The sequence below is a fragment of the Glycine max genome, chromosome 7, assembly GCF_000004515.6.
Source record: "Glycine max cultivar Williams 82 chromosome 7, Glycine_max_v4.0, whole genome shotgun sequence".
NCBI lineage: Eukaryota > Viridiplantae > Streptophyta > Magnoliopsida > Fabales > Fabaceae > Glycine > Glycine max.
Window position 1 is genome coordinate 14,299,586 of NC_038243.2, and position 140,613 is coordinate 14,440,198.

A 140,613-nucleotide genomic window follows, 5' to 3' on the forward strand; every position below is an offset into this window, starting at 1 on the left:
AACCCCCTTATTCCACAACCAAGTTGTTGCCGCATTTGGCACGGGCATGTCAACTAGCTTGCATTTTTATTTTCATTTTTTTACAATTTTACGGTATTTGGGTCTAAACAGATTTGAGCCCATGTCTTTAAATAGCTAAGAAAAATTGTATAATGGTTTCGACTTTCAAACCTTGAGTACCGACGACTTAACAAAAGCTTTGGATTTTCTTGACTTTTCTCTTCTCTGATTGGTTTCTTTCTTCTTCTTTTTATGCTTTCTTTGGGATTACTCATGACCATGTGTGAGTAGTTCCTTTTGTTCTAGGATTACCCTTGATAATTGTTCGTGCTAATTTATTTTATTTGAGGTTCTCTTTGATTTTCGTCTTTTAATTCAATCTCTTATTGATTTATACATGCTAGACGCTCGATCACCATTTGGATGATATTAGATGCTTAGGGATGCATTGAGAGGTGAACTTAACGCGTTAGAACCATAAGAGAATAACTTAGGTTTTGATTCACGACAGTAGAATTAATCCTAGGTGGATAAAATGAATTAACAAGGAGTGTAAATGATTTAATTGAACATAACCACCACGATAGTAGGAGGTAAATTCAATTAGATACATTTCAATTTTTTGAAAGAGAATGAAAATCATCTTAGGTTAATTAGACATTAAAAGAAAATTAGGGAAGGACCTTGGATTGATACATTAATTGAACAAGAGTCTTGGTGTGAAACATCGGAATTTCTAAATTTTGAATTTAATCTTAATCAAATCTTTTTTTATTTTCTCTCTTTTCTTTACCTTTTTAATTATATATTATATAATTGTCATTTTAATCTTTTTCCCAAATTATTTAGTTTCTATTTTAATTGTGATAATTGCAAAGTCAAAACTCACTCCCTATGAGTTTGATATTTATTACTTAACGATAACTGTCAAAACTGTGTACTTGTGGTTTTTTCCTATTATGCGCCAAATTAGAAAGCAAGCCTTATGTTGGACCCTTGAGTTTCCAAAGTGCTTCATAACCTCCACTTGGTGTGATCCTACCCGCTCTTCATGTAGCGCTACATAATCATCTCTAACCGAAAAAGCACCCAGAACCTCCTCACCTACCACCAAGAGTCACTCACATCTATATGCACCAATATATCCCTCAAATCCTCTTGTAATTTTGCCACGTGACCACCTTCCCACTCAAACAAATCCCTTCTCCATCCAAAATCCCAACATCACACATCTTCCCTCCAAACCCCATATTTTTTTAGCTCATTTGCCGTGAGGAAATGAGATACAATCTTGGATTTTTTTCAACTCCCCTCACCTAACCAATTGTCAAGCCAAAGATGAGCTTGATCCTCCACACCTATCTTCCATTTACATCTAGATTGGCTACCACCTCCACAAGATAAAATCAAGTCCCTCCATCATATAGAAGTTTTATTTGGACAAGTTTGCCAAAAAGCAATTTAAAGGTAGTTTTAAGCTTTCCAATGTCAGCTGATTCTCCGATTAAAGCTGTTGATCTCTTGGCTGGGCCTTGCCTTGTGTTAAATCCCTTAACAAATTACACTCCTCTATGGTTATCTTTTGGATGTATTTTTATAAACTCATTATACTCCACAATCTAATCAAATGAACACGATCAATCAAAACAATTGCAATGGCTAAAAATTTTAATTTCTGGGAATCTATTTAAGTAGAAGAAAAGTAATTTGGTCAAACGGTACTCTTACACTAACTGAATCAAATTTCAATTAATGACACTGGTTAGAGGAAAAAGATCTAATAATTCAAAGAAAATATACACACTTAAAATACAGCTAATCTATTAGGAAACCATCCTCACTATTATACAAAAACTGATACAGTTGCCCAAAATATGGATCAGCAACTAGTTCAGCCATACATAATGATGTACAGCACTGTTTTACCATGTAGCAGACCCAAAGAGACATGTTCCCCAAGTTCTGCATAGAATTCTCCAAATTAAAGTTCTACAAATGTCCATTCCAACTTTCCAAAAGTTTGGTTTTGTTGGGGCAATTTAGGTACTACACTTTGTGCATGTATATATATTATATACACACATAAATACCTAATCAATGCACAACTCCATGCTCATTAGCTATGAATGTTTCCTTTCCCACTTCCCTTCACGTCTGCTGTCTCTGTCTCTACGTTCTCCAAGTTGCCTTGACTTGCTTCCTCTTGAACTATGCCTTTGAGAGCCATATCCACCAGACTGGCCATCAAATGCTGATACTAGTTCTGGATCTCCGATGCTGCTGGTATCCCCTGAACCCTTGCTTCCATCGACATTTTCTTCATACATGCTGCCAGTGTCATCCTGTCGGTCACGTGACTGTAAGATAGTAGGCGGCTGTCCTGAGAACGTTCGAGATCCAGAAAGAACTATAGTTGGTGAGGGTGCCATTGATGAACTGGTGGAAGGAATTTCAGGCTGTAAGCTTCCACTGCCAGCTCTAGTGCTCCCTTCATTACCAGATCTTCCATTTTCTCTTTCACGGAATCTATCCCTAGGTCGACTACAAGATGAGAAACCCACAAAAGCCCCATGAAGCAAATAGAAAACCAAGGAAAAGAAGCACAAAATACATCTGTTCTTTCCAACAGAATAGAGAAAAAATAGTTTTGACTAGAACATTCATCGTGAGGATAAAGTTTCAAGGAACACTTGTAAGTAGGTAACTTATTCAATTTAACAGCTTACCTAGTGTGAGTGGAGGATGGAAAATCACGCCGAGATGGTCGAAGTCCTGATTCTGCTTGCTCTATTTCACGCTGAAGTTCTCTCTGCATATAAATGAAGAGGTATTATTATTTTAAAAGCCCTAGAGCAGAATAACACTTTCTTTGATTAAGGAAAAGGAATATATATATATATATATATATCATGAAAACAACCTCCTAGAGCAGAAAAGGCAAGGAGAAAATTTGGCATCAAGAATTCCTTCCATGGTGATTTGAAAGAGGGAGTTATGTAGAGCAACTACCTAGATTTACTGACTAGGAAGGGGTCTGCATTTGCCAGCAAAGTCGATAAATCTCTATATAGCTGAAGGTGGGTCTCCTTAAGCTTTGTTTTTCATCCTCAGCATCGTCAGTCAAACCTTGTATTAATATGTCCCACATTGCCTAGGAATGACTACAATACTTTTACAAGACTTGGGCAATCCTCCTCCCATATAAAAGTATTCTGGCCATACTGGTTAGCTGAGTCTTGGGTGTGGGGGCTGTGTTAATGTCCCATACTGGTTAGGAATATGGCCAGAATACTTTTTATAAGACTTGGACAATTATCTTCCCTTGTGCTAGCTTTTGGGAGTGAATTAAGCCAAGTTCATTTCTAATACCTAGCAACACTCAATGAAGTTCATCGTTCTATTTTGTAGCGATAATGTGATGTTTATTGGAAAGTATCCCTATCAGGAGAAGAGAAATGCTAGCAAACTGCTCTTTACTAGTTTATTATTGGGTGAATGTAATGTGGGCCTCACTGTAAATGGGGATTGGGAATAATCAAGCAACTCTACATATATCTTGAAATCACTCTGGAAAGACTAAGCACATTGAGATTTTCTGCCACTTTGTACAGGTGATCCAGTGGTTCAGCCCAGATAAACTGTTGTAGCATTTAAGTTCTAATGACTGATTAGGACAGGTTTACTAAATGGTCCTTGGCACAGTTATGTATGTAACTACATGCCAGCTTCAATGGTCTCTCTTGAATGGTGCTTGGCTAGTACTAGTAAATAGTAATACTACAATAATACTTAAACTAAATTAGTAGTTTAAATAGGTGTCAGAAATCAGTATCATTATTATAAGTTTATAACACATTTCACAATAAGAATTCCTGTTTTTTGAGTGTACCTGTGTTTGCCTCTCCTTCTCCATATCAAGATTGTGACGCAGTTCCTTTGTTTTAGCACGCTCTATTTCTAGCAATCTTTGTCTTTCCAGCTCTTTTTCCATTTCAGCTGTTCTCTCCCTGTTGAATAATTATAAAAATACTCAGCTTCCAGTACAATCAATTAAAACAATATATAACAAGCACCAAAAATCCTCAATAAAGAGCTAAAACCTATCAAGTTCTTGCAGAAGATCTGCCTCCCGTAAAGATGCTTCTTCCAAATGTTTTTGACGGGCATGTCTCATGAGTAGTTTCTTTTGCCTACGGGCTATGATATCTTCTTTAAGTTTGGACTTTTCTCTGATAACATAAGAACAAGTTTCAAACACTTAGCCACATCCCTCAACAGCATAAATTGTTAAGATATCAAAGAAGGTAGAAGACTGAAATAAAAGGTAAAATTTAACACACACACCACACACTGACCCGGCAGTAAACCAAGACTAAGCTGCCAATGATTATAATGTTTTGCTTTTTTACCTTTTTGATTGGCAAGGGGAGGGATAACAAGATATTTTAACTTAAGATAAGAAAGTGCCCAAACTTAAGATTCGGTGGCGTTGTTTACAAAAAAAAAAAAAAAAGACAAGGAAAATAAGAAATACAGTATCTCAAAGAGCTGCACAGTCAAATTGGATGATACTAATTTCGTAAAAAAAATTCATAAGCTTTAACATGGAGACAACTCTATCCCAGGGGGGATTTATAGAATGGTTCATACTTAAAGACATGCAAACCTGCAAACCCTCTGAATCAAACCATGCAAAAAGAGAACACTTCAAAGATAAAAGTCAAATTGAGTAAATCATGTCTTATCTACAGGGTTTCTACCATTAGCATTCTTTTCCAAGTGGATGTCTATCAATACTTGAAAGAGAGTTACAACCACTTACAAGGAACGAATGCACTCTCTGATTTGCTGAAGCCTTGAGACATCCTTTTTGTAGGCTGTAAAGTTCAAATTTATAAAACAAATTTGAAGCAGAGTGGACGGTTTCAGCAACAATAATAGTGAATAAGTTACTGCAAGACAGCAAAAACAAGTGTACAAAGACTTCTGTGTTACTTAGTTGCATGTGCTATACCAGAAAGTACTTACAAGGAAGACCTGGAATCTGATTCCAATCTTTGGAATCCTCCATTCGTCCTTGTAATGCATGTTCCTTCTGAATTATGTCTAGCTCCAACTCAGCCTCCTCAAGCTCCTAGAAAATACTCGACAGTATGTAACTAATCAGATAAGTTTCAAAATAACAAAAGCATTTGGTTAATAACCACACATACCATATCATCTTGGTCAATTTTCCTTGAGAATAAATCAAAGTATGAGTGAACTGCAGTTAAGTTGCCAAGGACCTGTTTCAAATTAACTATGTTAAAAATCATGACATAAAACAGTTGTAGAAAATTTGGCTACTATGACCAACCAGAATGCATAACAGCTGAAAATAGTATAAACGCATGATGTATTTGGATAATTTAGTATAAATAGATTGCAACACTTCTTTGCTTTATTGAAAATTTATATTTTTTTATATTTCCAACCAAAAGACATTCTTAACTACATGCACATGAGACTCTAACATGAATCTGAAGTTTTATACACAGTAGTGCAAATTTAATTGTGCTTGAAGTTTACAAATACAAAAGGTTCAAATCTGTTTAGTTGAGTTTTAACAAGCATAAAATTACAAATACAAGTAGGCAAATCTACATTATAGAAGGAATTTGTCTAAAAGTTGTGTGTTGTATGTTCATTGTTCACACGAGTCTTATTTATAATCATATATTAGGGTAAAACAGTACCAGTCATAAGTACATAAGAATAAAAAAATCAAATCCCTATTTTGTGGTAACTGCATCCATAATTTCGAGCAATAGCTATTTACATATTTAAGTATTTAACCAGTGTTAAATATGATATCTAACACGTCATAATCAACACAAAGAAACGTAATTTTGGCTTATTCACTTAGAGTACACAAACTTGGGTAGGACTGAAGATTATGTGTCAATAAATTTATCAGCAACCATACACTATTACAAGTTGCATGTATAAAATTATTTTGATTCAAACAAAATTTCGACTTTCATGAAAATTGAAAGGATGACATGGTTGTTTTAAGTATATTACATTATTACCTGGACAACAGATTGACGAGTATTAGAAAAGTCCGGGTCATACTGCTTTGAAGAATTCTGAGAAAGTACTTCTTTCAGGGCCTTATATATAAGCATAATTAGGAATTCATTATGAGATAAGAAAAAACAAAATACAAAAGTTATGCTTTGAACAGGAAAAGGATTAAATGTTTTTTGTCTAAACTGGCATGAATGACTAGTTTCATTATAAAAGATACCTCTTTGGCCTCATCTCCTTCATCCCTCAATCTACACAGGACTTGACAAGTCTTCTTTGCGAGGTCTCCAAGCTTGCCATCTAGAAAAGCAACAGATAACAAAATGTAATGTTAAAAGATGTATAACATAATCCGAAATTGTAAAATGCCCATTTCATACAAATATAGCAAGGATAAAGATTGATACCATGTTTTGTTGACCCTAAAGTTTCAACATTTTCCCATACTTTTTGAGGAATCAAAGAAATATCTTCAGCTGGTGAGTACAAGCAAGCATAAGCAATAAGTGCTAATGAAAGTTGCAGGATAGGACCCTCTTGTGATGGTTGTGCATTACACAAACAACAAATGCTATCAGCTGCCACAAGAAAAGATTGCAAGTGATGGTGCTCAGCAAACGGAATGTAATTTGACAGAAGTGCCATTGCATGAATCCTTATTTGTAATGACAAATCAGATGATGCCAGCACAACAACTTCATCCCAAGTACTAGAAACCAGACGAGAAAGAACATAATTAGGAATGGATAAAACTAACTTATTTCGAATGAAGTCAGTGCAAATTTTAGAATTCATCTCAGCTCTTTCTCCATTTGTACATTGACCAAGAAGTATTCCCAAATGCTTAACTGCTACAATACGTTGCTCCGGTTCAGCATGGGCTAGCAGAGTACAAAATAGATCTATCAGAGAAACCTCACTTTCTTGACTGTTATAGATGCCTCTAGAGATTAAAGAAGATAACCACTTATCAATCTGCAAACGCCAAGATATTCTTGGTGCACTGCAAGAAACATTCTTTATTGTGGAACATATTATGCCTACCACACCATCCAGGCAAAAACTATCGGGTACTCCAAGTAAACAATCAAGCATCAAGCAAGAAACTTCCCAGCAACTGCTTTCTTGAAGCATAACGATCAATTCACAAAGGCCTTGAAGACCAAATCTCCAATGAAGTGTGAATATGTCAGATGATTTAGTTGGTGAAGAATTTTGATCGTCATCTTCAGCTTTATGAAATTTTTGAGAAACTGATGTCAAACATTTTGAAAAAACAAAACATTCGGCAAATGCTATCGTTAGTTTTCTACTTATCTGATGATGAAGATTCCAACAGCGCTCAATAGCTGGATTAAGTTCTAAAATGAGACCCTCTATGTCCTTACAAAAGCCTTCTAAATCATCAGAAGGTAAATGACAATGACCAACATCAGAGTTGTTACTTTCTACATTATGAACATCATTCTCACATGAAGTGCAACAGACATCACTAAGAAACCATGGATTTGGTTTCAAGTTATCATCAGAAAGTCCAGCACCATTTGCATGAGGATAAGGAGGCAGCCGAAGAGGAATCACACCAAATTCTGTTAATGCATTCACTAATAGTAATTTGCAATTATCCATAACACATTGAAATGCACTGAGATAATCAAAGAAAGAAGTTGTTGGGGCAAAAGCAGCAAAGTTTGCCGGTTTCAATAAAGACTGCAAAAACTCCCTCCTATATCGGATGGATAAATCAGGAAAAATTGAAGCCAAAATAAAAATAGGCAGCGCTGTATTGTATTCTTTATCTTCAGAACTATGTTCAAACTCACTCTTTTGTTTCAGTTTCATGAAAAGAATGTTAAAGCACAACTCCTCAAAGTTAAGACAAGAATCACCATCCAATAGCTTTTCATCATGAGAGATCTTAGACAAAGAATAAGAAATGATAGGCTTCAACAAACGCAAAACTGAGTCAAGAAATGACACATCACAGTATGTAGAACTTGAGAGTGACACAAGCACTTGCACTAGTTTAGGAGTCTCAGGAACCATAGCTTCCATGTGTTCAACTATAATAGCTTCAAGTATGTAAAGGATTATTGCTCTGGCATTCTTTGCATTATAGCCTTTTAAATTATCACTTCCAATTGAAGATGCAAAAGAAAATGGCCACAAACACAACTCAGAAAACCAGCACAAAACATCAGGCACCAGAATCGAAGAAACAGATCTCAGCTGCAAACCAACAGCCTCTAAAATGGCTTCTCCAAAAGATTTGAATTGCCTTTTCATATTAGGAAAGAACTTCCAGAGTTCAGGATATATTGCACAAAAAGATCGTTCCTCATCACATTGATTACCTCGCTCAAATTCCCTCTTAGCAGAAGAACTGTGTTCAAGCCGTGAATCTTCAATTTTTACCTCTTCATACTTTTTATCGACAACACCATCAACAACAGCTAGGTCATCAGCAAAAATAGAAAGTAAATATGTCAGATGAGACAGATCAGATGCAAGGAAAATGCGGTCCTTCATATACTGTTTTGCATTATGAGATATTGCCATCCAACCAAGAAATCGAACCAAAGGGTATGAAGAACCAGAAAAATGAGAAATTCTCTGCATCCATGCTGAAGAAGGAATTAAATTTCCACAGAGGTAATTATTTTGGACATTAGTTCCAAAAGTTTGTTCTTCACCTGCACCACTTGCAGCAATTACCAATCTTTGTAGCAGTAACCAACGTCGCTCTACCCCATGCATTCTTTGTTTTGTCAAATGCAAACTACCTTCCTTCAGCTGGTGATGAAAAGATGCCAGCAACTTGTTCAAGTCTTCAGCATATTTTAAAATGATATCAATCACATGTTCTGGAGGACAATATAACTTGGTGCCTGTGTGTAAAATGTACACAAGACTCTGTAGGAGAATTTCATGCATTGAGATTTGGTCTCCCTGCAACCGTTTGATCAAAAATTTACACAGCAGGGCTTGGTTTTGTCGAACCAAGGTTAGAGCATCTGCATATTGTACATCAAGGGGAGATAGCTTTATAACCTGTTCATCAAAACCTTCAGCAGAATAAGCCTCATCTTCCCCATTAGATACTTGTAAATGATATTTCCTGTCCAATTCTGCAGCCTCAAGTAGCATTTGAAAAACAAGTTTATCTCGTTTTCTTTCTATATGTGCAATAGTTTCTAAATTAGGTTTATTCTTTCCAGAAGCCCTTTTTACCTTAACTTTATCATGAGACTGCACCGCTTTAAATTCATTAACATTCAAGAGGTCCGTCAGTTTTGAAGAGGCTCCAATAGACAACATAAAATAAGGATTTACATAACATTCTGCTGCTAACAGCAGAGCATCAATTGCAGCATCATGGCTTTCAACAGAGACATCATTATGAGAATGCAAATCTAAAGCCAGGCGTCTAAACTCAGAAGCACGAAGTTCACAATCATTGTAGTTTAATAGTTGAAAATAATCTGCCTGCAGGTTGAAGTATTCAAAACCAAGGCCAGCATCCAAGATACTAGTAGGAAAATGATGGCTGGCATGTTTCTCAGCCACATGTTTGGGTTCCAAGCTCATATCCCCAATGTTAGAAACAGAGCTATTTTGATTAGGAATATTAGAGAAATCTGTCAATGTCATACTCTGCAGTTCTGGTGGGGCAAAAAGTAGATTACGATCTTCAACAAAATCAGATTTTCCTGCTGTTTCTGAAACATCTGTTTTTCCAATAGACTCATCTTGACCATTTGACTTGGAAAAATCACCTCCACCACTAATGCCAGAGGAAAGAGGTGAAATAGATGCAGTTTCATGATCGGTTGGTCTTAAAACTGACTTGCAGAGGTCAACATCAGGTGGCAATAACATGTGTGGTTCCAATATTGAGAGAAGCACGCTGCAGATAAAAAGAAAATGTGCAAAACAAAAGATATCCGTTTAGTTTCTAACAATTTTTTATTATTGTCAGTAAATTAGGAAAGTTTATATTTTGGTGTTAATTTCAGATTTTCATGGGAAATCAGAATTCCCAGAATTAAGGGGAAAATAAATCGGGAATAATTCAATCCCTGATATTATGTATTTTTAGGTTAGGCCTTTATTATTCCGTTTCTATTTATTTGCAGTAAATCATTGACGTTTGAGAATGAATGAATATGAGAATAAAATTCTCTTTTGTCCTTCCTCCTCCATATTCTACAATTATTAAACTAGATACACCATGGTAAGGACAAAAAACTTGTAATGTTAGTTCAGTCATCATGAAACATTAACTATAATAGTCACATAGAGATCCAAATGTATTTTATTTTGGCATTGAAGATTTAAACTAAATTATGATTAGTTTTCTATGTAGTTGATAATAAGTTGAAAGAGAAGAAACTGTTTTATTCAATCTAATCATAAAAGATAAAAGATAAAATAGCTATCTTTTTGTTTTATTTTTTATATAAAAGATAAACTACAGGATAAATTGAAAGATAAACTTTTCTATCCTAAATAACTGTATTTACAACAATACAATATACAATACAATAAAGCAAGACACAAGACAGTGATGCAATACCTAGGAGCCACAGATCCATGCCTCCATTCTGATTCCAAACAAGGCAGCACAGCTGGCTTTCGTACAGCAGTATGGATGATATTTAGAGCAATTGTGCAATTATGTTCCTGCTTTTCTGGAAACAAAGAAGCTAAATCTCCAAAAGCAATTTTGCTTTTTGATACAGCAATGGCAGGATCAAGAAAAGGTTCCAGCATCTCCACAAGAAAGAGGATTTTGTGTTTGACTTCCTGGAAAAGGCATATTAAATAGTATTAACATTATTTGGCTCTTCTTTTTTTGTTTTAGGGGAAATGAAAAGCAACATCTTCACAGATAAAGAGCTCAATCATTTCATCACCAGCAAATTATAAGGATACAATGTAGAGATAATGAAATAAAAAAGATAGGATTTATTTACCAACGAGATGTTTATCCTCCTTACACAACTCTCAAGTTATTTTATTAAAAATTACATATAAACACCTTATTATGTACAATCCACTAAATGGCTGCTTTGGTTAAAGAATCATAGACATTTGGAGAATTGGAGTTATATTATATAATGAAATATACATCCGAGTATCAGATATAATTCCCCTACATCCTTATTACCCTTCAACAGTTTAAATGTCTAAGCGCTGTTTACAGTGAAGGAATGGAATGACATTCTGCTATATTGGAAAAATATTTGGATTAACACTCCAATATGAATTCTATTCCCCACCAAGCTCACTTTTCCAAAAAAGGTAGGACTGAGATTCCCTGCATTTGTGAAATACTATCCAAATTTTTTTTTTAATAATGTCTAGTTTATAAAATGATAGATTATGAAATATTTACAGTCTCCTTCCAACTCATTTCCCCAGTCAATTCCAAAGGTAATGATTCATCTCCTTGAGATGGGAGAAAACAAAGGAGGCCGCTTTCACAGATTTAGGTTTACATAGGTAGAACCCACAATGACATAGGTCCGTGCAAGGTATACAAAGAAAGTTCCAGAAGTTAACTAACTACAGGCAGGTAGGTAGTTAGTCTAGTACTAGTCAAACTCTTTAATTGGGTGAAGCTCTTAAAAATTCAGGGACATTTTATTGTACTGTTTTCCATTTGAGTATGTCTGCTAAGTTCTAATAAAGAATCAGAGTTGTTCTTGCTGTTATTATATTTTCTGATTCCAGTTTATCAACAGGTATCATATCTCGATCCAGGAGCATGTGGGTATCACAGAAGTAAATGAATACAAACGGAGGGCCATGGGTGGTTAACAGTGTGAACACCTAATTTTGTCCAAATACTAAGTGGATAGAAAAATATAATAATAAATAACAAATTAACATTATATCTAGTATCAAAGAAATTATTACTAGGGATTATTCCTTAGTTAATATTTTCTAAATTTTTTTGCTCATTTCCACATATACTAAAGATTATTTCTTAATTTTCATATTTTCTAATATATTCCTCATTTGCTTAGGATTATTTCTTATTTCCTTTTTTCCTAATATTTTGCAACTCATTTATTCATTTACCTACAATTATTTTGTGAATTGTTTCCTCATTTACTTATGATTATTTCTCAGTATTCTCCTCATTTACTTAGAAGTATTTTGTTACTTGTTTCCTCTTTTACTTAGGTTATTTCTTAGTTATAGTATTAATATTTGATAGGGGCAGGGGTTTTCAAGAAAAAAGGGAAGATAAAGTAAACTACAGAGAAGGACGTATCAAGAAAATTTCATTGCGCTTCTTCATAAACATAGTACATTAATTTGGCACTGAAACTTTGCATCTCTTAGCTCAGGCACAATGTATCAATATGAAGAGAAGAAAGGAGAGGAAAAGGCAATAATTCTTAGTCTCATTTGGAGCAAGTTAAGTACCTTATATTTTCCAAGTATGTCATCCATATGCCCAGATAAAGCTAGCACAATATATTTCAAGGCAGCACGAGCACGAACAAGTGAATTGTGAGCATCCTGACAAACACAACAGTTTCTTAACTTGAAGCCATAACAAGAAGCTTAGTATAACAGAATATAAGAAACTAGAAATTGATGGAAGTATTGAACCACCTTTCTACATTGCAACCTAAATCGTTCAACAAATGAGCAGTGCAAAAGGTCGTGCTAATAGCCAGATGTAGTATGAAATATGAATGTATAATGCATGAGAGTGTGCATAAAGATAGCGATCCACACATTTTAATTATTATCAGAAAATAAACATTGTGTTCCAATAAGCTAGCTGATCAGAAATAATGATCATTGTTTGTGAAATACATGAAGTAAGCAAGAATGACTAACATACATGGATTATGCCCAAAAGATCCTCCAAAAGCTCCAGAGCAAGATCGACCTGTGCAAAAAAGAGGCCCATAGATGAGGAGGAATCAAATAATATTTGAATAGAAGTGTACAACTTGACACAAGTCCATTTATTTCAATCTGCCTTCTACATCGATTTGGATATAAAAAGAAAAATTGAAGTAACTGCATAACTAGCTACTTGTTAAATCAAAACCTATATTTACATTAGTGTTAAAAAAAACAAGAAAAAGAAAAACTACTTTACTAATCGTAACTTCCTACTTTAATTGTTGTTTTAAATAAAAGAAGAAATTCATTAACACAGAGCATGAAGTTACAAGGAACTTGGAGAATATGGGACACTCAATGATAAAGGGAAAAGAAACAACAAAGATAAAGTATAAATATTAGAAATGCAAAGTTACTCAATCCTTTGGGTCTCGGCAAATATGTTTTATTTTTTTTTATCAGCAAAGGTAAGATTACATTATATACTAATAATAATAGCAGTACAAGGGGTACTGTTGTATATACAAACCAGCACCAAAATATGCAGAACTATGGTGCACCCTTACATACATAGTGCACTTTAAAAAACAACTAGAAACCAAACAGTTAATCTTATAAAAAAAAATATCTACTAAGCACCTCCCCTTCCCTCCCACCTCCCCACAAATAAAAAGAAAACGAAAAATAGAATATGAACATTCAAATCTCACAGTTGTACCAAAACCATATATATAGTAGCTCAGAACCTAGATTAAAACAGTCCTATAAAAAAAAACAATCTTCCAATTTCTTGCAACACCATTAAAGCTGGTTAGAAAAAAATGGTTCAATAATCTATAACACTCACATTAACCAAAATGGCTGAACAAAGTATTTCATAAAGAAAAATTAGCAGTAAAATGTCAGAACAGATATGCTGATCATAAGCATGAACCAGAGCATGAAATTTAAACACAATGAGGACAGACCAAATCAATACCAGGTTTTGGTAATATAATAATGATGATGAAGATAAAAATAACTGATAGGGACAAAAAATATTGCAGAAGATATCTCAAAAAACAAAGAATCAGGTTCTAGCATACCTTCGCAATCACTTGAGTCATGCACGGTGCCAGCACACCAGAACACAGATCAATCAGTACACATGCAGCCCTAGCCTATACAAAAAGTTAAGGTCAAGTCAGCTGCTGATCCAGAAGAGAGTAAATTTTTTAGCAAATTGCATTAATACCCTTTAAATTTTTCCGAATTACACACAATACACCTCCTTGTTTAATGTTTACAACAACCTTCCTTATAGGGGGTGCCAATGTAATGTTGTCAAACATTAAGGGGGTTTAGTGTAATATATAAGGTGTCAGTGTAATGTTTTCAAACATTAAGAAGAGTTAGTGTAGGAATAGAAAAAAACAGAGCTGATGTGAGCTGTATAATTTTATTTTGTCAATTATTTACTTTTTAAGCAGAAGGAAACAGGGCTATACATGAAAAAAATAAATAAATAAGATTCTAGCTTAAAATTAAGAAATAGTTGGTTGACTAACATGAGATGGTGAGTATGAAGACAGATAACCAGCACAAGCATGAACAAGCGAACGATATGCGGCTGATGTTGCTGTAGCAACAATCTGCACATAATACACACAATCATGAGAACTAAGTTTAAGATGCTACAAAGAACACAACAAAAGCATCTAGCCAGTTGGGTCTCTATAATTGCCTTTGGAATATAACCTGAGATAAAGCCTGTTGTACAATAGGTTGCTTCCACTGAGAGAAAGTGTCGTCAACAACATCAAAAGAATTGCTCACCCATGGGCGTAGGGCTACAAAAATTCCAACAAAGCAGAAGCCAAACATTGAATAAAGCAGTTCTATAAAAGAAGTTGTAATAAGTATGACAAAGTTATTAATAAAGAAAACTGAAGATGCTAAAATTAGTTCCAACCACAAATAAAATTTCTCCTTAAATAATATTTTAATTAAACAGTTACAGGAAAATGATCAAATTCTCTTATAGGTAATACCGTATATCAATAAAATAATAACATGAGTGGAACAGATCCACACATTTCCATACTTCAATTTCCAAAATCGCGCATAGGCTAAAAATAAAGGAACTAAAAGTGTAATTAAACCAAACTAGTATTTGCTTCTGTTAGGAAAGAGGATTGAGGTCAACCACAAGCTGAACCAAGACCTCTATAAGTGTATAGGAGGAGGGAAAGAGTCTAAAAACAGAATACTGCTAATTCTGTTAGACCTTTCAGTTAGAACTGTTAGACAGTTATTTCTGTTAGAGAAAGTTGGGCTGAGAAGTATAAAGGGATCCTTGCTAGGACAAGGAGGGGTTATCGAGTTGTATCCATAGTGGAACAGGGATATTCCCTTGTGTGAAAGGAGGATTGCTCCTTTGTGTTTTCCCTATCGTTTCAATAAAACAGATTCATCTTTTCTGTTTTAATTGTGCTATTTCCCTTTTCTTTCTTCCTAAACTGAAGATTCCTATCAGCTTCCGTCAAATAGGGGAAAAAAGGTCACAGCAAGATTTCCATCAATCTATTACTAAAACCAAGCACAATTTATTAGTAACACTTAACCTGGCAGCAGAGCTTGTACAAGTGGCAGTGCAGCCCAAAAATCTGAAGATCTCTCTGCCAACTTGCTGCAAAGAACAGGCTGTAAATTGCAGTGTGTTAAACAATGTACATACTGCAAATTTTGACAATATAATTGACACCAAGGAATTATATATCATGTTATTGAAAGGAACCTGTGATGCACAAGAATAAAGAACATGTAAGGTTCCTTCTTCCACAGCCCCAATATCTAATATATTAAGATAGCTGCAATCGCACTGCTCATATGGCATCTGGAACTCCTCACCCAACAGGTTTGAATAATCAACTAAAGTGAAAGAACTAGACAGTTCCGAATTTGATTTATCTTCCAAAGGAGATGTTACTTCATCTTGAGGTTTTGATACATCTTGCTCAGTATCTGGATTTATTAGCTTCTGCATAATTCTAGATGCCTGAAATAAAGGCGAACATATACCAGAAGAACACATTAGCAGCAATGGATTGAGCACATATACAAAAAGCAAACGATAGATATTTCCATTTTTGGTCAAAAATAAAAGAGTATTTTAACTAGATTATAGATCCATGTACTGCACGGTAAACTTTTTATTTTTTTCATTTTAATCATTTAAATTTTACTTATTACAATGTTAATTAAGTTAATATTATTCAAATTATACAGTTTTTAGTTTTTATGATATTAACTGTTCGAAATTTATTATTATGATAATGATATAATTAATAATTGAATACTACTAATCAAGTTGATATTATTCATATTATTATGTATTAAAAAATAGTTAAAAGTATTATGTAAAAAAAATTTATTATGTATTATATATCAAATTAATCTTTAAGTGAATCTTTGGATGAATCAATTTATATTTTAGTCTCAAAATAGTTACAAGTATTAAATCACTTTAAGGTGTATAAAAAATTATATTATGCTTTTATGTTTGATGTAAGAAAAAAGAAATAACATAATAAAATATTTTATGTAGGTAATAATAATAAAAATTGATTGCCGTAAAAAAATGATTTTATTTTATAACAATATAGGATCATGTGATATTATTTTAGTATTATCAGTATTTTTTTATCGTTGTAGTAGTATGATATTATAAAACTTTGATGGTAAAAATATAATATACAATATTATAACAGTAAAAATTGAAACAAATAAAGTAGGGGAAAGTGTGTGAGAGTACTGCAGTCGAAATTCACACATTTAATTATAATACATAATATAGATTCTATATTTTAATAAATAAATTTTATAATTTTTTAAAAAAATAAATCATTTATTTAATCTCCTAAATGTTTATATAACATCACTATTTTATTTTGAAAAATTATGGTATAAAAAAATTAAAAAAGTAAAAAATAATTATTTTTGTTTTTTAAAGTTATTTAGAGACTTATTTGACATTATTTTTTAATTATTTTAATATTATTATTGAGTGTAGATATTTTATAATATCTATACACACACATACATATGTGTATGTGTGTGTGTGTGTGTGAGAAAGATGAAAGGAAATGTAGACAGGGTGTCATTATTATAGATAATAAAAAAAAATAGAATGTTTGTGGCGAGGGTTATAAATTATGTTTGATCAGATTTTATTACATATCTATAGATAAACAACTAAATGGATGAGAGATAAATACCATTCTACATACAGAGCCCAGATCAGAATCTTTATATGCCTTTCTCAGAAGCACAAAAATTGCATCTGCCCTAAAAACTATGGCACGGTATGCAGATAAAATTAAAGGTGATGCACTTCGTGATCTCCTTGGCTGCATCAAAAAGAAAAAAAGGTTCGTGGACAGAGGGGTCATACATGTGGAATGACCATCACTTAATAAAAAATACAGGAAGAGTAAGTACTATAATTCTATAAAGCATGTACAAGAGACAGAATATGGATTGCATTTCAGAAACTAAAATGGCCAAAGTTAAAAAAAAAAAAAATTAAAATTGTTTGTCAAGTATCAACTAAGAAAAAATCACCCTTAACAATACATTGCCCCTCCTCAAATATACTGTAAGAAGTCACTTAATGTCATACTTAACATGATTAAGCATGGAAGCATTGACTTTAATTGGATGATTTTGGATATGTAAGCACTGATGAGCACTGACAGTTAATTATAAAATTCCAGTTTCGATATAAATAGACAGCGCTTTATGAAGGCACTTTTGGACCTTTGGAGACCTAAAGGGGGATGACTTCTAGGATTAATTGGACCTTTGGAGACCTATAAGGAAATTACTTATAGGGTTAATTGGAGCTAGGAAGGAGAGGATTCTCTCAATTGAGCACAGAAACAGACAAACTTATTGTGTAAAAATCAAAGAATGGAAAACCACGTCATAGCACATGCACAAATAATAATCACACCATCAGTAAGCACAGATAATAAACCATAGGGGAATGTACCTCAAAGTTAGAGGAAACAGTTAGGGTTGGTGACAGTTGACTACTTTTGGAGACATCAAGGTCAGTGATATTGCCTGGAGGTTTTGAAGTTGTCCTGTAATTAAACAAATTATTTGTGCTAGAGAAATTATGAACAACAAAACAGACTATGCATGCACACACACACAAAGAAAATAAGATGTGTACTTAAAGGGCTTCAGGTGCCTTATACATATTGGGTCTAGCAATGGAATCCATACCAATTTCTGACCAAGAACCAATAAATTAGTTTCCAAAACAAACACAATAACCATGCAAATCCTATTACACTAGGCTACATGAATCAATTAACAGCATTGAATTCTATCAAAAACCATATTATCAAAAAACCATTACAATTATAACCCCTTTCAAAGGTTCCCCCTAAAACTTTCAGTGGCCTTGTTCTTCCCATTTGAATTTAAGTACCAGACTATCTTCCTTTCAATCCTCTTGTCCCACTGGCCTTTTTGGGTCGTCTTCTCGAGTGACCAAACCACTACTACAAAACAAGTCTCTGCTTTCCCGTCAATTGATGCTAGTTCAACTTCCTCCCAAACACATTCATTCTTAAACTTATATTTTCTATTATGTTTTTCATCCACCTTAATTTTTGCATCTCTGCTACATGGTTTTTAGCTCTTTCAGAAATTTGCAGCCCAAAATCAAATAACTTACTTTCAAACTAAAAACTAATCAAATTTACAATGCATGACAAGAAGCAGAATACATAGCTTATGTATCTCTACAATATGAGGGCATGCAATTTGAAATCTATAAGAATATCACAATCCTTCAGTTTATTTTACTGAAAATCTTTGTTTGGAATTGAGCTTTTTCTTATTGAAAAAAATATTAGAGAATACAATTTCCAATAGAAAAATAATTGTCTAGTGAAAATATAAAAGGCAAACTAACCTTTCATTCACCACATGAAGAATAGGATAAAGAGGACCAGCAAGCATGGCAAGAAATCGAAGGTTAGATTCAGGACTGTCGGGAAAGCTGGAAAGGTCTGTCTGCAGTTTTACATACAATGCTGAATGGCCTAAACAAAAATATGGAAAAACAGAACAGAAAAAATAGGAATTATAAACAACGTCATGAAAGTAAGAAATGCTTGGGGTTTACCTCTAGTTGTGGAAGAAATACAAGCAACCGACTTGTCATGTCTTGCAACAACTGTAAACTATGAAACATCAGAAAGGAGAGAATAATAATAGAATAAATAAACTGCATAAATGGCAGCAAAAATATGTAATTCACCTGGAGATGAATATCATGAGGATCCTGTTTGTGAGATAAAATATTAGGCAGCAAGTAATTTACAACCGGTTGAAATTCAGGTTCAAGACCAGCCACAGAAACTCCTATTAGCTGCAACAGACAGGTGGCAAAAACATGCTTAGTAACAGCAGGTGAGAACCAAATGAACCTTTTTTCATAAAAGTTGTGTTAAAACAGAAAGAGAGAAGAGTACAAAAAGATGAAGGATACGAAGTAGATACAAAAAATAACACAAACAAAGAAACAGTAGTTCTTAAAAACCAATCAATATAGAAGAGCTGTGATTGTGAGGGAACAAAAAGTTGAAAAATTTGTCAAGATGTGTTTTATGAGAACTGAGAAGGCTTTTGGTATACACTGTTTCTATTTGTTGAACAGGATAGATTACAAGACATTTTCAAGAAAATGCTCATGGGATTTTAGGTGGGTGTCAATGGAATATCTTTGGAGGGGTTTGAAGTGCAGCTTTGCTGATAGATTAGCTTCAACACAGTCCTCTTCTCAGTTTATATTCTTCAGGTGCTGGCTTTGTCTTGTATATTTTCCTCCCTCTCCCCCCATCAAAATACACAAAATTATTGAAAAAAGTGGACATCTAGCATCCACTCACTTATCAAAAGCTTAATGCTGCTAAAAAATATAAGCATCCTTCTATCTCATTAACCAAATGTCCTAAAGTAAATGAGGACAAAATATCCAACAATTCTATAGGATGTAAATCTAGATTTCAGAACAATAACAAATGAAGAAGAGCAGAAATGGTAAAGCTATTATAGTATACCTGAACAAAGAAAATGGCAATGGGATTTCCACGCAAACAAGATATCCTCACATATCGGCATGGGGTGTAATTTGTAGGGTAGATCATGTCACGTCTAGGTGCTTCACAACGTGGGCGAACTTTCTGAAATGTCTCTGGCTGGGAGGCAAATAAGAATAAATAAAGCACAGACCACAGCGTTATTCATCTTGGAAAATACATGATTATAAGAAAAAATAAGCCATATCTAAATGCAGAGGAATAACTAATCAAAATATAGCATCATTGTCAAAACAAGGAATTGAAGGAGCAGAGTTTAATATTAATAGTGCATCTTTATCAAAAAGCTGAAGAGAAACAACTCTACATTCTGTTGAAAATAAAATGGTGTCCACATGAAGTGACACTCGACCATTTTACCTTCAACTTCTTTACAAACAAGTTTGTTGGACAGAATTCTTGCCAACATTATTGTTCCCAATCAATTAATTTATCAATTTCATTAAATCAGCACAACTTAATTATATCATGATTCAAGAATGACCTTGTCGAGAAAGATTTCAAGAAGCGTGCATCCTGTTGACAACATCCTTGGTAAAACAACAGGAGCCTATAGCACAAGTCTTCAAAAAATCCCTAATATAGGACAATGATCAGACTTCCTATGTTCTCATAAGATTGCAAATACCAAAGATTCAACCCAAAAAAAAACAAAAAAAAATATTAAAGAAATAGTCATTTTTTTGGTCTACTATTTCTAGCCCAGACCAATTTTGCTTCTGAAAGATGTAATGTCAAACAATCAAAACCAGTCGTTCCAATAAAAGCTTAAACTCAATAGAATTTGTAGTTGGTGTCCATGGTAGTATGAAGCCCAAATACTCCAAAATTTGAAAAGTATTGGTGTCATACTCATGTCAAATACCAATACTCCTTGGATACTTCTAGATACGTATCTGAAAAGTATTCAATTTTTTTCTCTGATTTTTTTTTTCTGCAAAAATAATATTCTATTAATTGAGTACCAGTGGTACTAGAATTACAAACTACATTCCAGATTAGACCCAATACATAAAGGTTGGGACCAAAATCTGGTATAATATCATTTTACATAATTTGCTCTAATAGTCTATCCTCCTCTATTGAGAAATGCTGCTCTGATGTTTGAGGACCAGTAGTTAAAATGCATGTTGAAATCCTTCTCCAAATTTGTGAGCCACGTCCATAATAAGAAGACTGCATTGTCTAAGATTATGTTAGCATCAAATGACCCATTTGAGAATATAATATTGTTTCTTTGCTGCCAAATGCTCCATGTCAATGCCAACCACCACCACTTCCATCTGCTAGACCTCACTCCCCCTACCATTCCATGTATGTGTTGGATAAAGTGTTGCCTTGGGTGGTTTGGGAAGACACCCGACAAACCCATCCAAGACAATGACTCCCACCATACTGAAATTATCTTACCACACTGAAAGAAAAGGTGGCCTGCACTTTCCTCCTCACCTCCGCAAAAAGGGCATGTTAACTCTCCAACCTGAATCTGTCTCCTGTTCAAGTTTACCCTGGTTGGTAATCGGTCCCTAATTAACCGCCATGCAAATATAACAAATTTTGATGGCAGCTTGAGTTTCCACAGCTCCTCAAATGCTCCATCCTGCTGCTGTTCCGATAATTCCTCCCACAGCACTAAATAAGCAGATTTCACCGTATATTGCCCACTCGGGTCTGCCTTCCACTCCCATTGATCTCCTTTGTGAGCCTGTATTGTACTTTGTGTAACATCCGACAAAAATGAAACCGCCATCTCTATTTCATTATCAAACAATGGTCTTCTCCACCTAAAATCTCATTCCCACCCAGCTTCTTTGAAGGCCCCCATGTGTTGTATACATTGATGTTGCTGATTAGAAATACTATACAACCTAGGGTATTTTGTGAGAAGCGTGTCCTCTCCCCCCAACCACCTATCCTCCCAAAATTTAAACTTGTCCCCGCAGCCCACCTTCCATGAAATCACAGAATTCATTATCTCCCTAGTCTGCGGATGATTGAACAAAAGCTTTAGATCCCTCCACCATACAGATTCACCCTTCCCTCTAGTTACCTCATCTAAACCCCTCCAACCTTCATATTTTGACTCCAATACTCTAGTCCACAGCTCCCCCTGGCTATGAAATAAACTCCATTTCCACTTACCCAGCAGCGAGAGGTTAAAAGAGTTAATGTCTTTTATTCCGAGCCCCCCAACTTCCTTGGGCAAGCATACAGTATCCCACTTAACCCAAGCTATTTTGACTTGATCTTGGTCACCACCCCATAAAAATCTTCTCTGAATCCTCACTAGCTTGTCCTGCACCTTCTTAGGGACCCTGAAAAAAGAGAAAAAATAAATCGGAATGGACGTTAGCACTGACTTTATGAAAGTCACTCTCCCCCCAAATGACAAGTGTCTTTGCTCCATTTTGCTAACTTTCGCTCACACTTAGTTATAATAGGGTCCCACGTGTGGCAATATCTCGGATTTGTTCCAATAGGAACACCAAGGTACGTGAAAGGGAACGACAACAGCCTACAATTGAGGTAACCAGCTACAACATTTCTCCACTCATCCGACACCCCAAAAGCTCCAACCCGCTTTTAGCGAAGTTGATTTTGAGGCCGATACAAGTTCAAAATCCTCATCATTGTTTGATAGCCCTAATATTTTCCATTGATGCCTCTCCGAAGAAGATTGTGTCATCAGCATATTGTAGCAAGCTAATTTCCACCTTATCTTTACCACATAAAAACCCCTTATACAACCCCTTCTCTAACGCTTGTGATATGATGCCACTAAGTGCCTCTGCCACAATATTAAAAAGGAGAGGTGATAATGGATCACCTTGTCTGAGCCCTTTTTGAGGTACGAGACGGGCTTCCATTCACCAGAACTGAAATTGATGCTGATGTTAAACACCCCTCCACCCACTGAATCCATTTGTCACAAAATCCCATTCTTTTTAACATGTAAAATAGGAATTCCCAGGAGACAGAGTCATATGCCTTCTCGTAATCCACTTTGAACACGAAGCATGATTTATGACACCTTTTGGCTTCGTCAACGACCTCATTTGCAATCATCACACTATGTAGCATGTATCTACCTTCTATGAATGCTGATTGCCTTTCATGTATGATGAAAGGCATGGCCTTCTTCAACCTGCTCGCCAGTATCTTCGCCACTATCTTGTATGTGCAACCTATCAATGAGATAGGTTTGTATTCATTCAACAATTGTGGATCCGCTACTTTGGGAATGAGTGCTAGGAAGGATGCATTCGAGCCCTTTGGGAAGATTCCATTAACATAGAATTCATCTAAGAAGCGCATGACATCAGGCTTGATTATATTCCAGAATTGCTTTATGAATTTGAAAGTTAGACCATCTGGCCCCGGACTCTTCTCACTCCCACAGTCCCACACCGCCCTTCTTATCTCCTCTTCTTGAAAACAGCTCACTAGAGTTTGATTTTGCTGATTGTCAATGGTCTTGAAAGCAACCCCATCTAATGTTGGTCTGTCCTTCTCATTTTCTTTGAAGTGTTGCTCAAAGAACACCTTAACTGCCTCTTTGACTGTCGTCGGGTCGTCCGTCCATGCCCCATCAACCATCAACCCTTTCAGGCAATTATTTCTTCTAGTAGCATTGATCATCAGGTGAAAGTATCTAGAATTACAATCACCTTCTTTAATTCATCTGGATCTCGCCTTCTGCCTTAGTAATGACTCATGTGATTGAGCCGCCATCCATAAATCCTCCTGAAGCTGCTTCCTGATCATCATCTCCTGCTGGGATAATTGTCTATCAGCTGTGTCCGCTTCCATCTTATTCAACTCTTCTTGAATCTTGGTATATTTCTTAAAAGTATCCCCAAATTGTTCTCTATTCCACACCTTGAGTCTGTTCTATGATACTTCTTGGATGCTCCCAAATATGTATCCAAAAAGCATCCGATCTTTTTTTATTTGATTTTTAATTGTTTTTTCTAGGATATGGCTTGGATACTTCCGGATACATATCCAAATAGTACCTGAAAAGCTTGCCTTAAAGCTTCTTGTGAAGCCATGTTCTTTCATGTTGTGAGAGGAATTAGAGTACATATCCCTTTATTCATTCATTAAAGAAAAACAAAATGGATCGAAACAATATTTAGTTTATGTGCATTCAAACCTTCAACTTTTATCTAGGAAAGGTGAAGGGTATAATTGTATTAAAAAGGAGACAAGGTTATGGGGCATTAGTGGAGATATACATGATCCATTAGATGATGGTACTAGACTTCTTGAATTGGCAAAGTTGTCTCTTGATGAACCAAACTTAGAAGTTATGCTTTTTCTAGATGACGTAATGACATATAATCAATGTCTCTTTCTTTACCATTATTCGGCATCAATATAAAATATTTTATCAATTTTTGTTAACTTATCTAGGCTGTATCATATCCTAAATTTCAAATACCAATTTTTTGTTGTACCTACTGGTTAATTTGTTTGGTCATTGGATTATATATTGGCATTTGTTCAAAAACAATCAAACCTAAAAAAATGCTTGCTACATGCACGCATACCATATACTAACTTTCCTTAATAAAACATTGACTAGCCAAAAAAAATGGACCCTAAAGGATTTGACAGTTGACACACACACAAGCTTAATAAAAACACGTGAGAAAAAAAACATGAATTGCCAATGATAATTGCTTGACAACTTTCAGCCACTAACCTTGTAACGTAAGCCAACCACAATTTCCCACTCAAGCACAGACTTGTTATAAATTCGTATATGGGACAACAGGCAAGGCTCCTGCGATAAAGAAATAACTATCATTTAATTACACAAGAAGACACAAACACCACAAACTTGCAACAAAATCCCGTTTCACATCAATCCTATCCACACTACACACCACGCAACCCTCTTCCTTTTCATTTTCAAATCTCAACATCACTACTCTGCAAAATCAGCCAAAATCCTTAAACTCCAATAGTTATAGCTGAAAAGCAAGGTTTTAAACACCAGTCCACAAACATGACTTCAGCCGAAGCATCAAGGTTTTTGTGGTGTACACAACCCCAGTTGTTACCACATTGGTCACATTGGTCCGTAACCCCCCCCTCCCCCCCCCCCCCCCCCCCCCACAAAATCAGAGAATGCAACAAAACCGGGACCTCTGCAACCACAATTTAAAACCTATCTCAAAAGTTAAGAACCTCACCCCCCCCCCCCCCACCCCAAAAAAAAAAAACAAAAACTGAGAAACTCAATTCCGAATATTCAATTCATCTTCAACTAAACTATTATTACTCCCAGCTGAAACAGAGTCCAAGTGCAAAACCCAAGTTCTAGTTTCATTCATTCATACATCTTCAAAATAAATAAATAAAGTTCTTCATCTTGAACCAGCCCTAGAGTTCAAAATCCAACCGAAGGAAACAAACAATCATTCACTGTATATCAAGAGAGTACAGCATTATAAAAACGAATCAGTGTAAGGAAAAAAATAATAATAAGTATAAAGAAATGAGAATTGAAAGTGCAAAACCCAAGTTCCAGTTTCACTATTTTATTATTCATCAAATTAAAAAAAAAGTAAATAAAATAAAGGTGTTCATCTTTAACCAGCCCTAGAGTTGAAAAACCAACCGAAGAACGAAACAAACAATCATTCCCCGTTTATTAAGAGATTATTACAGCATTATAATTACAACAAGAAGATGCATGAGAATGAAAATTGAAGAAAATGTTTGGGACTGACATCGAGTTCTAGAAGAATCCACTCCTTGGTGTTTGTGGCGGTGGACCAGTGAGTGCGGAGGTCGGTGTCGAGAACGTGAAGCGCCTTCTGCGACGGCGATTCTCTCGACATCGCTTTCACCTTGAAAGGAAGAGCCTTCACGCGCGGCTCCAACTCCACCTCCATTCTCGAGATTCAATTCTATTCAAAAATCACAATTCGCAAACACGAACACTTCTTTGGGGTGGGTTCGGGTTTTATTTATAGTTTTACGCATTCGTTTCGTTGCACTGTGTGTCACTCACAACAAAGACAGCAACACTAGAAGAAGAAAAAGAAGAATAGAAGAAAAACCCCTTTCGGTTTTCACTGCCGCTTCACTCCCAAACCAAGGCTTTAAATAATTTTGGAAGTGACCGGGACTCCAGGAGTCCAGGACAATTTTGATTTGTTTGTTTATTTATTTTTCTTCTTTTACTTTTTGTACTTTAGAGATTCTCTAGTCTACTTACCAAAAATCAATGTCGTGTGTTTAAACTTTTAAGGGTTTTTTTTTTGTTTTTTTACAGAACGTGTGTGTGTTTAAGGTTGTTTGATTGCTTCTCATGGTTCGTTTTTTAACCAAAGTATAATATAATTAAGGTTTTTCTTTATTTTTTTACTTTTTTGTGAGGAGGAGATAACTTTTACAAATTTTTATTTTGATATTATAGTTTGACTATGTGATTAATTATTGAGATTGAATCACATTTGTAAGTCTAATAAGTTTTAGTTTTAAGAAATAGTTATAAAGTTTAATTTTTATCTATGGTAAAAAAATTACTAAAAAAAATTATTCTGTAAACTATAAATTATTTTAAGTGTGAATTTTAAGAGTTATAAAAAATTGTTTGAGTTGAATTGGTTTTAAAAAAAAATAATAACTCAATCACATTTGGGTTGATTCGAATTAGGTCACCTAATAAAATAATATAAAAAAATAAAAATAAAAAATAAAAAAATTATAATAAATGAAATAAAAGTAATAAATAATATAAAAAGTTAGAATATAGAATTAAACAACATAAATAATTTAAAAAATAAAATGAGTTTATATTGGTTCAGATTTTCATGTTCAAATATGACACTTAAATTGATGTCATCTAGTTTATAATTTTAGAATCCAAACCAAATCAATAATCAAAATCAATCTAAATTCATTCTTCAGGTTGATTTGGTTTGATTTGATCGAATTATATTAATATCCAAAATTTAAGAGCACTAAAAATAATCTTAAATTAAATAATAGGATTTATTATTTTTTTAAATCCTCTAAACTCTTTAGGATTTTTTTTAGTTCTGGACATTTTTCACTAATTTTAGTCCATTAATAAAAGTATGGACAAAAAAAAAGTTAAAAGCCTAAAAGTAAAAGATGAGGAAAAAAAGTCAAAGGATGTTGACCATTCAAAAAATAGAAACTATAAATAGATATCTTAAAAAGTTTAGGTCACGTTTTAGATTATTTCTCATTTTTAGTTTTAAATTTTTAAAAATCAAAATCAGTTGAGTTTCGATTTATTCTTTGTTTTTAGTTTTTAAAAATATATTACAAATTGAAGATAAATAAAATAGGTCAACTATTTTATCTTATCTTACTCTAGTATGAAATAATGGCGGTGGCAAAAGTAGCAGGATGGGAGTGGCGGCGCGGGTAGTGGTGGTGGTGTCGATGACAATGATGACGGTGATGGGGTCAAATAATGGTGGCGATGATGGTGGCGATGGTGGTGGTGGTGGAATGATGATAGTGACGCTAGTAGTGGTGGAATGGTAATGACTAGGTTTTAAAACTCAAACCGACCTGGCTAGTCGAATCGGTTCGATCGTGACCCAGAGGTCAAGGTGGGTCGAGTTGCTTATCAAATCAACCATGCATTGAGCCTAATGTAACCCAGTATGACCTGTTCGGGTTTGCAGTTAAACTAGAGACCCACTAACCCGGGTTAGGTCATCCTAAGGGAGGAAACGCGCTAGATCATGTGGGTCAATTAAGGTTGGGTATAAAGTTTCAAATATTTTTAATAAAGATTGGGTCATGCAGGTTAATTAGTCACTCATTGGTTTGACTAGTGACCCAATACCCACACCAGGCCAATCATCGATTTAATTTTTAAAACTATGGGTGGTGGTATGGTGGAGGAGGTGGCAATAACAGGTGTGGTGGTGGTGGTTGTGAAGGAATAAAAAGATATAGTAAAGCTTAAATAATATTTCTCTAGTGTCTCTTTTGGAAACAAAGCTTTCATTTTCTCAAAATAAATTAATTCAAATACACATTAATTATTTTTTATCAGTATTCAAAATCATATTTAATATATGAGGTTCAATAAGGATGAGGGGTTTTGTTTTCTTTGTTCTTTAATGCAATCAACATCAGACAAACCATTAGATATAAGGACTTCAAGAAAGGAAATATCCTTTTAAGATAAAGTTTTGTGTAATAAATAGGTTCCTTGTGTGATGGGAAAAAGTGGATTTGATAGCACAAAATCTTGTACAAGTGGAACATGAAAATGGTAATAAACTTTTTCTAAAAGTTTGTCTTGATGGAATTTTTTTCAAGAAATTGTGAAGTGCATGGCTAAACACAAGCTATGAATGCTTTAGTTGTCACACTGTTAAGGAAATATGGGTTACAACATTATAAGGGATTGGTTGTAGAAAATATGGCTTATGAGTGGTGATTTGGACATTATGGATGCGAAAAATGATTTCTTCATGTGAAATTTGATTTGTCAATAAATAAAGAAGGAACGACTTTTGAGGTTCTCTAGATGTTATTTGATCATTTCCTAGCGATCACAAATTTGAGTCCAAACTCTATTTTCCTGAAACGAGGGCGAAATAAACATTGTCTAGATTCATTTTCTTGGGATGAACATTTTTTTATTGATCATAGCATTAGTCGTTGGAAGCCGAACAAAGTTAATAAAATCACTCTTAAGGTAGAACGAGAGAAAGTTGCGAGAGTATGTTTTGAAATTGATCTCAACTAACTAGTGGTTAGAAAAAGTATGGCTAAATGGGCATTGATGCAATGTGGAGTATGAGGGTTTGCATGCAATTTATGCATTGTATGGTTGCTATGCTCGTTTAGATAGAAATTGTCACACCCACCCTTAAGCATGACCAATGGAGTAGCAACCATTGGCTACTTCCATAAATGATGCTAATTAAGGTAATAGTGCAATTAATGAGGAGAGAATCATGAAGTAAATTTAAAGCATGCAAACAAGAAAAATGTGGAGGGAGATATCCACCATGATTCAAAATTTGACAATATATAATGAAAAGTAGGACATCAAATATATTTGGAGCTTAAAAATTTGTTTCATTCAATATTTTCTATTTTTGAGTCCTTAACACATGTCAATTTATTTATTTTCAAGATATGTGTGACCACATGCATCAATTTATGTTAACAAGAAATAAAATGACTAAATCTTGAGAGTTGTCACATTCTCCCTTGCTCTAAACTTTAGTCTCATTTGTGTGAATAATTTGATATAAATAGTAAAAACAATACATAAGTTACTAAGGACAAATTTGTTTGATCAAGTGTGTTTAAAACCTTTAACATTGGCACCAGATCTTGTAAACTTTTAAATATATTTTAATTCCTTTCTATCATGGATGCATAACATGAACTGAGGAATGTCACTTCATCTATTGTTCAAAAGGATCGAATTTCATTTCCATCGATTTAAAACTTTTATTAGTACAAAATGCATATACTTTGGACAAATTAATATATGTTGGTGTCAATACTATAAAAACCATATTATTGGGGGTACAAGAGTTTCAATAAAACCACTATATGCACAAGATTCACATGGTTAGTAGAATGAACATTCTTTCTTATTCTTATTCATATATATTCACCACACTTTTATCATAATATAAATATATATCACAATTCTCAATCAAATCATAATAAAGATGTCTTATTGTATTTTCTCTTTTTTGTATAGCAAAAATCTACCCATGTAGATTTGTAAAGTGTCATGCAAGATTCTCAACTCATCAGAATGTCTAGTTACTCATAGAAGATATTCATGTTTTAGTTAGATCTTGTAAGAGTTTTTTTATCTCTAATATGAATTTAAAATTTATATTCATCCTCCCTTATGGTTCTTTTCTTCCCTCTTTTCACCCTATATGGATGTTGTTATTATTATAAGAAATAAGAATGACATTGTTTAAAACTATATGAAACTTTACTATATAAGAAATAAGAAACTCAAGTTACTTATATAAGTGATTTCTAATTTCTTTTCATTTTGGCAAAATTTTGCCAAGGTCTACTAGTCATTGCTATTTGTGTTGGGCTTTACACATGACAAAGAATCTATAAGATTCACATGTAATCCATTTCCATCTTACCTTTATGATACATAAATTGTGCCGATTCTTTGACAATTACTATTAGAGGTGTTTTTTTTTTTTTGCTGGAAACTTAAATTTCTTTAAAACTTTTAACATGCTATAATATTTCTTCAAACATTAATAATTGCACCACTCTACATGAATGCTTTGTTGTTCAATGTCTGCTTGGTGTTTGCCTATATTTCTCAAGTAGCATCTAAATTCCTTTGAATTACCACTTTAATATTATTTTTTTTGTTTAGGACAAATACTATATACAATCACACATCCAAATCAATGAATATAAAGATTGAGTGATCTTGGTGAGTACATTAGATTGTTTAGTTAATCTTGGAAATTCTCTGATGCCTTGTCATAGAATGGGCTTTAGGCATAAAATAAAATGGCTAAAAGATTATATAGAATGAAATTAAATATGTATTTAATAAATTATATTTTTTATTTTAATTGTATTAAAATAATATGGTTTTAGCAAAAAATATTAAAATAATATGGTGTTGACACTTGGATAATATATGTTGATTGACATCACTTAAGATTACATAAGTGCATTAATCTTTACATTTTATCATCAACAATAAGTGTGAAAGTTTATATTACTCTATTTATAGCTCTTAGATGATAGATTTAAGGAGTAGTGTAAAGTAGTTAGCTTGTGCCTATCAAATGGTGCTTTCATATGACTTATAATTCTCTCCCCCAAACCATTAACTGCCATCGACTACAACCAGTAATCATATTTCAAACACCCATTATTATTATCCAGCATATTCCATAAACCTTTGTAAATATACCTTGCTTATCCTTGAAAACACCCTCAAACATTTTTTCCTTTCACATCCTCCTCCACAACTGTCACCACAGTCTCCATTTAATGCTCATTGGAACCATTTCCTCCCACAATAGCAACCTCCATCATCCACCTAACAATAAGATTTGTTGTCATTCCCCTGTGCCTCACCACTACCAAGTATAATATACCCATGCCTTCTCACACTCTCGCAAACCTCTCCTTCACTAAACATAGATTTGCAATAATCGTTCATAATGTTTATCGAACGTGGGTCACGACAGGACAACGATAAAAAAAAAGATAGAGAGTTTTACAAAAAGGAAATTAGGGAATGGTTTATGATTTCAGAAAAAGAATTCGAGAGTCGTTTATGCACGGGGAAGGTGCTAACACCCCACACATCCTATCATGAAGACATTAGCCTTTAATCAAGCGCGCTAAAAAATAAAGTGACTTTTTAATTATTTATCTTCCCTAGAGAGCACAATTTATATTTTTTATATATTATTTATAGAAAAAGAAAGAATTTTTTTATTTTTAGAAAAGAAAGGATTTTTTGTTTTTAGTTTTTTAAATCGACAAGGGTTTGCCCTTGCTCCTACGTATCTCTCAGTGCAATAAGGAAATCAGACTTACATAGTTCTTTGCGTAAAAAACAACTTATGTGTTGGGTTGATTTTATATTTTTTGAAAGATTTATTTTAATTGAGTGAAAAAGAGTCGTTCAAGCGTTGGACCTTGAAACAACATTGAATTTTAAGAAAAAGCGGAGAGAATCGCTTTAGGCATTGGACCTTGAGGCGATCTCGACTATTGTGTAATTTTCGTTGAGGAAAAAGAGAATTGAATGATCATTTATTTGAGTATTTTTATCTTTTTTAGAAAAGATTTTGATTTGTGGTAAACTTTGTTAAGTAAAGCAAGTCAGAGACCCAACATGAAATTCACAAAATTTACTCACACGTTATTGAAACATTACCAAGAAAGTCAGAGACTTAGCATGAAGTGCACAGAATGTAAGCTCAAATACTAATGCAACATTGCAACAATAAATGAATAATTGACATAATGTTAGATGACTAATTAAATGGACGAGATGTGAACAAATAAATCGAATGAGAATGAAAAAAGATAGAATAGAAGTGAGGAGTACGCTTAGTAATTAAGGGTGCATGATTGAAACGTGGAGGAAAATAAATAAGTAATGAAAAATTTACGACACGTGATTAATTAAACTAACTAATTAATTAATGATAATAAAAAGACAATCAAATTGAAGAATTAAATAAATAATAGAAACAAATAAAAAAACTACATAAAATAAACAGTTGTTTATTGATTTACTTATTTATTATTATTATTATTGGGTTAAAGTCAAAGGGTTGACTTTAACTTAGTAAACACTGACGGAGTGCTAACATGGTGGGCCTGGTCATCAGCCTAGGTGGCCAGGTTCATACATAGGGGAAGGGGTATAACTAGAAGTATATATTTTATTTCATACTTAACATAAATGTAGTGGGCCGAAAGTGAAAGGGGGTGTAGCGTAAAAATTAGGTGTAAATAGTAGTATTTATTTATTACAAACTTTCCAAAAACATATTGGGCCCAAAATGAAATGGGGTGTATGTGAAGAAAAGTTGGTGTAACTAGTAGTATTTATTTTATTTCAGACTTTTCAAAAACAAGTTAGACCCAAAATGAAAGAGAATGTATGTGTAAAAAAAAGGAGGTGTAAATAAAGTATTTATTTTATTTGAAAAAGGGTGTATGTAGTTGTTATTTGTAGTATTATTTTATCAGACTTTTTGAAAACGGGCTAGGCCCAAATGAATGAGGGTGTATGTGTAAAAAGGGGTATTAATAGAAAACTAGGATCGCCGCTCCTGCCCATTTGAATTTGTTTTTTTATTCATTTTATTATTGGACTAGGGTTGGAACTGGATTAGAGCAACCCGACCCAACTTGCAAGTAAGGAGAAGGGTTGGAAAACCCTAGGTTTAGAAGCAACCACACGACACGAGGCAAGGGAGGCACTACCATGGAGGGTGGTGCGGGTCCTAACACCACTAGACGCAGGGCCTAGCGAAACGAGGCCGCCGCAATGAGAGCTAGTTCGACGGTGGCGACAGTGTAGGGGACAAAGCTAATAAATAAAAAAATGAAAATGTAATGAAAGAGGAAGATGATGATGAAACACTTGAATAACAAACAACGAAATGAAATATTGAGCAAGAAGGCAACAACAACAACCTATACAACCCTCGCCGGCGGCCAAGGTGCCCACCAACGAGAGAAATGAACAACACGAGCAGATAAAAAAAGGAGAGAAAGAGAAGCGAGAGAGAATAACAGAGAAAAGGAAGAACGAAGGAGAGTGGAGGAATGAGGGGTTACTTGGAGACCCCTCTCCCTTCACCGACGGTGATGCCAAATGGTGCGAGGTGGTTGGTTCCTTTTGCCTCCTCAAGATTCGTGCCTCTCTCTTCTGTGGTTAATGCACAGACCTTCCCATTTTCCCTTTTTATTACTCCCTATTTTTGTTTTCTTTAACTTAATGGGCTCTCAAAGAGATCCCATTAGGTCCCTTTGGACTCCTCTTGTTTTTTTCCCTTCATTTTATTATTGTTCTTCCTTTTTTTTGTTTTCTTATTGTTATTATTTTTTTTAAAAATGTGTCCAGACGAAATTAGGGTCTAACAACGTATCACCCACCTAATTCTCCCAAAATATACACCATTTCATCCCCAATAAATTTCATTTCCTTAATTGACAACCAATACTCGTACAACCTCAACTACAACCTTTCCGCAATCCCTAATTTTGTTTCATTCATACCCATCACTATCTTGCCATAATACCATCATTGGTCTTCCAAACACTTCAAATCATCCACACACCATAAAAAAACTCAAAGTCGTGTCACTCACCTTGTCCCTACTTTTGCCAAGCTCATTTGAACAATCAATTTTTCTACAAACCCCAACTACACTTCATTTCCCCACAACCCATTACATACCTCGCTTCTTTTCTCATCAAGCAATTGCCACCCGTTAAAGCATTTTAGATGATGTGCCAACAAGGTCACTAGTGATTGAAAAGACTTTGACGACAACAAAGAAGGTTTTGACGGAGATGAAGCTGATGGAAGAGAAGATCTTGAAGGATAACATTTAAGCTATGATGATGTCAAAGAATAATTTCTCAATGGACAACATTAGGATCATGAATGATTTGCTCAACGACCCCTTCAAGAAGATTCTACAAGTAGCCCAGCAATCCAACAACACACCTTTGTAGTTAAATTATAATTTGAATGTTATAAAGTCTCTTTTGTAAGAAAGAACAAGAAGAAAAATTTGAATGCCACAAGGTTGTGGGAAGAAGGAATTATTGAAGGTAAATATTAGCTTTACCTTCAAGTATATACTAGAGCTCTTATAATATTGTTTGTATGAATTTTTCAATTAATTTTCTAGAGTAATTGAACAATAATGAAAACTAGTGTAACAATTATATCACTCATCATTTTAGTGGTGTTATTGCACTAGTCCTGCTAAAAGCATCATTATGCTTGTAGATTTAGTTTTCTTATTTTCAATCCAATTATATGAAATTATTATTTTAATGATGTAAATATTTAAATTTAACTTGTCAATATATCATGAGAAATTTTTTTTTATCAATTTTCTTTATAAGTGGTTAGATAACTTCAAGTTTGACAAAATGTACATGGTCCTACCTTTGCATTACGAGGTATGTGGCAAATCATATATTTCATCTTTGCAACATAATCATATTTCATAAATTAAATAGTTCATATATTATAACATGTCATGATCTTTGTTTAATGAAAGAAGAAAATATATGAAATCAATAATGAAATACTCAATCTAAAGAATATTAATTTTGTCACAAAAAATAAAAATAAACTTAAATGATTTTGATCTACGAAACTTTTTTCCCATTGAATCTTGAGGGAAAAGATTGGAACCATCGACCTTGCAATTTTAAAAGATCCTGAAGTGCTAGGATCTTATTTACCAAAATGGGAAAGGGTATAAATGTAAAAAAAGGAAAAGGAAAAAAGGAGTAAAAAAATTAAAAATTTTCATCAAATCAAATGAACATCCATATATAGAAACAAAAGTTGGTTCTATATGAAATTCCTTAAAGCTTGATTGCAAGTTGGCAACTAACTTACAGTGCCCCAAGCATATTCTTAAATTTCATAAACTTTTCTTAAAAGACATAAATACTTTGAAGGCACGAAACTTTGTCTCCTTAGTTGGATTACCATGCTAGCAATGCCAAGAAGGCTAGATGCTCAGCATGCTCTATCCAACGTCTCATTATCAGGCTTGTCAACACTATTGTACTACCTAATGATATCGATAGGACTTTAAATGCTATCTCTTTATTTATTTTTTACCTTATTCCCAATAAGTCCTAAGCATTCTACTTTGGTTACATCCTTAACAATAATCAATTTACCGTTAATTGGTAAACCGGTTATGTAAAATACATCTCCTAGCCAAAATATATCTCTCTGTCACCTACTTGGAAGGTACTTTTTTTTCATATCATACAATTTAGCTAGGACCAACAACTAGCTTCTATGATGTGCTTTGTATCTCTCGTTCGAATTCAAGACATGTGCAAAGCCTAACCTAGTCAATGCCTCCTTAATGTTTGTGCTTACATTGATGCTGTAACAAAATTCTTAATCCTTCTCAAGGTATGATTTTTTGGTTGTCACCCATAATTCAAACCTAAAAATAAAAAAATATAAATGTTTTTCATTCAAATTTTAAGCTAAAACTAGAAATAAAATGATTTTTCATTTGCATCTAAGTTCAGTTTGACAATTTTAAATCATATAATTGAAAGCCTCAAAATCACAATAATAACATAGCAAACACTAAAGGTAGAATTAGTACTATTGATAAAACTAATAGCATCTTGGGAATCACTCTGAATACAAAGATAAATTCGAGTAATTATATATATATATATATGGGCGGCTAATATCTACCCTAGTTGGTGTGTATTAACAAGCTTCACCAAAATTTTAGGACAAAAATATTCCATTAAATATTTTCTGTTTTAAAAAATAAAAAAGGTATTTCTCTCACCTCTCTCTTAAGTAGCATTTAGAATTTCTCTCACCTCTCTCATGTTTTTATGAGAATGCCATGCAAGAGATGCTCGTTTGCTATTTTGTCTAAAACCGATAACATCTTGGGATCACTTTGAATACAGAGATAAACTTGAGTAGTTGTATCAAATTATATACATACAGGGGACTGCTAATATCCACCCTAGTTGGTGTGTATTAGCAAGCTCCACCAAAATTTTAGGACAAAAATATCCAATTATGTCTTCTTTCCATTAAATTTTTTAAAGCTTGTAATAGTAATTATAGCAATTGAATATTTTCTATTTTAAAAAATAGAAAAGAAACATTTCTCTCACATCTCTTAAGTAGCATTCAAGATTTCTATCACCTCTCATGTTTGTATGAGAATGCTATGCAAGGGATTCTTCTTTGCTATTTTGTCTGAAACACAAAGGAAAGAGAAAATAAAAAACTGCCCATACAAACTTAGAAGAATGAAGGAGCAAACATAGAAGTACGAATAAGAACATAGAAAAAGAAACAAGAATTGGCTTTGACAATACTACGTAAGAGTAATTAGAAAATAGGGCACCACCTGAACATGCTAGATTGGAGAACACAACAAAACAACAAAATGGTCACTTATGAAGAAAATCTGCTTATAACTTTTTTGTCAAATGGGAGCATTATCACCATATGTAGCAACTCATGTTAAGTGAGTGAGTTCTAAAACATATATACGTAAGAGAGGTGAGAGAAATATATATATTTTTTATATAAAAAGAGGAAATATTTAATTACTATAATTACTATAATGGGCATTAAATAAATAATAGAAGGAAGAGATGATTGGAAAATTTTCACAAATTTTTGTAGAGCTTGCTCATACACACTAACTAGGATGGATATTAGCAAGCACACACAACAATAGATAACAAACCAATAACAAAAACTAATTCGAATGTAAGAGGAATGTTTGGGAATCACTTTGAATATAGAGATAAACTCTACTAATTGTATCAAATTATATAAAAAGAAGAAAAAGCAATACATATGATGTGCCCTTATTTTCTCCTATTTCTTAACCCTTTTTGCACCATTTTAAATACTGATTAGTCTTAATTGTCAAATTTATTAGGCAATTTTATTATTTGGACCCATTCAGCTAATTTGATGTTTTTAATCTAATTTCAGGAATTAATGAAGCATTGAGCTTGAATCTAGAATTGGGCTTGGGCTTGAAGAGGGCAGACTAATTTATTCTACAAAATTAGATCTTATCTTATCTTATCTAGATATTATTTAGATTTGATCTCATCTAGATATTATTTCATCTAGATCTTATCTTATCTTATCTTATCTTATCTTATCTTATCTATATTTGATTTGATTTTACTTATGGGCTTGGATTTAAAATAGATTTGTAAGCTTTGGGGCTGGAAAAACTATATAACAGCACCAAGGTTCTAGTTTAGCTCTCTTTCTCTCCTCTCTCTCTTTATATCCACAATTAAAAATACAGATATTATAAATGATAATATTCATATATATATATATATATATATATATATATATATATATATATATATATATATATATATATATATATATATATAAATTTTAAAACAGAATTAAAAAAAATTGTTAATAAACCAACATTCTGGAAGAACTTCTTCAACATCCTCATTCCGGAACTACTTCCTCATGTAGTTAAAAGTTATTCCGGAAATAGCTTTTTACTGTTCATCTTCTCTAAACAACTACCCAGAAAATGCAAAAAAAAACCGATAAATGCGTACCTCTGACGAAATAGGAACTGCAACAACTAAAACAACTTCAAATACGGAACATCCGCTTCACGGGACCACCAAATCTTCAAATACGGAACAACTACTTCACGGGACTACCAGAAAAACTTTTTACGGAAAAGGATAGCAATAGCAAGAAGACGGGGATGAAGGTGAAATGAAAGTGTGTAAAACGAAAAAGCAGCGCAGTAACTTTAAAGAAAACAACCAAGGGCAAAATCGTCATTACATATACATTAAATATTATTTTATTTTTAGTTATTATTATAAAATGAAATTTATTTTTACTTCGCGTTGTTATAAAATTATAATTATTTTTTTATTATATATTAAGTTTTGTAATACAAATTAAATGTTATCATAATAAATATTTTATATTTTTTTTATAAAATATACGAATTAATTAATTTTTATGATTTAAATTATACTAAATTGTCACACAAATTATTATTTACATTTACATGCGCGTAAAGAAGGAATTACAAATATTAGTCATAATTATGTTCACTAATTATTTATGTATAATAATATTATTTATTTTATAACGTAATTTATTTATTAAAATCAAATAATTAGAAAAATATAGCATTTAAAAGAAAAGCAAACAAAATAACTTCCGGAAGAACCTTCTTCCGAAAGAAGAAGGTGGGATACGTTTCGGAAGAAGGGTCTTCCGGAAGTTTTCCGAAAGAAGGGTCTTCCGGAAGACTACCTTCTTCTTCCGGAAACAGCCTTCGCAGAAGGGCAAAATTGCCCATTCACTGTTTGCTGGGTGCACGTAGCAACTCCCTTTCCCGGATGATCATTTATATATATTGTATAGTATTTCTGATTCTCTTTCTACTCCCTGGTTTGCTAACATTGTCAATTATTTAGTTGCTTTTGTTTTTCCTCCCTTAGCATCTAAGGCCCAAAAAGATAAAATTAAAAGTGATGCTAAGCATTTTATTTGGGATGACCCCTACTTGTGGAAATTGTGTAGTGATCAGGTCATTAGACGATGCATTCCAGATCATGAGACTGACTCAGTCCTGCAGTTCTGTCATTCTTCCGCACTGGGAGGTCATCTGGGTGTTCAAAGGACAGCCCGCAAAGTGCTTGACTGCGGCTTTTATTGGCCCACCATCTTTAAAGATGCGTGGAAGATTTATAGCACTTGTGAGCAGTGTCAGAGAGCAGGAAGTGCACTTACGTGGCGGCAACAAATGCCTCAGCAACCTATGTTATTCTGTGAGGTGTTTGATGTCTGGGGTATAGATTTCATGGGCCCTTTTCCTGTATCTTTTGGCTATGTTTACATCTATGTTGTTAATAGCGGCCGTCGCGGCCGCTATCGTGGCGACGCGGTGCGGCACCCCACCGCGACGAAGGCAGGAGAAGCGGGGTGGTTCAGAGTAGCGGCCGCTAAAGCGGCGGCGCGGCGCGGGGCGGGTTCTGGACGCAAAATTTCGCGCGCGTTTGTGACGGCCGAAAATGCCCTCACTTAATGCGAGAAAGTGAGGGTATTTTTGGCTTTTTTTTTTGTATTACCTGGCCAAGGTCTCGCTCCCTCCCCGATCTGTTGTTTGGCTGGCTTGAGAAATCCTAGTCTCCATTGAAGCTGCGACTGCAACCTCGACCTGCGACTCCGACGACTCCGTCCGGTGACTCTGCACCCGGCGAAGCTACAACCCGATGAGTCATTGTCCTGCGACTGCGCTGCGCCACCACCCCTTGCTTGAGGTGAGGAAGACAACGAAAAGGATTTTTTTGGTCTTACCTTGTTGTTGGGTCTTGGCCTTTTGGGTGTCTGCGCTGTGATTTTTTGTGTGATTGTGATTTTTATTTTATATGAATTTAATTCATTTTTTTGTGAAGCATGAAGTAGTTATTAACTTATTATCCACCACCTGTCATGTGACTGCCACATATGCTAGATTCTAGAATTCTCGTAGCAACTAGCAAATTGTTGAATCAACAATAAAAAATTGAGGAACAGTCTCAGCCATAGTTGTTATCCACCTGTTGATGCATGTGTGCAAAAAATGAAAGCCAAAGAATTTAAAAAGAGTTGACTGTAGTTGTGAATAGTTTGTGTCAATTAATTTTTACCTTGTTACTTACTAATTAATTTTTACCTTGTTACTTACTAATTTTTGGCTTTGGCTGTAACTGTGAATGGTTTGTGTCAATTAGTTCACAAATTTTTTGTTGTTCAAGTAAGAACTCTAGCATTAGGGAGTGACACTATTTATTTACATAATAGAGTGCAGAATTTTAGTCGATAAAAGACATGTTAAACTTTGAGAAAAATATGGAACAAAAATCAGTTCATTTAATTTTTTATGTAATTTTTTATTTGGTTGCAGTGCTTTAGTCTCCTTACTGTGCATTAGACTTTAGTCTACTGGAATGTTGAATTCAGAGGGGTCTTCGTTGTTCAAGCCTATCGGTGATAGGGTAGATGCCTTTTGGAAATGGAACAGTTTAAAGGATAAAAATAACAGGAAGAGTGTAACCTGTGATTTTTGTCACAAAACGACTACGAGAGGAATTTCTAGAGCAAAAAGACATCAACTTCAAATAAAAGGAGATGTGGGTTCTTGTAAAAAAGTACCGGAGGATGTTAAATTAGAAATGATTGCTGCTTATGAGAAGAAAATAGCTGAAACTGCAGCATACATGGAGGCAATGCAAGAAGAAGACGAGGAAGAGGAAGATGGGATCCTAGAGATTGCACGACTTAAAAGTGGAAAAAAGCGTCCAACAACATCAAATGAAGCCTCCTTAACTGCTTCCAATAAGAGGATCACAACTAAAAAAGGCCCCATTGATTTTTTGTTCTCCAAAGCACCTGAAGAAAGTATCAAATTAGGAAAAACCATGAGACAATCAAGTGTAAATGAAACTTATAACAAGGCTGCAAGAGACAGGGCAGTTTAGTACATTGCTCATTTCTTTTTTAGGAATGGAATACCATTCAATGTTGCTAAATCAAAAAGTTTCAAGTTGATGATTGAGGCGATTGGAACCTATGGTCCTCATTTAAAGCCTCCAAGCTATCATGAATTGAGAGTTCCACTCCTTAAAAAAGAGTTGGAATACACGAAGGGCTTATTGAGGGGTCATGAGGAGGAGCGAATCAAATATGGGTGTTCAATTATGTCAGATGGTTGGACGGATAGGAAGAATAGAATTTTGATTAACTTTTTGGTAAATTGTTCGTTGGGAACACAATTTGTGAGGAGTGTGGATGCTTCTGAATACATGAAGACTGGTCAGAAGATCTTTGAGCTTTTGGATAGCTTTGTTGAGGAGATTGGAGAAAAGAATGTTATTCAAGTGGTGACGGACAATGGAAGTAATTATGTGTTGGCGGGTGAGAATTCAATCATACTTAATTAAGTTTTTTTTTGTAGTTATAACTTTTAATTGTTACACTACTCATACAAGTTTATTGATTTTGGTCTTTTTAGGTAAAATTTTACAAGTCACGAGACCAAAAATATTTTGGACTCCATGTGCTGCACATTGTCTTGACTTGATGCTAGAAGATATTGGAAAGATCCCAAAAGTAAAAAGGGTTATACAGAGAGGCATCAGGCTTGTAGGCTACATTTACAACCATACATTGGCTTTGAACACCATGAGGAAATTCACACAAAAAACTGAATTAGTGAGACATGGAGTTACAAGATTTGCTACCACTTTCTTAACTTTGCAAAGATTGCATAAGCAAAAGGCCAATCTTAGAAGGATGTTTACTTCAGATGAATGGTTGAAGTCTAAGGCAGCTAAAGAGCCCAAGGGGAAGCAAGCAACAGATGTTGTTCTTATGCCATCATTTTGGAATGATGTTGTTTATGCTTTAAAGGCAATGGGGCCTCTTGTAAGTGTGTTGAGGTTGGTGGATAATGAAAAAAAACCTGCAATAGGTTTCATTTATGAAGCAAAGGATAGGGCCAAAGAAGCAATTCAAAGAGCTTTCAATAACAATGAAGGGAAGTATAAAGATATCCTTGCAATCATTGATAAAAGATGGGATTGCCAACTTCACCACCCTTTGCATTCAACGGGTTATTATCTAAATCCAAAGTTCTTTTACACTGATCCAAACATTGACAGTGATAATGAAGTGGTGGATGGCCTCTACAAATGTATTGATAAGCTTAGTGAAGATGATGATTTTGTAGTTGAAGTTCACAAACAATTGCTAGTGTATAAAAGGGCTGGGGAGAGGTTTGGTATGACTGCAGCAACGAAAGCAAGGACTGAAATATCTCCTGGTAAGTGGAAAAATTCACTTATAAATTTGAATGATTAATTAATAATATGTGTAAATGCTAATGCATATGAATTGCATTTTACAGCTGAGTGGTGGAAATTGTATGGAGGAAAAACACCATACTTGCAAACCATTGCTATTAAAGTTCTAAGTTTGACTTGTAGCTCATCAGGATGTGAGCGTAATTGGAGTACCTTTGAGCATGTAAGTAACTAACATTCATGTTTTTTTTTAAATTATGAAACTTTAGAAGCTGAAATTGAAACTAAGTAACTAACATTCATGTTTTTTAAATTATTATAGATTCACTCAAAGAAGACAAGTAGGCTCGAGCACCAAAAGCTTCAAGATTTGGTTTATGTTAAGTATAATCAAGCTCTTCTAGATCGCTTTGAGTGTCATGATGTGATTGATCCTATTGCTTTAAATGATATTGATGATAGCAATGAGTGGTTATTGGGAGAATTGGAAGGAGATGAAGCTGGTAATGATTTGGTTTTTGATGATGATGATTTGAATTGGTTAGATGTTGCTGAGGCAACTGGGGCTGGTGAACCTTTACAAAATACAAGGAGTCAAACACATATAAACAAGGCAGCAGCTGTACTTGCACCTACAAATGAAAAAGGAAAAAAGGTGGTGGAAGTGGAAGAAGAGAATGAAGATGAGGGGGAAGAAGAGTACAATTCTAATGCTAGTGAGAGTGATGGATTTCAACAACATAATGATTTGGATCTTGAAGAGGATGAAGATTCTGATTAGTAATTTAGTATTAAGAAACTTCCATTTGTCTATTTGAATTTTAATGTCTACTTGTCTATTATTATAATTACTTTAGGCTTTATGTTAGAAGGACTAAGGCTTCCTTTATTTGCTTGACTTTCTACTAACTTTTGTTTAAGTAACTATGTATTAAGTTATCTTTCTGTTTTTGAACTTATATACATACATATTATTAATTATTTAACATATATAAAAAGACTTTACAATAGCGGTCATCCCGCTATCTGCTATCCTGCTATCCCAATTTTGGGGTCGACCGCTCCGCTCCGCTACACCGGTCTTGACAACTATGGTTTACATTCTCCATGCATTTGATTATGTTTCAAAATGGGTGGAAGCCAAGCCCACTAGAACTAATGATGCTAAGGTTATTGTAGATTTTGTCATATCTAATCTGTTTTGCAGGTTTGGAGTACCTAAAGCAATCGTTAGTGATCAAGGAACCCATTTTTGCAACAAATCAATGCATGCCTTGCTTAAAAAGTATGGGGTTGTCCATAAGGTATCCACACCATACCACCCCCAAACCAATGGACAGGTAGAAATTTCTAACAGGGAGATCAAGAGAATTTTAGAGAAGATTGTGCAACCAAGCAGGAAAGATTGGAGTACCAGGCTAGATGATGCTCTTTGGGCATATAGGACTGCCTACAAAGCACTCATAGGAATGTCTCCTTATCGGGTTGTCTTTGGAAAGGCATGTCATCTTCCAGTGGAGATTGAGCACAAAGCATACTGGGCAGTGAAGACCTGCAACTTCTCTATGGATCAAGCTGGTGAGGAAAGAAAGTTGCAACTGAGTGAGTTAGATGAGATCTGCCTAGAAGCCTACGAGAATGCCAAGTTCTATAAAGAAAAGACCAAGAAGTTCTATGATAGCATGATAATTAAGAAGGACTTCATGGTTGGGCAAAAAGTGTTATTGTATAATTCTAAGCTTGGACTCATGAGTGGTAAGTTGAGGTCTAAGTGGATTGGTCCTTTTGTTGTTACTAATGTTTTTCCTTATGGTACAGTTGAGATCAAAAGCGACTCCACAAACAAGAGCTTCAAGGTCAATGGACACCGACTTAAGCCATTCCTCACAAACCCTTCTTTAGTGGACGTAGTGGTGGAAGAGATTTCCTTACTCCACCCTACTCTTCCTCTACCATGATTTAGGGAGTTTTTCTTTCTTATCTCCTTCTTTACTTTTATTACATTTGTCCGATTCTATTTGATGGTTTAATTGCTTTTAATCTTTTAATTGTGCCACATTGAGGACAATGTGTTGTTTAAGTATAGGGGGGAGTGTGTTCTTTGGTTTTGGTTTTGTTAGTCGTGTTAAATTAGTTTAATTTTGTTAGTTTTGTTGGGTTCTAGTTTAATTTTGTTAGTTTTGTTGTGTTAAATTTGCATGTTTGTCTTTGAATTATAGGATATTTTCAAGTAATGGGTAATTGTTCTGAAAATAAAAGTCTCTTGACATTTTGTGACTTGAAATCCTTGTTTTTCCTTTACATGTCATGATAGTTTTGAAAGTGATAAGTTTACCTTTGTGAGAATTTGAGCCATCCATCATCATAATCTTTTGGTGTGTTTTGCCCCATTGATTACTTGCACAATAGCCTTGGTTTCATTCTTGTTGATGCTTCCTAATTCACATGCATATTTGGAAATGATTTAGGCAATTTCGTTCTTATAAGCTTCTAGCCAAATGGACTTACCTTGAATTAATTCCTTTGATAGCCCCTTTGAGCCTATTTTCCCCTTTCTTTGTTTTGAAGCTCATTACAAGCCTTAAGTGAAAAACCATGATATCACCTTACCCTTAAGGAATTTTGGAGTTTTCGAATTGTTTTGGGAATAAGTTGGGAATAAGTGTATGGGGGGGGGGGGGGGGAGGGGTATGTTTCATTGGAAGATATGATTTTTGGCCATGCTTAATGTTTTATTTTGGCCATGCTTGATGTATATACATATATATATTGCCTAGTTCTTTCTTTAATCTTCAATTTCGTACTGTTCAATAAAAAAAATGAAAAATGAAAAAAATCAGTTGCTACAAATTCTGCAATTTCGTACTCTTCAAAAAAAAAAAAAAAAGAAGAAGAAAAGAAGTGAAGTTGAATAAATAAGGTCTTGATATGAGAACTTGATTTAGGAGCCTTGGTTGATTTTGTTGATATTAGAGGGTTTGGGTTTACTACTTGTACTTAATTTCCACTTATTCCCCATTGCTCCTCTATTCCTTTGGAATTTAGCTACTTATTCCATATTTTTCTTCCCTACCTTGTCCTTGGCCCCATTACAACCTTTAAAGACCTTTTGATCCTCATATGCATCTGTTGTCAAGTCGTTTGTCAATTTTAGAATTTTGCCAAGTCTATGTGGTGTTTGTTTTCATGGGTGCTTCGAGAGTAAACAGTAGCCTAGACACTTGAGAGATAGAGTGTATATTTTGTGAGGCTTAATTAGTTTTCATTATTGAGCTGATTAACTATTTTGCCATGATTGGGTTGCTTGGATGATTTTCACGAATGTCTTGACTCTTTGGATCTCTTCATGTTAGATGTTACCCATTCCTTGATGTTCATTGAGAAACATGTAAATGTTTTTGTTTGTCTCTCTTTGATATCCTTGGATTTTGTTCTTTATTTCATTTTGCCTAGGAGGGCAAAAGGCTAAGTATGGGGGGTTTTGATGTGCCATTATTTTCTCCTATTTCTTAACCCTTTTTGCATCATTTTAAATACTGATTAGTCTTAATTATCAAATTTATTAGGCAGTTTTATTATTTGGGCCCATTTAGCTAATTTGATGTTTTTAATCTAATTTCAGGAATTAATGAAGCATTGGGCTTGAATCTAGAATTGGGCTTGAGCTTGAATCCAGCATAGGGCTTGGACTTGAAGAGGGCAGACTAATTTATCCTACAAAATTAGATCTTATCTTTTCTTATCTAGATATTATTTAGATTTGATCTCATCTAGATATTATTTCATCTAGATCTTATCTTATCTTATCTAGATTTGATTTGATTTTACTTATGGGCTTGGATTTAAAACAGATTTGTAAGCTTTGGGGCTGAAAAAACTATATAACAACACCAAGGTTCTAGTTTAGCTCTCTCTCTCCTCTCTCTCTTCTATTTTTCGTTTTTAGTTTTAGTCTCTCTTCTCTTTCTCTTTTATTTTCATTTTTTACAATTCCAGTTCAGACTTTTAGTTTTATCAATAAAATTTCGTTCTCTATTTGATTAATGGAAGGCTAAGTCCACAACGTTGTTTTCTCTTGAGGATCAAGCACAGTTTTCTTTGAGGTTCTATTATTACTGTTAAATTCTGTTCAGTTTTTCCTCTTCACTAATTACTCTGAATTTGTTGCTATTAATTCATGCATGCTTAGTGCTTGATTAATTGTCTCTGCGCTTAATTTATGTTCATGCTAAATGATCGTTTATGAGTAATTGGTGTGTGTGATGCTTAATCACATAATGAATGCTTTATGTTAAATTTCACTTAGTAATTTAATTGAGGGTTGGATTAAGTGGTTGAATTGATAAAGGATAAATTCTCGCAACCTAGGATAAGAGACTTGCTTGTGAATCAAGGGGAAGCAACGTATTTTAATTCTAATATTTTTCTAATTCAATTTTACTTGCTATTTAATTTACAAAAGCAAACAACCCCCCAAATTTGTTACTATTTCTTACTATCTGTTATGAACATTTGGTTTATCATTGCTCGTTGGGAAACGACCTAGGATCACTTCCTAGTACTACATTTTAATGTTTATTTGATTCGGGTACGACCTTAATCAACATAATAAACTAATAAAAAAATACGATATGGCTTCATAAGTGTCTTTCTCTTTAAAAAATAAAGAAAAAGACCTAAAATAAAAGTGTTTTGTGGATTTAACTTTAATTGAAGATTAAATAAAATATCACTGAGTCTCCAACTAAAAAGATGAAATGATTAACAAAAGCATTGATCAAAACAAAAAATATAAATAGTGGCTCGAAGCCTTGAAGAAAAACATAGAACACATAAAAGAGAGAAGAAAGCATAAACTATAACAAAAGAATGATAACTCAAATGACTCAAAAGACAAGAATGAAGAAGAAAAAATATAGAAAAATTGACCGGGATAATATGAGACGGTTATCCTTGTTTTTTGAAATGAAAGTAAGAAAATGAAAATAAGTATTGGATAGTTATTAAAAGAGAATAGTAAAAGTTTCAAAACTAGAAAAGTAAAAACTAAATAGATGATAATAAAAATAAAAATTGAAAATAAAATATACTTTGTAAAAATATTTTAAAGATACTAAATAACAAATAATTTTTATTTCATATATTAATACAGAGTAAGAAGGAGATGAGTTTGATGTGCCATCATTTTCTTCTATTTTCTAAACCCTTTTTGCACCATTTTAATTACTGATTGGTCTTAATTGTCAATTAATTAGGCAGTTTTATTATTTGGGCCCATTTAGCTAATTTGATGTTTTTAATCTAATTTCAGGAATTAATGAAACATTGGGCTTAATCCGGATTTTGGTTGTGGACTTGAAGAGGGCAAATAAAGCAGCGCTTACCTTAGTTAATTTCTAATTAGGAAATTTCACAATTTTATTTTATGTTGTTCAGTGTTTATTTTGTTTTGGGCCAGAGTATTGTAATAGGGCCCAGTGACTTTGAGTGACTCTTTTTAAATAGCAGCCTTGGGATTTGTGCAAGGCATTCTGTCATGCTATTCATTATTCAGAGCTTTGGTTTTAGGGTTTTTACGTTTTCTGCTTTGATGCTACTGTTCACGTAATGCAATTTTACGTTTTCTACTTCTAATTACAATTTCGTTCTTGCTTCTTCTTCTACTCTCATTTACGTTTCTGTTTCATTTACATTTCTGTTCATTTACGTTTCTGCTTCATGTTTCATTTGCGTTTTCTGTTTGAATCCATGGAATGCTAGATTTTCTGGTGTTGTTTCCTTTTGAGGACGAAGCCCAACTCTCTTTGAGGTTTCGCTTGTAATGTGGTTTCCTGGCAGTTTTCCCTTCACCAGTTATCCCAAATTCGTGAATATTAATCAGTGCACGCTTCGTGTTCGATTAATTGCCTCTGAGCCTAACTTGTGTTCATGCTTAATGGACGAAGGGCTAACTGGTGTATGTGGTGCCTAATCACGTATTGAAAACCCTAAGTTGATTTTCGCTTAGTAAATTGAAATAAGGTTGGATTAAGTGGTTGACTGTTAGGGACCAATTCTCCATAACCCAGGATAAGAGAATGGCTTCTGAATCAGAGGAAACAACCCGTTTTTAATATTAGTAGTTTAAAATTCCAGTTTACTTGTTCTGCTCTTTAATCACGAAACAAACAAACCCCCCCAATCGTTACTGTTACTGTGCAAGTATATTATGAACATTTGGTTTGTCATTGCTCGTTGGGAAACGACCTAGGATCACTTCCTAGTTACTGCATTTTCATGTTTATTTGATTCGGGTGCGACCTTGATCAAATAATTTTTATTTCATATATTAATACAGAGTAAGAAGGAGATGAGTTTGATGGGTTTTTTTATACCATGCTTCTAAATTTGATTTTTTTTTCAAATTGAAAATATTTTCATTAGCAAAAAACAAATAAATTACCAATATTTTTTTTATAATTTTATTTAATAAAATCCCATTTTGTTTGATAAAAATTTAGTTGTGCTAGTAATTTTAGTAATGAGTAATTCTTTTTTTAAATTTTTTTTCTTACTCTTTTAAGCAAATAAGAAAAAATATACATAACTTGACAACTGAATGAAAATTATACATGAAACTTCTAGTAAATTGCTCATTTAGAAGTCATTATTGAAATAACACTATATTTCTTGTTCATGGTCATATTGTATGGATGTTAAACTCCAACATATATTATACTACAAGGTCTAGATATGAAACTAGTTCCCGTATCCAATTTTGTAAAGGTTATTGCTAGAATATCTATATTCATCCATTTGAAGAGACATTCTACATAGGAAGTTGAATTGTAACTTGTTTTGTGTTTACTGTATTTTATGTGGTTGCATTTCAAAATTTTGGAGGAGAAGGAACTTAATTATGTTGATCAATATGGGGAGTAACAATCATGGCAATGTCGTGTAAAGTTGTGTCGTGGTTACTTGTTCTTTTTATCTCTTTCTTTTTGGTCTTCCCATACAGAAAATATTTTATAGCATGACTTGCAACTTGGCTTAGTTTTATGGAAGAAAATATTTTAATTTTTTTTTTCATTTTCATCCGTCATATTTCTCAAGCTCAAAGAGAAATAACATGTCACAAAAGAGAAAATGTAATATGAATTTGTTAATCTTGATATACAAAATTCAAAACATGAAAATTGAAAAATCAAATTTTAAAAGTTTCATTGAAAGTTTTAAATGAAATCATAGAATTTAATTAAATGAATTTTTGTGAATTTTTGTGAGTTTTAAGTTATTTTAACTAAAAGTTAAACTATGTTATAAATTATAAATGTACAATTATACAATATATGTAAGAGAATAGTCAAATATTTATTGTAATTAATCATGATTAATCATTATTAATGTACAATGTATTGTTAGCATGTTGGAAGCTTTATGCATGTCTTAATGTTTAAAAAGTTTGGACTGTTTCACTTTCTTCCTTAATTTCATAAACATCATTTATAATTTCCAGATTATTTAACATATGAAATCTTTTTAGTTCAATTATAATTGAAAAATTGTAAAGTATCTTTTTCAAGAAAGGGCAAGAAAGAAGATTTGGATATTGCAAAGTTATGAAAAAAAGCAATTGCTTATGGTAAACAACAACTTTACTTTTAAGTATCTACTAGAGTTTTATAGTATCATTTTTAAGAGTTTTCAAGTTGGTTTTTTAAACTAATTAAACATTAACGAAAATAAGTAGAACAATTATATCACTCATCATTTTAATGGTTGTTGTTGCATTGATCTTGTTAAAAGCATCATCATGCTTACGGATTTAGTTTTTTAATTTCCAATTCAATATTGTCAAATTAGTATTTTAATAATGCTAATATGTAATCATAACTTGTCAATTTATATCATGAATAAGAAAAAAGATTTTATCATTTTCTTTATAACTAGTTAGAAAGTTAAAATTTAATAAGATTTGGATGATGTCCTACCTTTGCATTGTGAGGGATGTGGTTTATCAAATATTTCATATTTACAACATAATCATATTACATGGGTGAAATAGTTTTTATATATATTATAACTTACATGATCTTTGATTAATGAAAGAAGAAAGTATGTGAAATCAATAATCAAACACCTAAACTATTCCCAGGTCACGATCATATTGTGTGAATGTTAAACTCCACCATATATTGTACCGTACAATCTAAATGCAAAGCAATTCTTGGATTTTTTTAATCATTTTTTGTATGTTTCCCAAACAATTTACAAAAGTGAGTTGGTTAGCAATATATTTACTTGTCATGGATTTTATTTGCCATGTAGGATTTAGGAGGCTCCAACCAAAATGATGCCTCCTTGTCAATGCTTGTTTTTATCTAGGAGGTGTCACCATGTAGTGTGACACCACTTTAGGTGTAGTATCAAAACAAGAGGTGTCAGTCAGAGGGTCACCTTCTAGCATAAGTGTTTTCAAGGTAGTCAATGGTGATTTCCAACGTAATGAAAAAGAGGGTGCAATTTGATTGTACCTTCATGAGGTACTAAGGTGACACTAGGGTGGATGTTACCATTAGTGTATTTGAGACACCATCTAATGTTGTGCTTTGTCTATAAGATGCGGTGAAATGAGGAAAGTGTTGTCATTAAAGTTGCAAAGAGATTTTTTATGTTGAGCGTATTCTTGAGGTGCTTTGTTTGTGCTATTGAAGAGGTTTGTTTTTTGTGTTATTGAGGATGTTGATAACGATGTGGTGTGGTAGTGTTGTTGCTTTCATCTTACAATATAAGTCTTGTTATTTTTTTTTGTATATATTCTTCAATTTATTCAGTTATTTTTTTACAGGTGTTAGTCCCTTATAAAAAAAAATACAGTTGTATAAAGATTAAATTTAATAAAAATTTAATGATGTGATTTCCTTACTTTGTAGAAAAAAAATATAGTTGTAGACAAAAATTTAATATAAAATTATGTTGCCATTTTGTTACTTTGTAGAAAAAAATTAAAAGAATTTGTTTGCCATAATTTATGCATTTAAGCGGAAATTTTTGTGATGTATTTCTTATTAAGTTACATGATTATTAAATTGTATAATAATTGTTTATAATCTAAATTCTTTTTGTATATTTCATTACATATGTAATATATAATAAATATCAATTACAAATATCTTTTGATGAGATTTTGGGGTTTAATTTAATTTATATAATGGCGAAATTTATAGTTATACATCTCGATCCACATAACTTGTCACTCCTATAAATGCAGGTCATGCATGTGGTAGAAGTTGTCTAGAACAATAGAGTAGATCATGTTTTACAATTTAGGTAAGTCCAATACCAACAAGGTCAAGGTCAACATCAACAACATGAACCAATAGTAGTTCAGATTAAAATCAACAAATTATTGGAACAAGCTAATTTTCTTGGCGTTGCACAAATCCCATTAACTTCATTTCTCTCTCGTGAATTCCATTGTTTGTGTAACTAATTTAGTGTCATTTTGTTCACAACACTTTAGTATTTTACAATGAGTTATGTAATCGCTTTTATTTATTAAAATGGTAAAAAAATATGTAGTGCTAGAGGAAATTACATTTGAGGGATCTAAAAGAAGAATTGAGATTAATCCAAATATTAGTTACAAAAACTTAAAAACAAAAAGATTTACAAAAATCTTGACTTTTCTAATAATCAAATAATTAGTAAGTTTACATGTAGATTCCTTACTACTACAAATCCCTCTAGTTGTGATGCACTTGAAGTCTGTGATGATGAAGATGTTCAATGTATGATAAGTGTTTTTCAGTCGTATGCTTTTACAACTAGAATTAAGCTTTACGTCGACATTGATCAAGGTGATAGCTTGTTAATCCCGGCTGGCAAGGTGAATTGGTCAAGTTGTTCCACAACACTTACTAATAACATTATTTTTTCACATGTTGGCACTAATATATACTAACACTTTACTAATGCAAAGTTTGTCACAAATTTAAGGCATGATTATGATTGTCAAGATGATGTTCATGGTGACCATGATGACTTTGACTATGATAATGTAGATGAGGATGTGGAGATTCCAGAAGAAAAATCATTTAACTCAGAAGATGAGGGTGTCAACCTCATTAATCAACAAGGACATGGTATACAATATTAGTAGTTTACATAATTTCAAATTAATCAACTACAACTAATTACACATAATTTTTTTTTGTCTTAATAGGTCAAACATAACAACCACTTTTGGATTCATCTTCACATTTTTTTCAACATGAATTGGGATCATCTTGACCAAGAAATGGATTTTCCTGAATTGGATGTACCTGGTTCATGAAAGATTGGCCAAGATTTGTATAAAAGGGATACATTTTCATTCAAAATAAGATGTCCACAATCTTGTAGTGTCTTAGTGAATGTGCATCAAAGATCCAAGATTGTTGAATGTAGGATAACGACAGTTGAATTAAAATGTCCAAGAAGTGAAGATAGATGTTTCTGGAGAATGAGAGTTTGGTTGTCCTACAAGACTGACAAATTGGCAATAAACGAATACGGTGGTCCACATCTATGTGTCAACATAAATTTAACACAAGATCATACCAACTTGACATTTCAACTCATCAGCAATAACATTTTCTATATAATATAATTTTTGTATTCGTAGTAATCTTGGACCGTTTTCTTACTGTAATTTTTTTTGGTGTAGCCATGATTGAAACTGACCCATCTATGTCCATATCCATTCTTCAAGAACAGATTTTAGTGAAAAATCTATTATAAAATCGTATCGTAAAGCATGAAAAGTTAAATAGATTATTTTAGCAAGGGTTTACGATGATTAGAAAGAATCATATAATCTATTAAATAAGTGGTTGGAGTGAATATGAAAATATCTAGGATCCGTTTATGAAATTGAAACCATCAATTTTTGGTATAAAGATGTACTTCACACACAATTTTGGTAGTTTAAACATATTTTTTGGTCGTTTAAGTCTGTTATTGACGCCTTCAACTCGTGCAAGCTGATAATTCAAATTGGTGGCACATTATTGTATTACAAATATCAAGGTACCCTATTGATTATGACTTCATAAGATGGAAATGGTTGTGTACCACCAATTGCTTTTGCAATTGTTGAAAAAGAGATACAAAGTGATTGGTCGTGGTTTTTGTCTAAGAAACGAGAACATATCACCCAACAATAGGACATGTTTGATCTCAAATCGATATCAAGACATCAAATTAGTTGTTGCAATATGACTAGGATGACAACCACCTAATATTTATCATGTGTATTGCATTCATCATATTGCAAGCAACTTCAACCGCAAATTCAAGAATGCAAAATTAAAACAAGAGTTTATTACATTAGCTACTTGTTGATCATTATATTTATATATAATTATTGGTTAACACATATCAATAAATTATTAATTTTTTTACACAACTTTGCAGGTTATACAACATTTTTGCACCGGTTTGAATGAAGACTTAAAAAATTTAAAGAGATTAGTAGGGAAATTTAGGTTGGATTGGGGACATTTTGAAAGAAAAATGGAGCTTGACACATGAGCAGAGTGAACATAGGTATGACCATATGACAACCAATTTGTTAGAAGCAATAAATAAGATTTTCAAAGATGCACGAAGTATGCCTATAACTGCTTTGGTCAAGGTTACACATGATGGATTGGTCCAATATTTTGTGCAAAGAGATCTGCAAGCTAGAGCAAAATACAATGTCGGTTGATGCCACTGCAAAAGGTTGCTAGATACCTTTGACAAAAATCATGTTGAAGCTTGTACTTATCACATTAAAAGATATGATATCGGCCAAACAAAAGTTGACATTGAAGTGTTGTTTAGTCATGTAACACAAATGAGAGGAAAAACATGATCTGTTATTTGAAAAGAATGTTATTGCGAATGTGGAGTTTTCAAGTTTACATATATCCTTGCTCCCACGGCATTCGACATGTGCATGTGTAGAAATCATTTCGTACCAGTATATAGATAACATGTTCAAAATCGAAAGCTTCATTCAAGCCTATTTTGACAACTAAAATTTCCCTTACTGAGAGAAAACCTTTAACACCCTAAAAATTACAACTCATAGTATAAAAAGTTCTATGTTGTGTGATCTTTAGAAATATAATTTATATTAAAAATTAATTATAATGAAAATTTGATTCAATTAGTTAATTTCAAATTTTAGTTATATGCATGTTATTTCATGTGATAAGTTTAATAGAAATTAGAATTTCTTTAGAACATGATTTTTATGTAATGTAAAAACTACACTATGCAATTTTAGACAATGTAAATTCACACCATGTAAATTTATGTGCATGATTAATTGTGATTACCCTTGAGTTGTATAATTAGCACCATTATCTATGTTCATTAGCTAGAGATTTACTTTAATTGGTAAAAACAAAATTTCCTTTTATGTCGAAATCCTATTTTATCCCTTTATAGCAAAAATTTCAATAGCGAAACTATCCATATATGGCCAAGCTAGAGTTGTACAACCAACACCATTCTCTCTCCCTCCATCAAATTTTCTTTCAGTCAAAGTGACAATTGTCAGATGAGGGAGCCTAAGAACCAATGGGTGCTTGAGCCCATTGAGTATTTGATTTGATTGTTTTAGTCTTGTTGAACACTTAAATCCCTTCCATTTGAAACACATTGTTGCACTTTCATTTTCTACCTTGGCTGAGCTTTTGGAGAAAAAAGGAGAAAGTGTTCTTGCTTGATTTGCTTAGTTCTTGAGAATTGAAGCTTCAAACCACTCATTCTTCACTATTTTTGTAGAAAGTGTTGTAAAAGCATAAGAAGTAGTAAGTGTTGATTTACAAGTTACAACAATGAATAAAGGAAAAGAACTTAAAGTGTTTATTTACAAGTTATAACAACCTTAGCACGAAATCTAATGGAAAAGGACCTAAAATCTTGATTTATGGAGTGGTAACCTCCAATGCTTCTACAACACTTTCTCCTCTACTTTAAACAATGAATAAAGACTTAATAAGAGTGTGACCCTAATAAATTGTTAGACGTAGTAAATCTTAGGTACCTTTGCACATTGGAGTACATTCATAAGGATTAGCTTAGAGTAAGCCTTAGGACCCTTGTTTGGAGAACATGAGTCATGATAAACCCTGCATAATATTAAGAGAAAGAAGGATAACATAAAATGTAATAAAGTGTGGGATGAGGCATGAATCTAATTCATGGAATGAGTAAGAATGCTTTAAGGCATTGTTGTGGATTGTGATGTGTTGTTGTGGTGCATGTGTTTGCATGAGTTGATATTAATGTGGGTGAAATCACGTTTATTTGTGAGTATGGAAGAAGAAGGGAGATCCCTTTTTTGTTTTACTCATGGTGAAATTGTATAGAACGTGACGTGATTATGATGTGGATAACTGTTACGGTTTTATTTCATATTAGATTCAACTTATAGGCCAAGTGTAACCTAATCATGATGTAGTACCTGAACTATCGTATAGGTTGTCTCCCAAAGGAACAAATGAGGGATTTCATGTATTTATTTACCTAAGAATTAGGTTTTTGTATATATTTTTTTGTAATTGTCACGAAATAAATAACATAAAATAAATTGCAAAAAAAATTAAATGACAATAAAATAATTAAGTAAAGATAGAAATACTAGACTTGGATGGTGACATCGATCTTGATGAATGAATGTCTAGGTTTGAACTTGAAATTCGCTCGATCTACTGTAACTTCACAATTTTCTACTCATTTCTCTTGCTCATCCCTAATCCACTAATGTGTTCTATCCTAACTCCCACATGGTCGCAGATTCTAAACTACTTGCCTAATACCCAATGCCTTGGACATACCGAACAAGCAATCAACATTAATAGTCGAGAATTAGTGAAGCTTAACCAAGATTATTTTATCCTTAGAGATAATCCCAATTAAGTACTTGATTGATTTTCGGATTTCAACAAGACTCATCAAAGTGCAAGTCAATTCCTGAATTCATTTATAAGATGACCAATCAAATAAAAACATTAAGTACGAAAACAAATAAAGAATTCAAGATGAATTATTAAATTGATACAAGGTTCATCCTTCCCTTTCCTAGGTGGAAGGAAACAAATAAAAATATTAAGTATGGAAACAAATAAAGAATTCAAGATGAAATATTAAATTGATACAAGGTTCATCCTTCCTTTTCCTAGGTGGAAGGAATTGCACCCATAAAAACAATACAATGAAACCTAGAGTGTCTAATGGAATAATAGAGGTGTCTAGTAGGTGGAAGTCTAAAATATAATTCTAAGAATTGCTTGAGACTTCTACATTGTTACAATGAATGTCTAGCCTCCTATTTATAGAATTGTAGCGGGGTTTAACTAAGGAGATAATAACAAGAAATTATAAACAAATAACATCTCTAATTAATTCAAGTAATTATCTTCTTCTTCAGCTGATTTATTCTTGAAAAATATCTTGCTCTTGATTTTTGTAGCTTTTATCTTCAATTTTCGCAATTTCTCCTTCCTGAACTTTTTGCTAATTTTGGGTAGAATGACATGTTTTTGCTGAAAAACTATAAAAAAAATTCATTAAAAATAGCTAAAACATAAAATTCTACCTAAGACCAAGTAAAAACCGAATTTAAAGCTAATTTGATTCAAAATAAGTGTAAAGTTAACTAAAATGCCAAATAAATATTACAAAATGCATATGAACATCATATAAATTTGACGTTTATTAATAACATGCCATTCTAGAAATATGATCTTCTTGTAATGACCAGCTATGGAGGCAAGCTCTAGAGAGGTTGTGTGGGGAGCTCCACCTGTATTGTGTGTTATGTTTGTGAAGGATGGGATAATGCTGGGTTAATCGCTTGAGATAGTGGTGGAACTGTCGATCTTTATATGATGTGTTGATGACCTCATGTGTTTAGTTGACCGCCGTTCGGTACCACTAATAGATGAGCCCATGTAAACTTGTAAAGGACAATCCTGATGGGAAATGTCGTTGAGGAGTCAATCCTCAAAAGTGGTAGATGATTGCGAAATTGTACCCAAGGTATGCTTGCTGGCTTTACACCTTTGGGGTGTGACATTGAGTTTATGGTTATGTAGCCACAATGCTAACTTTGCAACCCTAACAAAATGTGAGGCATAACTAAGGTTGGTGAGAGCTCGTCATTGTACCATGACGAGGGTGTAATCCCAATCATAATCCATCTTAAAATGTGTAAGACCACTAAGTTCTAGATGCTCCAATGGGTATGAAAGGGTTGGGTTTTCTTCGAGTCACTATTCTAATTCTTAGTCCTTTCTTTTGTGTAAAAGGCTAGATTAAGTTTTAATTTTATGTTGTTGTCATTCTTTTGTATGTGACTTAGATGTATTAAGTACCTAATTTCAGGAATATAAACATATGTAGTTGTTTAACAAGGTATTATCGAGAATCTACAAATGAACTTTTATTGTTTTGTATTGGCTTAATAGAAATAAAATATTTTATAAAATAAATTGTTTCTTATTGAAAGATATGACATTGATGGAAGCCTTATTTAACTTATAACGAGTATTATCTCAATATGACTTATCGTTTTTAAAATGATCCCAAATGATGATGTTTTAAAGCAAAGACAACAAAGTTATTCATGATTTAGGGAAAGGATAGATGGACAATTTGTCTTAAGTTAATTCTTTGATTCCATAATTACGAAAATGAATTAAGAAAAAATCATAATAGTAACTAGGGGTGTTACAAAACCACCCCCGAAAGAAGTGACCTTATCATTGTTCTAGATGACTCCAAATTATATGTCAAAGCTCAACCATAGTCTATGCACATAAGGAGCGAAATTGATTGGGTAGAATCTCAACATACACAAACATGTAGCCACTATAGGCACTAAGGGAACAAAAAGAGTAATTACCCGCTAAATTGAGATCACTTTGGTGTCAATGAACAAAATAATGAAAAAAAATTGTCATTATAATTTTAAGACATTGTGTTTTGTTAGTTTTCACATGTCATTCAGCTTCATGTATTATTTTCTAACAAGATTTCAATTCAATTACCAAAAATTCAACTTCATGTATTATTTTTGCTTTTAATTTATCCAACAGTTGGAGGTAATTTTTTGTCTAACGCCTCCTTCATTGACTTGCTTTGGAAATGAGCACAAATAGATGGATGTAGGTAGGGAGAAGTGGCTTTGATGGGTGCCTCTTGGAAAAGTAGTGTTGACTAATGCCTCTTGTTCTAACACCACACTTGAGGTGATGTTACACTACAAGGTGGCGCCTCCTAGATAAGGACAAAAGTTGACTATGAGACGCCACTTTGGTTAGTGGCTCCTGAATCTTACATGACATAGAAAATTCATGATAGATAAATAGTTTGCTGACCAATTCATTTTGGTAAATTGTTTGGGAAAAATACCCAAAATGGTAAAAAATTCCTAATTCTTGTGTTAAATTTGGCGATGACCATTATTAGAATATCCATATCTGCCCATTTATAGAGGTATATTGTGTGGAAGGTTGAATTGCAACATGTTTTGTGTTTGTTGAATTTCATGTGGCTGCATTGCAACATTTGGAGGAGGAGAAACTTAATTATGTTGATCAATGTGGGGAATAACAATCATGTCAATGCCATGTAAGGTTATTTGTGGATGCTTATCCTTTTCTTCTATTGACCTTCTCACGAAAGAAGCATTGTTTAACATGACTTACAACTTGACTCAGTTTTTTATTTAAGAAAATTATTTAAAATGTTTTTCCACTTTCACAACCACATTTATTGAGGTTGAGAAGAAAGAACTTGTCACAAAAGAACACATGTAATATAAATTTGTTAAGCTTGATATACAAAATTGAAAACATGAAAACCTTAAAGTCAAATTTAGATAAATAAATTTTTGTGGTTTTTGTGAGAGTTTTAGGTGTTAATTTAACTAAAACTTAATATCTCAATGATATCCCATGATCCAGACAATTGGCTGAATCCCATGAAACCATTTCATAGAAGTTCATTGACATAATCTTTTTCAAACAAATTGACTTCGATTCTTGAATAGTCGATATCACTTTTGCTTCTATTGTAACAAAAGATTCCCTTTTTATGTGGAAAAGGCCTGTATCAAAACTGTTATAAATCATAAATGTACGGTTATACTGTATGTGTGAATTTTTCTTAAAATTAATCATGATTGATTATTATTAATCATAATTATGCTTATATAAAATTTTAGATTATTTTCTAACACTATTGATCTAAAATAGAGAAAATTATAATGACATCACCTATGTTTTACTCCTTTTTTTAACTTATAGAAAATCCTCCCTACTTTTTTTTCCTGTTACAATGGCACCCCCCTAGTCTTCTAACAGTGTTAACTTCGTTAGCTTTTGAAGTCACGCGATGGACACATGTTTTTGAAGTAAATTTTCACCCAAATGGCCCAATATCCTTTGTTAAGTTTGGCCATGACACAATGTGACACCATCTTACACATATATGTACCAATAATAAAAGGAATAAGAAATCAGAATTAATTAAAAGTTTTTAAAACACATTTAAATAAAAGTATTTCAAAAGGGTAAAAGGCTCACATTCACTTTTCTAACATCATAATATAACTTGTCCAAGAATAATAAAACCATCTCGGCTCAAAACAAGGTCGTTCAAGACTTCATGCAATTAATATAGAAACCTATGCTCCAATGTCACATCCTATCAAAGCATTGTGTCCCAACGTCCTTCAGCACAAGGTTCCTTAAAGTAATTCACCTAGTCATCTACTTCCACGAACACAAAGTTCAAGATCATCGTAGGATCCAAACACAAACAACACACGGGGAGTGAGTTATCACATTCCTAACTAATATAGAGAAACAAGACAAAATGTAGATATGCATATCTTATAAATGAAATACAACTTACTTAAACATAGCTCACGTCATTCCACCACTTTGTCGCACATCATCACAACACAACATGTCTCATTCATTTTCACATCATTCATGTACTCAAGGATCAAAACACAACATCACTAAATCAATCAATATCGATCAATACACAAGCGTTATGCAACAGATACACTAAGAATCAATCCTATATGCAATGTGGTACCATGTTAGTGAAAAACCTCATTGGGTGCCTAGGAGTACACGACAAGACAAACCACACACTAGTAAGTCATGTCACTGTCACTAGGTAAAATCATAGGAAGATCAGTCAGGGTCACACTGTTTTGCGAGAATGCTCTAAGGGATCGGCATAGGATTAAAGAAGCACTTAAACCGAGTGTATTTACCCCCCAAGACTTAAACTCCGAAGAGTCCGTCAGGGCCTCTCTCTCCTGATTCAGGTCCAACTCAGAAAACATTTTAGCACACAGACTCTATCTATAAATTGTACAAAACACAAGACTCCTTAATTGTTCTAAACTTGTCAGGTCCTCACAGTAGTTCCTATCACAATACTTATCGCGCATTAACTTGTCGCCCTTAATTATAGTCGTGTAATTGTACGATTCATAGCTCACAACTTAGTGTACACAACATCTCAATATATATATATATATATATATATATTACAAGTCAATACATACTCAATTTATCACATACACTCGGTCTCAATCACAATGGTATAATCCCAATTTAACATGTTGTCACACCTCATGAATCATATACACGTTGTAACATCCCAATTTTCGTAAACTAGATTAAAAAGGATTGTTATTTATAAATAAATAGAGTTTTAAAAAAATGATGAGATTTTATAAATAAATAAATAAGGAGATATAATTATTAATTAAAATAATGATTTGAGAGAAAATAAAAAGGGTATTTTATTTATTTGTTTGATAGAGAATAAAATAAAGTTTGTTTTTTATAAAATAATAAATAAATAAATGAATGGAGTAAACCTAGCTATAAATAGCGTTAGGTCAGTTTTCACGCGGACGGTGCCTCTTCTTTTCCTCATTTTCGTTTTTCTCCTTCTCTCAAAACCCTTTCTTTTTCCCGCAGCCCACCAAACCTGTATCAGAAAAACGACGATCTCGGACTCGTTCACCGTTGAATCGTTGTGAAATTTGAACGTTTGAAACCCAATTTCGAATATTCTCACCGTTGGGAATTTCAAAATCATATCTGAGCTTAGAGGAAAACACTTCGCATTGTAGCATTTTAATTTCCCGCAGAAACCCAAAAATGTCTCGGTAAAACTACGATCCCGGTTTCGTTAACCGTTGGATTTTCATGAAATTTGGATATGTTGTTCAAAATTCAGTTATGCACACTTCCACCGTTGGGATTTTTGAGATAATATTTGTGGAGGGAGAAAAAGGAATCGCATGAAGACAATACAAGTGGAGGTTTCAATCTCTTCTCCGTCTCTCTGACGTTTGGGTATCAGAGCAGTCGGAGGAATAATTGAAGGAATCTCAGGAAATCGCTAGAGATGTTATTATTGCTGGCTGAAGACACGTGAGTCCGCTCAGAGGTAAGGGATGAGTTTATCGCAATTGGGGGTTAGAATGAACATGTGTAGGGACCCTTAGAAAACTAAATTTGGGTTTATTTTGGGATGTTTATTGAATTATAATTTTTCTTTTATGATTATAAATATAATATTATTGTGTTCTATGTACCAATTGATGTCCTGATGAGAATTGATTGATAAACTTGAGTGCTCTTGATGTCTTTGTGTTTAACCCATGATTTTGATTAATTGATTTTGATACAATTGTGAGAAACTATTTCAGAGGTTTTACACCTCATGTTGTGATAAAATCTTTTGTATAAATTGTTATGTTTAGGTTATGAAATGATGATTCAAACTGTGCGTATGTGATAAATTGAACATGTGACAGATGATGAAATACATGTGTATTGAGATGAGATGCATGTATTGAGTTGTGAACTATGAACTGTGCAATCACACAATTGTAAGACCCTTTAAGGGCGACGAATATTGTGATGGGATCCACTGTGGGAACCCGACGAGTTAAAATGATTTTGAAAACAATTGAGTAAATGTGTGTATTGCATAGTTCATAAGTAAAGTGTATATGATTCATGAGGTGTGATAACATGTTAAATTGAGATTATACCATGGTGATTGGGATTAAGTGTATGTGATAAATTGAGTATGTATATGATTGAGATATATATGTGCATTGAGGTGTTGTGTGCATTGAGTTGTGAACTATGAATTATACAATAACACGACCTAAGTCCCTTTAAGGGCGACGAGTTAATGTTAAGTCCCTTTTAGGGCGACGAGTTGATGCTAAGTCCCTTTTCGAACGACGAGTTAATGTTAAGTCCCTTTAAGGGCGACGAGTTAATGATAAGACCCTTAAAGGGCGACGAGTTAAAATTATTTTGAGAACAATTGAGGAGTCGTGTGTTTTGTACAGTTCATAGAAAGAGTCTGTGTGCTAAAATGATTTTAGGGGTTGGACCTGAATCAGGAGGGAGAGGCCCTGACGGACTCTTCAGAGTGTAGGCCTTGGGGGTCACCAGGTTTGAGTGCTCCTTTAAGCCTATGTTGATTCCATATGGTTGGAGCATTCTCGCAAAACATCGTGACCCTGACTGGTCTCCCTATGATCTTACTTAATGAGGTGACCTGACAAACCCATTGTTTGGTGTGTCTTGTTATATACTCCTAAGCGCCCCAGGGTGGTTTTTCACCGACATGGTACCACATTGCATATAGGCTTGAGTCTTAGCATAACTGTCTCATGCGCTTGCTAATTGTTTATTATAAAATTGATGTGTTATTATGTCTTGATCAAAGCATGCGATTCTTGTGTAATGTGATTGATGATTGAAAAGTGAACTTTGAATGACAAAGTGGTGGAATTACGTGAATTACATGTAACTAAGTTTTATTTGGTTTATATGATATGTATATCTAGTTGTCCTGTTTCTCTATTAGTTAGGAATGTGATAACTCACTCCCCGTGTGTTATTTGTGTTTGGATCCTGTGATGATCTTGAACTTTATGTTCGGGGGAGCAGATGACTAGGTGAATTGCCTTAAGGAACCATGTGCTGAAGGACGTCAGGACACAACGCTCTGATAGGATGTGGCATTGGGGTATAGGGTTTTATAGACGACCTTGTTTGAGCAGAAGTGAATTTATTATTTATTTAGAAAAGTTTTATGATGATGTTAGAAAGGTGAATGTGAGCCTGCTACCCTCTTGAAAGGCTTGTATTTAAATATGTTTTAAAAACTTGAATTAAGTTTATTTTTTTTTAATTATTTCTTTTATTATTAGTACATATATGTGTGGGGTAGAGGGTGTCACACACTTTACCTATGAACTATGCAATACACACAACTACTTAATTGTTTTCAAATTCATTTTAACTCGTTGCGCCTCAAAGTGATTCAACTCGTCGGGTTCCCACAATGGATCCCATCACAATACTCGTCGCGCAAAAACTCATCGCCTTTAAAGGATTTTACAATTGTGTGATTGCACAATTCATAGCTCACAACTTAATACACACATCTCAATACACATGTATTTCACCATTCATCACAGATTCAATTTGTCACTTACTCACAATTTGAATCACAATTTCATAATCTCAATATAAAAATTTATACAAAATGCTTCTCAGAACATGGGGAGTAAAACCCCTCAAATAATTTCACACAATCATATTAAAATCAATGAATCAAAATCATAGGTCAAAAACATGAAAACACCAAGAGCACTTAAGTTTATCAACCAATTCGCATAAGAACAACAATTGGTCTGTCAAACACAACAATATTGTATTTATAATCGTAAAGGAAAATTATAATTCATTAAATATCCTAAAATAAACCCCAATTTAATTCTCTAAGGATCCATACACATGTTCATTCTAACTCTAATTGCGATAAACTCATCTCATATCTCTAAGCGGGCTCACGTGTGTAGTCTGACAGTGATAGCAACGTCTCTAATAGTTCCTTAAGATTTCTCAGCTTTTCCTCAGTTTGCTCTGTTAGGGTTTCCAAGTGTTAGAGAGAAGGGAAAGAGATTGTAGCCTCCATATCACTGTCAACATGCGAGACTAATTTCTCTCTGCAAGAACATTATTTTGAAAAAAAAAATAGTGAGCATGTGAGAGAATAAGTTACAAGTGTGGTGTCCAAATTTCACAACGATCTAATGGTTAACGAGTCTAAGATCGTAGTTTTACTAGGACAAGTTTGGATGTATGCGGAAAAAGAGAAAGCTCAGTGCGAGGGACATTTCTTCCACCACAGACATTATCTCGAAAATCCCAACAGTGGGAGTGTGCAGAAATAAGTTTCAAACCTCTTGTTCAAATGTCACGATGATCCAATGTTTAAATAGTCCGAGATCATCATTTTACTGAGACAGATTTGAGTGTATGTAGGAAAAAGAGAGTTTTGAGAGGGGATAAGAGAAAACGAATTTGAGAGGAAGAGAAAGTGTAGAGATGTATCGTTAGAAAATTGAACTAATATGTTTCTATTTATAGCTAGGATACTCTCAGCCTATTATTTACTCTATTTATTTATTTGTTTGTTTGTTTTATAAAAAAGAACTCTATTTTATTTTTTATCAAATGAATAAATAAAATATATATTTTTTCTTTCAAACTATTATTTTAATTAATAAATTTATTTCTCCTTATTTATTTAATTATAAAAACCTCATTATTTTTCTAAAACTCCATTTATTTATAAAAAACCTTTTTAATTTATTTTACAAAAAATGGGGTGTTACACACAACATTATCCAACTTTTTGGAAACTGACGTTGCTAAATTTGCTTAAGTTGTTGGAGGTGTGTGTTGGTGGGCAAGGGACAACAAAACCCCATTTGTAGGAGCATATTCTCCAACTACTACTAAAGTATAAGGTAAGGTTATGTTTTTCGGTTATATTTGTTCTAGTAATGTCCCAAAATCGTTGTTTGATGTTCTCCTAAAGAAGTTGTATTTTTTTTTTGTTGTCATGATGTTCAAGAACTTCGTTTGTGTGCTATGAAAATTCTTTAGTATTTGGCATAAAGATTTTGAAAATATTTGAGGCATTTTTTTTAACAAGAAATTAAAGGTCTAATTTTTGCAATGATTCAGTCTCAATAAAAAAAATAGCATGAACAAGGTAATATAAAATGGCAAGGAAGAAATTAGAAGGATGTTACCAAGAAATTTCAGCCCAAGCAGTCTTGAAAAACCCTTAAACTGGAGCTCTGATAACCAAAATGATGTAAACCCATTTGCACAAGGGTTGAGGATGGATCTTCAAAGGTTTTTTTTTTTTTTGTGAAATTCAGAAAATGGAATGAATAAGGAGAATGAAAAAGGTGGTTGGAAGAATCACTCCTCCGGAATTAGTGTGACACACAAGGTGATGTTCCTTGATAAACCAATTTCTTGAATCACTCAAGTAACTAAGGAGATTCACTCTCGCACTTTAGAAGGTGATTAAAACTCAATTCAAGGTCTGTTTTTTATTAGAAAATGTGCAGTCCATAAATAAGAATGACATCAAGTTGGTTACACAAGTGAGAGAATGAAATGATCACTAATAACAACAATTGATGGTGTCATTATACCTAATTAAAACTAGAATTAAGACAAATGATCACCAATAACAACAATTGATGGTGTCATTATACATAATTAAACTAGCATTAAGACACAAAAACATGTGGAAAAATGCTTAGCTCTTGGTAAGCCAAGAGGCAACCACAAATCTAGAGTTTTCACCTTATTAAACCTTAATTTCTTTAAATTAAAACAAGCTCACAGGTGGTGAAAATCCAAAGAGAATTGGCAGTCACTTTAACACAAGTTTGGACCTTTATTTCAACTAACAAAATGCTAATAAAACTATTCAACAAAGGTGACACCCTCTACTCTTCTTGGAACATGGTGTAATTCACAATCCGAAGCTTTTCCACTTGTAAATTGGGCCTAAATTCAAATAGCATGGTTAACACTTGTTGAAGAGCTTCCTTGGCCTTCTTTGTTCTAGCTCTTGACGTAGGTCCTCCAAGTCCTTCGAAAGATTCCTTGCCCTTAGTCCTTGCCATGTCCTCATCATTTGTACACAAGATTCTCATTTAATCAAAGATCATTTTCATTCTATTACACACTTTCTATCTTCTGCTTCCTTTTCTATGAGAATCTTCAATCATCATCATGAACAAGTCTGATTTCATTAGAAGGAAATGTTTGAACGGATCCTGTTGCTATATATTGCCAGGGCAAATCAGAAGCACCCAGAAGCAGCAGTATCTTACAGTAAGAGTCAACAAATTAAGGCTCAACTATTGCAGAAGCAACAGGAGCAAGAGCTTCAGAATACAAACCAGAATCAACAAATACAACTCTTATTGCAAAGACATGCTCAGAAGCAACAATGTCTGCGTGGAGCACGACTTATTAGTGGCAGTGCTAGCTGCCCTATTAGCAATGATCCTTTGATGAGGCAGAACGGGGCAACATCTAATGCTATGGCAACAAAAACATATGAAGACAGGTTGAAGCTTTCACTTCAGAAAGATGCTTTAGATGATGCAAGCATTAAGCAAAAAGTAGCTGATGATGTTGGTCATCTTCTAAACCCAAACCATGCCTTATTGTTGAAAGCTGCAACAGCAATTGGTAAACAGGCTACATGACAGACATTGCTCAGTGCACCTATCGTTTTACGGGGGAATATTCAACATGTTCAAAATCTGAACCAGAAACTTCTAGGGTCTACACAAGACATAAAGAGTGATATGAATGGAATGATGAGGTCTCAAGCTGTTGTTTCAGAAAGATCCTTTATCGGTTTTCATGGTTCAAATCAAGGTGGTAGCAATTTGGCTCCGAAAGGATGGCCTCTAGCAGGACTGGATGAGCTTCGCTCGGGATTTCTCCAGCCGAATAATGGGATGCACTCTTCGCAATCTTTCAATCAACTTTCTCTACAGCAACAACTCATGCTTCAGGAACTACAAAATTTGATTTTTCGTTCTGCTAGTTATTTTGAGAGTTGGAATATATTTTTGATTCCAATCAACGATCAAAGGTTAAGAAACAACAATCTTATACCAATTCAAAGGTTCCCTGAAGCATAAGTTGCTGCCGTAGAGAAACTGAAGGAGTTACCTGTTATTATCCTCTTTGTTATTGGCAGATTCGGTGGCGGATAGGTTGTTGTTTTTTGGGAAATTTATGATGTATTAAATGAGGGCAGAGAATTGTATTGTGGGTGGTTAGTTGTTATATATATCCAGGAAAAAATTGTATATACATATTGACCATGGCACACGTGGGGAGATACTTAGTATAGCTATATACAGGTACACTACTTGGTCATGTAATTCGTGCTATTCGGTACTTCTGGTACCTGTTTATAATATATTTTTTCTTAGCTGACCAAAAAAACAATAAAAAATCAAAGGTTCCCTCGAGATAATGCGATTGATCCGATAAAGAGCATGATGTACTGCTTACTAAGTAACTTATACCAATATTTTATAAACAAATGGATATTTAGAGGAAAAAACAAACATTACATTTATGCATAAATTATAAAATTTATTTACATCAATATCATATAAATGTAGTAATGATTATAAAAATCAGGGACTCACATTCACAGGGCAAGTCTTCAGGTCAAGAAATTCAACATCAATAATGAAGCGACCAAGGAATGGAGTATCAATAGGCCATACAAAGTCATCAACTGTTCTAAACACCCTTTCGTGAACTAAACATTACAAGCACATACAGGTGAAGGAACCTGTGTCAGCATTTCATTGTACAATCTTGAAGTTGCTACAGGTAAATGCAACTTTAATCTTCATGGTTGCCAATCTGAGATGCCAATGCATATTTAACGCTATTTCTTGTTGATAAACAGTAGTAAACAGTGTATGTGTACAACGACAGATGTCAAAATCAACACACTAAAACTTCTGGTATAAGGGAAAACCCTCATGATCAAATAAGCAACAATTGAGAATTAAACTTCAAGCTTATGTTGCTAACTTGAATTCAGGGGTCAGGATGAAAAAAGGCTTTCTTAATCGCATTTGAGAACAAATTTCAAGATTTTTATGAATTTATTGAGCATTTTGCACTCAGCATATTGATGTTTATTGAACACTGAAATCACACTTGTTGTTCCAGACACAAAAGTCCCCTTTAGAGAGTATCCTCTTTTGGGGATAAATGTATGTTCATGATCTAATCTATTATGTTATCAATTTTGGTAAAAAATTATTCTTTATTTTATTTATTATTTTGTTAAATTGTTAATTTGATTAGTCCTTGATTAAAATTAGAAACTTGTTATCATGGTATAGATTATGATAATGAGAAATAAGTTTTATAATTTTAATCTAAATTATTCTTGAGATAACTTTATGATATAATTAAGACTTGAGAATTAAATGAAAGAAGAAAAAAAATTTCTTAAGTCATTCATTGATTAAGTATAATGTGTTAATTTATTATAGTTTGATATTAATAGTATACTCTAGAGTTTGACACTAATATAATGCGATAAAATATTACATTATTCTTCTCTTATTCTTAAAGGTAGAAGATGTTACTTCATGCTATCAAGATGTCTACTTTGATTAGTAAATTAATTACAATTCATTTAGTATTGAACTTATGGGGTTACACACAAATGAATATTCCAATCTTTTGCATAAGAAAGTAATTTATTTGAAAATTAAATTAAAGAATTTAATTTAATCAAATAAATATTTTAGTGAAATATTATTATATTCTTTAGCACCGACAATATAATTAATCTAAACAAAGAGTATCCTTTTATAAATACAGAAGTTAACCCCAAAGGGTTGGCACAACGGTGTAAGCTCTCGTTGCGTTTACATGAGTGTGAATTATTTAGTGGGAGAACTTGTGTTCGATTCTCACCTTGTGCAAAGTTCTCTTACGAGATTAGTCTTTGGCCCAATGAGTTATGGGACACCTGTGTTCTTTGATCTAGGACAAAAAAATACAGAAGTTGTCCACAAAAGAATAATATTCTATTACTACATATTAGGATTAGTTACTATAATTAGTCGTATAATTATTTGGGAATTATCTTTATCTTAAATTAGGAAACTTTTTTTAAGATAAAGAGATATGAGATATACAAGAGATAGAGATATATATAATTATTGTAAATCAAATATCTCCTTTTGAAAAAAAAATCCAAATCTATATCTCTAATAAATATAAGCATTTGGTTAAGAGAAGTGTATTAGACACAAATTAGAAAAGTTCAGGTTTAGTTTCTAGACCTGAAAAGTAGAAAGAGAATTTGTTCTTTAGAATTCCAACCATCAAAGAGTTGATAATAGAGATTGATTTCAGTATAAATATACATGAAGTCTTCACATTATTGAATTTTTTTTTTGGTTATTTCAAGAATATGCATCCGGATACACAATTCTAATTTTCTCTATTTATTATTGTTATAGTATATTTTGAATGCAAAATAGATTTTAATTTTCCACTAGTATTAACAACACTCCTATTTAACTATCATTCTCCGTCCACAAGGAGAAAATAACTTTAATGTCTAATTATTCAACCTACTATGTGATATATAATCCTAATACATAACTACTATAAGTTATTTTATACACATATCTGTTATCTTGCAGTTTCTATACATAACTGTCACCACTGCCTCTATCCCTCATAATAGTTGACTTTATTTCTGTATTTATAATTTTAGATAGAAAAAATAAAACTATAAAAACTAAAAAATATGAGTTAGAAATATATTTTTGTTGTTATGTTACTTGCAAAAAGACAAAAGAGTATAAAATATGTTATGCTTCAGAAAGAAAGTTCACTCTTAAATAATTGAACCTAAAAATGACCCAGAACAATAAAATGGACTTAATGCTTGATCATACTACCATATTCATACCCATTTTATGCCCCTGCATCCTATTGCTTGCACATCTTCAGATTGCAACAGTGTTATAGCCGGAGTTCTTCAAGAAGACGTCTGTTCATAAACAACAAGATTTCCACGCATAAATGTCATTACCGTATTTTGCTATAACAGAAAATGCAACAGCAACAAAGTATACATTGTAAACTAAATTAAGTAACCTATCAGTATAATGATTGTTAGCAAAATTACCTCAAGTCCTCTTTTTCTTCTGCTTCCAAGTTTGAAGTTCTGAAGACACCTTGCTTAATTTTTTTGGTTGGAGGAAATGTTTCTTCTTGCTCATTAGACTCAGAGTCCTTGACTTGATTTCTGAAAACATTGGCTTCTACTTCATGAATTTCTCTGCTTCTCTTGAATTTACATTCTCTTTCTTCTAAGGAAAACATCCAACGAAACCCACACTCTTTTATGACCACTGCTTCATTGTTATCTTCAGTTTGAGCAAAGAATTTAAATGTAAGCTTTGGAGGATGAGTGGTGCTCTTGTCATTAATGGCTTTCCTTTCTTTAATTACTTCCATTATCTGCTTACAACATTGTGCATCATACCATAAAAATATGTGATCTGCCATAAATCCAAATTGAGGATCAAGACTAGACAAGATATTTTCTTCTACAAAGAAACTTGGTATTTTGATCCTTTCATCCCAGCTGGTTTCCAAGTAGCATTCACATCCAATACTTCCATAGCATCCGATGTTGCATGATTGGACTTGAGAAACAACCATGTAGAAAATGAAACACAACAAATTAGGGGGAAGCTCAATAGTGACCAAAGATTGTGTAAAGTTGCAATGGAACCAGTCTCGAACTTTTCCACTTCTAGCTGGTAAACAGTAGCAAATCGTACCATTTCTTGCTAATTTGAAAAAATAAAAATCAGTGCCCTCATTGTCCGAGGATGCATCTTCTTCATTTTCTAATACTACTGCAGATAATGATTTTGATCCAAGTTCAATCCTAGCAATGGCATCTTTTAAAATTGCATCATATGAATGTTCATCCAATTTTATACAGTTAGGGACCAGAAAAGTACAGTTGGGTCTTTTGGATGATTCAGCAGATGAACTTAACACTGTCTGAAGAGATTGACAGTTCCAGACATAAAATAACTGAATGGATCGTGGAAGAGCAGGTATATGTCTCAGCATTTCACATTTACCAATTTCAAGAAGTTTGAGCCTTGGAAGATACTTAAAGCTTTCGGGTAAGCTAATGATGGCGCTATAACGAAAGCTTAAGCATTTCAAAGATGATAACAAGGAGATGCTGTCTGGGATTTCACATAAGTTATGACAATCATAAAATGCTAGACGTGTTACTGACTGGAAGCCAGAGCTAGGCATTAACTTTTGTAAGGTGAAGAAAGCGTTACATTCGTGTTTCCTTGAATCAGAAAGTGAAATTTGATCCGTAAAGTTTTCAGGAAGATCCGCAAGACCATAATTAATTAAAAAAGAAAACATATGGAGATTCCTGATATGCAAAATTGATGGAGGCAGTTCATTCAAACCTGAATGTGCTAAAAACAATACTTGGAGAGATTGTGGCCAAGTGTTGCTGCTAAGGCTCTCAAGCGATGTGCATCCGCTCAAATTTAAAATTTCAAGCTTCGGGAGGGAGAAAATTGATGGATCAACATGAGGCAAGCTTTCACAATCGCGCATACTTACATATTTAAGATTTGGTGCATGAGACAACCTTGGACACTCCACAAGGTGCTTGGAGCCACAAAGTTCAATTCTCTCTAAATTTGGCAAATTCTGCAAAATCATATAAGGGACCAAACGAGTAAGTACATTTTCCGGGAAGTTTCATTTTCTAATTCATCTTTTATTGAAGAAGACTTCGTTTCTATCAAAACCAAAACATAAATAAATAATCAATATGTGAACCATGCGTACTTGTACTCCTTGCCAAAGTTTTTCCACATTGCTGTATGGCATGGAAAGCTCAACAAGCTTCTCAGGGAAAAATCTTGACGGTAAGGATTCCAATGGATATCCATTCCACCCCAAATATCTCAAGTTTTTAGGTAAGAATTCAAGACCCTTTGGAAGGTACACTGAATTAATTCTCTCAGAGTCTCCATTGTGAGATTTGAAAGTGAGTAATCTCAGGTTTGGCATCTTTCTGAATACTTTGGAGCTTAAATTTATATGTGTAATTTGAGTCATATCTAACCATATTCCTTCAACTGCAGCAGTTCCCTGACAAATAATAATTAGAATTAATGTTTACATCTTTTGTAATAATTTGCATTTTTTATACCAAGAGTTTAGGAATGCAAGTCAAAGTATCATTAACATACTCTATTATTTGTCAATACATCATAGATTTCCACAGGATCCCACAATCTACTGCGTTGCCCTGGAAATTTAACAGATTCTTCACGAACAACTTCTCTACCCATTTCTTGTATCAGATCGTGCATATCTATGCAATTGCTATATGTAGTAGTGATAAGAGCTTTGTCTAAAAGACTTCTTATCCCTATATCAGCAGAAAAATCGCAGTCATTTAATATTTTTGTTACATGGTCTCTGCTTTGTCCTTTAAGAAAACAAGCTATGTCTAGAAAAATGTTTTTCTCATCATCATCTAATCCTGCATAACTCAATCTCAACACAGCCTGAATTTTCACATTGGGACTTTTCTTTAATTTACTCAGTGCACTATGCCATTCATTTTCACTTCTGGAACGAAGAAATGATCCCAAAACTTTCAAAGCTAAAGGGATTCCTTTGGCGTAATCCATTGCTCTTTTTGATAACTCCTCATATCCCTTTTCAGGATAGGTTTTGCCAAAGGCGTTTAGGCTGAAAAGTTCAAGGGAGTTTTGAAAGTTCATTTTCTTGACTTCATGAATTTTGTCAACAACTTCACGTATAAGTACATGCTTATCTCTGGTTGTCACAATGATTCTGCTACCAGATCCTAGCCATTCACGACCAACTCCGACCAATTTTTCAAGAAGTTCGGAAGTGTTCACATCATCTAGCACGATAAAAACTTTCTTGCGCTTGAGTTTTCTTGTAACAATAGAAGGTATCACTTTAAGAGTGTCAATATGAAGATCTTCCCTTAGTAACTGAGAAAGAAGTTTGTTGCATACATAGTTTAGGTCATGCCTTTTCGATTCCTCAGCCACATTTTCTAAGAAGCAAGTGCCTTCATAATGAGAAGAAACCTTATGAAAAATAGCAGCAGCAAGAGTTGTTTTACCAATACCTCCCATGCCCCAAATTCCAATGATTCTAACTTCCTTTGAATTAATATTCAGAAAAGATTCAATGTTTGTATAGTTCTCGTTAGATATGAAAGGGCCTCTAAAGTCATTTGGGTACTTGTGATCTAGTTTTTGCAAAACAACTTTGATAATGTCTTCAATCAAGTCAGGTTCAGTCCTATACATACAAAGATTAAATAAAAGAAGAAAATTACAAACATTAGCCTTTATTTAGAGAAAAAGAGTATGCAATGTCAATGTAAAACAATTTTATACTATCATCTAATCACAGACAAACATATATGACAAGTTTGTTGACTTTTACAATAATTACTTTAAAAGTCAATTGGATGACACAGTAAAATTATTTTACACTATTAATACATGATCTATAAACTCATTTATTTATAAAATAAAATATACATGAAACCACACCTGTATGTGTTAGAATGGAAGCCAGATAAATTGGCTGCTTCACTGAGAGCGTCCTTCCACTTTTGCATCTTCTCTTCACTCACCTTTCCATCCTTCTTGTGTTTTGCAAATGCCACGTGATAGTTCTCGCTCTGTTTGCGTACCTGAGACGGGTCTATTTTGTAGAACACGGGAATAACATGAACGTTTTCTTCTTGTTTCTTGCATTGCATTAGTTGGAGGAGTTCATTCAAGCACCAGCTAGAAGATGCGTAGTTCTCGGAGAAGATAACCAAGAAGAGAGTGGAGTCTTTGATGGCTCTCTCGATTTCTAGCCAAATCTTAGCTCCTTTCTCGATCCTGTAGTCTATGTATGTATCGACGTTGTTTCTGCGCAGAGCAGCATGAAGATGGCTTGCGAAGTCGCTGCGAGTATCATCTCCTCTAAAGGTGATGAAAGCATCATATTTTTTGGTAACAGAGAGAGAGGAAGAAGAAGCACAACCAACTACATAAGAACAAGTAGAAGCCATGAATACACTTTGGTATGGAATATGGTGTATTTTTCTCAGGACTAATGTAACGGAGGAGATTTATTATTATTTTTTTGTTTCAATAATGGAGGTTATTCTATTTGTACCTATGTTTTTATATTGAAATAAAGAAAGAAAGAAAATGACATTTTTATTATTATTTTGGGAGTGATTTGTCTATACAGTTAGTTGACTTTAAAAACATAGTTAGGCATGTGAACAACTGGATGATGCGTATACTCCTTGGATGGTTTTTAAAAAATTATTAAACCCGGATCGACTTGTTCGGCCGTTCGAACCGGTCCGATCGGATTCTCTCATCTGATCAGATCTGTTATTAACTTGGTGCATTAAAAACTAATTATACTTTCCTTCAAATGACATTATAAATGAGTTAAGGAAGGTATCAATATCTTTTAAAATGTGAATGCACGATGGAATTTGCTTATTTTTAATTACTGAAAAATTCCTTTTAAAAATTTATTGAAATTTAATCTAAAAATAAAGATGAAAAATGTAAATCAAGTATACAAATAAAGATAAAATGAGAGTGGCTGGAGATAGTTGAGAAAGAATTTTTCTGTGTAGTTGTTAAAATTATTTAGTTAAACTTATCAATACACCACAAAATTAGTAAATAGTAATTCCAATCCACTACTCAGCCCAAATACAATTCTGTTACCAAATGTTAATAAACCAAAGCCTAAGCAACATCCTAAATTTTGATCTGAAATGTTTCTTTCTGAAACTACTAAGTTTCTATGTATGTTCAAAGATTTTGTGAGTCTATGGTAGAGCTAAATATTATATCTTGTTTTTTGGTATTTATGATTGATCCCATCACATTTAAGAGAATTGTACATTGTTTCTTCACAGAAGAGTTCTTATTCTGGAGCTACGTTGTTTCTGTTGTTATTTTTTTCAAAATTGTCATAAGCTTGCTTAGTCCTTATGAAAAGGAAGAAGCTTGAAACCAATCCTATCATTGAAATACAACTCCACCATATGAAAGTTTGTAGGTAGCACTTCCTCCCCATGCACATGGACATTTCATGCAGCTGATTTGCGGGCCTTGGTTTCATTGCATTGGAATCATAAACCAAGGCTGCAAGAAGGCCATAGAGACATGAACCTAAAGGAATGTTAGTGATGAGGATATTGTGGTTCACACCAACACTGTTTGGGCCAAATAGCTCTGAGGTAATAGACACTGCTGCAGAAAACACAAAGCCTGAACTCAGCCCTATCAAGGCAGTGCCTATGTGTAATGCAGCTCCACTGCCAGATATGGCCAGCAAAATGAATGCAATTGGTGTTAGCACCAAGCCTGCTCCAAACCATCCAGTTCTTGCAATGTGTATCTTCCTGCATTGTCATACAACATTAGTTGATTTTACGTGTAATGTTTGGTTTCGTGTCATGTTCTCCAGAATCATGTATATGTGAAGCAACGAAGGGTTGATTTTACGTTTTGGATCTGAATTTTGATCCGAATGTACATAACCAATGCATTTACTTTGTTTGCCAAATTTGACTGTATGGTTTGAGAATTTTTTTGCATTCACTTTGTTTCCTGTTTTCTGAAGTTTATACAGGAAAAAATGGAAACAGAAAATGAAAAAAAGAAAAAATAAAAAGTTGTTTTTCACTGTTCTTGTACAAAATCTTTAAAACATTTGTTTCCTGTTTTCTGAAGTTTATACTGGAAAAAATGGCAACAGAAAATGAAAAAAAGAAAAAAATAAAAAGTTGTTTTCACTGTTCTTGTACAAAATCTTTAAAACAAGAAACAAAGTGAAAACAGAAAATGTTTTCTCAAACCAAACGGTGAGTGACATGCTTATTACCTCTAGAATAAATCACATTATGTTATGTAGCAATCACTCTTGAATCTAGTTGAATTCTATCAAAATTCTAGATAATTTTATTACTATCAACAAAGACCTTTAAAAATACCTGCTTAAGAAGTCAGGTGAGGCTGCAAGAAGGCGACCGAAGAAGGAACATGTTGAGTAGAGCGTGACAAGAGAACTGGTCTGAGAATAGTGTCCCAGTGATTGGGAAATTTGCCCCAAGTTGTTGCTGTAAACCAACCCAATTGTTCCTCCACAGAAATATGCTATGTAGTACAGCCAGAAGTCCCATTTACGCACTAGCAACTTAGCTGAATGCTCTTCCCCTAGCATTGAAAATTGCTCTCTCTCCAACACATTCATAATACAACATTTCTTCTCTCTTGTGCTTTGTGCACTTCTATTCCTCACGCTGTCCTCGATACTAATAAACTCTTTGTAGAGTTCATCGTCATTAGGGTCAGCGCGAGTGAATCTTGAGTAGTAGAAGGAGAAGCTTGTGGGGACAGTAAAGAAAGACCATTCTCTGGAATACACAATGCCAGGCAAAAATAAGAGCAGAACAAGGAGAAAAATTGCACCTATAAGGATTACGCGAGCAATAGCCATGGTGTAAGAGAAGGAATATAAGAAGAGGAGGTAGAGGCCTGTGACAAGGGCAAGGATGTTGAGGCAGAGAAAAACCGATGTATCGCGCTGAATGGTGTCAACAGAATGTGGTTGAGGCTGTGGTTGATTGAGAATTGGGATGAGTACTAGTCCAGAAATTAGCACAGGAACAATGGCATTGAGTAATAGATAGACAGTGTCATCATTTGTGTTTATTGCATTGGCAATGAGAGTGTACAAAGCTGCACTCACACCATTGAAACTAATGCTCAAGGATAATGCAAGGGAACGGTTTGCCGGAAAATGTCTGATGCATAAGACATAGCAGATGGTGTTGAACCAGCAGATGCTGCAGCCGGCAATCAGGCACAGAAAAAAGACCTGTTCAATGTGCACAAATATTGTTTTGTTATTAGAAATCACTTTGGAAGTGTTTGTAGAGATATAATTATCTATTGGCTTGTGCTATATAGATGTTACATAAGTCCCTAAAAGATTAATCAAACAAATTTACGATCCTAGTGAAACTAATAACTTTGGTGGTGAAAGTAGATATGCTCCTTCCTACAAATATCTCTGAACACATTTGAGAAACTAAGAATGAATTAATTTATTATAACTACTTATAATTTGGATGACAGTGAAACCTCTCTCCAATTGCTCTTTTTAAAGAGTTTTGTTTTACATCTCTTCCTCTCTGCTGCATAAGGAAAACAGCACAAGCCAAAATGACTATGCAGAGAAAACCTCTCTCCAATTGCTCTTTTTAAAGAGTTTTGTTTTATTTTAAAAAAATTAATTCATGTTATATGGGTTAAATGCATTTTTTTAGGGGTTAATCCATCATATTTCTTGACAGAGTCCGGAATTAATTCTTTGAAATACTACATTCTATTTAACGAGTTGACTTCTCTCACTAGATGTATTTCATATACATGGATTTGATTAAATCTCTGACCATATCCTTAAGAGGCAAGGTGATTAAATGTATTGTACTCCTTATTACTCTTGTTGCCCTTTGCGTCCTAGACTTAGGCATATTGTACCTGATTTTGTATTATCTATTACAACTTTCTTCTATGCAGTAAAATTAAATATTTCAAAATGACTATGCAGAGAAAATTCAAGTATATTAAAATAAAATTTAATTTTATAATGAAAAAGGTCTTAAATATGTTATTTTTATTCTTGTGGTATTTTTTTTAGAAGAGTTCTTGTAAAATTTATTTATTTTTCTTTAGTTTTTATTATTTTGTTTTAGTTTTTAGTTTTTACCAATTTTTTCCACAAAGACTAGTCAGAATGAATTAAATATATTTTTTATAAATAAAAAGTTAGGGACTAACATAATGACTCAAAACAATAGCATAACTAAAACGAAAAAATAGATACTGCTGGAATTAAAAAAACAATAATGATCAAAACAAAAAAAAATACAAGGATTATTTTAATAAAAATACAAAGACAAAAAGATTAAAGATTATAAAAATCAAAAAGATATTTAAACCATAAAAAATGCAAAAGATAATAAAAAACAGGTGTAACGTGTCCAATTTTGTAGACTAGGATGAGAAATGAAATAGAAAATATAAATTAAGGGGGAAATTGATTTGAGTTTTTTTTTTTCACTGGATAATCTTTATTATGATTTTGACTTAACTTATACTCAAATCTTTACGCCCAATCGCTTATCCCCACTTGATGGGAAAGGGTGGGTGAACTAACATAACAAAATGGTGAAAAAGAACTTCAGAAGAATCCTTTAAGATACAGATAACCCTTGGAATCTAAAGAGTAATTGGCTTGAAATAAGATAGAGAACTTCGAAAGAGTGCATATATAAATTAATAATTGTGTTAGTTGGCTTGAATCTATAAAGTAAATTAAAACAGACAAACTTAGGAAAGTGCCTAAAGCTGGTCAGCTAATAATCCTAACCATTTTGCAGCCACAAGAACAACTCCTCTACCAGCAGTCTAGTTAGTTGAAAAAAGGGCAATTTTGATTAACAAACTAAATTTAGGCACAATCTTATTTTAGTGTTGCTACTTCGAAAATTGCAAAATAAGGGTGTCCAAGACCCATGTAAAGCTAATAACACGGTGATGGAAAGTTAATTAATTAGGATGGAACTAGATTTTAAAAATTAGACCTTAAATATTTAAGTTAAAAAAGTTGGGTTTGGAAAACTCTTTTTCTAGATTTTTTTTTCCTTTCATTTGTTGTAATTAAACTCAAGTAATAGAGAATTCATAACAACATGCACAATATTTAATCAATTAAGTTAAATCTCATTAATAATATATTTTTTTTAGATAAAATCAGCTCAATTCGATAAATATCTTTTATATTGCAAGCATAAATTAGAATTTTTCTTGATTTAAATCAATACCATAAGGTTACTTATATCGATACAATTGTATTGAAAGTATTTTGCATAAAACTCATAATTTCCTTATTTTTAAATTTTACGGCTAACTATGCATAATATCTATATATACGTTTTATCTAAATCTTAATTACAACCATTAGTTGGGTCACAATTAGGTCAGAATTAAAATTAAAGATTAACCGAATTTAAATATCTGGTTAGATTCGGACCAAACTAAAAGTCGTTGTAACTTGTCCTATGAAGTATGAAAACACTTCCATCTAATGCAACCTAATAAAAGTAACAAAGTTTACTTAATTTCTTATTTGTTTGGGTTTTGTGAAGTGGACTCCGTTATCTATATTCTATATCAGCACATAGATTAAAATATACGATATAGAGATATCGTTTTAATTTTAATTTAATTTTATTATTTTTGCGCTGATTTTCTTGCTCTGTCATGACCTTCTAGTATAATTTATTTCACAAGGAAACTATTTATTGCTATTGAGATTTGGTAGAGGTCTTAAGCAGCACACAATCCCAATCCTAAAAATTACTGGATTAGTTCAACCACTACATTAATGTTTTTTTATTATTATTAACGCTACTACTTTAATGAAGAAGTCGTGTGTTTAATTTCTAGAAGTAAAAAAAAAAATAGAAGAAAGAAGTTTTTTTTATTCATACAGAAATCAAAGTAAAGTATTAAAAAAATTATAACATTTTTTTTAAAAAAAAATCTTAACATCTCACACACATTATTCTATCAGCTAATAACATAAAATTAGTTTGTTTAAACTTATACATTAAAATAAATACTTATTTAAATAAAATAAGTAATTTTTTTTTATTTTAGTGTGTTTGGGCTCGTGCTTAAAAAATAATTTTCATTTTATTTTAAAAAATAAATCATATCTATTTCTTAAAAAATACTTATAAAAATACTTTTTAAAATTATTTTCTTTTAAGTTTAAATAAATTCACCCATGGTTATATTTTAAAAAAACGTTTTAAGATAATATATATATATATATATATATATATATATATATATATATATATATGTTGCATGTGAAATTTATTAAATAAGATATAACATCGTGGGTTCTTTATGTTTACTTTTGGTCTTTTGCTTTAATAACGTGTTTGTTCCCGTGTGCGGTGTGCCTGAGGAAAAAAAATAATTTTATGTATATTTTTATCTTTAAGAATTAAAGATAATATAAAGAAATTTATAGCATTATTTGTTGTATACTATAAACTTTCGCACGGTACAAAAGTTCATTTTAATCTATTAGATCAACTTATTTTACAAAAGCGATTTTCGGCATCCCTCCCCCGCCCCCCCTCCTTGCCACGACACCATTGTGGACGACCATGACATTGCAACGCACTGCATCTTGACACTGCCGTGTACTTTCCAGAGCAATAAAGCAGGGCCTCCTACTGCGCCGTCGTTGACAACGACTCCACCATCACTAGCAAAATGGAAAAAATACAAACGCGAGAGGGACAAGACGATAGGGATGAACCACTTACTAGAACCATGGGGTATTGTGTCGTCGTCAATGTCTCCACCTTCAACTGCAAAAAGGAAAAAAAAATCCAAGCGCGAGAGGGAAGGGTTCACCCTGGCGCGGTCAGAGGCTAGGAGGGCTTTGGGTTTCTTTGTCATAAGAGGCTAGGAGGGAGAGAGAGAGAGAACACCTACAGCAGAGGTAGGGAAGGTGGAAGCACGTCGAAGAAGTAGAGGTGAAGAATAAAATGGGGAGAGAGAAAGAGAGAAGAAGAGGGTAAAATAGGAAAAATAACATAAAAAAGAAAAGAAAAAAAAAATAGAAAATGATAACCATTGATTTTAAAATAAATTCTATTGGATTAAAATGAACTTTCCTACAGTGTGAAAATTTTTAACTTTCACACGATACACTTTGTCATTTACACCAGACCCTATCATAAAGATGATCACGATTAGTATGTTAGGTCACCTAACCCTTTCTTACGGTCAACTAAACTTATTTTCAAACTTGTTAAAAAATGGATTAAGTTGATTTAAATGAATAATATTTGTAGTTAATTGAAAATCTCAATCTAACTTGTGATGAATTGTAGGTTGGATTGAGAGATTGAGTTGGTCTCTCGATCCATTTTTAAAGAAAAGATTAAAAATATTTAAGTATATATTTTATTTATCATAAAATTTTCTCAGATTTAATAATCAAATATAATAAAAAAAAGAATTTTTTTTATAAAACTACTAAACAGAAAAAACTTAAAAACGATATTAAAAAGTGTAGATATTAAATATAATTTACGAAAAAAATTTGATAAATTAAACATGTTGAACTAATTTGACACAGAGAGTTAGACAGATAAGGTGTACACGTAAGATTAAATGTTCTATAGTTAAATTAAGAGACTCACTGTTTTTCTTTTTTAACTACACATCGAATTATGGAGATCCTAATTTAAAATTGAAATGAGAAAGAATGCTAAGTGCTAACAACATATTTTTCTTTTATATATACTTTTTTTAAAATATGTGTTAAAGTTAGTTCAATATTTAAAAGATTTTCTTAAAAATTAATTCATAATAAGGTGGCCTAATCATATATATATAAGTACTTATCATGTGAATAATCACTTGACGTGAATCTCGTAACAATATGTTTATTATTAAAACTTATGAATAAATTAATTAAATAAAAAGTGAAGTCCAGCAAATTTGGTACTATATTCCAATATGTTAACATTTCTCATGTTGACACTTGAGGTTAATTAGAAATTATAATTGTTGACATGTAGCTGTAAGAGGTTCACACGCATTTCCTTTCACACTACACCGACAGTTTTTATCCAGAAAACTAGGAAATTGTTTCTTACGGTTGATTCTTCTGCCAGTTAGATACCATAAATTTGTACATACATAAGATTTATAATTAGTAAAATGGTAGTAATACTTAAGGATTTAGAAGTATTCTACTTTCTTTTTATTCCAAAAAATTTAAATTTAGATATTAAATATTTATAACAACTCACATGTATTATTCAATCAATTGAGATAAAACCTTTAATCCTATGTTTACTTTTCCCGAATCAAGTATGGTCCATTGATTTTCCAGAAAATTAATTCCCACATCACCAAAACAAAAATGTATGAAAAATCCAAAGAATTAATTAGCAATGCAACACACAACAAGGAGCTAGCTAGGGTGAAGAAAACTAACCACAACATAAGGCAAAGTGATGAGTCTATGAATGACAAGCCATTGGAAGCCATAGCCAAAAAGTCCCATAAAAGCAGCCATAAACATAACCACCCACAAGGGGAAGTACATGAGTGAGACCCCAGAGCACCACCCAAAGGCCTTTCCCATGTCTGAGGCCACAGAGAGGTAATTGAGCTGAAGCTGAGTTATGTCAAGCACAGATTTGAGCTCAGATGAGTATGATGAGAAGTCAAAGTTTGTCCCTGTGAATGCCTGCACCCATATTGATGCCAAAAGTATCACCCACTTTCTTGATTCCCCCACCATGGATGGATCAATTGGACTACAAAATTGAAGAGTTAATATTAATTTCTCCTAACTCATCTTCTTCTTCCTCTGAACCTCCTCCAACCACCAAGAAATAACAGGAGGAGCTTTGCTTTTTCTCTCCTGTTTGGAATGAATTTGGTGGTTACTCCTTGCTTAGAGAGAATGGTGGTTGGTGTCTCCTATCTTGTACCTTTTACATTAAATTGTAAATTTAGTCCTTATATTTATTACTATTTATTTATTTTTCTTATATTCAATTTTTCTCCTATCATATTTTCATTCATTTATTTATTTTATTTTTCTGTTTATTTCCTGTTACATTAATTGTTATGTTTATTACTTCTCTCTTTTTCTTTATTTGTTTTTATCTTTCTCTTTCTCTTTTCTTCCACTCAAAGAATGAGGTGTACATTTAACTTTTTTCATCTAATATTATTATTAGTTTGACAAATTAAATAACCGAGATCAATTTGTCCGTGTATATATATGTAACGACTAAAGTGTAGATTTTTATATATAGATTAAAATAAAAAAATTTCCGATAATGATAAAAATAATAATATTGAGTGTGAGGAATAAATTTTTAATTTATTTATTTATAGTCCAAAGTTTTAAGTTGGAAGAGGAGATTAAAATTGAGATTCAAGACAATTATATGCTTTGGAAAGAAAAAAGGAAATCACAAAAAAAAGCAAATTACTATTTGAATGCCCTTTATCTTCTGTGCAAGCAAAGGTTCGGGAGTGTGCTTGCTTCATTAAAATAACATACGTGCAAAAAACGAGTCCACCAAATCTATGATGGTGGACATAAGGATACGTACGTCCACATACACCTTTTGGAATGGTTACATTATATATAGAAAAATAGTTTTTCTGAGAAATATTAGTATCTTAAATAAATATTAGAAGTCAAAACCTTAAAAATTAGTCTATGACTCTTCACTAAAAATCTTGAGTTTGCCTTAAAAATATTTAAACCTAACAAGTATTTTATATAAGACACAATTATTATTTTTAATTTAAATAAATAATATGAATGATTAATTTAAGACTTAACTATATTTTTAGCGTCTCAAATTATTAGACGGTTAATTCTTAATTTTTTAAAGGATTAAAAAAAAACATCTTATTTAACAAGAATAAAAAATTTTATTTAATCTTAAAAAAAAATTGCACACACAAATATATGTATGCGTTGTCGTGACTTTTTCAAACCTTAGTACTAGTAGAACCATATGGAAATACAGCTGATGAAACATGTATGAGGTCAATTTCACAAAGACTTGAGACTTGAGAATGTCTCCGACCATTAAACATTTTCCCCATACAAAATGGCTGTCAGAAGTACCAATTTAATTAATTCCAATTTTATCTCAATTTAATTATATCGAACAATCCTCAAAAAAAAAAAATTGTAAATGTTGACCATGTATTAGAAGTCAGAACGCCACAATTGTCACATAAAATTCCACCATCATCAAAATGAAAGGAAAATAATATAGCTATTAAAGTATACACTCAAACTCAAGTCTTCAAATAGCATGACTAGAATCCCCATTAGTAGTTTAAGAACATATTTCAAATATATTCCATCTTCACAGGTGTTGCAAACTGTAGGAAAAATCACTCTGGTGTATAACGCTAACAGGTTTTCCTTCACTGTTCTTGTGAGAGGTGTTCCGTAAGAGTTTGTCATTTGTTCTTGTGTCCTTTTTGGTTGGGTGCATTGTTTGCGGTGGTTCGTTGGCAAGTAATGGTTGTGGTGGTGGTTGGATTGACCATTAACGGCGGACGTAAGTTGTTGATTTGATTTATTTTTGCGTAATACTTACGGATTGGTAATCCGTAAATTATATAAAATTTATGGATTGATAATTCGTAAATTTTATATAACTTACAAATTGGTGATCCGTAAAAAACTTACAGATTGACAATCTGTGGTAATTCGTAAGAAGCTTACAGATTAGCAATCCATAAGCTTCATACGAATTACCAATCTGTATGAAGCTTACGGATTGCCAATTCGTAATTTTGTTTTAAATTTATTTGTTATTTTTATAAATTTATTTTATTATTTAATTAGAAAAAATTAGAATTGTTAATTAAAAAACTTTTAAATAGATATAGTTTGAATATTCATTTGAAAGTTGTAGTTTGTATAGTTTGAAAGTGATATTAATGTGAAAAGAATTTATACATATTTTTTTTTGTTTTTAATCTAATGTATTATATTAATAAATGCAGTAAAAAATGCGAAAATTATATGATAGTATAATTATGGTGTGGTTAGGGGTTTTTTGTTTGTCATTAAAATTTTTGAATGTTTTGTTAAGATGGACGAAGATCAGTGGATGTATGATAGTATAATGTCTGAAGAAGTTGATATGAATGACCAAAATGAAGATGAAGTTGGTGTGAATGAAGAACATGATTGTTCTAATGCGTTCAATATTTCTCAGGTATTAATATGATTTATTGTTATTAAAGTAATTAAATGAATGTCCTTTGAAGACTAAACTTGTGTGGATTGCATTGTAGGTGTTTGCTATCTGTGATGATGTTCTGCATTGGGCTCGATCTATTGTTTATGAAATTGGATTTGTGGTGATGATTATGAGGTCAAACACAAATAATGGTATTAGAGGAAGAACCTCATTTGTTTTAATTGGTTGTGAAAGGAGTGGTCAGTATAGGGCCAAGAAGAAAGATTTGGTAAAAACATGTACTAGCAATAGAAAATGTGAGTATCCCTTTAAGCTGCATGCAAAACCAGTCGTAGGAGACGAAGGATGGATGGTGAAGTTAATTTGTGGGAGTCACAATCATGAATTGGTGAAGTCAGTAGTTGGATATTCATATGCTAGTCGACTGACTAAGGATGAGAAGATCATTGTTGCTAATATGACAAAGTCAATGGTGAAACCAAAAAATATTCTTCTAACGTTGAAAGAGCACAATGTCTATAGTTGTACAACAATCAAGCAAATATACAATGTAAGAAATGCTTACCATTCTTCCATAAGAGGCATTAATACTGAAATACAACAACTAATGAAACTTCTTTAATAGGATCAATATATTCATTGACATAGATTGAAGGATGAAAATGTTGTACGTGACATATTTTGGAGTCATCCTGATGCAGTCAAATTAACCAATGCCTGTAATTTGGTATTTTTGATAGACAATACGTACAAAACAAATAGATACAAGCTTCCATTACTTGATATTGTTGGTGTGACACCAACAGAGATGACATTCTCTACTGCTTTTGCCTATTTGGAGGGAGAATGTCTGAATAATGTTGTTTGGGCTCTACAACGGTTTCAAGGTCTTTTCCTCAGATGTGATGCACTCCCTGGAGTTATTGTTACCAACAGAGATCTAACATTGATGAATGCAGTGAAAACTATATTCCCTGAGGCTACCAATTTGTTGTGTCAGTTTCACATTGATAAGAATGTGAAGACAAAGTGAAAAACCCTAGTTGGTCAAAAAAATGCACGGGATTATTGCATGAGGAGTTTGGTGGATTGTCCTTTTGAGCAACAGTTCGATGAGTGCCTTAAGAAGTTTGAAATTGCTTGCTCACCATGACCAATGTTTGTTGACTATGTCAACCAAACATGGCTGATTCCTCATAAAGAAAGATTTGTTAAAGTCTGGACGAATAAGGTGATGCACTTAGGAAACACAACAACTAACAGGTATGAAAATTCTAAATTTTTATTGTTGTTAGGGTTTACGATTGAATGGATTAAAAAATTGTGTTTCTTTACCTGGTTGTGTATTTCATATGCAGGGTTGAGTTTGCTCATTGGGCCTTAAAGAGACTACTACAAAATAGCCTTGAAGACCTATGTAGTGTTTGGGAAACCATGAACAACATGATCACACTACAACACACTGAAATTAAGGCATCTTTTGAGACAAGTACACATGTGGTTGAACATGTTTTTAAAGTTACCTTATACAAGAGACTACTTGGCATGATATCAAGGTATGCTTTAAATCGGATTTTTGTTGAGTTTGAGTGTGTACATTATCCTGCTTGTGTAATTGTTGTAAAAAATATGTTATGATATTTTCAATGTGTACGTTCTTATGTAACAAGTATTTCTAAGAGACCGTTGCCCGTTACTGCCACTAGCGTTGTTATGGTCTACACATTTTCATCATCATGCAATGCAGTGGCCCACACCATATATTAATAGAATGCAGCAATATACAAATTTGTCAAGGTTGAAAACAGACTTTGTCAATTTAGGTGAAGATTGAACATTTAGTTACTTATGCGGTTGTCCTGTAATATGATAATATACATGTGTTTCCTTCGACGTTGATATAATTATGTATTTCACTTAATTTTCAAAGGGTATATATTGGGAGTATGTCTTAGTGTGTTTATGACAAAGTCAATCCTCTAATCAGGGTTTTGTGTCATATAACTAAATAGGGTTACTATAGTATGTAGTGTCTAGTGTCACATCACTAATTAGGGTTTACCTAAACCTTTCCAAGCAGGAAAAGTTTTTACATCACTATTTAGGGTTTACTTATACCTTTGCAATTAGGGGGTAGGTTAAATCAGCATTTAGGGTTTAGTGTTACTTGACTAATTAGGTTGATGATTACTTTTAAATTTAGATACAATTTAAACAAAATTAATTAAAAAAACTTACCAAATAACATTAAATAATAAACATTGTTCAGTCATATTGCATACATAAATCATATAAATCCTAGAAAATCACAAAACTCTTCATGTGTCTTTCATACGTCACCTTCGTCTTGATCAAACGTAGACATTTCGTTGCTTACTGACACCTTTGCGATCCTCACGCATTTTTCGATGACAATGTATGCTTCTGTTCCTTTGGTCACTATGCTTTGGTTGAGCAGCCTTTCCAACCTTTCAACTATTGCTTGGCAAGCCTCCTAGAACATTATAAAAAAAAGAATTTTTTTTAGGGTTAATGCATGTTCAAATAAATTAAGGAACAATCACAATTGAAAATATATTTTATCACTGCATGTCGAGGCTACTCTACATCAGCATGTGCATCTTCGGGTGCTTCATCCATAGCCGTTGCCTCCACCAAGTGCTAAGCAACATCTGGTTCAACAAATGTGTCATGGTGCTGAACGGGCGGATGTCTAGGAGGATCCCCAGGCTGTGCTTGACTCATGAATGGATGAGATATCATATAGAACCACTCCATGTAGTATGGTGAACACTGTCCAAGCGCTACACATATCTGACCCACAAGTGCAATGTATTTAGAAAAATGAATCCATCTATCATCGATGTCTTTTATACATAGAGAAGCAACAACAGGGTGTGGGGGAATGGTTTGTAGATACCCAAACTGTCGTACAACCCTCTCCGATCGGTGTATGATAATAGATGGACCTCATCTGATATGTCTAAAAAAATAAAGAGATAACCTCAAACTCTCTGAATGCATGGTAGTCACCATACGAAATCCAGCACAGAGCATCAGACGTCAATCTATCCAAATGCTTATGATACATGGATACTCGTAATGCCTTCCCAGACTTCCAACGGCAGACACATGGTTTCCTCTCATCATAATCCTTAGTAGCACTAGCAGAACTAACAAAAGAAAAGTGCTCGTAGATCCAACACTGCACATATTATAAAAACAAATAAATTCAACACAATTCTCAATATAAAGTAAACAACTAAAAATAATTCTTTTTTCTAATTACCTGTAAAAGTGTGATATATCCTACAAGTTGCCTGGTCGTGCTCTTTGACGCATCATTCAAATTCTCATACATATGCGCTAGTGCAGCAGCTCCCCATTTGTAGCTTTCACTCCATGTCAGGTCACAAAATGCATCCAAGAATACCACATGAACGTGTGTGGCACTCTTGTTAGCAAAGAGTGTGCAACCAAGCAGATGCAAAAAATATGCTCGAGCTGCTACAGTCCACTATCCTGCGTCACATTTGTTCCGATATACGCCTCACAGCCACAATAGTTGGTATGCCCCATGGCATTGTATTGTCTTAGCTCTTTCCTCTTTAGAACTCACTTCAAGCAATTCGACTAAGAGGAAGACGACATCGTCCACATGAAGAGGCTCAAATCTATGGAACGCCCCTATAAGGGACAGATGCAACAACGATGCCACATCATCCAAGGTGCTAGTCACCTCTCCTACCAACAAATAGAAACTACTAGTTTCCTTATGTCATCGCTTCATAAAAGCAGACATAAGTCCCCGATCACCAATTGATAACTGCTAAATAATTGTATTTTGATAATAGAAAATAAGGCAAAATTGTCTTTAAAAATAATTATTTAGCAGTTATTTGTGCTTAAATATTAAATAATATAATGTGTGGGGGATTACTAAATGGGAAGAGTACAACTTAGTCCCCTCGACTCAAATACTTTTCAAAATTAAGCACACTGATGTCCCACTTTCCTACTATACTGGAATTCTTGGTATGTATTCAACAATTTCAATTTATATTATTTCTTAGCTAAGCCTGTTCTTGATGTCAATATGATGTGCAAGTCTCAACTTAAGAAGTTTTTATGTGTTAAATGGCTCCTTTCTTTGTCTATATCATTAAGATAATGGTTTAACCATCATTGGAGTGACTTACTTTTTTGGTGCATGGAAGTTTAGATTAATGGTAGGCACACCCTTTTGCAAGCCCAGACCACTAACCTCAGCGAAGATTTATAGTGGAATTTACATATCGCCTAATTTGAGAATTAAACTTAAGTCACAGATAGTGTGAGCGGACAACTCGACCAGATTTGTCAATCCATGTTGGCACAGAAGAGACTTATTTGATTCTTTATTCATTAAAATATCTGCTTAACCATCTTTGGATTGGAAATCAAAATTAAATGACTTTTTGTATTCATTTGGACCGATAGCTTACTAGTCCTTTAATATCTTTTACATTTATGTCTCTGATAAACTCCTCTGTTTATAGTACTTCTGTACTATAGTATGTTTAGGTTTTTGTACCATACATTCTGTTTCTTCACAAAAATTCCTATGGATGTTAGGCTCATAGTTTTCTCATTTTGGTGTGGCTTATGAATTATGATCCATGTTATTTTCTTCTTTGAGCACAGGTATGGCTGGTATGACTGCTTATGCCGGTTTCTTTGAAGTAGGTTCTCCCAAGAAAGGAGAAAATGTTTTCATTTCAGCTGCCGCTGGAGCAGTTGGCCAACTAGTTGGGCAATTTGCTAAATTGACTGGTTGTTATGTTGTTGGAAGTGCTGGTAGTAAAGAGAAGGTATTTCTCTAATTATTATTGTCATAGGTGTCTGCATAAATGATAAATTAGCATAACATGCTTTGTACTGTTGTTATGTATTCTGCTATTTAAAGCAGTCCTATTTTGAATTAGAGTATTTAAAATAACAACAATCAAAGTTTTTTCCTCTAGGAGGGGTTGAATTAGGCAAAGTATATTAGAGAAATACTCTTTCCAAGTCCCTTGACAATGCAAACTTTGAGATATGCTGCATAGTTTTAGGATTTTTCAAGAATGCATTTGTAGGTATAATGAAAGTACATGTTTTTCTTTTGAAAAAGGAGCATATTATTATGTATGACATATATAAAAAGTTACACTCTAATGCTTTATTAAAACTCAGAAATGTGTATTACTTTGTAGATCTATGTTCATGTTTATATGCAAAGCACTCCTCTAACTATCCAATTCCAGCCCTTCCCATATCACCAATAAAACAATAAATTTATGAAGAGAGGTGGAACTGAGACTAGCAATAGTACTTGCACTTCTCATTAATTTTGGAATAGGAACATGTTTTTTTTAGAAAAGGGTATGACTGACAAAGCCAGAAATCCTTTCAGTTTAGATTTGGAGACCAGCAAAAAGCTATTTAGGGTGTGTTTGAACTATTTTCAAAAGCTGTTTTTAGTTTTTGGAATCATGAATAAATCTTTGTAAAACCAGCACAACCCAGGCCTCAACACATGCAGTACTACTCCAGATGGCTCACATCATTGAGCCTGATCACAAAACAAAAGAAAAGAATGAGAGAACATCTCGCATCTGTTTCTGTTTTTTGGTTTTTAAAATATTGTATTGGAAACAATTTTAAAAACTTCATAGATATTTTATGAAATATTGATTTGTTGAGTAGTGTGGAAATGTTTTAGAAAATAATTTTTAAAACCGAAGAGTGAGAAGGAAATCAAACAGACTCTCAGTCTTTCTTTCACTTAAATGTAAATCTTCTGCAACAAGGTGGATCTCTTGAAGAATAAATTTGGATTTGATGAAGCCTTCAACTACAAAGAAGAACTAGACGTCAATGCTACTTTGAAAGGGTCAGTATTTAACAGATTATGGTAGGGAAATTTTAATTTGCATTGTTTATTGCCTTTAGAAGTTTAGTTATTACACCTCGTATATAACATGATGCACACGACTGACACTGGATATCAATGTACAAATCAGGTACTTTCCAGAAGGCATTGACATTTACTTTGAGAATGTGGGGGGCAAGACACTAGATGCCGTGCTCTTAAACATGAGAGTCCATGGGCGCATACCTGTCTGTGGCATGATATCACAGTACAATCTTACTCAATTAGATGGTGTAACAAATTTGGCAAATCTCATATTTAAGCGGGTTAAAATGGAAGGTCTCCTTGTAAATGATTTCTATCATTTGTATCCTAAGTTCTTGGATTTTGTCCTGCCTCATATTAGAGAAGGGAAAGTTCTATATGTGGAAGACATAGCTGAGGGCCTTGAGAATGGCCCTGCAGCCTTGGTTGGTCTCTTTAGCGGCCGCAATGTTGGTAAACAAGTGCTTGTTGTTGCTCGGGAATGAATGCAAATGCTTTTGTTTGCTGTTTTTGTGTTGAATAATGAGTATGGCCCTAGCAATCATCTTACTCATTTTTGGTGTTTGTGTTAGTCTTGTGGGCAAATGTTAGTTGAAAATTGAAATGTAATTCCCTTTGGTAACATTTTATAATAAAGCCTTTTGTGTATGCAATACAGATACTTCTCAATTTCATGTCATGAAGATGATAATAGAAAATAATTTTTAAGAACAAATAACAACATTCACCCTTTTCCAGGTTTGGTAAACTGGCACTCAGAACACTCTACCCTCATCCCAAAAATTAACCCTAGTGAAATCTGTTATAATAAGCTAACAGAATACACTACTTTAACCTATAATTAACCCATACGTGTTGCAAGGAGTCAACTGTTGAAGGAAGAAAAGAGGCTTAAAATAAACTCAAATGGACTTAAAACAACATTACACAAATCTTATCTCTTAGACAACATGGCCAACCTTTAGAGGAAGTAAACAGAGGCATGATATTGGCACCCCTTGTGAGGCAGAATATCAAGCGCACAATTATCTCGTGGAAGTTTTTACTAGCATGAACTGTCCTGATACTATTCATTTTCATTATGGATTTCATTAATTGCTAGATATAATTGGGATAGTTGTTGTGACCCTTAATTTATGCTTTTCATTCTTGAATATTCATCTTGACTTTGTTTCTAAATGCATTCTTAATCAAAACTTCAAGCAGATCCGAATTAATGGCAACTATCCCCTTCTCCTAAAACTCTTGTTGCTATCTAACATTTTAATGCTAAATTAGTCATAAACTCAGATTTAGAAGGTTTTAAACAGTCAAAATATTTCAAAAATATTTCTAGTCCAAGCATGTATTTGCAAATGAAAAAGCAATATAGCATGTTGGATTCCTTTTAAAGATTTAGTTGAGACCAGTGGTATATAACTGTATAATTAATGCGTGAATCAAGTTGACCTTCCCTTGTGGCCTGTTTATTACCGTTCTAGTGTTCTGCTTATTAATAATAAGTTGGTATTTATTATTATTTAGTTCCTTAACAACCTTGGTAATTTCACTAGATACTTTCTCTTCCTCATATGAACAATTTGAATATTTAATGAAGGATTTCAAATGGAAACAATCAGTGGTCTTGAAATATACCGGTAATGTTTCTAGTCTTAATCCTTATAATATATTTAATTTTCTCATTTGTTTTTAGACTTCATCAAATATTTTTCAAAGAGAGTGATTCAAAATAAACAAAATATTAAACAAAGTAAAATGAAAAAAATGATATATTATAAGGACTAAAATAAAATAATATAAATAAATAAATTTTACAAAGATCATTTAAAAAATTATTTTTCTAGAGACAAACACCAAAAAAGTCATATATTATACGAAATAAAAACATATTTAAGTACTATTAATTATTATTATCATTTTTTTATAACTTGGGAGGTGTAGTTAATTCAAATCAAACCCAAATCTTATTTAATTAAAAAATCCAAGTATCAAACCACTATATATCTCGACACGAAGTCTCATTCCTGAGTAGGATGAGTAAACGGGCTCAGGTCCATGGACTGGCCTGCAGGGCCCGCAGTCCACGCGGGTTACGGACCAATTTTTTTTAAACGATCCATGGTTATGTCATATTTTTGGGTCCGCCCCACTTAACCCGCGGACTATGCGGATTTGGTCCGCGGGGTCCGCGGGTTGCCCACATCCCACATTAGGTTTGATTTGTGTGACCCTGACCCAATTATATTAGGTTTGATTTTCTCTTTTTCACTTTAAACTTCTTTTTTATATAATAGATAAAGAAATATATTAGATAAGATAAAGATTTAAAGATAAAATTAAAATATTTAAATTAAAAGATAAGATAAGAAAAATAAAAGATAACAAAAATAAAATATTAAGATAAAAAAGATTAATAACATGCTAAAAATCTTCCTTTTTGATATTTTCTCGATCTTTTATTCTTTTAATCTATCATTTCATATCTGCAAGCCATAAATAATAAAAATATCAATTCTTATCATTTAAGCTAAAAATAATTGTTAAATAAATATTTTTAAAGATATTTCAATGTATTTTTATTATAAAAAATAGCTCACATATTTAGCATCATTGTAGCAGGCTAAGAACATTTTTTCTCCTTATGGTTTTTGTTCACTATGCACTCATGTGCGCACATAAGTCATACGACTCTTTACCTTACAAGGAAAGCAAAACGTGACTCACACTCACGCAGTCACACGACACACCACTGCGGCACAGCCTCGGCCCACCACCGCGCCACCACGCAAAGTACATCTCTTCTCTCTCTAGAATTTGTCTATTTTTGTTGGGACTAATTCATTGTTGTTGTACTCTTAAATGTGGAGATGGAGAAGACTCAAATTACTTCAAATATGAAATTATTTGTTGTTGGAGATGTTTAAATTTCATATTTTAGATTTATTGCTTGAATTTTCTTTTGTTAAGACATTATTTATTTTATTGATGTAATTGACTAATTATTAAGATTTTATTTACATGAACTTAATTTGATTGTATTGTATCTTTATTAAAATTGAAATTCTTTTAAAACTAGCCCCGCAGACCGGCCCATTTAACCCTCGGGGTCTGTGGGGCGGGAACGGACCAATTTATTTGGTCTGAGTAAGAAGCGTGGCGGACTGGTTGCTAATGCGGACTTATGCGGGCAGACTTTACGCGGGACGGGCCGGCCCGCTTACCCACCCCTATTCCTGAGTGTTAGTGTTAGAAGCTTGGGAGACAAAAGTAGCCTAATTGGTATTGCGGAGAATGTTTGGTATCGCGGGTTTCCCCGGTGACTTGTTAGCTGGAAACAAGAATATCGACCATCAAGTCTTACGTTCGAAGCTAACTCATGAAACTCACAGAAACACAACACAAGCTGTTGGAGTGAGATATGTTTGGTATCTTATCATGAATATAATGGGACGATTCTTCCTCAAGTTACAAGGTATTATTATTGTTATCGCTTCTCAAAAGTCTGCACCCTTGTGCAGTTAGTTATATATTCATCATATGCCTTTATCTTTGTTATGTTTTTTATTTGTTATTTAGTATGTAGTACAAAATATCACATTTTTTTTGCTGGGAAGATTTCATGCAGTTTGGTTTAAACTGCAGATCAGTGCTTATTGATCACTTTCCTGTTTCATGCCTTTATCTTTTTGTTACCTTCTATGTTGTTTTGTTTCGTCACCTGATTTTCTGTTCCTCCACTCCTTTCATTTCTTCACTTCTTGATCAGATCAAGAATCTCTACCGTTGAAATATTAATGGCAAAGATCTGTACCCTTAAAAATATTCTTTTTTTCCCCATTGAAATAAAGCATCATTTTTTTTATTTTAAAAACTTATTTGGATTATAGCTGCATGAGCTACATATCAATTTTAAGCTCTAGAGGATCAAATTCCATGTAGGACATATGGTGATGACTATGATAGTAATAATCAATGTCATAAAACATATAAATTATAATAGACAAAGATAGAGAGAGAAAGTGTGTCAATTTGGGTTGTACAATCATATATAAATGGTTGAGATTAAAAGTTATTTAATAATCACATGATCACTTAAAAAAGTCGTTGCATTTTGTTTTTGTTAATCTTGACCACTAAAATAAGATTCAATGGTCTATATTTATAATTGTGATTTCTCATTAGTGTTCTCAATTTATAGCTCCCCATATATAATGATTGAGTGAAGTAAATTAGGGACCTAGCTACTCTGTCTTAAGTGTTTTTGTTGCTTTTGCTTCTGGTTTTCTTCCACTCCTGTACCAAAAATAGAAGTAAATTAGAGATTCATGTTGTAATTTATGCTTTAAGTAGATTATGGATTAAATTTAAATGTACAAACAATAATAATAAGAGATTTTCAATTTATATGTTTGACTTCTAGTGGAGATTGAGTTTTGAGTTTGCTTTTAAATTGGGAAGTTGCATAAATCCCTTTATAGGGTTTCTTAGTTTATTGAATCGTGTAAAATTTTAAGGGTTTCCTAGATTAACAGTTATAGGAAATCAACAAAATCTTGAAACCTATGATTCTCACAAATAATAAATAAATCATGTGTGTCTTTTTCCATAGTGAGACTTCTCTATAGTATACTTTGATTTCTTGGAAGAGGAGAAAAATAAGATTTCACTCCCTTACTATTCTTTCTGTCTCTTTACGTTTGTTTGTAATGGTCAGAAATTATAGAGAACATTTTTCTGTCAAGAAGGAAACCTCGTTTCACGTTAGTGGGTATTAACTCCTTTTATAATTACTACTCCCATCAAGTAACAGATATCTCTAGAAAATTTTCCTATTTAACCCAATTACAATTTAGTCCTTAACTATTAATTATTTATTTATTAATCCCTACATAAGTCATATGCCTCTTATATGATACATTAATTATAACAATTCACTTTTATCATGAGCAAACAATAGGCGATTTATTTTACAAAATTGGACAACGTAAAAAATTGACACTTGTCCAATTGAAGGCCATTTTTGTTAATCCACGCTTTTTTTTCTAGCTTTTTGAATTTCAAAATCCTCTCTCCCCTGCACCATCTCGGCAAATTTTTGAACATATATGCACAATTTTGCCCTCATTTTGAATTTTGAAAATATTCTCCACTCATTTCACACAAACATCATTGTCGCACTAGCATCGTCGCACTGCATCATCTTCGACTAGAACCATCTTCTCCACCCTTCATCCACCATGACCAAACTTCGACCACCACCAAACAACATTGTTGCACCACCATCGTCGTGCCACACTAACAGATATTTCAATGTGACAAATCAAGTTTGAAATATTTGCCTTCTGTTGCTTCTTTCTTCTCATTAGTTATGGACTTTTTATTTGACATACGTTCCAAATTTTTGTTGATGTTTTTTAGACTTGCTTTTGCTTCTTATATCATAAAACAAATTCTACTTAAAATTGTTGAAATCTGTTTTACTTATGAGGTGTTTAACAAAATGCCTCACCCAAATTCCATTATGATTTCTAGCAAGTCTTAGGTTACAAAAGCAACAATGACCATTAATTGACAAACCAAAAAAATTGCAAGCTCTCGTACACCATCTCAGTATATGGATATTGTTGAACACCATTGATGAAATGTTAAAGAAATGTTGAAATCTGTTTTGCTTATGAGGAGTTTGACAAAATGCCTCACCCAAATTCCATCATGATTTCTAGCATAATCAAGTCATGATGGTTTTAGTGTGAAATTTCCTTTTTATGAAGGATGCAACAAATGTTGCTATTGTCACTAATTATGAGTTTCTATTTATGTGGGTTAGGTGTCAAGGAATCAAGGTTAGAGCAATTGGATGAAATTCAAGTGAAAGCTATCAATACTTCTAATGGGAAGAATTTGACTAAATGTCCAACCTTAATCTTTGAATTCATAGGTGTTGCTTTTGGTAAAATAATACATCTCTTTGAAAGTCTTGGGTTAGTTCCTTAGCAAGTCTTGGGATACTTCATATATACATATAACATTAGGTAGCTTATGAAAGATTTTTCTTTTCTAGATATGACTATGAGGTAGGTACGCATTGTTGTAATTGAAGTTCAATTTTGTAACGTATTATGGGCATAGTTGTTTTAAATTGTGTGATTTTTTGGTTTTGTTTAATTATTGTTGTTATTATTATTATTATATAGGTTATAGCTGAAGGTCCTTTAATTCAATCGTGAAACTTTGTTGTGATGATGAGATTTCTAGTCTCTGTGAGTTTTATGCTTCACATGATACAATTGTATCATCATATGAGTTTTGAAAAGTTTTTACCTTTTTTCTTTGTGTGGCAGCATTTTGTGTTTGTATTTTGTTCTTGAAAAATATTCCATACATGCTCTTCATTTATTTTGTTCAATATATATTTTTGCATGTGTGTCTGTTTGGTATGAAGATTAAATTTGATTGAGCTTATGTAGTGTTTGTCTAAGTTGGGTGTTCCTGGCTTTCACTTTCTTGATATTTTAAAAATTAGTACCAAGTTTCTCCCATTTCTCTTTTCGCTTTATCTTTCTCTTCCCATTTCTTTTCTGAATCCGTTTTTGTATTTGGTAGTAAAGGAAGATGAGAAAACACGATTTATTGAGCGAAATGTTGGTATCAATTTAAAGTCCGACAGCTTAAGAGTTCTCTACTTTTGGTAAGTCTTCCCATTTCTCTTTCCAACTATTTGGTAGTACATAATAAATTTATATATAAAGATGGATATCCTATTCTCTATTTACACAGTTCATTCCTCTTCTCTCCCTTATTCCTTTTTTTTCATCTATTTTTTTCTTTTAATGTTTCATTCATATGATTTTATTAGTTTTTGTTGTTCCATTGATTTTGGTGTGGCTTTATTCATGGGTTATGGAGAAATAACTAAATATTTATTTGATTTTATTTTGTACTACTTTGCGGGTTGAAAGCTATGTGTTTGGTTAAATGCCCAAATGTACTTTAAGATTTTCTTTGGCTATGCAAAAAAGATTTCTACTCATTTGTTCTTTTAGTGTTTTATCTGGATAATGTTATACGAGTCTTTGTATATTTTGTTTGAATGATATTATGCTTTTTTATTCGTTTTGGACTGATTTATGAGTTGCAAGTTATGTGTTTGATCAAATACCTAAATGAACTTTGAAATTTTCATTGGCAAGCTTTATTGGATGCTTTTTTAAATATTGATGTTACATTCAGTGCATATTCACTATCACACTACATTTAGAATATAGTTTAACTATTTTTAGTGGACAAGTTTAGAATGATGTATGATTTTTGGACTCTATTATATGCGTTTTTATTTCTCAATTATTTTGTTTTCTTTTCTTTGAAGCTTAGGTATTATAGAAGTTGTAGATGTTTGGAATAAATTTTTTGACAGCCCCACGACAGAAAACTGCAAAGCAAGTTATGAAGGTAGAGCAATTAGAGAAACTAGCAAAACTGGAAGATTGGTGTAAGCAATTTCTTATTATTACTTTCTTGATAAGGGTATGCATTTTGCCGATGTTTTTAAGTACATATCTTTTTTTATACTGAAGAAAAAATTAAAATGGTAAATTAGTAATTTCTTTATATTTGTAAGTGTGGTTCAAAGACCATGTCAGCATTAAGAACAAACATGAGCTTTAGCTTCATTTGAAAAGTTACATTAAAAGCTACCCAAACTAGAGGAATAACTAACATTTCAAAGTGGCAATATACTCAAAATATTGGATGGATACTTGCAACCAGTTATCTAGCCTTCACAGCTAACATGGTAATTTTCTTGATTTGTTTTTACATGGATGTTTATCAATGTTTGTTTTTGTGGATTGATGGGATAACATCATTATCCTAGGTGATGTTATTATTGTAATTTTTCAGATTGAAATATGAGATTTATTTATTAGAGGTCTCTCAATAGGTGACTTCATTGTTCTTCAATATTAGAAGATAATGTTAGTTGTCTTTTGGGGAATTATTTGGAAATAATTGAGTGGTTGAGATTAAGGATTTACAATATGGTATAAGGAGAAAACTTGGTGTTTGTTTTTCCCTCCCGTACTGTAGAATATTTTAAAGAAACATGATCGATTTGTAGCATTTTGCAAATTAAGTATTATATTCCTGTATGCAGATCTTCATGATGAACCTTTCGACTACCTTTACCTGTGAGTTCTTCAAGGGTGCAGTGAACAAAGTTATGCCATAAGGATCATTCTCTGTTAAATTTAAAGAAATAAAATTTTACATATTGATCTTAATAATGTTCATTTTGGGACTTAAATATATGGACTACTTTTTTTTGGAAATGAGACTGAAGCAAGAACATTTTCTAAAGCTCAAGGCTGGGAGGTAATCATTAATTAGTAGGTCTGAAGGCTTGTCGTTTTTGTTTAAGTTTTAATTTTTCATGTATTTGGACTTTTTTCCTATTGTCCTATTGAGTAGACTGATAATGTTGAGGAAATAGCTTTGAAGATTTCTCACTTGCCAAAAGCATCATAAAAACATAAAAGGATTTACTGTTATCACCCAAGGTGCAGATCCTGTTTATGGTTCTGAGGATGGGAAAATGAAATTGTACCCTGTTTTACTATTACCTAAAGACAAATTAGTTGATACAAATGGAGCAGGTACAAACCTATTGCTTTTAGTATTTAAATGTTAAAGTTATATGTGTAGTTAAGTTTATGGGCAATTGGTGTGCTCATAAAATGCTTTGAATAGTAAATCATAGTCATGCAACCAATACATAGATATTGCATCTTGATGGTAGTGGCAAGCTAGATTCTGATTTTGTCTATTCTAAATGTTAGTGGAAACTTAAAAAATTGATAATGTTATGTACTTATATTCTTTTGTTTTTGCATGAGATGCTTATATGGGAGGATTTCTTTCACAATTGGTTAAGTAGAAACCCATTGAAGAATGCGTGAGAGTTGGGTGTTAAGCAACCAATGTTATCATCCAAAGGTCGGGCTACAGATACCCAGAAAAACCTAATTTTCATTAAATGATTCATCCTTTTTTGTTAATGTTAGGAATTATTATTATTATTATTGAGAAAGATTTTAATAGACACACTTAAACTATATGTAAGTCTTTTAACAAAATGATTCAACATGTTCTATAACGATTAAATATCAAGTTTACTCATATATAATATCATGGGTAAAATGTAATTTCTTTTTGTCATTTTTTTCTTCGACGAGGGATTTGTTGTTGCTAGTACAACGACTTGAACTACTTCTTTAGCTTTTGGTAGGAATACATGTAGAACTTGGTGTAGCTCCATTGGAGCTTGTAGGCCTTGGATCTTCTTCATCAATGGAGTCCTTTGCTTCATTAATTTTAATGGCAACGGAATGGAGAAGGAGAAAGATGAATGTCACTTCAAGTAGAAGATGAGTCAAGAAGAAGCTCACCACCATAGGAAACCATGGATAAGAGCTTGAAGGTAGAAGAAGATGAATGAAGGAAGAGGAAGAGAAGAGCATAAAAAGAAGATGAATGTCACTATCTTTTTCCAAAATAGCCCAAGCTCCCATTGTTTCTAATACCAGTCGCCAGCTCTTGAATCATATCAACATGTCAGTTGGTGACCTGATTTTTAATCACAATATACACCAATGTTGATATCACTTTGTTACGACTTACTTGAAGAAGCTAAGGCAATTGTAGGCTCAAAATTCCACATATTCTATCAATTTTCAAGCTTTTGAAGGTAAACAACAAGATAATTTGGTCGAACAAGAACACTTTAACAAAAGAGTTACAAATATAACAACTAATCTTGAGTGTATCAAGAGAAAACTAGTCGAACTGACCCCTAAAATCACTCTTTTGAATTCAAAGCTCAAAGGTAGTTTGAATCAATGTATTTAGCTTTACTCCTTAGCTAATTACCTTGATCCCAACATCATCCATCTACTCCATCAACAAGAAGGTTTGGAAAAAGACCATAATGCAAGAAAAATAGGCAGCAAAAGTTCAATCAAGCCAAACAAGCTTTATTCGCACTCGTTTCTACTCCTTCTACTTCAGTTGTCTCATCTTCAATTATTCCTCCAACAGGAATTATGGATTGCATTGTGGAAGTTGTTGTTGAAGTATCTATTGCTCATGTTGTTGTTGTTGCTCATAATGTTTTTTCGCTACCACTGGTGGTGGTGCTAGGCTTGTTGATCCACATGAGGATGATATTAATCGTATTGGTACTTCTTCAACTAAGCCAACTAATAGGCAATTGATTTGGTTGCCAATCCTTAAAGTTTTTTTTTACCCATAATTAAACATACGTTTCAAATAAGTTTGATTATAGGCAACTTTTAGATTAGCTAAGTGACCAACTGGTGGTCACTATTGACAATTTGACCTTTGTTTATGTTCTTCTTCCCATATTTAAGGATGAAAACATTTTAAATACTTGGCATTTATTTTTGTGTCTAAATCTTTTCTGATGTAATCCTACCCCGCAAGGGCATTGGATAGAAGACTCCAAGTAGATTGGATTAGAGATGCAAGAGAAGACCCTAAGGTTCTCATGAGCCTTAGGGGCTTTGGGCAGATTTTGGGCTCATGGGCTAAGTATGAGCCCACTTATCTTAGTACATATTAGATTGATGTTTCATTATTTTTGGGCCTTGTATTTAGGGCTTCATAATGTAGGTAAGGTACCCTAGAAATGTAGGATTTCTCAGCCCTTGTATTTTAGGGCACCTAGACTAGTTTTTGTATTAGGGGTAGTTTTGTAATTTCACATGCATTAAGTGAATATTTGATGTGTGTGTTGGAAAATAAATTTAATTGAATTGGGAGAAGCCCAATCCAATTAAATTTTAGAGCGGGAGGTGAGCATTTGCTTGCTACACCCCATTGCCACATCATATAGTCACACTTTGTGCATGTGCTTCATGCTTTACATGCCTCATGCCACCTAAGCATACTTAGTGGAGAATCTTGGACTTGATCTTGAATTAGTGGACTGAATCATAGCTAAAATTCACTAATCATAATTAGTGAAATTTTGGCTCCAAAGTTTGGCTCCACAAATTCAATTTCAAATTCAAGTGAAATTTGAATAGAAATTTAAATGTTCCTCCAATTTTGTGTGGCACTTAGGCTATAAATAGAGGCCTTGTGTGTGCATTTTTTTCAACTTTGATAATTTGAAAATTAAACTTCAGATTTCAAAACTCTTTTAGAGTACAAAATTTCGTGCTCTTCTCCTCCTCTCCCTTCATTCATCTCCTTCTTCTTCCAAGCTCTTATCCATGGCCTCTTACGGTGGTAAGCTTCTTCTAGACTCATCTTCTCCTTGAAGTGGCGTCTCATCTCTCCCTTCCTTCTCCATTCCACTGCCATTCATCTTCCAAGAAGCAAAGGAATCTATTGATGAAGAAGATCCTAGGCCTACAAGCTCCAATGGAGCTTACATCACTTTCCCTCTGGATTGACTAGTTGATAACCTCCACTGGGTAATATGTGAACAACTATCAATGGTCTTTCCTAATTTGGAGACCATATTCTAGATTATAAATCTTTTTTTCCCAAAGGAAAAATCAACTTCCAAACCATGTCACCTTTGCTTGAAAGTTTTAGCTTGACATGCTTATTATGTGTTCTTTCAACTTCTTTTGTTGAGTTGAATTAGGTTAATTGTCATTAGTTGATCTTCATTTAACTCGTCTAATTCATCAAGCATGATTTGTTGATATCTATCCAAACTCAACATATTTTGCTTAGCTACTCTCAAAGATTGTATGTTGATCTTTAGAGGCAAAATTCCTTCGTGCCCATAGGTCAGCCAAAATGGAATACAACCAATTGCTTGGGTGGGTGTATTTTGACAAGCCATAATGCTTCTTGTAGTGTTTCATGCCATCTTTTTAAATGATCTTCTAAATTTTTCTTGATGATGTCAATCAAGATCTTATTAGTAGCTTTGACATGTTCGTTTGCTTATGCATAGTAAGGTGTTGAATGTATGAGTTTGATACCAAATTGTTGTATGAATGAACTCACTACCTCCATTAAGCATAGTTCCTTGGTCAGTCATGATTAACTCAGGTATGCCAAACCTATAGACAATGTTGTGTCTAATAAATCTAATCATGAGTTCTTGAGTCACATTAATCAATGGTTCAGCCTCCACCCATTTTGTAAAATAATTAGTGGCCACCAAAATAAAATTATGTCTTTTGGATGAAGTAGGATAAATGTTGTCGATGACATCCATGGCCATCCCCTAAATGGCCAAGTTTTGATCACTACATGCATTTCTAGTTAGAATCTTTTGTAAAGGTCCAAATCTTTGGCATCTCCACATCCTTTAGCATAACGATAGCAATCGGCGGTAATTGTTGGCCAATAGTATGCATGCCTAATTATCAACCACTTCATCATGGGTCCACACCTATGTGCTCCACTCAAGCCCTCGTGTATTTCACCCATAAGCCGCATCGATTTGGCTTGATTAACACATTTCAACAACAACCCATTGAAGCTTTATTCATACAATTTGTCTGCTATCATTGTATATTTTGGTACTTTCTACTTCATCTTGAATTCAACTTTATTGGATGGATTCAGTAAATAATCCATCATTTCTTGTTACCATGGATCTACTAATTCAATCTTCATTATGCAATATTCTTCTATGGATGATTCCCAAGCTTCACCTTTTAGCTTTCTATATCCAAAAGCATATTGGGCTAGTTTATTAGCTTCACCATTATCACCTTTATATATGTGTTCTATTGTTACATCGGTAAAACATTTAAGTAATTACCTAGCCGAATTATAAAATTCTACTAAAGTAATGGTGTTGCAAAATATGTTGCATCACTAATTGAGAATCTCCATAAATTTGTGTGCATTTTACTTTCTTTTGGAATAATATTGCAAACCCCATATCAACGCCTTGTATTCTTCATGATTATTCGAACACTCCATATCAATTGACCTTGAGTACCTTGATACCCTTCTTGTTGGGCTGATTATAGTTGTGCCAATTCCTACACTCTCATGTGTTCATGAACCATCAAAGCTTAAAATCCAAGGTTGTAGGCCAACATAATTGTTGGCTACCTCGAATACGTCATCTACTTGTACGTAGATGTTGGGTAATGAAATCGGCTAAGACTTTCCCTTTCATAGTTAGCAATGGTACATATGTCAAAGCAAAAGCATTTAATTTAATTGCCCATTTCATCAAACGCCCTTGCAAAACTGGTCTATTTAACAAATGTTTAACAATATCAAATTTGCATATAACTAGGACTTCATTGCGTAACAAATAATACTCTAGTTTTGTACAAGCATGGAATAATGGCAAACACAATTTCTCCACATGAGTATATTTACATTCAAAATTGTGTAATAATAGGCTAAGATAATAAATTGCTCTTTCAATTCCATCTTCTGCATCTTGTGCCAAAAGGCATCCAATAGATTCATTTGCACCTGATATATACAACTTCAAAGGTTTTCATGGTATTGGCAACACTAAAACTAGTGGGTCGGCTAACATTTGCTTAATTTGTTAAAATGCTTGTCATTTTTCTTCTCCCTAGATGAACTCTTTTTGATCCTTTACCTTTAGTAAAGGTAAAAAGGCCTTTTATCTTGCTAATTGAATTAGTGTCAGACCCTAATTTCGTCTGGGGACTATCATTCACTGATGTTTGGATTCTCGCTAGTCGAATTGTGTTGTTCAACACCAGTTACCGCACAAGACGAAAGATCATTCAATGTTTTGATAAAAAAATGTGAAAGGTACAAAAAATGAGGGGCAAAAGGTTTCCTGGACCCTAGCTTGCCCAGGCTAGCCTCTGGCTCACCTGGGCCCTCAAATAACTTCAGGTTGAAGGAACCAGCTCGCCTGGGTGAGCTAGTTACTTCAGGAGTAAGTCTTAGCTTGCCTGGGCGAGCTCCAGCTTGCTTGGGTAAGCTGCCATGGTCCCAAGTGCCCTTTTTTCTATAAATAGGCATGAAGGGGAGCTAAGGAAAAAGTTCCAGCATTGAGGAGTGAAGGAAATTGAGAGAAATAAGTGAGAAGAAGAGGAAACGAAGCCAAGGCACTGCCAAATCGCGACTGCGATCAATCTCTACATTGTTCTTTGTTCGGTGTTCCTCATGCGACCATCGGTTAGTTTTATTTTTTTTTAAGATTTGAATGTGATCTATGCACCCTTAGGGGTCCCCCTTTGTTGTTTTGTGCATATTCATCTCCTCCTTGTATCATCGGTAATATCTTTTCTTTTGTAAAGTTTAATCTTAACCGATCATTAGCGCCATTAAGTTGTCTTTTAAAGTCATTGAAAGTTAATGAAACCGATGCATAACTGATTTTCTCTCCATCAAATTCACTTGAAATCGTTCAAGTTCCAATGCCTTAACAACCCTTTTTTGTTCTTATTAATTAAAAAAAGAATCTTTCAAAAGCATAAAAATAATTTGACACATAAGCTTTCTCACTTTAAAGAACTACGTATGTCTGAATTCCTCATCGCACCTGAGGATACGTAGGAGCAAGGGCAACACCCTTGTCGACCCCAAAAAATATAAAAAAATATAAAAAGGGGAAAATACACAATTTTGAAGTCATGTTTTGCACACTCGATCAAAGGCTGTCGTCCCTTGTGATGGGCGTGTGGGGTACTAATACCTTCCTCATGCGTAAACAACTCCCGAACTCTTATTTTCAAAATTCGCAAACTTTCTTTTTGGTTTTTCTAACATTTTCCTCGAATAAACGTTGGTGGTGACTCCCACGCGTTTTCCTTTTTGGAAGACGCACCTTTGGCATTTTGCCTTGCCTTCCCGCCGAATGGGTAGGTTACAACAATTGGCTATGAATTTTCGTAATCTTAACAATGCGGCTTTGTAACTCTTTCTTATTCAAAGGTGCCCTGACCTCCAATACTTCTTTTGCCTTATTTTTAACAACTTCAGTTCCCTTTTGATGTACTAAGAAACTTAAGAAATTTCCAGCCGACACGCTAAATGCACACTTAGTCGGATTCATTTTTAGCCCATGAAACCTCATTTTTTTTGTAAAGCTTACTCTAAATCAGTCAAATGTTGATCTATACCAGCTAACTTGACTACCACATCATCAACATATACTTTGATGTTTTGCCCAATGGCATCATGAAAAATGAGATTCATAGCCCTCTAATAAGTGGCACCAACCATTTTTTAGTCTAAACGACATCCATAACCATTCATATATCCCAAGAGCTCTGAGACAACAGAATATCATTTTTTGCATATCTACAACAGCCATAAAAATCTTATTCTAACCAAAATGACCATTAATAAAGGTAAGAACACCATATTTGGTTGTTGCGTCAACTAACATGCTAGCTATGGGTATAACATACTCATCTTTAGGCGTTGTTAGTGTAGAAGCAAAGTTTCATGGTGAATCAAAGGTGATTCAAAGGTGTTTTGATGATAACAAAAGATGATGACAAAGGTGATGACAAAAAGCTCAAAGATCAATCAAAGAGCAACTCAAGTAAATCAAAGATCAATCAAGAACAATTCAAGAGTTCAAGATAAGAATCAAGAAGAATTCAAGACTCAAGAAGAAAGTCTAGAGACAAGAATCAAGATTCAAGGTTCAAGATCTCAAGAATCAAGATCAAGATTCAAGACTCAAGATTCAAGAATGAAGAGAAGACTCAATCAAGATAAGTATTAAAAAGTTTTTCAAAACTTTGAATAGCACATGAGTTTTTGACAAAACCTTTTACCAAAGAGTTTTTACTCTCTGGTAATCGATTACCAGATTGTTGTAATCGATTACTTGTAGCAAAATTGTTTTGAAAAAGTTTTCAAATTGAATTTACAACGTTCCAATTATTTTCAAAAAGTTGTAATCGATTACAATGTTTTGGTAATCGATTACCAGTGCCTTTGAACGTTGAAATTCAAATTCAAATGTGAAGAGTCACATCCTTTCACACAAAAGCTTTTTGTAACCGATTACACTAATTTGGTAATCGATTACCAGTGACTGTTTCTGAATAAATCAAAAGATGTAACTCTTCAAAAGGTTTTTGACTTTTTCAAATTGGTTTTACGTTTTTCTAAAAGTTATAACTCTTCTAAATGGTTGTCTTGACCAGACATGAAGAGTCTATAAAAGCAAGGCTTTGTTTTGCATTTCAAGCATCTTGAATACTTTTCCAATCATTTCATTACAATCCTTTACAAGCCTTGAATCTCTTTGAACTTCTTCTTCCTTTTGCTAAAAGCTTTCCAAAGTTTTCTGGTTTTTCCAAACCTTGAAAACTTGTGCTATTCATCTTTTTCATTTCCTTCTCCATTTGCCAAAAAGAATTTGCCAAGGACTAACCGCCTGAATTCTTTTTGTGTCTCTCTTCTCCCTTTTCAAAAAGAACAAAGGACTAACCGCCTGAATTCTTTTGTGTCTCCTTTCTCCCTTGTCAAAGAATTCAAAACGACACAGTCTGAGAATTCTTTTTATTCTTCCCTTTCCCTTATACAAAAGTATTCAAAGGACTAAACGCCTGAGAATTCTTTTGTATCCCCATTCACAAAGTATCAAAGGTTTAACCGCCTGAGATCTTTGTCTTAACACATTGGAGGGTACATCCTTTGTGGTACAAGTAGAGGGTACATCTACTTGGGTTTGACTGAGAACAAGAGAGGGTACATCTCTTGTGGATCAGTTCTAGTGGAGGGTACATCCCTTTTGGATCTTTGCTTGTAAAAGGATTTTTACAAGGTTGAAAGAAATCTCAAGGACCGCAGGTCACTTGGGGACTGGATGTAGGCACGGGTTGTTGCCGAACCAGTATAAAAACTCTTGTGTGTTTGTTTCCTTCTTCCCTACTCTTTTACTTTCCGCTGTGCATTTAATTTCCGCTTTTACTTTCTGTTAAGTTTCTCTTCTACTCCTCATTCTCTTAACAATTTAGTAAAAGCCTTAGAAGAGTAATTTTTTAATTAGTAAAGGTTTAGGAATAATTAATTCAACCCCCCCTTCTTAATTATTCTGAGGCCACTCGATCCAACAGTTAGATTTAAATCCTTGAAATCCGTACATACTCATACTTGCCCATTCTTTTTTATAACCAACACAATATTTGACAACCACTCAATATATCTAGTCGTTCTAATGAAGCCAACCCCTAACATCCTCTCAATTTCCCCTTTGATTTGAAGCAAAAGTTGTGGATTACACCGCCTTAGAGGCTGTCAATATGACTTAAATCCTTCTCTAATTGGTAGCCTATGTTCCACCACATCTTGAGGTGTTGCAACTATTCCATCCTTTTAGGAATCCTCAAAATTAAGTTAAGGATAAGGCAATCCAAGACTAACCACACTTATTTTTCTCATAAGAACCCACCATTTTTCATGTAGTCATATCTTACTTTTACCCAACTTATTCTTTTTAATCCAAATCCCATGGAAAGGTATTTTCCTTACTATGATTTGTTTCTAACTTAACATCCTTCTTGGCCTAAGTGATGTAATCCTACCCCACAAGGGCATTGGATAGAAGACTCCAAGTAGATTGGGCTAGAGATGCAAGAGAAGACCCTAGGGTTCTCATGAGCCTTAGGGTAGATTTTGAACCCATGGGCTAAGTATGAGCCCACTTATCTTTGTACATATTATATTAAAGTTTCATTATTTTTGGGCCTTGTATTTAGGGCTCCATAATGTCGGTAGGGTACCCTAGAAATGTAGGATTTTTCAGCCCTTGTATTTTAGGGCACCTAGACTAGTTTTTGTATTAGGGGTAGTTTTGCAATTTCACATCCATTAAGTGAATATTTGATGTGTGTGTTGGAAAATAAATTTAATTGAATTGGGAGAAGCCCAATGCAATTAAATTTTAGAGGGGGAGGTGAGCATTTTCTTGCTACACCCCATTGTCACATCATATAGTCACACTTTGTGCATGTCCTTCATGCTTTCATGACTCATGACACCTAAGCACACTTAGTGAATAATCTTGGACTTGATCTTGGATTAGTGGGCTGAACCATAACTAAAATTAAATAATCATAATTAGTGAAATTTTGGCTCCAAAATTTGGCTCCACAAATTCAATTTCAAATCCAAGGGAAATTTGAATAGAAATTCAAATTTCCCTCCAATTTTGTGTGACACTTAGGTTATAAATAAAGGTTATGTGTGTGCATTTTTTTGAACTTTGATCATTTGAGAATTAAACTTCAAAGTTCAGACTTCTTTAGAGGCACTAAATTTCGTGCTCTTCTCTTACTCTCCCTTCATTCATCTTCTTCTACCTTCAAGCTCTTATCCATAGCTTCCTATGGTGGTGAGCTTCTTCTAGACTCATATTCTACTTGAAGTGGCGTCTCCATTCATCTTTTTCCTTCTCCATTCCACTGCAATCAGACCTCAAGAAGCAAATGAATCCATTGATGAAGAAGATCCAAGGCCTATAAGCTCCACATGGAGCTACATCACTAAGGGTATAGATAAGATTTGTTTCTCAAAGGACATAAACTAAGTCTATTCATGTAAACATGTTCTGAAGTTTGAAACCCCCTAACATAGAGTATTTTTAGTAGAAATCCATCTAAGCTACTAGTTAAGTCATATAGCTACCTATGAGACACAACTCAATCTATTCAACATCAAATGTTTGGACTATCATACCTTATATAAGTTGTAGGTAAATCCCTAGATACCTTTCTAAGCCAAGAACATGTTGGTCACTTAAGAATCTCTTTGAGCTAAACTATCTAAGAGGTGAATTTGGGAAGCAATCATATCACATAGTGTTCTTCCCATTTTAAGCCCCAAAAACAGTTTTAGGATATTGAAAAACAAACTCATGAGTTTTGGTTTCACCCAAATTAGAGTTACGACTTGGAAACTACACATATATATCAAGTTCATGGTTTTTAACAAGTCTAGAAAATGATTGAGCTTCAAAACTCAAAACTCTTTAGGACTTGAAAATAGATTTAATATGAGCTAAATGTGACTTAATGGTTTTGGTTTAACTTAAAAACTCCTATTGGTTTCGAAATGGCATTGATCACAAATTTGCAAAAAAAACATGTTTCTAGAAAGCTGGTTGTTCTACCACATTCTTTGTATAAGGCTCAATCATTTGGGAGATCTTAAAATAGGATAAGAGCACATTAAAACAAGGTTGTGAGCTTTGGTTCCCCTTTGAAAATCTCAATAGTTTGGAAATTGCATCTGCTTCGAGTTTTTAGGTCAAAACAACTTAGAACATAGGTGGTTTTTCAAAGGCGAAACTAAAGTCCATAGACAAAAACTTCACAATTCTTCAAAATAGATTTTACACACCCAAAAATGGGATTGTAAGATTTGGTTTCACCCCAAGATTCATCTCAGATAAAATCTAAACCTTTTGGGTCTTTTCTATGATACCTAAAACGGGTAGGTTTGAACTCTCAACCTTTCATTTGATTTAAGTAGTATGACATGGTACTAAAACACCTGTTTAGACAACAAATTAAGGTTATTGGTATTCTATTCTAATTCTAAGCTTACATGTGTTCTTACTTAAGTTAAATCTAGAGAGTTCGACTAAGCTTTTAGGTTATACCTTCCAAGTTTGTCTAGTTGATCACATGGGACTACTTATTGCTTTGTCTTGAATGGTAATCACATCCCCTAGCATCTAGGTGACTCTACATCATTATTGCATGTCTAACCATTACCTTCCATGAACCCTACACTACCAACACTTTTCCTACTACCCTTTCACTCTTTTCTCACCACAATAGTATTTCAAGCATAGCTTATGTATCTAACTTTCAACCACTTCGCCATTAAAATGGCTCTTATATTATCCCAAACCATTTCAAATCTACTATCTCTAAAATAGTCTCTTTTTGAACTCCACTACTAACATCCAAATCACACTCTTAAACCTTATGATTACTCACTTTTCACCTATAACATCCTTCAATTAACTATGAATTGTTTTATCCATTCATCCTATTCAATTTACTAACTCGTGATCTAACTACCACGATTCATTGCATTCACTTCCTCGCGCTTCCACTGCGTCACTCTGATTCAAGCCTTAATTTTCCAAGTAACTCCACACCACTTAGCCACTCCGTCACATGGACAACTGTTAACTCTGATTATGATTATACCTAAATCCAGAGTAAATACTTACTAGTCATACCACAAGCAAATAATCAAGCATACTATTTTTGCAAGTTAACTCACCACCTCAGAAGGTACTTTCTTGAGATTCCAATTGGCCTAAAACACCAATCCTTGATTACTAATAGTTAAGGCATGAACCTTATAACAATTCTAACTGCAATAGGTTATCTCAATCTAAGAAAACTCATAAAATCATCCATAAACACCATAAAAAGGTAATAACTAAGCTCTCAACATTCTTTCATATTACAAACATCAAGGTACCCTTCTCCTCTTCTTATCTCCATTCTCTTTGCTCAAACCTAGTCTATAGACTTAAACCCTTTGAATCTCCTTTCTAGCTCACTCATAGGTATAAACTCATGAACTCTGACTGACGAGGAAAAGAATAATTAATGCAATCCAACAAAGTTTCAAAAAGAATGACATTAGGAAGGAAAGTCATCTTAATGGAGTCCTGACTGTGTATCTCACAACTTTATCATGAATCCTTTCTTCCTTAGAAATATTCATTTTGCTTGAATGCAAGTATGATAAAAGAAGCATTTCATCCAACTAAACTAACGACTCACACCAGAATTTGAAACAACTCACCCATTCGGGCAAACAACTTACACAAAGATTAACGACAACTTTTCACATTCACAGTAACTGACAAAACATGTTAAATCAATTCATCTTCACAAAAGTGTAACAATAGGTAAAAGCCCATGGCATCACATGATTTAAAGAGGAACATCATACTTAAGATACTCATTCATACGGGAACCTTGAATCTTATAAGAACAAGTACACAATATTTTCAAGGATAATGGCCAACTCAAAAGTAGGCTACTTGGAACACGTATGGTTGACTCGGGTTCACACGACAAATAGTTATAGAAAGCACCTTACATTATGACATGAAGAGAAAGACAACACGAAATAGGTATCCACCCTTAACAATATCTAGCTGATCTCACACTACTATTGGCAATTCCAATGAAATACTAACACATCTTTAAGGTGTTAGTATATCTTTTGATGACATTGAATCACAAATCTGTACATATATTAACTAATCCCACATTGCTACCATAATAGCCAACACGAGAATATACCGTTGCAAACAACTTTTCACTTCATACTATTATCGATATCCAATCGATACTGAAACACACAACATACAAGTTTCCATTTCATATCTCCATCCTTCGATAGTAGAATCAATATAACCAATTCTTATCTCATATCATTGTTTCCCATAGATGATTTAAGAACACACAACAGACAATTTGCCAATAGCACTATCAATCAATAGCCAAAACTACACCACACACAACAGAAGCAATGACTAAGTCCATACCCTAATCTTAGTAGGACGAACTGCTCTGATACCACTAATGTAATACCCCAAAATATGAATTTACAAATACACTTCAAATACCTTTTATTCATCTTTATAAACAAGTGAATTCAAATCCTTTCCATAAACATCATATCAAAATACAAAAAGATAGGGTAAATTTTTCACAAAAATAAAACTTTTCACACGGGCTTCTCAAACGTTTTCTTTTAAATGAAAGCTATCAAATGGAAGAGAAATTATTCTATTTTCGAGATCGTGTACAACATACATATGTACAAAATGTTGTTTCATTTTAAGCCATAAGTCGGTATACATAATAAATAGTTAAACTTTAAGTATAGAACTATACACCTTAGAATAACATCATATGTATATATAAAGGTAAGAGATAATCCTCCATAGTCACAACACATAAGTAATTAAGTATCAAAGGTAAATAGTAAGTAAATAAGATGACTGAACACATAAAAGTTCCCAAAACTTAGGTGTACTCATATCAATATGCAAAAGTGGAAAAGTCTAAGTCTTAGAATAGTCATCTACCTAAGCCCTGCAAAATAACCTTTCCATTAAGAAGATATACGCCAAGCAAAAATGAATCTACTAACGAGAATCCTATGAAGAACTTTTAGAGGGATCCTTAAACACTAAAAGATGTTAACCCACCAAAAGAGATCCATCTCAATGCTCACCATTCGAACTTGAAAATGTTGGTTTAAGGGGTGAGTACTGTATTCCCTTAGAAGTCACAAATAAAGAGATAACACACACCAACCTACATAACCACTATGTGTGGATCACTAACAAATAGATCTCTCATGGTAACCTAGTTCATATGTCTATCACACATTTTATTTATCCTAGGCTGAGCGTGCCATTGAATTTCCCCTGTTTTAATGGTCTTACAAAGATTTCATAAATGACGATGGGAGTTCACATTTCATCCGATACAATTGGTCGCATTGGGGCCACAACTTATCAGCTGGACTTTCCTCCTACATCTAAAATACATAATGTTTTCCATGACTCTCAGTTGAAACTATGTAGGCACCCTACCACTAGTTCTATCCATCCTTTGCTTAAATCTCATGATTAGGTTTGTGCCAAAGGGGAGTCTTAAGCTATTTTAGATAGAAAATTTCTTGATTTTCACCCTTGAGGTCAATGGTGTTTTGAAGGGAAAGGTATTGTTACAAGAATTACTTACGATTATACCTTGTCATACATTTTATGCTATATTTCATTTCTATTTTTATTCTAGAATTACTAACTTTGGTTATATGTTAATTTCCCTTTTATGTTTGCTTCTTAAAAGCTGAGTGGCATAGGTAGTGCTAGTTTGTTAGAATATTTTCTTATAACTACCTTGCATATGGGTCAAGTTGCTAAGGAAAAGAACACGATCATTTAGAAAATATGTCACTTTCTCTCTTCTAATTTTCTCTACAATTTGTATCTATCTCTTTTTCTCTCTACACCAAGTTGTAATCCTCCATTGGAGCTCTTGCTTTGAGTTAAGGATTTTTACCAGATTTCTCCCTAAAATCCAAAACTATCACACTGTATGTGATGACTGCAACGACCCATTACTTTTCCTTTATCCTTCTTTTCTCTACTCTCTATTCTCATCAATACAAGTCAAGTGACATTACCCAACTGTGTCGTAGTGCCTCTAATGCCCTCCACGCTAATGACAGCTGATGTAATCTCCATTGGAGCTTGTAGGCCTAGGATCTTCTTCATCAATGGATTCCTTTGCTTCTTGGAAGATGAATGACAGCGGAATGGAGAAGGAAGAGAGAGAGAGGAGATGCCACTTCAAGGAGAAGATGAGTCTAGAAGAAGCTCACCACCATAGGAGGCCATGGATAAGAGTTTGGAGGAAGAAGGAGATGAATGAAGGGAGAGGAAGATAAGAGCACAAAATTTTGTGCTCTAAAAGAGCTCTAAAATCTGAAGTTTAATATTCAAAATGATCAAAGTTAAAAAAATGCACACACATGACCTCTATTTATAGCCTAAGTGTCACACAAAATTGGAGGGAAATTTGAATTTCAATTCAAATTTCACTTGAATTTGTGGAGCCAAAATTTCACTAATTATGATTAGTGAATTTTAGTTATGGTTCAGCCCACTAATTCAAGATCAATTCCAAGATTCTCCACTAAGTGTGCTTAGGTGTCATGCGCATGTAAAGCCTGAAGGACATGCACAAAGTGTGACTATATGATGTGGCAATGGGGTGTGGTAAGCAAATGCTCACCTCCCCCTCTAAAATTTAATTGGATTGGGCTTCTACCAATTCAATTAAATTTATTTCCAACCACACACATCAAATATTCACTTAGTGCATGTGAAATTACAAAACTACCCCTAATACAAAAACTAGTCTAGGTGCCCTAAAATACAAGGGCTGAAAAATCCTATATTTCTAGGGTACCCTACCTACATTATGGAGCCCTAAATACAAGGACCAAAATTAATGAAAATTTAATCTAATATGTACAAAGATAAGTGGGCTCATACTTAGCCCATAGGCCCGAAATCTACCCTAAGGCTCATGAGAATCCTAGGGCCTTCTCTTGCATCTTTGGCCCAATCTTCTTGGAGTCTTCTATCCAATGCCCTTGGGGGATAGGATTGCATCAACAGCCTCCCTCTCAATCATCATCGACCATCATGAAGCCCAATAATAGCTTAAACAATTTCCTTCTCTTCCCTCTCCCATTGTTAGAATCATTTTGTTTATTCATGCAGAGACAAAAAAAAAAGGATAAAAAGGGAGATGTCAGTGGAAAGCGCACTGTGGAAGCAAAACATTGTCATCTATGATAATGGTACCACAAGAACCTTAATTGCACCAACCCAGACCCGTCCAAATTGAGACCCTGCCAAATCAAAAGTGCTCCTTGATCAGGTTTGGTCCACAAATGTCAACCCGTAGGGTTGGATCAAATGGTTTTTTTTAACCAAATGAACTCGAACCATTGCACACCCCTAGCTGACAAATTGGTCCCTGAAAGATGAAAAATTCAAATTTAGTCCCTAAATATGTAAAAAGGCCAACAAATTAGTCTTGTAGATAATTTAATAACAAATTGGTCCATAATCTTTGCTACTTAATGTCAAATTAGTTCAAAAAAATATAACTTATTGTCAAATTGATCCTTGAGCATTATAACTTAATAACAAAATGATCTCACAAATTTAAGTGCTAGACTAATTTATCAAACTTTTTGCATATTTAGGGACTAAATTTGTATTTTTCATCTTTTGGAAACCAATTTATCACCGCATCATACTTTCGAGGATAAATTTTACTATTTACTCTAATGTTAAATATAAAGAACCAAAAATGTACTTTAGTCTTCTTTTTAATAGTCTTTGTTTGCAATATAGTGTTTTAATATCATTTTTTTAAAAAAAGAATATAAATTTATGTATACTTAATTAATAAATACGTGATTTGATAACACCCAAAGAAAACCTTTATAGTGATAATATATTTTAATTAAAATTTTATTTTAACGTATTAAAATATACTTTATAATAAAAGTATATCTTTTGATGAAAATATACTTTATAAAGTATATTTTAATACTTAAATTTGTTGTCATTATTTGTAATAGTTTATAGTTTTTCCTAAAAAAAGTGTAAAGTGTCATTTCAAAATTTGAAAAGTGTACTGATAATATTTTCAAATTAATTAAGAATAAAACATCATATTAAATATTTTTAATTATTTTAAAATATATATAATTATCAAATAAAGTAACTAGGTATATTTAATATAATCAATATTATTTGTTTTTTATTTTTATTTTTCCTCATAAGAACAGTTAACATTTACCTTTCAAAAGTCACAAATCAAACATAAATATTTACATAATAAATATAAGAATATTGCTAGTAAAATACTCTTTAATATACTTTTTCAACTTATTCTCTCTTATTTTTTAAAATCCATTAAAAGAAGAAGTTATAAAATTTTATGGTTCTCACATCTTAGTTAATGAACTTTTTTTTTCACTATCTTTGTGGCCCAATAATTTTCCATAGAGTCATTTCTTGGCTTGATATGGGGCAATCCCAGGTAAATAAAACAACCATTGTCCTTATTTCAAAAAACAATAGCCCATCTAGCATGCTTGATTTTTGGCCAATATCTATTAGAGATAGGAGGCAACATGAAAAAGCTTGAAGAAATTTTGTTTTTTACATGCCCAATTTTTTAGTGGCATTTGTATTGATTTTGAATCTTAGTCTCTATCTTCTCATGTGTACATCATGCATCATCATGTAGAAGTAAGAATATTATTTCTAAAGTTAGAAACTTCTTCAGTGCATAAAACTCTTTGTTTTAATCGATTACAAGGCTGATCGTAATCGATTGCACAAGTGTTTATAACTTGTAGAGAGATTCTAGTTCAGTTTAATCGATTATCAATTAACCGTAATCGATTACATAATTTAGTAAAGACAATGATTGGTTTTTCGTGAGTCTTTGCTTTAATCGATTACCAGATGATTGTAATCGACTACTTCTCTCTTAAAAGTGTTCATATAAGTGATCACAAACACTTTAATCAATTACATCAAGAATCTAGTTGATTACATTGTTCTTAAAAGTTTTCCAGATGTTGGGAAGAACACTTTAATCAATTAAAATGATAATATAATCGATTACTTCTTTGAAATAGTCGATTGCATTGACTATTTAATCAATTACATGCGATTATAATTGTTTTCTTAATAAATAACCACCTCGTGTTGTCACTTTTATGAAGAAGAAAAAAGAGAAGAATAAGTCTTTAGAATAAGTGTGCAACTCACAACTTCTAGACTTCGATTTTTTTAAACTCTCATGGTAAAAAGTGAGTTGTGAATTTCTCTTGAGTTCAAGAAGACACTCATTTACTCAAGCAAAAGTTCTTGCATGTGATTGATTAGGTTGTGTCTCTCCTTGACTTAGTTTTTCGTGTGTTTTACATGTTGTTAGTATATGCATGAATTTATGAAGACGTGCTAGAATAGTTTTTTCTAGTTTGGGCTAAGGGTAGGTTTCTTTTAGGCTCTTATTCACAAAAGACCCTAGGGTTGGGTGCCTTAGTCTCTTTTTATGGAGTAGGATTGAGATTGATTGTGATTGCTTGTAAGAATTTTATATGCATAGTGAAAATCTAATTTGGTTTAGATTAGATAACTGGATTAGCTTTTCTAGAGATAGAGAGTGAACCAGTATAAAAATTGGTGTACATCTTCTCTCGATCTTATCTTTCTTTCTCATTCTAGTCTTGATCAATTTACTGAAGGTTAAAGAAAATATCTTTTCGAGAAAGAAATTTGACAAAGGATTTTGTGTTAAGGGTGATTGATTATATATTGGTTTATCAAAATTTTGTGATATGATCCTCAATTTTTTTTAACTCTAGTTTTTTAAGTTTGATTTGATTTAGAAACCAATTCACCCCCCCTCTTGGTTTATGAGCTCCATCATCTTTTTTAATATCTATTTGTAATGTCCTATATAAAATCATTTCCAAAGTCCTTGTTAGTTGGTTAAAGCCTCTATTCCCAGTGTGTATCTCCATTAAGCAATAAGCTTTTGTAGAAGATTGCTCAATTCTATACAATGTCATTCTGGCCTCTAAAATCATTCACCATATGAGATGCAAAACAAAAGGGAAAATTGGCGAGGTTGCTCTAAAGGTTGACATTAGTAAAGTCTTTGATATTGTTGATTGGAATTATCTATTTTGTCTCTTACAGGAGATGGGTTTTCATGAGACATGGATTAATTGGATCAAAAACTGTCTTCATACAGTTCATTATTCTTTGTTGATCAATGATGATTTTGTTGGGCAAAGTACTCTTAGAAGAAGGCTAAGGCAGGGTGACCCATTGTCACCTTACCTCTTTATATTATGCACTGAAGGACTATCCTCAATGATAAAAAAAATCAAAGTAGAGGGGATATCCATGGTATCAAAGTGTATAGAGGATCTCCTATCCTCTCGCATCTTTTATTTGTTGATGATTTTTTCTCTTTTGCAGGTCAGATGAATTTGAAGCTTTTATCCTGAAAAATATCCTAGACACTTATGGTAGAGCTTCCGGGGAAATTATCAATTTCTAAAAATCAAAAATATTCTTAAGATCAAACACTCCTCAAAGCTCTAGACAGGCTATCTCCTCTTTTTTGGGTGTTACTAAGATGTTGGATACTAGGAAATATCTTTGTTGGACCTTGTGGCCTCAATAATCTTAAGAGGGATAGGCTTAGAATGCAGAAGAAGCAACAACAATCAATTTAACAATGTTTTTTAAACATGCAAGACACAATTGATTGCAACAAAATAAATAAGATAAGGGAAGAGAGAATGCAAACACAGTTTTATACTGGTTCGGCCACAACCCGTGCCTACATCCAGTACTCAAGCAACCCACTTGAGATTTCCACTATCTTTGTAAAATCCATTACAAAGTCTAAACCACACAGGGACAACCCATCCCTTGTGTTCAGGAATCGTTTACAACAAGAGACTCACAGTCTCTTAACCAATCTCATTGAATAAGAAGAATGGAAGAAGAATTCTCTCTTCAAGAGAAGAATATTACAATGAAGATCATGTAAGAATCCTTATAGATTTTGCAAATGTTTGGCCAAGGATTTCTTTTGAGAGAGCATTTGACAATGAAGTTCTTTTGGAATCTCTCTCATTGTCTTTTGAGAGGATAAGACATTTTTGCCAAGCAAAACTTTCTCTTCAATTTCGTCCCAAGTCACACATATATATAGGCCTTTGATGGCCATTCAAAATCCAAATGATAAGATGTGACTGTTGGCGATATTCCTTGAAAATCCTCTCTGGTAATCGATTACAGAATTAGTGTAATCGATTACACAGCTGTTTTTCTTGAACAATTGTGACCCTTCATTTAAAATTTGAATTCCCAATATTCAGAGTCTCTAGTAATCGATTACATATGATGTGTAATCGATTACACACTTTCAAACCATTGGTAATCGATTACATGTATTGGTAATCGATTACATGTGCCTTGAATGACTTGAAACCTTTCTTTGTGAGGCAAGGCTTGATCTTGAAGAAATCTTGAATCAAGGCTTTGTTTGTTGAAACAATCTGGTATTAATCTTGAAGCAAAATGAGCCTTGTTTGATTCTTCTTTTGACATCATCTGTGGCGTCCCTAAATTAATGACTGGTTTAATAGAAATAATTTAAATAACAAAAACCATGGTAAATTTTTTTTTTCTTCTTTTTCTTTTTCATTTCTTTCTCTTTTCACCATAACTAGGTTTAGAAGGAAAATCCTCACTATAAAGTCCTGAATGGCCAGTTCACAACTCTATTCGGAGTCATTTCTTTCTTACCGCTCATAATTCTCTAAATTATTGTGCTGTTTCAAAAGGAAGAATGTACCAGCCATTACTTTAGGTCGTCACATGAAAATAAAAGAATAAAATACGGTCGATAAACTCTTTTACAAATAAAGTTGCTAATGCTTTCTTTTCAAATAACAAGATCGATTATAAATGCATTCATCGTTTTAAAGCTGTCCAAAATATGGGAGTTTTACAAAATACAGTGTCATCCAGAGCAAAGGTGTCCATAGTGGTGGCTTCAGCCACAAGTATACAATAATCAAATTCCTATACATCAAGTCTACCCATACAAAACAAAAGAGTAAACCTAACAGTCAGTCCTAGATACACCCACCCTCAAAAAAATACACAAAACTAATCCAAGGAGCTGTCCACTCCACCGTGCGCTGAAGCGTCCGTGCAGGTTCATCTGGATGCACCAAGAAGTAGCAGTGAAACGAATGGTGCCCCGAAATCGGCACCTCGTGTTGCCTTCGAGGGTCTCCCAAGCTCCCTCTAGGCACTCCATCTCTACTCGATCACGGATTAGCTGCGCCGCCATCACGATCTACAAGAAAGAAGAGAAAGGGGTAGACTCTTTCACAAGAATCTAACTGCGCTACACACAATTTGTCTCATAATCACTACATGCAAGTAAAAGGGGTATTTTAAGGCTTTCCATCTCTGGTAATCGATTACACAGCCTTGGTAATCGATTACCAGAGGCTAAACTTGAATTACACAGCCTCAGAACATGAAATATGCCATAATGCACTGTGTAATCGATTACACATGCCTGGTAATCGATTACCAGTGACCCATTCCTCTGTGTAATCGATTACACAGGCTGGTAATCGATTACCAGAGGCTTCCACCATCTCCCAGTTCCCTTTTTAAGCCTGGTAATCGATTACACCTGTCGCAACCTACCCTTCGGCGGGAGGGCGACGCGAGACTTGCGGGATGCGTGTTCCACGAAAGGAATACGCGCGGAGTCGCCACCAACGTTTATTCGAGGAAAACGTCGGAAAAACCGGAAAAGACGCGATCTACGAACTTTTAAGTGAAAGGTTCGGGAGTTGTATTTACGCACGGGGAAGGTATTAGCACCCCACACGTCCGTCCCAAGGGACGGCAGCCTTTAATCGAATGTGCAAACATGACTTTGATTTTTACGTTCCCTTTTATGTCCTTATATCCTTTATACCCTTTTTATATTTTTCTCTTTTTTGTGGTCGACAAGGGTGTTTCCCTTTGCTCCTACGTATTCCTCAATTTGTGATGAGGAAATCAGACCTACGTAGTTCTTTCTTATCAAGTGATTCTTTTTTACTTAAGTGGTGATCATTTTAAGGCGTTGGACCTAAAAAAATGATCCATTTTACTTAGTGAGAAATTGAAATGACAAACTTCAAAAGCCTATTTTTGTGGACGAGCTTGACTAGGCGAGTTGATTTTAGCCTTAGTTTCACTTTAGTTATTAATCAATTCGATTAAGAATGAGAAATCCCAAAGAGAAAACGTCCGATTGATTTTCCGCTTTATTTTACTAAAAGATGTTTTTTTTATTATTATATTATTTTTTACCTCTTTTTGATTTCCAACGTGGTTACGGCACGACCGAACGGTCGGAATTCATTTTAACCGAAGTTAACGGATAATACAATTCAAACGTTCGGTGGAAATTGATTTTATTTTTAAGTTAAGCGAGAAATGACTTAAGTAAAATGGCTTAAGCACGTCAACAGGGGGTATAAAAAGTAAACAAAACGAGAATAAAAATGCACGAAACACAATGTGGACCACCATGGGTGCATAGAATGAATCGAAAAGCTTGGTTCGAGGTACTTACCCGTTGAAGATCGAAGAACGATGAAGAACGAATGAAGAACGTCGAAGAACGGTCGAAACCTTCGCGAAATTCTTCACGGAAAACGTTACGGAAACGTTTCGGAAGCGCCTCGGCTTAGATTTTTTTCACGGAAACAATTTTTCCAAGCAAATTCGAAAGAGAGAGAGGTGCCAAAGGGGCTGAACCCCTTCCTTCTTCACTTCCTCCCCTATTTATAGCAAAATAGGGGAGGTGGTTGCCGCCCAGCTCGCCCAGGCGAGCCAGGTTGCTTCCTCCAAAAGCAACAGCCTTCTGGAGGAATCTTCTGGAGGGCCCAAGTGGGCCTGGGTGCTATTTGCACCCCCATTTTTACTAAGTACACCCCCCCTGTTGTTTTTTGGTGATTCTTTTTTCGTAAAGTTACGGAAACTTACGAATTTCGTAACGATACTTGTTTTCTTTCCGTAATGTTACGGAACCTTGCGGATTACATAACCATCCCCTTTTTGACTTACGGAATGTTACGGAACCTCACTTAATTATGCAACGATGCTTCCATTTGATTTCCGGTGTGTCACGGAAACTTACGGATTGTGCATCAATATTTTTTTGATTTTCCGGAATGTCTTGGAATTTCACAAATTGCCTAATGATGGATGCCAAGCACCTCACAAGGACCAAAAAAAGGTCGCATGTCATCAAGCAAAGGTCCCCGGACGAAATTAGGGTATGACAACACCCCTTGGTAATCGATTACCAGAGGCTTCCTTAGCTTCCTGACCTCGTTTTCAAGCCTGGTAATCGATTACACCCCATGGTAATCGATTACCAGAGACCATCTTAGCCTCCTGTCTTCATTTTTAAGCCTTGTAATCGATTACCCATCCTTGGTAATCGATTACCAGAGGCCATAATCCACATATCACACAAAATTCACAGCTGGCCAGCCACCACAAGCCCCCTTGCTTTGTTATCTTTGTTCCTTTTATCTGTTGACTGCCAGGAGCTCGCCTGCTTAGGTACATCACAGGTTCTCACTGACCGACTATGCCCGGGTTGGGTCGGGATTGGTCAAGCTTGGTTTTGGGCAATAGCACCCCACCTGACGTCCCCAAGGTCTCCTGACCCCCGCGACATATCTCCAGGTACCACTCTGTGGTCAATAATAAAAGCAGGAAGTTTCACCCTTCAACACTTCCTCATCTCAAGCTTGTAGGATTATGGGGTACCCATCACATGTGGTACTAGGTGGCGGTCGGGCGATGGTGCACAACAAGTTTTCCACATCCACAATGCGCGCATAAACCCACCATCCCCTGTTGCCCACCTCCAACTGAGCTCACGTACTCCCACGTAGCCCATATCCTCGTTTCTCTTAACATCGGGTCCCCATCAATCCTCCCAAGCTTCCACAACATCCAAGCAAAACAACATTCAAACAGCACAAGCTATCACAGCCAAGCAAAACAGAGCAAAGGCAGAAAACTCTGCTCAACACATCAACCAAAATCACAGCTTTTCTCACTTAAAGACCACAGTAACAATTCCTTCGATCCAATTTGTTAACCGTTGGATCGACTCCAAAATTTTACTGGAAGTCTATGGTGCATAAGTCTACATTGTGACCGTTGGGATCTACTAGCAAACATCTAGAACTCATTCTGTACTACTCTTTCCACAGCCAACCACACACAAGCATTTTCTGCACCAAGCTAAAATCCTGCTGCACCTATTTTGACAGCAAAATTCTGCATAAGTGCAGATTTCGAAAATCACACTTCCCCTCATCCAATCTTGCTCAAATCAAATCCTACAAGTCCCAAATCATGTATCAAACATGTCTAAACCAAAGCCAAGCTTCAAACCACAGCAACACAAAATCTAGGTGTCCAAAACCCCTCAATTCAATGGGTTTTCTAGGTTTGAGAAGTGAAATTTAGAATGGAACAAACTTGAAGCAAACTCTCACCTCACACAAGTCTATACCATCAATTTAGACTTGTTCAAACTGGATTTACACCCAAAATTCCAGCAACTCAAAATTTGACTCTTCAACACCTAATTTTGCCCTAGAAATGGCTCTTGGTTCACTTTGGTCATTTGTTTTTCCCTCTAGCACAGCCTAACCTTTCTCACATGTTCTAAATGACATTCCAAGCTAGGATTAACTCATTTTAACCTCCATTTACCACAGAATTCAGACTTAGCCTTCCAACCCTCAAAGTCTCACTCTTTTTCCACTCATAACACCACATTCTCACTTCCTAACCCTAGGTTAACTCTACCCTTCATCTCTAACAGTTTCCATAGGCAATTTCAGCATATAAACATCATCACAAAACCCTAAAACAGAATGGGTATGTCTAACTCATCCAAACATGGCAATTTCAACAAGCTTTCAACAAGTTCCTTCACAAATAATCATTACACAGCAGAAAACTAACAAAACCACCCATCATATCTCCCAAAACCCCATACCCACGAAATTTAAGAGAGAAAGAAGTCCACCCAAACCTGAATTTTCGAAGTCCCACTCGTAGCCACGCACTTCACGATCCCGAAAATGCTCTCCTTTCACGATTTGGGGCAGAAACGGGCACTAAAGGTTGAAGCTTTGTATGGAGCTTTAATGGAGAATGAGGGAGGAAGAAAGGCAACGTGAGGGAGAGAGAAAGCTGTCTGAAAAAAAAGTGAGGGTTGAGTGAAGAGAGAGAAAAGCTTTTTGGTTTTAAATAAAAGGTTTTCCTCTTTTTCTATTATTTTATTCAAGCTCTGCCACATGTCCCTATTTGATTGGAGCAAAAAGGGCCCACTTTCTCTTTTTGACTGTGACCCATACTCAGTCACAAAAGTGGGGAAAATCTGACCTCTGAAACGCTAAAATCCTGCCTCGGTTTGCGTGTCGTTTCTCTGGTTCCAGTTTCTCGCGTTTCTCTGCGTCCGCCGGGGCCAGTTTTCGAAAGCAAGCAATATATATATCAAAACGCTCAGAATAAAACCCCGAGCGTGGTTCAGAGGTGTCGCAACCTACCCTTCGGCGGGAGGGCGACGCGTGACTCGCGGGATGCGTGTTCCACGAAAGGAATACGCGCGGAGTCGCCACCAACGTTTATTTGAGGAAAACGTCGGAAAAACCGGAAAAGACGCGATCTACGAACTTTTAAGTGAAAGGTTCGGGAGTTGTATTTACGCACGGGGAAGGTATTAGCACCCCACATGTCCGTCCCAAGGGACGGCAGCCTTTAATCGAATGTGCAAACATGACTTTGATTTTTATGTTCCCTTTTATGTTCTTATATCCTTTATACCCTTTTTATATTTTTTCCTTTTTTGTGGTCGACAAGGGTGTTTCCCTTTGCTCCTACGTATTCCTCAATTTGGGATGAGAAAATCAGACCTACGTAGTTCTTTCGGAACAAAGTGATTGGTTAAGTTGTTTTTGTCCTTTTTGCAAAATATGTTTTTATTGAACAAAAAGGTCATTTAAGGTGTTGGACCATTAAATGATCTTTTGATTTTGAAAGGGGAGAAACGTTAAGGTGTTGGACCATTAACGATCTCTTGTTTTTGAAAGGAGAGAAACGTTAAGGCATTGGACCATTAACGATCTCTTGTTTTTGAAAGGAGAGAAACGTTAAGGCATTGGACCATTAACGATCTCTTGGGGTGGTCGACAAAAGCGGGGCTTTTGCTCCTACGTATCCTCAATGAGGAACTCAGACCTACGTAGTTCTTTCAAAAGCGGTAAAGTTACATGTTGATTTTATGCTTTTGAACGGTCCATGTTAACCGATAAAAGCAAAGAGGACCGTTTAAGGCGTTGGATCTTAAAACGGTTTTTAGTGATTTTTGGACAAAACTTGATTTGTGAGTCTATTTTAGTCTTAGTTTCACTTTGGTTATTAATCAATTCATTCAAGGAAACTTCCAAAGAAAAACGTCCGATTGATTTTTTTAATTTATTTTATTCAAAGATATTTTGATTATTTTATTATTATTTTTCAAGATATTTTGATTATTTTATTATTATTTTACTTTTTTTGGTTTAACCGAGGTTATAGCGTGAACGATCGGTTAGATTTCATTTTAAAAGTGATTAAATGAGATTACAACACAAATGATCGGTTGAAATTCATTTTATCATTATTAGGTGAGAAAACGGCTTAAATAAACGGTAAAAGCGCGTTAAAGACGGAAGAAAAGAAATCGAAAATGAACGAAATAAAGAGGAAAGCTTAAAAAAACAAGAAATGAATTAAAAGTCTCGGATTCGAAAACTTACCCGTTGAAGAACGAAGAACGGATGAAGAACGATGAAGAACGGACGAAAACCTTCACGGATTTGCTTACGGAAACATCTCGGAAGCGTTACGGAAGCACCTCGGCTTGGATTTTCTTCACGGAAACAATTTTTTTCACCCAAAACAGCTAAAATACATAGCCAGGGGGCTGAGGGATGCTTAGAACAGCCCCCTTCAGCCTATTTATAGGAAAAAGGGGGAGGAGGTTGCCGCCCAGCTCGCCCAGGCGACCTTAGCTCGCCCAGGCGAGCTGGGTTGCTTCCTCCAGAAGCAACCCAGCTCCAAAAAACGTTCTGGAAGGCCCAATTCAAAATTTCGAAATTGCTATTTGCACCCCCCCCCAATTTTGATAAGTTCACCCCCCCTCTTTCGTAATTTACGGAAAAGTTACGGAAGCCTTACGGAAGCATATAGGACTTGATTTTCTTCTTTTTTTCTCTTCCGTCTCACCCGTATTAAGTTAATTATGCTTATTTAGAGTTATGGGAATTTTACGGAAGCATTACGGGTGTCCCGGAAGCCCCGGAATCCCATTTTTCAACAAAACGGGGGGTGTGGTGGCCATCTAGCTCGCCCAGGCGAGCTAGGTTACTTTAATCTTAAGCAAGAAATTGCCCAGAAACCTCTAGAAGGGCCCAGATTCGAAAATTACTGTTTGCACCCCCCATTTTACTAAATACACCCCCCTTTGGCTTTTTTTGGTGATTCTTTTTTCGTAAAGTTACGGAAACTTATAAATTTCGTAACGATACTTGTTTTCTTTCCGTAATGTTACGGAACCTTGCGGATTACATAATCATCCCCTTTTTGACTTACGGAATGTTACGGAACCTCACTTAATTATGCAACGATGCTTCCATTTGATTTCCGATGTGTCACGGAAACTTACGGATTGTGCATCAATACTTTTTTTGGTTTTTCGGCATGTCCTGGAATTTCACAAATCGCCTAATGATGGGTGCCAAGCACCTCACGAGGACCAAAGAATGGTCGCACGTCATCAAGCAAAGGTCCCCGGACGAAATTAGGGTATGACAGTTGCCCCTCTTTACTTGTCTTTTATTGGAGATAAAAGGAAAGTAAAGATAAGACACTAATTTCGTTCCTCTCGATTTGACGAGAGTCGCGGGTGACCGTAAAATCTCCACATGCAAATGACTTGTTGTTCCCATAATTTCACAAATTGCCTAATGATGGGTGCCAAGCACCTCACAAGGACCAAAGAATGGTCGCATGTCATCAAGCAAAGGTCCCCGAAAATCAGTGCATGACACTAATTTCGCCCTTCTCGGTTGACGAGAGTCGCGGGTGACCGTGACTTGTCGTTCCTAGGATTTCACAGATTGCCTAATGATGGATACCAAGCATCTCACAAGGACCAAAGAATGGTCTCATGTCATCAAGCAAAGGTCCCCGGACGAAAATCAGTGTATGACACTAATTTCGCTCCTCTCGGCTGACGAGAGTCGCGGGTGACCATGAAATTTCCACATGTAAATGACTTTGTTGTTCCCGGAGGAACAAAAGGTGCAGAAGACTGTGTCAGCCCCTGCATGCTATCAAGCGTTCTGTCTTACAGATAGCAAAAGAATGGGTGCGAATAACCATAAGGTATCTCCGCGTATCTTGGGTGCAGAATGACCAAACTTGGTCTCTGCTTGTCATCGGGCCCGCCGCCTCTGGATGACAAAAGGGTGCGGATAACCGTAAGGTATCTCCGCGTATCTTGGGTGCAGAATGACCAAACTTGGTCTCTGCTTGCCATCGGACACAACTGTGTCTGCCTAGCAAAGGGGTGCAGATAACCGTAAGGTATCTCCGCGTATCTGGGTGCAGAATGACCAAACTTGTTCTCTGCTTGCCATCGGACACACTGTGTCTGCCTAGCAAAGGGGTGCAGATAACCGTAAGGGTATTCTCCGCGTATCTTGGGTGCAGAATGACCAAACTTGGTCTCTGCTTGTCATCGGGCCCGCGCTCTGGATGACAAAAGGGTGCGGATAACCGTAAGGTATCTCCGCGTATCTTGGGTGCAGAATGACCAAACTTGGTCTCTGCTTGCCATCGGACACAACTGTGTCTGCCTAGCAAAGGGGTGCAGATAACCGTAAGGTATCTCCGCGTATCTTGGGTGCAGAATGACCAAACTTGGTCTCTGCTTGCCATCGGACACAACTGTGTCTGCCTAGCAAAGGGGTGCAGATAACCGTAAGGTATCTCCGCGTATCTTGGGTGCAGAATGACCAAACTTGGTCTCTGCTTGTCATCGGGCCCGCCGCCTCTGGATGACAAAAGGGTGCGGATAACCGTAAGGTATCTCCGCGTATCTTGGGTGCAGAATGACCAAACTTGGTCTCTGCTTGTCATCGGGCCCGCCGCCTCTGGATGACAAAAGGGTGCGGATAACCGTAAGGTGTCTCCGCGGATCTTGGGTGCAGAATGACCAAACTTGGTCTCTGCTTGTCATCGGGCCCGCCGCCTCTGGATGACAAAAGGGTGCGGATAACCGTAAGGTGTCTCCGCGGGCTACCAGCTCTTGAGTTATGGCAACAAAAGGCGGTATGGTCGACAAAAGCGAGGCTCTTGCTCCTACGTATCCTCCAATGAGGAACTCAGACCTACGTAGTTCTGGATAATTTGTGAGACTTGAAAAAGTCTCGATGTTTTCTCCACTAAAAAAAAATGCAAACATGCTTTAGCAAAGAGACAAATATTCCAACTGATTTAGAGCAACATATACTTTTTTGAGTGAAAAACAATGCGTCTACCGGGGAAGGAGAGTCTGCTGATGAAATCTCCCATAACCATAAATGAGATTTTGGATGTTAGCATTTCGTTTCTAAATGACCATTTAGAGGAAACACTGGGTTCGACAAAAATAGAAGAAATCTACTCAAAGTGTATCAATCTCGCACAGGTAAGTGTTTCATCCTAATTCCGAACCATAGATATGTCATGACTTGACTTTGCAAATTATTTCCTATCAAATCAAAAATTGCATGCGTGATCATGGATCAAATAGGACTTCCCTTGGGAATGGGTTCTTTTGGGGAGTTTTTCGGCTTTTGTGTGTTTTTGGCTTTTGATTTTTCTGGCTTTTTCTTTTTCTGTTTGTTTTTTTTTTTTTTTTTTTTTTTTTTTTTTTTTGGTGCGGGGCGAGAAAAAAGGGTCGCTAGCGCGCGGGATTTTGGTTGGTAATTAAAGGGAGAAGACCATTTTAGGTCGTGGTTTCCTTTCCTTCCTTTTTTGTTCATTTGGTGACAATTTTGTATTGTTCAGATATTGTCCGGTCCAAAGACCTCTCTGCATATTTCTTCTAGTTTCTTTGATCAAGAACTTTCTTTCCTTCCCTTTTTTACTTTCTCCCATTCTTTGGTTGGGAATTTTCTTTCTTTCCTTTTTGCTTTCTCCCACTCTTTGATTGGGAATTTCCTTTCTTTTCTTTTTGCTTTCTCCCACTCTTTGATTGGGGAATTTTCCTTCTTTTTTTTTTCTTTGATTGGAAATTTCCCTTCTATTCTTTTTTTGCTTTCATTGGAAATTTTCCTTCTCTTTTTCTTTGATTGGAAATTTCCCTTCTATTCTTTTTTTGCTTCCGAGGGTAAGGATTATGGTGAGTCAGGATTTTTGGCTCAAGGCTTGTAGAATGGCTAGACATGATACATGTCAGGGTTTGGTTTGGTTCAAGGATAAAAGGGATGCCCCACATTATTTCCATGACACAAATGCAAAAATGATGATTTGGAAACTTTATGCAAAACTGGTCATGCATGCACCTATGCGGACACTCAAATGTCAAATTTTTATGGTCATGTGATGCTAGGGCTCAGGATTCATTTCCTCTATTTTAATCAACCCAATGTTTCCAAAATATGTTCTTTTATCAATTTGTGCATTCATCCGAGTCCATTTCGGGCGTCCGGGGAAATTTCACAGCATTCGCTCTTCAGGTGTAGACACATTTTTTCAAAAACTAGTTATGATCAGTGAATTTTTTTTCAAAGAAAAGTTGGAAATCGTCTCTTTTCAAAAGCATGTCGGTTTTTCAGCTAGACAACTTATTTTTCTTTTTTCTCCTTCTTTTTTTTTTTTTTATATCATTATCATTTGTTTATTTCTTTTTCTTGTTTGTTTGTTTTTTTTTTTTTTTCCTTTTTTTTTTTTCATGAGGTATTTTGCTACCTAAACATGTGTATATTTTTGTGAGGTATTTTTGCTATATACATGCATATCCAAGGTATCTTGCTACCTAAACATACATATATATGTTTCGTAAGGTATTTTTGCTGTATACATGCATATCCAAGGTATCTTTCTACTTAAACATACATATATATATTTTGTGAGGTATCTTTTTGCTACATACATGCATATCTAAGGTATCTTCCTACCTAAACATACATATATATATTTTGTGAGGTATGACTACCTTCCGAGCTTGAGCTTGTTTTATTTAAATTCCCAGGATCACGAGCAACTAGGTGCGTCCTACTATAAAAAGTGATCAAATAACAAGCATAGATTCAAAAGGTACTAGGTTGCCTCCTAGCAGCGCTTCTTTAACGTCTTTAGCTGGACGCCTTATGACTTGTCGGTCACTGACCTAGTACTTTGCTTACCTTTGACTTTGGACTTGGTCGCCTGCTGGTCGGCCATGTGTCGTAGGCAACGCTCTAACCTTTTTGCGGATGAGCTGAGGTGAACTCTAGAGGTGGTGGCGGTGTGTCTATTGCCCGCTACCGGCCATCCCAATGTTGCTGTGGTGTTTCGCCCTGCGCCTGCCTGGGGGCGCAGTACTTCTTGATGAAAGCTCGATTAGTAGGGGGCCTGATGCCCTTGCTGGAGGTGACAGGTACTCCGTAGAACTGACAGAGACCCGTAATTAGAGCTTGACAACTCCAAGACCCTATTGGACTTCTTCGGGTTCACTGGGTGTCTTGCAGGCGCGATCCCTGCAAACAATAGATGAAATCAGAAATCAGTTGAGCGATGTGCATACTTACCTATGATGATGTGACCTTGTCGGGGGGGTACGAGCACCCTGTAGGACTGATAGAGGCCCGTAACCAGAGCTGGAAACCCCAGGGCCCTGTTGGACTTCTCCGGGTCCACTGGGTGTCTCTCGGGTGCGATCCCTGCAAACAATAGATGGTATCAGAAATCAGTTGAACTGTATGCATACTTACCCATGTCGGGACGACACAGACCAACTGATACTTTTGCAGGGGGAGATTGGCATTGCGGTCGCTGGGCAGAATGTTGCTAAGTAGCAATGTCATCTATATCTGTGTAAGAGTGGTCATGTTAGTGCGCATGATCCGCACTCGTCTTTTTGCAGCGGCACGGGTGAAATCTTGCCCCAGTATGCATAGTAGTTGTGTGATAGCCTCCCTCTCTGGTTGTGCTAGCAAGTTGGCCCTCCTCCAATATCAGGGGGTGGCCCAGGAACCGTTAAAAGGAAACTACTGGTCCCTTAACCGGGAGTGCAAGTCTCGGTTAAGCATTTAAGGGCAGAGGACCTTAAATTATCTTAAGGTGTGGATATGGAGCCCACTGAAAGTGAGGACGCGTAGTCCTCTAAAGGCGAGGGCGTGTAGCCCTCTGAAGTTCAGGACGTGTCGCCTTTCGAAGGCGAGGGAGTGTAGTCCTATGATGGCAAGGACGTGCAATCCTCTAAAGGTGAGGGCATGCCCCCCTTTGAAAATGGGGAACATGTAGTCCTCTGATGGCGAGGACGTGTAGTCCTCTAAAGGTGAGGACGTGTAGTCCTCTGAAGGCGAGGACATGTAGTCCTCTGGAGGTGAGGGCGTGCAGCCCTCTGATGGTGAGGACGTGTAGTCCTCTCAAGGCGAGGACGTGTAGTCCTCTCAACGGTGAGGGTAACTAGTACCCAAGGTGAGGGCGCGTAGCCCTTTCAAGGCGAGGACATGTAGTCCTCTAGAGGTGAGGGCGTGCAGCCCTCTAATGGTGAGGACGTGTAGTCCTCTCAAGGCGAGGACGTGTAGTCCTCTAAAGGTGAGGACGTGTAGCCCTACGAAGGTGAGGACATGCAGTCCTCTGATGGCGAGGACATGTAGTCCTCTGGAGGTGAGGGCGTGCAGCCCTCTGATGGTGAGGACGTGTAGTCCTCTCAAGGCGAGGACGTGTAGTCCTCTCAACGGTGAGGGTAACTAGTACCCAAGGTGTGGGCGTGTAGCCCTCTCAAGGCGAGGACATGTAGTCCTCTGGAGGTGAGGGCGTGCAGCCCTCTGATGGTGAGGACGTGTAGTCCTCTCAAGGCGAGGACGTGTAGTCCTCTCAACGGTGAGGGTAACTAGTACCCAAGGTGAGGGCGTGTAGCCCTCTCAAGGCGAGGCCGTGTAGTCCTCTAAAGGTGAGGGCGTGCAGCCCTCTCAAGGTGATAGGTACAAGTACCCAAGGGTCCACCCTTATGAGAAAGCAAGAGATCGACTCATCGAGAGGGCCGGTCATCCCAAATCCACAAGATTTGGACATTTAGATGTAGGAAATCTATGCAGTTAACATGATTTTTAGGGATGCAGATGCATGCAACCTTTGTCGTGAAATTTGGTAAATGCGGACTTCATATGAAACAATGCAATGTAATGGAAAATTGTACAATGTTCATGACATTCTTTCCTTATTTTGTGATTTTGATTTTGATTTAATTTTTTTTGGAAAACACAGATTGACTGTCCTTTTGAAAGAGTTGATAATTCATGCAACCTCATCCTATCTTTTTTGCAAATCTCTCCGGGAACTCCCTCAGAGTGTGTGTTCTGTTTGATTTAGTCACTTGACCATTTTGGAGTGACGGCAATGGAGTCGTTTGATGTTTGATCAATCCATTGAAACCCTAGGGTTTGTCCCCCCTTTTCTTTTTCTTGTTTAAAAACATCGACAGGTGAGAACTTTTGATCTGCCCCTATGTTCACTTGAGGCTCATGCACGATGCCCCTCATTGCCCCAGTGTAAGGCTTTGAGGTACCAATCGTTGTCTTTCGTCATGACCTTGTAGTGAGGAAGAATGAAAGAAGCAGTTGATTCTTGCAAAAAGAATTTTCCAAGGACGAGAAATAGTTGAAGGATTTTTCAGCTGATGGATTTAAGCAAGATGTTTTGATGTCTTGATGATGCTAAAGGATCAAGTACTTCTAAGTCTTATTCAAGACAAGAATCCAAGAAAGTCAAGATATATGATCAAGTTTGATCTCTTAGAATCTTTAGGAAGAAGTTTCCAAATTGAAACAAACAAAAGGTTTGACCAAAGAATTCTATCATTTCAAATTGAGATTTGCTCTCTGGTAATTGATTACCAGTAGTTGAAAATGTTTTAATACAAATTTTTAAAACCTGTAATCGATTACATAAGTCTTGTAATTGATTACCAGAGGGGATTTTCAGAAAATAATTTCCAAGAGACATATCTATTCAAATGTTTTATGAATGGCCATTCAAATGTTTTAAAGAGAGTTTTCATTGCCCAAACAGTTTTATCCTCTCGAAAGATCAAGAGTTTTTCTGAACTGAAATGTCTTATCCTCTCGAAAAGATTCCTTGGTCAACCACTTGCATATTCAATAAGGAATTTTTGATTGATCTTCATTTTACAATCTATCTCTTTTACGAGAGACCTATTCTTCTCTTCTTCTTATTTCTGAAAAGGGATTAAGAGACCGTGGGTCTCTTGTTGTAGAGGATTCCTGAACACAAGGGAAGGGTTATCCCTGTGTGCATTCGAAAAGAGAGAGTGAAAGTTTAATTGGGGAATAGTCTTTGCATCTTAATTCAACCCCCCTTTTTCTTAAGGTAACTGAGGCCATTTGTCCACATCCTATTCTTGATAACTCACTTCTCTCTAAAAAGACAAAATGAGGTCACATGAACGTCTATATTTTTACTTGAAAACACAGTCAATCAAATGCCTTTTTATTTTTTATTTTGAAACTTATTTGTTTTGAACTTTGCTCGTTGTTTTACGGCACCCCCACCAACGTGCAAGATGAGTAATCTCTGATTGAACGGTCTTGGAAGTCAACACTCAGGAGCGCAGGTTGCTTGAGCAAACAGACCAATGGCTTACACCCACATTCCGGTGAAGTTTGAATAAGCAAACATGCGTTTGTGAGAGGATGAGGGACAAAGATATCAACTTTATCCATTTCATTTAACATTGTAGCTGTGGTTTACAATAATGGCATAAACTTGGAAACCCTGATGAGTCATTAGGGACACCTAACAACAGCTTTCAAAATTGCCCCATGTGTGGCATCTCTTGTCAATGTCAGGATTTACACGCAATTCTCCTCAAATTTCAGCCAGCCCGCATTAATTAGACCTTGCACCTTACGCTTCAGAGCCCTACCATGCTCAATGGAACGCCCCGGGGCTTTTCTGTGACAAGCACACGTTGCGTTTGAGTCGTATTCTCGGAGAAATGGAGGTTGATGAACCTTGGCTAGGGTTATGGCTACCATTGAATTATCAAGTAGATATGGGATCAAGTTTAGCATATGACAACGGAATTTGGGGTGAACCCTACAGGCTTTCTCGCTGCAAAATTCACTTCTTGGTTGGTGTTTTTGGTTTGTGCTAAAGGTGGTCTTCGTCATTGGAAGTGCGGTAGACAGACTTTGTGGTTGATTTAGGGATGGCCTTTGTGGATAACTGGGTGGTGGGTAAGGAGGAGGTTTGTTATTGACTGAGTAATGACATTGTTGGGTCACAGCATGGGTTTCTCCTTCTTTCTCACCCTCTTTATTTGCCCCAGTTTTCTCATTCGTCCAAGCAGGATGATTAAATTTGACCCTTTTCAGACCCACTTCGATCCTTTTGCTGGCGAAGACCAAATCTATAAAACTTGAAGGTGTGTAACCCACCATTTTTCATAGTAGAACACCGGTCACGTGTCTACTATCATTGTGATAATCTCTTTCTCTGTTATTGGGGGTGCTACTTGAGTTGCCAAGTCTCTCCATCTTTGGGTGTATTCTTTGAAAGATTTGTGCCCCCTTTTTGCACATGTTATGTAGTTGCATCCTATTCAGAGCCACATCAGAATTGTACTGATACTCTCTAACAAAGGCAACCATTAGGTCCTTCCAAGAATGGACTCGGGAAGGTTCCAAGTTAGTGTACCAGGTAACAACTACCCCAGTAAGACTTTCTTGGGAGGAATGTATCAGCAATTCCTCATCTTTTGCGTATTCCCCCATCTTCTGACAATACATCTTTAGATGGTTCTTGAGACAAGTAGTCCCCTTGTACTTGCCAAAGTCCGGCACCTTGAACTTGGGAATGACCATGTTTGGGTATTAGGAACAACTCTTCTAGGTTAGCAAAGGCATAATCTTCACCTCCTTCAATGGCCCTGAGCCTTTCCTCTAGATGATCCAACTTTCCCATTCCTGCCATAGTCATAAGGGTTTTTAACCGCTGTGGAATGCAAGAGGTGCAGTTGTGGGTGATACTGAGGGCCCTCCAAAGGGTTTTGTAGGGGTATACCACCAACTGCTTGCCCTTCAGCAGCATATCCGAGGCAAGGCTCGAAGTTGGCTAGATCATGGTGGGGAATTTCATGTGTCTCCTCCATGGGTCGAGAGACATGTGCATGATCAGATTGAGGTTGTTGGCTCTCAATGGGTATAGGAGTGGAGTTATTGACATTCTTATTGGGAGTGTACGCCACTTTGGGTGGCGTATAGTTGAGAGGCAAGCCATATGGCAGGAAGGCGTGCTCGTTTTGAATTTGTACATTATGGGGGCTGCCCGTACTTCCCAAATCTTTGCCTACCATATCTGAGGTTGGATGATTCATTTGGTTGATGCCGGATGGGGACATCAGGTTCACCTTAGCAACAACGTGGGTAGCGGCAATTGCAACCGCATTGGCTTCCATTATCTTCTTCACGCTCATCATGGCCTCCATCATTGTGGCCATTTGCTCTTTTATGGCCTCCATTTTTGGCCTTCATCTTCTCTTGCACCTTCTCTGCTTCACCCATTACTCTAGCTCTAGCACGAGTTCGGTAAGGGTGCCGTAAAGCGTTTCCTTTTCTTTTTGATAAGTTCATTTTATTTTATTTTATTTTATTTTTCAAGGAAAGAATGCAATGAGCAATGCAACCAATGAAAAGCATGGATGCATGCGAATGATGTACAGTCGAAGTATTGCGAATATTTACGCAGGATATGGGGTTGAATCAATTTAGATTTTCAACATGGTCCATGACATCTTTGTCAAGGTGAAACTGGAAGTAACAAGGACATCAATAATCCTAAATATGTTTGGAAGTAGACGAAGCATTGATGTGACTCGATTCATCTTTTGCCCCAATTTTGCAAGACGGTTACTTCCATATTTCAACTTGACTTGATGAACCTTTTTGTAAAAGCATGAGCTTGGTTCAACCCTATAATCCAAGGAATGGCAATTCCGATCGCCAATACTTCAACAACATCTCATAGGGATGAATGACTCGGGCATACTTTAAGCTTATGCATGGAAAATGTAATTATGAAATTGAGATACCCGAAGAAACACCATTTCCTAGTTAACCATGCATTAGGTACCATGTTCAATTATTTTGTTTTTAAGTGAAACGGGTTTATGATCCCAACATGGTTGGCTCATGGTACCGAATATATGCAACTAAGAATGCAGCGTGAATTTTCGTACTTCCCTTTTTTTTTGTTTTTGTTTTGTAGAGGAAAATACAAGGATCATGTATGAGCAAACAAAAAGTATGTTGAACGCATATGATGATGCAATGACTCATGCAAAATGTGAGGCTGGAATATGATAACGGACAAATGCAGGAACGATATGTTCATTATGATATTATGAAGAGATGCTTATGCGATGCATGATATGAATGCATTTTACGGACACGAGAGCCCGGAAAATTATCTCTTCTTACTTGCGCATTTGGGGGCGCAGTGCCCCATGTGTACAATTAAGAAGGTGATATGGACCTTCCGGCTTCCCGTGACAAAGGACGAGACCAACATACAATGCATGCTAGAGATAAAATGTGGGAGTGACTTGATTCGCACAAGTTTTTTGGAGTAGAAACATGGGACCAACTCATTTTATTTCAAAAAGGAAGTCGTATCTAGTCAAGGTCTTAGAGACCATACAAGTTCCCTAACGATTCCTAATTATGTGGGCCATTAAGTCTATCATATGCTGACAATAGCCGAGAAGCCCATGAATCTCTTCGGGGGCGGAGTAGGTGTCTGCCATCGCCTTGGCCTTGGCTAACAATCGGGGAAGTTCTTGACTCCCGTTCAAGGTAAGAGCAAACCGATCCATCCACATGGTTGCCTCTTGGTGTAAAGAGTCGATCACCCTTCCTCTAGCCTCTTTTTCCGCGTATACTTGGGCATATTCGTCCGCAATCCTATGCTCGTGGGCCGTGGCTAGACCTAACTCTTCTTGGTACTTGGCGATGATAGCTAGCATGTTGGTCTCCGTCTCGCATAAACGCTGAGACAAGCTTTTTTTTTGGACCTTGAACAAGCAATTAACTCCTCTTTCATAACCATGCTATGTGCTCGCGACTGGTCCCTTTCTTCCCTTCGCAACTTGAGTTCATTATTGCTACCCCATAGAGCTCCGCGAAATTTGTTCCGGCCATACTCTTCCTTGCGAGCCCTCTTGGTCTCTTGTTCAAGGGCTCTTGCGGTAATTGCATTCTCTTCCCGTAACCCGGCGCACTCCTTCCGAACGTGTGTAGCAGCCAACTTGAACTTCTCCTTGGCGAGTTTTGCCTTTCCTAACTCGCTTTTGAGAGCTTGGACTTCCTCGTCCTCTTCCGGTGCTTCAAAATTCTCTTCGCTGACGACTTTTAACTTGGCGAGCCAATCTAAACCTCGTATGCGAACTTTCAGCCATTCGTGGTACCCACCAATGATGCCATTACGAATGCCTCTAAGCTCTTGATCTTTCCTTAACGGGGTTTCCCATGCCTTATGGATTCTTTGTATAGTCTTGGAATTTTGTGCGCCGAGATCCCTCACAAGGAAAGGAGACATGCTTTCTTCCGTTGGTGCTCCCCTCATGGGGTACCCTAGTTGTCTTATAGCGAGCGTGGGATTGTAATTAATACAACCCCTCGTTCCTACCAGCGGAATGTTTGGGTATCTTCCACATGAGAAAAGGACTCCTTCTTTTCCTTCCTTCCATCGGGGGAACCAACTGATTGTTCTACCTCCTATCCCGGCCAAGAGCCGGTCCCAATCTATTCTCCTCTTTTCAGTACACGAGCGATGGCTCAGGAGCGGACATGGATGTCTTGTGTCTTGTTGGAACAAGTGTGAAACCAACCAAACACAGAGGGCGGGTAAGCAACAGATGATCCGTGCGCTACTCTTCTCGCACCTTCGGTCAAATGTGTCAAATAGATCTGCCAAGACAGCTACCACCGGACTTTCCTTACTATGGTGGTAGGCAAGGAAAGCGTCGATTGCTGCTAGGTCTATCAAACCATCCACGTTTGGAAAGAGGACGACCCCACATCCATAAACGGGACCCAGTCTCCTTGATTGGCCATACCCCTCGCCTTGTCTTCTAGGTACTTCTGTGGTAGGCCCGCTATGCCGTTCCGAGTCTGTTTTATGCGGTCCAAACCTCTGGCTGAATCCTTGACCACAGTTGCAATTCTGTTCAAAGAGGGGAGACACCCGGAGGGAAGATATGGTTTCCTTCCCCCGAGAGGACATCCTAGAATTTCCTCAAATTCTTCAATGGTTGGTACTAATTGGAAGTCCCCGAATGTGAAGCATCTCAAGGGCTGGTCGTAGTATTGGGTAAGTGATGCAATGGCTTCTATGGACACCTCTGCTATGGTCAATTCTAAGATTTTTCCGTAAGTCTTGCGGAAGGATTGCATTTGGAGGGGTTCCATCAACCGCCCTAATTCCTTGATGCTGGTGGTATCTGGGCTTTTGACCTTGACTTGGTAGAACCTCTTGCCGGTTTGATTTGTTCCCATGCTTACTAAAGTGAGACAAAAGCCGTGCAAATCAAAACTCCGATATCTCATGGGTGGGATGGATGAATGCATGATGGAATGCATATGACACAGATGCAATCTAGGAATGCGGGGGTCCGGGGAATTTGTCCCCTTCTTAGATACGACGTCTAGGGGTAGCGAAATGCCCCAACGCACGTTTTTAAGAAGGCGACACGGACCCTCCGTTGGTTTGTTTATAGTAGGGATCAAGACAGAACCCATATGCAATGCCTATGTAAAAGACACAATGCGGGAATGTACACAGTATGACGATATTTACTGAACATAAGCAAAAGGGTATATGATACTTATGCATGGTAGTGTGAAAAATGGCACGCAGCGTGTTTGCTCCGTGCCCCTATTTAAGGGACCTATAAGGGAGAGAACTAACTAGGCTTTTAGCAATAATCCCCAAGGTAGTCATATCTCTCTTGATGGTTTCTAGAGGTATCATCCCCTTCGAAGAACATATTGCAGCAGTAGGGACTACTAGCAACAATAAGTTTTCGAAGAGAAAAGCTCTAGATGAGGGTTCACTGTAATCAAGCAAGTCGGAGACCTAGCATGATCACAGATTCACCTCCACTCCTTATGTTCCCATGAACCCGGGTATAGGGCCCTTTTTCACTCACAGTGTGTGCAAATAGTGTTAGTGTTTGTGTGCATCAAATGAATAAATATTTACCTCATGCATACATTCTAAAACACACTAAAAGCAACAAAAAGTTTATATACACAAGAACATAAGACAAATAAAGGGAAACCAACAAAGGAGAAAGTCATGATAAAACATTGCACAAGATTAAATGGCCTAACTCTCTAAAAAAACAGTCCCCAGTGGAGTCGCCAACTGTCGCAACCTACCCTTCGGCGGGAGGGCGACGCGTGACTCGCAGGATGCGTGTTCCACGAAAGGAATACGCGCGGAGTCGCCACCAACGTTTATTTGAGGAAAACGTCGGAAAAACCGGAAAAGACGCGATCTACGAACTTTTAAGTGAAAGGTTCGGGAGTTGTATTTACGCACGGGGAAGGTATTAGCACCCCACATGTCCGTCCCAAGGGACGGCAGCCTTTAATCGAATGTGCAAACATGACTTTGATTTTTATGTTCCCTTTTATGTTCTTATATCCTTTATACCCTTTTTATATTTTTTCCTTTTTTGTGGTCGACAAGGGTGTTTCCCTTTGCTCCTACGTATTCCTCAATTTGGGATGAGAAAATCAGACCTACGTAGTTCTTTCGGAACAAAGTGATTGGTTAAGTTGTTTTTGTCCTTTTTGCAAAATATGTTTTTATTGAACAAAAAGGTCATTTAAGGTGTTGGACCATTAAATGATCTTTTGATTTTGAAAGGGGAGAAACGTTAAGGTGTTGGACCATTAACGATCTCTTGTTTTTGAAAGGAGAGAAACGTT

At 34.8% G+C, this 140,613-nt stretch overlaps 5 protein-coding genes and 1 long non-coding RNA gene across 12 annotated transcripts; 3 read left to right on the top strand and 3 right to left on the bottom strand.

Moving 5' to 3' along the window:
- Positions 1–1,823: 1,823 nt before the first annotated feature.
- LOC100807087 (uncharacterized) lies at positions 1,824–26,552 on the bottom strand. Of its 5 annotated transcripts, none has more exons than XM_014777958.3 (26): positions 25,841–26,266; positions 24,808–24,888; positions 20,061–20,198; positions 19,259–19,369; positions 19,124–19,174; positions 18,911–19,011; positions 17,975–18,068; positions 17,199–17,330; positions 15,719–15,979; positions 15,546–15,624; positions 14,680–14,771; positions 14,490–14,573; positions 14,028–14,102; positions 12,935–12,982; positions 12,508–12,603; positions 10,646–10,875; positions 6,477–9,976; positions 6,290–6,369; positions 6,072–6,152; positions 5,214–5,285; positions 5,029–5,134; positions 4,823–4,877; positions 4,101–4,229; positions 3,890–4,007; positions 2,738–2,809; positions 1,824–2,543 (listed from the first exon to the last, which is right to left on the bottom strand). In XM_014777958.3, exons 1-26 carry the CDS (start codon positions 26,003–26,005, stop codon positions 2,121–2,123), a joined length of 6,474 nt encoding a protein of 2,157 aa, XP_014633444.1. In that variant the 5' UTR covers positions 26,006–26,266; the 3' UTR covers positions 1,824–2,120. The 5 variants fall into 5 exon arrangements, 4 of the variants coding, with proteins under 4 accessions (XP_014633444.1, XP_006583494.1, XP_006583493.1 ...); XM_006583431.4 differs by having other exon boundaries at positions 1,824–2,541; positions 2,727–2,809; positions 6,072–6,128; positions 25,841–26,264; XM_006583430.4 differs by having other exon boundaries at positions 1,824–2,541; positions 2,727–2,809; positions 25,841–26,263.
- A 14,406-nt stretch (positions 26,553–40,958) lies between these two features.
- LOC102666465 (uncharacterized) lies at positions 40,959–52,353 on the top strand. Its single transcript, XM_006584145.4, has 6 exons — positions 40,959–41,325; positions 41,423–42,232; positions 42,317–42,435; positions 42,535–42,834; positions 52,006–52,083; positions 52,177–52,353. Exons 1-6 carry the CDS (start codon positions 40,959–40,961, stop codon positions 52,351–52,353), a joined length of 1,851 nt encoding a protein of 616 aa, XP_006584208.1.
- Positions 52,354–65,929: 13,576 nt separating this feature from the next.
- On the bottom strand, positions 65,930–74,696 carry LOC100805490 (disease resistance protein RPV1). 2 transcript variants are annotated; one of them, XM_041017016.1, is made up of 6 exons: positions 73,852–74,695; positions 72,499–73,594; positions 72,092–72,397; positions 71,701–71,950; positions 70,377–70,899; positions 65,930–70,238 (listed from the first exon to the last, which is right to left on the bottom strand). In XM_041017016.1, the coding sequence occupies exons 1-6, from the start codon at positions 74,361–74,363 to the stop codon at positions 70,211–70,213; spliced, it is 2,715 nt and encodes a 904-aa protein (XP_040872950.1). In that variant the 5' UTR covers positions 74,364–74,695; the 3' UTR covers positions 65,930–70,210. The 2 variants fall into 2 exon arrangements, with proteins under 2 accessions (XP_040872950.1, XP_006583492.1); XM_006583429.4 differs by having other exon boundaries at positions 70,377–71,950; positions 73,852–74,696.
- A 305-nt stretch (positions 74,697–75,001) lies between these two features.
- Positions 75,002–82,990, bottom strand: LOC100804951 (protein NUCLEAR FUSION DEFECTIVE 4). The gene is made up of 3 exons (XM_003530048.5): positions 82,427–82,990; positions 76,320–77,206; positions 75,002–75,728 (listed from the first exon to the last, which is right to left on the bottom strand). The coding sequence occupies exons 1-3, from the start codon at positions 82,733–82,735 to the stop codon at positions 75,248–75,250; spliced, it is 1,677 nt and encodes a 558-aa protein (XP_003530096.1). The 5' UTR covers positions 82,736–82,990; the 3' UTR covers positions 75,002–75,247.
- A 6,117-nt stretch (positions 82,991–89,107) lies between these two features.
- Positions 89,108–91,726, top strand: LOC102666324 (2-alkenal reductase (NADP(+)-dependent); the record flags this gene model as incomplete). The annotated part of the gene is made up of 4 exons (XM_014777425.3): positions 89,108–89,219; positions 89,868–90,034; positions 91,031–91,098; positions 91,229–91,726. Coding segments are annotated over 4 exons (726 nt in total), but the record flags the coding sequence as incomplete, so codon positions are not given.
- A 2,769-nt stretch (positions 91,727–94,495) lies between these two features.
- LOC106799355 (uncharacterized) lies at positions 94,496–99,715 on the top strand. Of its 2 annotated transcripts, XR_005892195.1 has the most exons (4): positions 94,496–94,594; positions 97,731–97,810; positions 98,494–98,611; positions 99,275–99,715. It is a non-coding gene; the product is annotated as an uncharacterized lncRNA (long non-coding RNA). The 2 variants fall into 2 exon arrangements; XR_005892196.1 differs by lacking the exon at positions 94,496–94,594 and having other exon boundaries at positions 96,956–97,810; positions 98,489–98,611.
- Positions 99,716–140,613: the final 40,898 nt, after the last annotated feature.

Excerpts from the sequence above, each read along its gene's own strand:
- LOC102666465 (XM_006584145.4), top strand. The coding sequence starts at position 40,959 with ATGATTGAGGCGATTGGAACCTATGGTCCTCATTTAAAGCCTCCAAGC. Across the intron at positions 42,233-42,316 it reads AAGGACTGAAATATCTCCTG|CTGAGTGGTGGAAATTGTAT; the intron begins GTAAGTGGAAAA and ends TGCATTTTACAG. Across the intron at positions 52,084-52,176 it reads TGTTAATCCCGGCTGGCAAG|TTTGTCACAAATTTAAGGCA; the intron begins GTGAATTGGTCA and ends ACTAATGCAAAG.
- LOC100807087 (XM_006583430.4), bottom strand. The coding sequence starts at position 26,005 with ATGGAGGTGGAGTTGGAGCCGCGCGTGAAGGCTCTTCCTTTCAAGGTG. Across the intron at positions 12,983-14,027 it reads TGACTCAAGTGATTGCGAAG|GTCGATCTTGCTCTGGAGCT; the intron begins GTATGCTAGAAC and ends TTTTTTGCACAG. Across the intron at positions 4,878-5,028 it reads TCAGATTCCAGGTCTTCCTT|CCTACAAAAAGGATGTCTCA; the intron begins GTAAGTACTTTC and ends TGAACTTTACAG.
- LOC100805490 (XM_006583429.4), bottom strand. The coding sequence starts at position 74,363 with ATGGCTTCTACTTGTTCTTATGTAGTTGGTTGTGCTTCTTCTTCCTCT. Across the intron at positions 72,398-72,498 it reads ATGTATTGACAAATAATAGA|GGAACTGCTGCAGTTGAAGG; the intron begins GTATGTTAATGA and ends ATTATTTGTCAG. Across the intron at positions 71,951-72,091 it reads AACTTTGGCAAGGAGTACAA|AATTTGCCAAATTTAGAGAG; the intron begins GTACGCATGGTT and ends ATGATTTTGCAG.
- LOC100804951 (XM_003530048.5), bottom strand. The coding sequence starts at position 82,735 with ATGGTGGGGGAATCAAGAAAGTGGGTGATACTTTTGGCATCAATATGG. Across the intron at positions 77,207-82,426 it reads TCACTTTGCCTTATGTTGTG|GTCTTTTTTCTGTGCCTGAT; the intron begins GTTAGTTTTCTT and ends CACATTGAACAG. Across the intron at positions 75,729-76,319 it reads TCACCTGACTTCTTAAGCAG|GAAGATACACATTGCAAGAA; the intron begins GTATTTTTAAAG and ends ATGACAATGCAG.